This window comes from Lytechinus pictus, chromosome 2 (genome assembly GCF_037042905.1).
Source record: "Lytechinus pictus isolate F3 Inbred chromosome 2, Lp3.0, whole genome shotgun sequence".
In the NCBI taxonomy this organism is placed as follows: Eukaryota; Metazoa; Echinodermata; class Echinoidea; order Temnopleuroida; family Toxopneustidae; genus Lytechinus; species Lytechinus pictus.
The window spans coordinates 33,350,706-33,494,884 of NC_087246.1; the positions used below are offsets into that span (position 1 = coordinate 33,350,706).

At 36.3% G+C, this 144,179-nt stretch overlaps 2 protein-coding genes and 2 non-coding genes across 5 annotated transcripts; 3 read left to right on the top strand and 1 right to left on the bottom strand.

Annotated features, from left to right (window-relative positions):
* The first annotated feature begins 35,336 nt into the window (after positions 1-35,336).
* LOC129254373 (clathrin heavy chain 1) lies at positions 35,337-80,755 on the top strand. 2 transcript variants are annotated; one of them, XM_054892833.2, is made up of 29 exons: positions 35,337-35,717; positions 45,413-45,620; positions 49,845-50,113; positions 53,328-53,357; positions 54,640-54,801; positions 55,038-55,151; positions 55,681-55,854; positions 58,876-59,073; positions 61,220-61,420; positions 62,043-62,135; positions 62,789-62,971; positions 63,517-63,747; positions 64,299-64,370; positions 64,639-64,890; positions 65,935-66,153; positions 66,576-66,841; positions 67,074-67,308; positions 67,878-68,023; positions 68,793-68,976; positions 69,722-69,914; positions 70,367-70,524; positions 71,205-71,369; positions 72,703-72,978; positions 73,511-73,660; positions 74,131-74,322; positions 75,088-75,309; positions 76,213-76,434; positions 76,983-77,058; positions 78,075-80,755. In XM_054892833.2, exons 1-29 carry the CDS (start codon positions 35,676-35,678, stop codon positions 78,227-78,229), a joined length of 5,088 nt encoding a protein of 1,695 aa, XP_054748808.2. In that variant the 5' UTR covers positions 35,337-35,675; the 3' UTR covers positions 78,230-80,755. The 2 variants fall into 2 exon arrangements, with proteins under 2 accessions (XP_054748808.2, XP_063971561.1); XM_064115491.1 differs by lacking the exon at positions 53,328-53,357.
* A 2,341-nt stretch (positions 80,756-83,096) lies between these two features.
* LOC129281199 (somatomedin-B and thrombospondin type-1 domain-containing protein-like) lies at positions 83,097-96,640 on the bottom strand. The gene is made up of 5 exons (XM_064095608.1): positions 96,598-96,640; positions 95,946-96,134; positions 94,979-95,072; positions 94,249-94,340; positions 83,097-84,945 (listed from the first exon to the last, which is right to left on the bottom strand). The coding sequence occupies exons 1-5, from the start codon at positions 96,638-96,640 to the stop codon at positions 84,755-84,757; spliced, it is 609 nt and encodes a 202-aa protein (XP_063951678.1). The 3' UTR covers positions 83,097-84,754.
* Positions 96,641-141,020: 44,380 nt separating this feature from the next.
* TRNAN-GUU (transfer RNA asparagine (anticodon GUU)) lies at positions 141,021-141,094 on the top strand. Its single transcript has one exon. It is a non-coding gene; the product is annotated as a tRNA-Asn (tRNA).
* A 952-nt stretch (positions 141,095-142,046) lies between these two features.
* TRNAN-GUU (transfer RNA asparagine (anticodon GUU)) lies at positions 142,047-142,120 on the top strand. The gene has a single exon. It is a non-coding gene; the product is annotated as a tRNA-Asn (tRNA).
* Positions 142,121-144,179: the final 2,059 nt, after the last annotated feature.

Consider the following 144,179-nt stretch of genomic DNA (forward strand, 5'->3'; position numbering starts at 1 on the left):
AACACCCACGTAAATGTATTCAGATCAATATCATTATGCAAGGCATCGCCCAACTCATTTCCATTTTAGCTTTGGCTTGCAGAAAAGGCAGAAGAAAACAAGGGCAATACCTGGGGGGGGGGGGCACTCAATATATAATGCGTGGTGGGTATGTGCCACAGAGAGGAACCCCATTTTACTTTACACTCAAATTTCTGTTCCAAGGCATAGCATTTTTAAAAATCTTATTGAGAAAAAGAAAGCCAGCCGCTCCAAAGCATAGCATTTTCTTATCGAGAAGAAAGAAATATGTTCCAAAGCTTCGCATATTTTTTGTTACGCCACATTCCGGCCACATTGATCCGCTACAATGAGCTGCATTTTTTGTGAAAAGCAGCCAGCAGAGAGCTGTTCAAACCATCACCTCTGCGCGAGCCCACCCGATGCCCGTGCCGCCGGGCTAGCTGCATGCACGTATGCCCGTTCCATAGGGATGCATACAAACTCACACGTACACGCAGGCGACCCGTTCCCCGTTTTCACAAACATTTGTACATGTACTGTAGTTCCGAAGCCTGTTCCAAGGACCCTCCTTTTTACAATAAGCCCGCTCTAAAGCCCCCGTTTTTTGTCTCGCCCGCGGCACATACCTACCACTTTTGTGGTTGAATACCCCCCCCCCCCCTCCGGAGGCAAAACAATGTCAATGTTTCATCAAATCTTGTTCTAAAATTTGCCTGTTCACATTTTACAGTATGTACTTTATTTGTTAAGCAAAAGCCCAAGTCAACTTTTTAAAAACAAAGTACCTGTAGTAGGCCTACACTGTAGGAGGTATTCATAAATAAAGTAAACGCACCCTCTTCATTCAGAAGTCATCTGCACATGTACATGTACACATACACACATACATATATGATTAATCGGTTGACTGGGCACTCACTGCCTATACAATTATTAAACCAGAGCTCGGCATTAGCAGTGGCCCAGTAGCCGATGGCATACTAAATTGCCAGTCAGGCCACCTAAATTCTGTGAAAGCCCACAATTAGTTGTCTGGTTGGGCTACCAAAGTTTTGACAAATTGTAATGTTTTCTATTGTTTTAGGGCCACCAAATTTGCTTTGTGGGCCACCAAAAATATGAAACTTATGAGTTTGGTGGACTGATTGGGCCAGCAAGAAAAAAAGTTAGTGTGGAGCCTAAACTACATGTAAAATAGAGCTTTATTGAATTTGTATGATCCATCCTAAGAAATACATAAGTCATACCATGCATGTATCCAATGAGGCATATTTATTTACGATGTACACATGTACATGTACATGAAGGTACACAGTGCACATATCAGAATTTGAAACTTCTGATTTTTTGACATAACCAACACCATCAAGGAGATTCTTGAGGTGACCAGACTCAAATCCTGCCAGGTTATCGTCACAAATCACATACTTTTAGGCCTAACTCATTTATAGCCAATTGTAACTTCTTGATCAATGCATGTACAGTAGGCAAAGGGCTATTAGTCTGTACAGTATGTCAGTTCATAATTGTATCAAAATGAGAAGTGATAGTACATGTATCTTAAAGGTTAAGTCCACCCTAGAAAAATGTTGATTTGAATAAATAGAGAAAAATCATATAAGCATAATATTGAAAATTTGATCGAAATCGGATGTAAAATAAGAAAGTTATGACATTTTAAAGTTTTGCTTATTTTTCACAAAACAGTTACATGTATATGCACAACTGAGTGGCATGCAAATTAGCGAGTCGATGATGTCCACCACTCACTATTTCTTTTGGTTTTTTATTGTTTGAATTATACAATATTTCAATTTTTACAAATTTGACATCACGGACCAACTTAGCTGAACCATATAATGTTATAACAATGGTAATGTCACATGTTCAGGGAGGAATCAAACTTTGTTTCACAGGACAAGGAGGAGAAAATTAGAATATTTCATATTTCATATAATGAAATACAAAAGAAATAGTGAGTGAGTGATGTCATCAGTCTTCTCATTTGCATACCGACCAGGATGTGCATATAACTGTTTTGTGAAATTTTAAAAGCGAAACTTTACAATATATATCATAACTTTTGTATTTTACATCCGATTTTGATGAAATTTTCAGTGTTATGCTTGTTGGATTTTTCTCGTTTTATTCAAATCAACTTGATATTGGGGTGGACTTGTCCTTTAAAAACACAATAGTATCATATGATATAAGTGCAATATCTTTTATAACTCTTAGTCTAAATATGCCTATCGGTGCAATACATTTTACCACCAGTCTTTCACTTTAATCTATTTCAAATCTAACATGCTTTTTCTTTTAATAAGTATTATTATTAAATTTAACTGAAAGGAATTAGACCCAAGCTTTGTGATCTCCTTTGCCGAGTCTAACAATGGTCAGAGTTGGCAAGTAGACTGTGTGGTACATGTACTACATGTACAGGTAGACATAGTAGAAGTTAAACAAGTTTATAGTCAAACGAAAATGACAGATGTAAGACTACTATTTTACTACATTAAGTAAGACTGCAAAGCCAAAAGCCAAGGCTATAAAAAGTACTAAGTACGGAAAGTTAAAGGGGAAGTTCACCCTGTAGAAAAGTTTGCTGTAAAAACAGAAAAAAAATAATAAAAAATATGGTGCATTAAAGATTAAGAAATTTATTAGAATTTCAAGTTTTGGATTTGTGACATCCTAAACGAGCAGCTGCCCCATATGCACTTATGTATAAAATGCATTAATTTCAATTTTATAATGGTTCGTGTTAAGTTTTCTTTCTAGGGAAGGGTGCAAAATGATTTGTCTTTTGTACTGAAAGTACAGTAAAAAAACATTTTCTTAAAAAAATATATTTCATTGATTTTTTTTAAACACAAAAGCCCGTATTCTGATAGCAGGTTTAACTTAAACTCAGGTTTAAAGTTGTGGTTATGGATAGCAAATTGTTACATACATGTAAATCACTAACAGTAGAATTATAATATTTCAGCTCACTTGGCTCTCAAATCATTCATAATTGTCAAGGAAGTGTAAATAGACGATTGTCTTCACCATCGATGAATCAGGAAAGAGCGCAGTAAACATAAGAAACCCACAACTTAATAAAAATGTTGATACTTTTTGGCTTCCCATACTTAAACCACAACTTTTAACCTGAGTTTAAGTTAAACCCAACTTCAGAATACGGGCCAATATGTAGGAAAGCTGCTTGCATAGGATGTCACGAATGAAGATTCTAATATTTAACTTTTTGATTCTTTGATGGATTTTTCTGAAACCTTCAGCAATTTTGTTTAGTTTTGTTTTTTACAATAAACTTCAGGGTGAACTTCCCCTTTCAGGTAGGTAGGTTACATTTGATCATCTAATTTGTTTTCACTCGACCTAGATCTAGATCTATAGCTGTCTTACTCTTACTTTCTTAGGTCAAGATCTAGTAGGCCTACTTTACTTACAATTGATGGATTTCTCGACCTATTTCAAAGCAAGCATGTGGCATTGAACTTTGAAGAATAAATTCTCCACAATAAATCATGAATAAAGAATAAACTCACAGCCAAACTTTACAGAGAGAAAAGAACTAAGAAGATGAGTTGGAAATTATTCAAATATCCAGAACTTCATTTAGATCTAGTCTTATCAGTGTGACTGTGCTAGGCACTAGCGAACACTGTTTTGGTTGACCCGGGGGGCGAAATTATTTTTCCCACCGAGTTCTGGACCAACATATGAATATTCATGACCTGCGTCTTCGGATTGAGAGTACGCATGCGCGTGGACTTGGCCTCCACCAGTGCCGATCGTAAGCATTCACGTTGCTCAGAATGAATTAGCATCGTCAAATTACCGGTACCCTTACATAGTTACATAGGTCTTATAGGCTTAGATAGGCTTATATATATATCCAATTCTTAAACACTTAATAAACTAGCTGCCATTAATGGCAAGACATGTGCTAGGGTAGGGCTAGCTTAGGCTAGCGCATTAACTTTACCTCAAATCTGGACCTGTCTAATTAAAGGGATGGTCCGGGCTGAAAGACTTTATAGCTTAATAAATAGAGTAGAATTCACTGAGAAAAATGCAGAAAATTTCATCAAAATCGGATAACAAATAACAAAGTTATTGAATTTTAAAGTTTAACAATATTTTGTGAAAACAGTTGTCATGAATATTCATAAGGTGGGCTGATGATGTCACATCTCCACTTGTTCTTTTGTATTTTATTATATGAAATTAGGTTTATTTAAATTTTTTCCTCCAAGACCTAGAAAAATTGGATTGACAACTGATTTAGTGCATTAGATATTTATTGCTGCAACTTATTTCATTATAAGGGAGACATATTATTCACACAAGTATGAAATAATGAAAAAAATATGATTTTATGTAATAACATAAGAAAACAGAAAGTGGAGATGTGACATCATCAGCCCTCCTAATGAATATTCATGATGACTGTTTTCACAAAATATTGCTAAACTTTAAACTTCAATAACTTTATTATTTGTTATCCAATTTTGATGAAATTTTCGGCATTTTGCTCAGTGAATTCTGCTCTATGTATTAAGATCACTGGCGTAAATCCCGGGGGGGATGGGGGGGATATATCCCCCCCCCCACTTTTCGAGGAGGGGGGGATGGCCTGTACAAACATCCCCCCCACTTTTTACGAAAGAAATAAAAAAAAATCACAAGAGATAATTGTTTTATTGGTGAAAATTCTTCCTAAAATACCGCTTAACAAATAAAACAATATTATTGAATCATAAAATGCAAATAAAGAGCCAGTTCACCATTTCCAAACGAAATACTTATGTCCTTATTATAACATTGAAGAAAAATCCCTGTTTCTTCCAATTCATCAATGTTGGGGTCTTTGGGAGGGGATTAAGATGGAATGTCAATTTTTTTTTCAATGTAATCTCTAATAAATAATTAAACCATCATGGGGTAAAAAGATAATAATATTGGAGGGGTATTTGCCATATGGACATACAGTGGCATAACTACGGGGGGGGGGCATGGGGGGCACATGCTCCCCCCCCCCCCCCCCCCCATCGGCTGACCAAAACAAAAACGGGGAAATGGGGAAAAATAGAAAAGAGGGAGAAAGGAAGAGAAACGTAGTGGGAAAGAAGAAAATATTATTCATTATAATGTTGTATTATAATTATGTTATGTTACATTACATAAGAAATATTTTAATCATAACTTCATGAAACATAATTTGCCCAGGGCCTACGTCTTCATAGTTCCTGGTGCTCGCATTGTCTGTTCAACGAGATATATAATCCTGTTGTACTAAAACATCCCGTTTTCAAGTCAATATAAACTAAATATATTTCCTAGCACTTGAGTTATCATTGTTTTATGTAGTGACATGAGCTTCTTTTACATGATTAAAAAGGTGATTGCCCAATGTTAAGGTCTTCGTATATATAAAAACATTTCCTTCCGTGATTACGTTCGCATTAGTGGATTGGTGAGATATGTCTGCTCTTCATGAATTCCTAAAATCAGTCCTTGAAATGTCCCTTCTTCTGATCTGAATATCAAAAATTTTCAGCTCGCGCTTCGCGCTCGCATCATTTGGTTCATGAAATACGTATGGTCCTAGTTAATTCCTACAAAGAAACCTTAGAATGCCCCACTTCAGGTCTTAATTATCTAAATTATCTAAATTTTCAGCTCGCGCTTCACGCTCGCAATATTTGATTAGTGAGATGCGTATGATAATCATGATTGCAATGAGTACAAAAAGTGTTTCATGTGTTCAGATGTAATTCTAATAAAATCAGCAAGCGCTTGGCACTTGCATTAGATGACTATGGTGAGATATGCATACTCTTAATGGATTCCTAAAATATATTCCTTAAAATCTCGCTGTTTGGGGTCAAAATATACGAAAATTTCAGCTCGCGCTTCGCGCTCGCATTGTTTAGCGAGACAGGTACCTATCATGATTACACAAATTTGATTATAATGTCCCTTCTTAGGTGTGAATATAAAAAATTCAGCTCGCGCTTCGCGCTCGCATTATTTGATCAGTTTCAGAATATGGAAAATACGTGTTTAGGGTGCTTTTCGAGACCCCATGGTCGCGCATGGTATCCACTCGTCAATGGAAGTGGCCCCCCCCCCCGGGTGAGATACATATCCGTTCAATGATATTGTCCTTAAAATGTCTCTATTTGGTCAGAATAACTAGCAACCGAGCGCGCTTCGCGCGCTCACTCAGTGATTCGAAAATTTTGCTGGTGCCCCCACAATGCCGTGACCCACGGTATGCCACTGTGGACATATCAATTACAATTCCTTGCATATCTAAAAACATGATAACAAAAAAAAAAAGCCAAAATATTTCAGTCATCCCCCCCACCCCTCAACACGGATTTACGCCAGTGATTAAGATATAAATATTTTCAGCCCGGACCACCCCTTTAATGCCTAGTACTAATCGGTGTTGTAGTGCCTTGATGCTCGGCCTTGGCCTTAAGGCGCCTTAATGCCTACTTTTTCAAAGCCTTGGCGTTGAGAGGGCCTTGGCCTTGAGGATTTTGAGCATTGAAATTTCAAGGCATTTTGTATTTTGTACTTTCATTTGTTTGAAATAAGTAATTATAAATGTTTCAATTGTTTTTTTTAAATATATTTAATAACGCTAATGGTCAATACTACCAATCACCAGTAACAGTAGCAGCAGCAGTAGTAAGTGTACTAGCAGTGTCATCAATTGTAATTGTCACCATTATCAAGAAATTCAAACAAAGAATACATCAGTTATGAAACATAGCATTATGTATTGGTAATATGTTGTAATCATATGATGATAATGACAGTAAATAATAATGGTCATGATCAAGATAATAGTGCTTTGATGACAAGAATAATTTTTACATCTGACTGCAATTTTGACAACAATTTTCATACTTTAAACATAGCTAACTCTAAAGAACGATAACAAGGTTGATTTCTATTCCATTAGGATTTTCCTTGTATTATTTTCTTTGGCCAACAAGAATGTTTTAAGTCTTAATGATATTCTGAAAAGATTTGGTAAACTTGAACACAGTCTTCAATTTTGTCATATCCAAATGGGTTATGTCAATGGCATGATGAGCCAGAAACTTTGAGGGGCCAAACATGGCATACAAAGCAAAATTTCTGTAAAAAAAAAAGAAGAAAGCGATTGAAGCGAGCGAGTGAACAAAATTTGTCCCCCTCTTTCTATAGGAAAAGCTAATTTTGCGATAGATTGTTTAAAAAATAATATCACATTTACTCCATCTTTTCCTTTCCCTCCCCCCCCCCCTTGTCTAAGTTTATTCTTGGTGGTGGAACTTCTTCTTCTCTCTATCTCTTTTCTAAATTGTATATATGTTTTGGGTCAGATTGACAAAACAAAGGGGAAGAAATGTTTACTTCTTTTTTAATCATATATCGTTCAACAGTGAATTTCATTTCTCTACAGTTTCAAGGAAATAAACAACGTATTTGTTTTTGTGTCAATATGGTTTCAAGAAATAATAATAAAAAAATAATAATTGAATAATTAAAAATTATTAATATTATCAATAAGTATTAATAATTAATGATTGATAAACTGTTTAAAGAAATAATTAAGATTTACCCTCTCCCAACTAAGGGTATGGGGTGCGTCCTGTTTGTTTTATATCCTTTTGAATATAACTTTATTTTGTTAGTATTCTTTATTCTGTTTTTTTAGGTAAAATAAGTGTAGAAGATTCAAAAAATGAGAATTGAAATTTAAAGGTGGTTGTAAGCAGAAAAAAATATGAAAACTGACAAGAGTCCTAAAATTGACTCATTTTCAGTTTAAGCATGTGAAAATTTTAGCTTGCGCTTTGTGCTCTCTTGCCCCCCCCCCCCCAAAAAAAAAAATCCCTGTAGGATTTTTTTTTTCCAAATGAAATATGCCCTTTTTAAAAGAGAAATATACCTTCTTTAATAATAAAACATAATACATTTTAGGTTCGAAAATCACAGATTTTGAATCGTGCTTGCATCAATTATTGTTTAGTACAGTACTAATCCTGCTCATGGTTACAAAAATGTATAAAATGTTGTTTTATGGTTAGAATATCACAAATTTTTGTCTCGCTTCCTGCACTCGCATCAATTATTGTACTCGTTCTCTTCCCGTTCACAAAAAAATGCTTAGAATGTCCAGTGTTCAGGTTGGAATATCACAAATTTTTGAGCTCGCGCTTTGCACTCGCATTATTTTTATTGGTGAGTTATGTATCCTATTTAAAATGCAGTAATTAACTGCTTCCTTTACTGGTCAGTATATACAAAAAATTTAGCGAGCGTAAAGTTATTTTTTAGTTAGATAGACATCTTTTTCATGATTACAAAACCAGCTCAAAATATTTAATTTCCATGTCTTATTACACGACATGTCAAGAAGTTTGAGCTGGTGGTTCGCGCTGGCAACATTGCGCAAGGATGCCCTTTTAACAATGATTAATTGAAATTAAAATTGAAACTTTATTTACCACAGTCTTCATAAAAAACATACAAATCAAAAAGTATAAATATTTCAATGAAATACATTATAACAAAAGTGAGTATATTTAAGAATAGTGGAAGGATCACTGAGAAGTTACAAGGAACTTATAAGTTAGTGATCCTGAAATTAACACAAAACAACACAATTAAAAAACAAATGCAGTCAGGAAATACAGAACAACAAACATAACAAAAGTATACAATTTATCTATATCAGTATTACTATTAGTATTAGACTTTCTGCATGAAATGTATTTTTAAATGTCTTTTAATGCTTTGAAGGGTTTTGCACTGCTTGATATTTTGAGGGATCTTATTCCAAATAATGGGTCCCCTACATAAAAATATGTTGTTTGAGAAAGAATAATGGCCATATATTGCACGAGTATCAGCTGAGTTTCTAGTATTATATGTATGTATATCTCTATTGGTTTGAAAAATGTTGTCAAAATTATTAGGCAAAAGGGGTCATGATCAAGATAATAGTGCTTTGATGACATCTGACTGCAAGAAAATTAAATGTTCTATTCGTTGATATTAATTAAACATTTTTATTTATTAAATCCGAGGAGGGATTATCGATCAAAGTCAGATTTCCAAACTTTTTTTTGAGGAGTTTATATATATATAGATCTAAGCCTATAAGGCCTATGTAACTATGTAAGGGTACCGGTAATATGACGATGCTAATTCATTCTGAGCAACGTGAATGCTTACGACCGGCACTGGTCGAGGCTAAGTCCACGCGCATGCGTACTCTTAATCCGAAGACGCAACTCATGAATATTCATATGTTGGTCCAGAACTCGGTGGGAAAAATAATTTCGCACCCGGGGGCGGCCAGCGCCAGCCGGCTAATTTGAATATGCATGACATTACAACACAGTCAAGAACCCGCCGCACCATGATGAACGTCAAGCAAGGACGACTAGGGCGTACAATCATTACAACCGGTGTTGAATAATAAAGCCGGACTGACTGGACTGTCATTTCTTACTTGCACAAAAATATTGTAATGTACAAAAAACATCTGATAAAACTTGTTCATACATAAACCTAGGACTAGGTAATACATTTTCAAAATGCCTCTGTCTGCTGTTCATATAAAGAGTGAAAAGAGGAAGAGAGCGGGTCCATCAGCTAGGATTTATTCGGGGTTTTTTTTCTTACAGAAACTGAAATACTAATAGTAACTCACCATGAATGTGTGTCGTACAACCATGCCATACACACACACGGTACACTTCTATACACAAACAATACACTAGACGTCATCTATTCATATTCCCGTAGCGCGAAAGGCCACCTACATGTGCATACTTACCACGTGTAAATGAATGCTCTGTCGAAGCACCGGCCAATACTCCACCCGATTCCACATATTTGGCAGCCTCCAACAACGTCTCGATGTTCATGATTTCTCATGTAAATATGAGAAACACAGCACGAAAGAAAATATAGCCACTGTAATATCCGTTTAAAGATCACAACTCGTTGTTTTCCTGGGAAATAACACCATATTTCAGGAGAGAATCATTCACGTACGTCATTTCTTCCCACTACGATTATAATAACACAATTTCAGGACGGGCGCACTGCGAATTTGCATATCATATGTTAGGGAATCATTTTATAAATATAATTATTAATATTGATTTACATCGTCTTTTGATATCAAGTTTGAAATTAAAATTAGAAATAATTAAATGAATAATTGAATGATCTAGAATAAGCATGCTTAAATTCTTAATTCAATGAAAAATAATCAAAGCTCTTGTATATTTTCCCCCACAAAAAGTGGACTCGCCGACCTGATTTACATATAAAGAGGAATCGACCAATCAGAATAGAAATGTGGCTTGTTTATGCCACATGCATAATCACGTGGTGCATTACGGCTTTCCATTACTGATTGTGATGATGCTCTCTATCCCTCTGTATATTTAAGTTAGCTATAATAATCTTCTAAGATTATTTAATTAAAGAGTGTTTGTTCAATCACTATGACAAAATATCTTTTTTAAATACTAATCTAAAATTTCATTTCAAGTTTGATTCGAATAAAAGGTGTTAAATTATCAAAGTTAAGAAACACTTTGCGCAGACAAGTGTAGTACCTTTTATAGATAGAACAGCCAATATATTTACAAGCAAACAGAATCACATGGGTCATCCTTTTTCTTGCGATAAGGCGAGCACGTTGGTAATTTGCATATTATCAGGTCGATTTGTCTTCTTGTCCAGTCGTTTTAGAATATGATATTTATGACAGTTTGCAAACTGACATCAGCAAATTGATCAACTACTAGGCCTACACTAAATTTCTTTATTCCCAACCTCAAAAACAGACAAAACCAACATTACCATTGTTTTAACTGAACATAAAAGAAAATGAATTGATGAAAGCAATATGGCCTGTTAATCAGAGAGTTGAGAGTCCCTGGTTAAACCATGGACCTATTAAAAATGCAAGATACACACAAAGTGATCAGTTATGCTCCTCATTATTGACGTAGCTGAGAGGGTCTAAGTATATTTGGGATAGGCCTAATCATGTGAACCGGGCCTGTATTACAGAAAGTGGGGTTTCCCCCTTCGTGGTCTACAAGCATAAGGCCCAAACAGGCGCGGTTCTAGAATAAAAGTTTTTTTTTATGGGGGGGGGGGGGGGGCTCCTGGGGGCTTGAGAAATTTTCGACGTTGGTTTATTCAATACAAAGAAAATTGCCCATTGCGGATAGCTTTATACTGACCAAGCAGCAGCCCAAAATAGGGAGCGTAGCGACCGAGAGAAAAAAAAATCACATTTTCACAATATTAGGCCTATAATGCATCAGGGCCTGATGGGTGTTATAGATATAGAATGAGGGAATTTAACGATAAGGGGGGGGGTAGGACTGATTATCAGGAAATGGATTTGTGTTGTTATTCTCTCCAGTTTGTGTTGTTTCTCTCTCCATGCGTTTTATAAGACTTTGAAGGAGTAATGAAAGGGTATAATAGAATATGGTCACAGGAGATGGGGTTTGAATGTCAATGACACCCCTTAAAATATTACGAGGGAATGCGATGACCATGGAGAACATTTTTTTTAATCAATTTATGTATGCCTACATTATATACAACATCGTGAAATTACTGAATGGGATACTCAACATGCATAGTGGCTGCAAAAGTATACGACCCAATGATCACCGCCCTGTATAACACATAGGCCTAAACAGTGGCGTACCTGGGATTTTTCACAGGGGGGGGGGGGGCAAAACCGTCCGCCAAAAAAATTGACAAGCCAAAAAAAAAAAAAAAAAAAAAAGTCTTAAATCACAAATGAAGGTTTTCGAACCAGAAAAAAATTTGACAAGCAAAAAAAAAAAAAGAGGGTCTTCAAGCTCATCTTAAGCTTAGAGCTTGACATTGATGAAGGCCTCAGTATTGGTTTCAGATGTCAAACAACTAAGTGGAACGCCTCTGGCATGCAGTCTCGGCTGCATTACGCGATTCAATATAGCAACACTGAGTGTTGACTTTAAAAACAACTAGTAAATAATTATTCACAAAAATACTCCTATGATAATAGGATGTCCATTGACCCAACATGACCTTTGACCATAATCATGTGACCTATAGACGTGTGCAAAACATACTTGATAACGCTTATGTCTATGATCAACTGACTAATGAACTTCATACGTGGGGATCCATAAACTTTAACAAATACCCCCAACACGGCCAAAGTTTATTGACATTAAATGACCTTTGATCTTGGTCATGTGACCTGAAACGCACACAGGATGTTCAGGAATATTATGTCGAACATGAACTATATAGATCCATAATTTGTTTAAGTTATGATGACAATTTCGCAAATACCCCCAACATGGTCAAAGTTCGTTGACCTTAAGTGACCTTTGACCTTGGTCATGTGACCTGAAACTCGGGCAGGATCTTCAGTGATACACTGTTACCCTTATGTATAAGTTTCATGAACGCGGTCCATACTTTCTAAGTTATGACATTTAAAAAAACTTAACCTTGGTTAAGATTTCCATATTGATCTCCCAAACATGGTCTAAGTTCAGATGACCTTTGACCTTGGTCACGTGGCCTGAAACTCTGGCAGGATGTTCAGTAATACTTGATAACCTTTATGTCCAAGTTTCACGAACTAGGTGCATGTACTTTCTAAGTTATGATGACATTTCAAAAACTTAAACCTTGGTTAGGATTTCAATGTTGACGACGCCGCGGCCGCCGCTGTCGGAAAAGCGGCGCCTATAGTCTCGCTCTGCTATGCAGGCGAGACAAATGATAAAATAGAAGTCATGCGGTCAAGTTCCTGGATAGGTCATGATTGTGCGGGTCATTACTTTGTGCATCAGCTGAGCGAAAGGCGAAAGGAGGTGATGAGTAATGCGAACTGCATTGTATAGGCTAACTATCGGAAGCATTAAATCAGTGGCGGATCCGGGGGTGGATATCCGGTCCGTGCAACCCCCCCCCCCCTTGTGAGAGCCATAAGAAATATTTTAGTTTAAAATGCTGTGCTTACGCAGGTGATTGAGTTTTGTCAGACGTGAATATCAATCAGATGTCTCAAATGACTTGACCTGTGGAGTGTTTCATCAACATTTTTTGTCGTTGTCAGATTTGACAACTTTCCTTGATTTTGATTGGCTGAGAAGCACGGTTACTATGGTAACTGTCGGATGAAATGGGACTTGTCGGATAAAAGTCCTTTCATGAAGCGCTCCCAAGGGCTCGAACCTCGAAAATTCAAACAGTTGTTTAAAAGTCAAGTCCACCCCAGAAATATGTTGATTTGAATAAATATAGAAAAATCAAAATAGCATAATGCTGAAAATTTCATCAAAATCAGATGTATAATAAGAAAGTTATGACAATTTAAAGTTTCGCTTATTTTTCACAAAACAGTTCTCAGAGAGTCGATGATGTCCCTCACTTGCTATTTCTTTTGTTTTTTATTGTTTGGATTATGCAATATTTCAATTTTTACAGATTTGACAGTAAGGACCAACTTGACTGAACCATAAATGTAATAACAATGGTATATACCATGTCATGTTCAGGGAGGAATAAAACTTTGTTTCACAGGACAACAGGGAGAAAATTTGAATATTTCTTATTTCGTATAATACAATACAAAAAAAATAGTGAGTGGATGACGTCATCATGCTCCTCGTTTGCATACCGACCAGGATGTGTATATAACTATTTTTATGAAATTAAGCGAAACTTAAAAATATGCAGAACTTTCTTATTTTACATCCGATTTTGATGAAATTTTCAGTGTTGTGCTTGTTGGATTTTTCTCTGTCTATTCAATTCAACATTTTGTAGGGGTGGGCTTGTCCTATAAGTATTACAATTTACAGAAAGATTTGACAACTTCTAAGACCGACTTGTAAAAAGTCTATTATCATTTTTTCCCTGTCAATCATTCTGACGGACCGCGGGCTTTTGACACAAGCGGCTATTCGCTCGTACCGTCTATCCTCGCACTCCGATTATGCGCTGTCAGAATCAAGAGGCGGGGCGTGTCAGATGAATACAAACATGAATAAACATTAGTTTTTGCCAAGCGTCATGCAACACGTGATTTGGAGAACACGTGTAAGGCATATTTTGTAATCATCGGTACTCATTTGCATGGCATAATCCATCGCGAGCTATTCTCATCAAGTCACGTCAGAGTCATGGGAGACGGGTGGCGGTGTGGTGGTGGTGGAGGGGGGGGGGGTAAGGAAGTCGTATACAGCCAAATATGTTCTGCATATCATGACCCTGAAAAATCCTTTATATTTTTAGTCACAGATTTGACATCTTCCTAGTGCCCGTAACACAAAACTTAGCAATGATCGTAGAACATTTTTCTACGATTGATTCCATTGACTACACTGTACAATCAAGGAGATAGAGTGATATCTCCTTGGTACAATCAATCGTAAAATCAAGCGTACGATCAATTGCTAACCTTTGTTGCCATTGGTAGGCCTTGCAAACCTGTGCAAAGGAGTGTTTATGTGGTTCATGAGTCTGGATTGCGTAATCGTTTCAAAAATCTAAATCGTAAAAGGGTTTACAAACAAACTTATCTGTTCCAGCAACATTAAATACTAGTAATTATGATGTACACAGAGTACTTGCCAGTAATGAAACGTAAAAGCTGATTTTCAGAAATGAAAATCTCAGAGGCCTAGACCCTAGTTAGTTAGTAAAAAAAATAATAACAATGATAATAATAAAAAGAAATAAACAACATGAAGAGGCTGTACATTGCATGTGGCACAAATGTTATTTTCAAAATTCAAGAGAGATTTTTTTTCTTGGTCATGGAACTTTGGGGAAAGTGTGTCAACCCCCCCCCCCCCCCATATAGACATGCAGTAGTAAATCTACAAAGTAAAAAAAAAGAAGAAGAAGCGCACTGTTTAACCATGTCACCCTAACAACAAGTTGGTTAAACTTTTTTTTAATTGCTTAAACTTTTTAAACTACTTTTTTTTAGTTTAAACAGAAAAGTTGAATAAATATCAAGAAAGTTATGAGCATCTTTGTCGCATTGCCAATGGGAGATCTCCATAGCATGATCGCAATATCATGAATATTAAAATGCTCATAACTTTCTCATTATTGGTCCGATTTTTCTAAAACTTTCTTTGATCTTATTCTTTGATTTTTCTATTTCCACACAAGCCCACTTGTTCCAAAGGTTTCATTCCCCCTTTAAAATTTTAAACAGTGTTTTCAGTGTTTAAATAATTGGGAAACGGCATCCATACACTGGTAATTAAAATGATGTTAACTGATTTGAATTTATATTTTATTGATTTAATTCACTACATTAATTTTTATCTAAAATTAAGCACGTTCTGTGATTCGAAATGCTTAATGTAAACTTTCTTCCCTTTGGTTTTCAATCAGGCCAAAGGAGACCGACAGAGGCGTCGATCCTGGGGGGCAGGGGGCGATCGCCCCACCAACAAAAATATTGGGGGACAAGCATAGCGTTTCGCCCCCCCCCCCCAATAATTCCTTGAGTGCGAAAATAAAATAAAACTATAAAGTTACACAGAAATTGGCAACTTAGCCAAATACAGTATAAAATTTGGTTTTTACAACTTTAGTACAATACAAAATTATGATTTTCCCTTTTTCAGAATGGAATATCGACGAGGTTATCTCGAATTTAGGAAGAGGAATAGGAAGGTAGTCATATTTTTATATTATGACAAAATGTCCTTTAAATGTCCCGATCCGAGGTCAAAAAATAAAAAATTCAGCCATATTGCAGGATGTAAATGAGATCGATATATTCATCGGTGCTATTCTGACCCGGTGTGGTATTGGGCTTTCAGTGACGTCACTCATCATTAGTCTGATTATCTTCTTTATTCTCAGGTGAGAATATCAAGTATTATATCCCTTACTTAAGATTGTTGTATTGAGAGTGTACACAAGGAGAAAAAGAATAGTTTTACTACGAAAAACGTTTGCCATGAAATAGTTCATTTTCCTTGCTGACGTCACGCATAGTCCATTTTTTTCCCTAGGGAAAAAGTGAACTATACTTTTTTTGACCCCGCCCCCTACTCGATTCGCGAGCTGTGCGGCGCGATGCGAGCAGAGCGCTGCTCAGCCCAACGGTACTCTCTACTGCATGCCACGGGAAACTTTCGGCGAGCTGCACTAACCAGGTGCGCTCGCTGAACAGACGATCAATACGGCAAGGCTTATTGTTTTATCAACTTCTCAACGATTGTTCCATCATCGACTTATTAAAAATCATTTTGCTGTAAAAGTCGGGTATCAACGAAGAATATCGTATGAAGAATATATATGAGTGGAAGGGATATAAAACAAATATACAATGACCCATTCTCGGAACTGGCTAAAACTATTTGCACTCAGGAACATCACATAGTACTATTCTCCCTCGGGCCGATGGCCCTCGGGAGAATAGTACTATATGATGTTCCTTCGATGTGAATAGTTTTAGCCAGATCCTCGAGTGTCATTGTATATTTGTATAATGTATCGTTTGTTGTGTGGTTTTGAAAAAGGACGTTCCACAGTTATGTTTGTGCGCATTATGATCTGCGCATAGTTTATACTCTGCGCGCTGACGTCACAATGGATGAACAGGTGATTAATTAGCTGCGGGTATGAGCTGATTTTTCTCATCTTCTGCACTTTAACTGCAGATCCGATGCGTTATTTCATGAAGCTAAAAAATGGAATTATTCCATGGACCATTCAGAAAAAAATTTCTACAATTTCAAAATATTTTACTCTGCATTGCTGCCAAGAATAAAACAATATTACCCCGAGTTTGAGTTAATGGTAGAGTGGTTTTGATTTTTTCTTCACATATAGATACAAAGCATTCGGCGCATATTTGGTGTTGTAAAAAACACATTTGCTCTAATAAAAATGCTGATAGTTTAAAAACAAGCACATGAACCCCTATTTTTTAATGTTTGTACCTCTTAGGTATACCTTTCTCTACAACTCTGCAAATTTTGGTGAAAAGGACATGGATTTTGAATAAAGTGCAGCATTTATTGTACGTTTGTAGTTTGTAACTGAAATTTTACATTTTTTAGAATTGGATGTTTTTATCGTTTACGCCTTTTTTAAGAACTGTCAGTGCTGTTAAACTTTAAATTGCAAACAAATAGCACTATAAATATATTCTCCATTCTAACGATACAATTATAAACTCTCTTGCGAAATTTGATGACCTTTTTCATGTATTTTGACTGAGTAATAGAGGTTTATACTCATTGTAGTAATATTGGGCGGTCTAAAAATGCCAAATTCTTTTGAATGCGCAATTCTTAAAAACATCAATTTGGGTGAACTTTGAAGCTCTATAGCAACAAATCAAGCACATGGACCTATGTTAATTTTTGCATATTTCGAATATTAAGGTTCTAAAGTATCTATGTGCAAAGTTTGGTGAAAATGACATGGATTTCACTTTAACTGTGGAACGTTTAAAACGCGCTTGAATTATCCACTTTCGCGCTCCCATTATTGACGTAGGAAAATACCCAATTACCCATCCTTCTCATGATTTATAAATATATATATATATATGCGTGTGTGTGTGTGTGTGTGTGTATTTGCATTTGTGTGATCAAGTGCCTTTGGAATGTTGATTCTTGATTTTGCCCCCCCCCCCCCAATCTGAAAAATGGATCGACGCCCCTGGAGACCGATACTGCTTACAGTGCATGAGGGGAAAAACCTATCTTGATGGTTATCCTGACTATCATATTTCAGTGGCGTACAAAACGGGTGCGTGGGGACTCTCCCCCTCCCAATTCTCACTACTAAATTTGAGAGGCACAATTGAAATTTGTAAAGTAAAAATGCCGTTAAAACAGAAGTGTGCCCCTCCCCCCTCTCTCTTTGAAAAGTGAAGAAGTGAAGAACTTTTTTCCTTTTTTTTGCTTGTCAATTATTTCCTCAGAAAAATGTGCCCCCCCCCCCCCCCTCTACGAAAATCCTGGATCCGCCCCTGTGCAGGAAAGTCGTGCTTTACCATGAATAACAGTCTACGTATTTATCTACCTATCCTATTTTCACCAACGACACAATGAATACGGATTTGACATAACGGGCCCTTAAGACAATTTCCGTAGATAGGCGGGGCGAGTTAGCCTACAGGGAAATACAGTGGCAAAAACGAATGATGGGTTCAAAGGCACAAAACGTTTTTATGTAGGTACAACAACTACTACAAAAAGTTATTTGATTTAGCACCAATATACCGACATGTTAAGCATGCTATGTCATTGTATACAAGGACTTTTTCTAGGCCTATATAGACATTATGTAAATAAAATTAGGGCGGACCCGCCCCGTCGCAAAAGGAGCGAACTTGCCCCACAGGCAGCAATTTTCTCTTCTCTCGATCTTCGCAAAAAACAAACTATATGTTGAGGTTTCAACGGCATATTTCAGGAAGCAAAATCACACCTCTCTTAACAACAAACCTAATTATAACTGCACTAATGAGCTTCTATAGAAAAATACAAGAAATTTGAAATATTTTTGAAACACTAAATGGCCTCGAAATGGATATAGTCGCTGGGATTCCGAGCACATGATCTCTCACCAAGGTATGTTGCTACCTTTGGGTAGGTTTTAATTACATCATCAACAAAACTTATATCCAATCACAGCAAAGAGGAGAATCACGTGGTGGGTGGATTCGCGCCTAGGGCTGACTAGCAAACTATAGTATTGACTAGCCCCGCTCTCCCCAAGTCATATTTAACTTGTCCCCTCAAATTTTTCGCACATTATACGCCACTGCTAACTATAATCCTTAAACATCAGATCCGGGTATGAGTTGTCGGTTAACCAATTTAAAAAAAAATGCCTTTAAAGGGGAAGTTCACCCTGACAAACAGTGTATTGTATAAATAGCAGAAAAAATATTGACCCAGGTTTGAGAAGAATCCATCTAAGAATAAAAAAAGTTATTAGAATTTAAATTATTTGATTTGTGACGTCATATGCGAGCAGCTTTCCTACATAAAATCAATTAAAGGTCATTTTCCCAGAAAATTGAAAATGTTTTTCAGTGTATACCTTTAGTATATCAACAGACAAATCATATCACACCCGTTTCTAAAAAGAAAACAAAAATAAGTCACAACAAACCATCAAAAGATTTAAATTAATGCATTTTATATTACATAATAGGGCAGCTGCTCATTTATGACGTCACAAATCCCAAATTCAAAATTCTAATAACTTTCTTAATCATTAATGGATTGTACACAAACCATCACCAATATTTTTTTTTCTCTCTTTTATTTTTACAATAAACTTTATTTCAGGGTGAACTTCCCCTTTAAATGGAAGTCACATACATGACGTCAAGTGCTCATACTTTATAAAGGCAAACAAAATAATGTATCAACGATGAGTATATCTATACATCAAACAAGCGTATAGTTTTTTTTTTGTCAGTATATCGCTCGACTTATTCGCTATTTCTGTTCGGTATAGGCTCTATATGGGCGGATCCAGGGGGCAAAAGCGACCGCCCTCCCCCTATTGGCCGCCCAAAAAACAAAAAAAGAGGGAACTGAGAGGGAAAGATATTTTAAAAAGGGGGAAAGGGGAAGAAGAGGAGAAAAAGGAAGAGGATTTATTATTTAGAGGAAGATGGAAAGTGAATGAAATAAGGGGAGAGGAATAACTGAAAATAGGGAAAACAATCTGGGGGCCGTTTCATAAAGCTGTTCGTAAGTCAAGAGCGACCTTTCTTACGTGGTTAATCATACCATTTACCACAAGAAAGGATCACCGGTCGTTCTTAAAGTCGCTCTTAAAGGACAAGTCCACCCCAACAAAAAGTTGATTTGAATAAAAAGAGAAAAATCCAACAAGCATAACACTGAAAGTTTCATCAAAATCGGATGTAAAAGAAGAAAGTTAGGACATTTTAAAGTTGAGCTTAATTTCACAAAACAGTTATATGCACACCCTGGCTGGTATGCAAATGAGGAAATTATGACGTCATCCACTCACTATTTCTTTTGTATTTTATTATATGAAATATGAAAAATTCGAATTTTCTCCTCATTGTCAAGTGATACAATGATTAATTCTTCCCTGAACATGTGGAATTAGCATTGTTTAATACTATATGGTTCAGTCAAGTTGGTCCTTATTGTCAAATCTATAAAAAATGAAATATTGTATAATTCAAACAATGAAAAACAAAAGAAATAGTGAGTGATGGACATCATCGACTGAGTCACCTAGTTGTGCATATCACTGTTTTGTGAAAAATAAGTGAAACTTTAAAATGTCATAACTTTCTTATTTTACATCCGATTTTGATGAAATTTTCAGCACTATGCTAGTTTGATTTTTCTCTATTAATTCAATTCAGCATTTTCCTGGGGTGGACTTGACCTTTAACTTACGAACAGCTTTATGAAACACCCTCCAGGTCACTTTATGAATTCAAATTAAAAAAGTTTACTCGCGCTTCTCGCTCACATTACCTCTTGAGTGAGATAATCATCTGATCAAGAGGATACATGGGGCTTGAAATATGCCGTTTTCAATTCAATGTACAAAAACAAAATATTCTGCTCGCGATTCGAGTTTTATTTTGCTTGGTGAGTTACCCTTTTCATGATTGCAGTCATGATTACCAATACACACAAAAACAAAATGTGCCGGTATAGATGGCGCTGTTTATATTAAATTTGAATGCCTAATTCACCTGCCAGTCCTTCTTTTTCTCCTCCTCTTCAGTCCATCTCGCTCTCTCCCTCCCCCTCTCTCTCTCACCCCCTAAACACTATTTCCAATATTTATCACTTCCTCGTTCTATTCACATATTAATATCCTCTTTCATTTTGTTATGGCACCTATACCGCATAACCAGCAAAGTATACAGAGACAGTCTGTAACGACATACTTTTTTTTCTTTTTGGTATATCAAATTAGTCTGGAAGTGCGTTATGATGTAATTCTCCCCGTTGATTGCACGACATGCTGATGTCTTGAAGGAAAAAGGCTTAAGTAGAAATGCTAGTGCGACTGATACCTCGATCGGATACCTGCATGGTAGCACCTTCATGTCGGTTTTTTTTTGGGGTGTTTTATTTATTTAGCGAACTGTTGGACCTCGTCGCTCCCAAATTATTTTGTCGTTCCTGTTGAGTTTGGTGAAAATGCCCTTCCTGTAGAATCGATGTTAGGTAACTGTTGACGAAGAGAGCAGCATAAAAACAATGGCTCCATTTATAGACTTTGTAGACGAGTCTGCATGGGACTCGCTTCATAAAACTTGTAATATAAAATATTTGCTATAAAAACTATAACTGCTTCAAATCATTCAATCACGATTGGTTGGTAATATATTTCTTATATAAATTGTGTATTTGGTAACAATATTTATGAAACGGTAAACTGGTGTTGATTTGCCTTCGTAATTTTCGAGTGTATATGCGAATGAGAGAATCGATGATGTCCCTCACTCACTATATATATTTTTTTTAATTATATATATACAATATTTCGTTTTTACAGATTTCACAATAAGAACAAACTTGACTGAACCAAAAAAATGTTAAACAATGGTAATTCCGCATGTTCAGGGAGAAATAAAACTGCTTCACAGGACAATGCGGAGAAAATTGGAATATTTCATATTTCATATAATAAAATACAAAATAAATAGTGAGTGAGTGATGTCATCAGTTCCCTCATTTGCAGACCGCCCGGGATGTGCATAAATAACTGTTTTGTGAAATTAAGCGAAATTTTTAAATGTCATATAACTTTCTTATTTTACACCGATTTTGATGAAACTTTCATTGTTATGCTTGTTGGATTTTTCTCTTTTTATTCAAATCTACTTTTTGTTGGGATGGGCTTGTCCTTTTTAGGGGGTGAGGGTGGTGTTACACTAAGTCCAGCCGATTCCGACACCGGCCTCAGTCCACTTTCGAAGTGTATCGCTACCCAAAGATCCAGTCGGAAGCTTAACAGGAAAATCATCATGCCCTTCACGATATGGGGTGGGTAAGATTCTTGCCATCAGTCAACGCTGAATAATCAGTGATATCTTGTGCTTTGGAAGCTTACCACCTTACGAAAGCAAACTTTCGATAAGAAAAAGGTCAAGACTAGAGTTTAACGCAGTAAACGAACTGAATGATGAATTTCACGCAGTAAACGAACACAAACTCCACATTCACAAAATAACCGATGATGTGTTATTATTGGAGGACTGCGAATGTGTCTCCGGCTATTGGTCAATTCTTAGCGTCACGTGATTCTGATGTTTTAGGGTCAACTTTATCGCTTCGGTATATCTCCTTTTTATTGATTAAGCAAGAACAATGCGCCTTTTCACTATTCCGTGCTTGCATCTTTTCCAGATGATCATAGTGCTAATAAATAGCAAAGTCAAAGCTTCACGTTGTACTTAGAATAAAGCCTAATCCATGATGTCTCAAATACATTGTATACCGGCTTAATGCATGCACTAACAATAAAGTATTCAGAGTGAAACGAAGCAGCCGATTAGCAACGTACGATAATAATTGAGCACCATTCTATTCTGAGGTATATTATAGGCCCGTATTATGAAGTCGATCGGTTTAACTTAAACTCAGGTTTAATGTTGTGGTTTAAGTATGGATAGCCAATATTGTTACATAAATAACCAACAGTAGATATATCATATTTCAGCTCATTTGACTCTAAAATCATTCATAATTGTCTAGGAAGTATAAATAGTTGATTGTCTTCACCATCGATGAATCAGGAAAGAGCACAGTAAACATAAGAAACATACAACTTTATTTTTAAAAAATGACACCTTTGGCTTCCCATAATTTAAGCACAGAGTTAGACCATGGTCTAAGTTAAACCTAAATTCAGAATACGGGCCATAGAGTTTGGATGAGTGTCGATAAACGATGCAGGGCCTGAAAAGATTCACGCACTCTAGATCTTATAAATGTCAAGTCCACTCCAGAAAAATGTTGGTTTGAATAAATTAATAGTGAAAAATCAAACAAGCACAACATTGAAAATTTCATCAAAATCGGATGTAAAATAAGAAAGTTATGACATTTCAAAGTTTCGCTTATTTCTTTAAAAAAATGTTGTATGCACAACTCATGTGATTTGCGAATGAGAAAGTTGATAATGTCCCTCACTCACTATTTCTTTTTTCTTCTATTGTTTGAATTATACAATATTTCAATGTTTACCGATATGACAATAAGGACCAACTTGACTGAACTATAAAACAATGGTAATTCCACATGTTCAGGGTGGAATAAAACTTTGTTTCACAGGAAAACGAGGAGAAAATTATGATATTTCATATAATAAAATACAAAAGAAATAGTGAGTGGGTGACATCATCAGTCACCTCATTTGCATATCGACAAGGATTTGCATAATACTATTTTGAGAAAGTATAATAAGCAAAACTTCAAGATGTCATATCTTTTTTTATTTTACATCCGATTTAATGAAATTTTCAGTGTGTAATTTGCTTGTTGGATTTTCTCTGTTTATTCAAATGAACTTGTTGTTGGGGTGGACTTGTCCTTTAATAATTATCTTAATAGGTCTGAAAATTATTATACATGATTGCATTTTATTATTCATAATCATGTGTGATTTTTGTGAATGATTACAATTTGGAACTATGCGCAAAACAAAGGCTACATTATAGGCCTGTTTCCACTAGCGTACCTACGGGGGGGGGGCAGAGGGGGCAGTCTGCCCCCCCTGACGAGCCACAACCCATGCAAAGGACGTATCCCTGCCCCCCCTGACGAGCTTGAAAGACCTTTATTGGCCCCCCTAACGAGCTTAAAGATCTTTTTTTTATTTTTTTTTTATTTTTTTTTTGCTTGTCAAATTTTTTTCTGGTACGAAATCCTTCATTTGTGATTGAAGACCTTTTTTTTTTTTTTTTTTTTTTTTGCTTGTCAAATTTTTTGGCGGACGGTTTTGCCCCCCCTGTGAAAAATCTATAGGTACGCCACTGCCTGTTTCATTATATTCCCTGAAGGCCAAGTTAGGATTTTGGGAGCTCCAATATTACATGGACGCCGACGTGTAAGCAGCAAATCTGACAGCTCTGGGCTGGTGGTAACGAATTTTACACTTTTCTACAATTTATTGAGCAACATTCGACAATACTTCGTCGAAATACATTTCATCAAGACATTGATTCGATTTTGAACGTATTTTCTCAATAAAATATCGTGATATTTGACTGTATTCTGCAACGGATCTGTACTCCGCCTACTCCACCATGCCGTACGAAACTCGAGCTAAACCACAGCAGCCACACGCTTCAGGTGCCACGCCCGACCAGCCCTCCCTTAGTGAACTCAAAACGGACATAGCAAAACTATCGGACCTCCTCTGCAAGAAAATAGACGCCATGCACATCAAGATCTCTGATATTGAAGCATCGTTAAAAGACACAAGTGACCGTGCGCTGAACATTGAGCAAAACGAAATCCCAAAGCTTCGTAATGAACATAAAGCTGACATAGCAGCCATCGAAAAAAAACTTCTCATGATGGAAATATACCAGCGCAAAGCTAACCTTCTATTCTACGGAATTAGTCAAAACAGAGATGAGAATGTGTATGACAAATTGAGAAATGTCTTCATTGAGCTCGGCATATCACCTGAAGCGGCAGCGAAGATTACTATTGTGAACGCCCATCGACTCCCCCGGAAATCAAGAACCACGGATGGCGACCAAGGACCGGACCCCATCATAGCGAAATTTGCGATCATGACGGAACGCGAACTCCTACTTGACGCCTTCCAAGGACGTAAGAAGCACGCAACCGATGTTGACGACCCAGCGGATAGGCAAGGCGCATCGAGCAGACCGCAAAGCAGGATTTCCGTCAGAACTGACCTACCGCCTGCAATGAAATATCGTCGCGGAAAGTTATCTAACATCGCTTATCGTCTCCGCAAGGAAAAGCATCTATCAACGAAAATATTCGTTCATGGAACGGATGTTATTCTACAATACAAGGAAAAAAGTGCAAGAGATTGGAAAACGTATACCGATGAAGGAAATTAGGTATCTACATCGAGAGGATTGATGATTTGACTATGAGGATTGGAAATGAAACGCAACGCAAGTTAAGGAAACCGACATGAACGTAAGAAATATTTTTCTTTCTCCCCTCTTCATAGGAGATTATTTTTTTTTTATTGTAACAGGATTCTATAACTTCTACAAACGATTTATAAGATTATAAACACATTTTCAAATCAGTATTCATAAACAAGTTATTGCAAAGTGGACTTTATACAATTACTATTATTTTTCCAACTTAGAGAGAGAAAGTGATATGGAGATTTAAACACTGTAAATTACCTTTCATGCACAATATAACATAACATTAAGTGTATGTATTATATATATATTTCTTTCTTTAAAAAAGAGATGAAATTGACGAAACAACTTCACGACTTTTTAGGTAACTTATTTTCTATATAAAAGATATAGGCCTATTGCATTTTGTCTCTCTCACATTGGATTAGTGTTATGATTATTATATCAAATCATATTGATGAAGGCCTAAATAATACTGACAGTAGGTCCATGTTTTGTCATCACTTCTGGCAATGAATATGAACACATTTAACTTTTAAATTGTGAGATTCTTGAGTTCTGTTGTCGCATCTCTTTTTTTACATACATCGCAGAATGCTATCCTTATGTGGCTGTAGCTGTACAAGTGGATGTTACATTCAACAATCCTAATTATTATGACAACTAAGGCTGTTGTATTAAACATATTAAATTCCTCTGAATTAAAATGAGGATTTCAGCTCATTTTCCAATGGCAGTTATTGATATGTTAAACGTTCCATTGCGGAAAATGGCTGGATTTTAATCAAACTGAATTATGCTTTGCACGTTTGGCAGCTTATAATAATTGGTCACTTCAAAACAAAGCGACAACTTAATTCAAAAATCATATTACGGTCAATGAATCTACATGATATGTAACTGTTAAATTGATCATAGTAATTAGTCATTTGCCTATTTTGTTACTCAAAAGTCAAAACACACACACATGAAGTTTAATGCAACGTGGAACCTTTTTTCACAAATGCATTGAAAACCAACAAAATATATACAATTATTCGATGCAAATGAAAAAATATATAGGCCTACAAAATCTTATTTCTTAAGACGACTTTTAAGCAATTTTTTTTTGCTATAGTTATTTGAACAACACTGAAATTATCCAAACGTTCAGCCTATATTGTGATGTACCATTATACTGTACGCATTATTTTCCATAGGATCCTCAAAATATGAACTCATGTGTCTTGTTTTGAATTCCTTTGTATCTATATGAACTATCCATGTTCCACCGAGTATCAAATATTCTTAATAATGAAATAGACTGCGCTTTTTGTAATCTTTATATCAAATATCCATGTATCTAATAACAGGCATCTCTTTTATGTCATTATTGAAATTCATATAAAAATCAAGCTCTACGCCTTTTATCTATTAAACAAGGATCTTCATTTAATCCAGTCATTGTATTCACATTCCAAGATTTATACATTTCAGGCCTACCATTTTACCTGATTTTTCTGACTTAAAATTTCTTAAATGTCTTTACCCTTCCTGGCGAACGTAGGGGCGTATTTTGTATACATTTAGATATTTGTTTGCATACTCCACTTCGTTTAACACATATCACAACCAGGTCTGCGGACAATATAGTTAATACATTTTTGCTATTGGGAACCGAAGCATAACTTCATATGAACTCTATTTCAAGCTCAGATTATATTCTGATAAGTTTAGACAATAGTGATCTGCGATTGCCCTGTATAAGATACACCTTTATGAGATTCTTGAATTCTGTTGTCGCATCTCTTTTTTTTAAATATGTATACATCGTGTAGAATACTATCCTTGTGTGGCTGTGGCGGTACAAGTGGAAGTTGTTTTTAATGCTCCAAATTATTATGACAATTAAGGCTGTTGTATTTAACATAGTGAATCCTCCTGAATTCAAATAAGGGTGTTTACAGTTAGGACTATTGGACATGTAAAACGTTCCATTATATCACCTTCCACGGATAAGGGCCGGATTATAATCAAACTAAATTGTTCTTTGCCCATTTGGCAGCTTATACACGATCATTTATCAGTTCTAAACAAAGCGACAACGGAATTCACAAATCGTATTATGTTGGTATATGAATCTACATAATCTATGTAACTGTTAAATTGATCATAGTAATTCGTCATTAGTCTATGTTGATGTTCTTTGGAGCACAGTCACAAGAGCTGGCTCTATGCATTTTTACCCATCAAACGCGATCACTATATGTCGACCTAAGTCAAAACACACGCATGGAGTCAAATCCAAATGAGGAACTTATTTCATAAATACATTGAAAATCATAATATATATTTAATCGATGCCATTAATAAAATCTTTCTTGAGATTTAGGCCTATACAAATTGTGGGAAAATCTTTATTTGAACAACACTAAAAACATCAAAACGTTTTGTCTATATCATACACTATAGGCATTATTTAAACATGATCTAGAACATAATACTCATTTTCCATATATAGTATCCTCAAAATACGAACTCATGTGTTATGTTTTGATTTCCTGCGTAGATCTATGAATCGATGTTTATTTGTTATCATCGATCATGTTCCTTCGAGTATCGAGTACTCTGACCATTGACCTACTTAACGGTCCATGCTCTAACCGATGGAATGTAAACTGCACTTGTTCAGATTTACCTCGAATATCATGTATAAATTCTTTGCTATTGCTTTTGTACCATTATCTTTTTATGTATATCAAGCTATAGGCCTATCGTCAATTAAACAAGGATCTTCATTTATCCATTCATTGTGCCCACATATCATGATCTCATGTGACGCCTACCTTCATGACCTTTTCACCTGAATTTCTCCTTCCCTGGCGAACCCAGGACTGTGTTCTTTTTTCTTTATTGAAGTAAATCTGATTTTTCTTTATTCATACTCCATTTCGATTAATACATAGAACAATCAGGTTTACCGACAATAAGGTTACATTTAAAGCACTTACAGTGCAAACGGAGGCTTGCGTATAATTTTTCATGTAAATTGCATTTCAGCCCAAAACAAAACATGCGTGTATTCTGCATGGTAATAATAATAAAAATGATATTAAAAAAAAAGTGATCTGTGATTCATTTGTAAAGTTTTGCCACATCAAGATAATTACTTTGCTATTCGTAGGCTGTGCAGATCAGATATATTTGCACCTTCTTTAGGATTTAGGCCCTATAGGTAACCCGCCTTAGGGCCTATAATGCCTTCTTTATAATCATAAACCAACTTTTTATTGTTTTATACGTCCTGGGCAAACGCAGGAACACAATATACATTTATATTCCGTTGATAATTCACGTAAATAACATTTATAAAAAAGCCCAATCTCACTTTTGAATTTTTTGTTGGCCTTGTATGACATACTGTCAACCCATTTTATTGAGAATTCAGGAATCACCTGGACATAAATACGTAAATGTTGTTCTCATTTTAAAACGACACATGCCTTCAAACCATTCAACTTGTGTAGTGGCTTTCCCCATACTGGAGATAGTCATTTCAAATTGGGATTGATATTGTCTATTATGTTGGATGTTCTTTCATCAATACATGCTCAGTGCCTTTCGGGTCTTCTTTCTCATTTGCATTTCTCGCCTAAATTTCCTATCCTAACCAGGCAAACACTTCAACGAATTGTTTTCATCTTTTTTATTGATGCAAAAATTCTTTATTCTTCGCTTCACCTACGTTGCTTTGAATCAGTTTTGCCGACAATCAGGTTAAAGTCAAAGCATGTATGGGCCTATGCAAATGAGAATATGTTTCCTATTTTCAAGATTCAATCAAAACAAGTATTTAAAATAAAACATGTCTTCTTTTTAGCTTGCATGTTCAGCATCCCAAGGTTTAGTCATTCAAATGATATCGTTTTACCATTGTTACACATTCTATATGCTATAATCATAATGACATATTTCATATATTTGCTTTATGTATGTCCAAATTTATGGTTTATGAACGCCACTGGAATGATGCTTGATAATAGGTCCATGATTCAAACTAGTTACGCGTTAGAAGCGCTGTTTGGAGCTTTGAGCGCTTTGTTCGGGTGTGTCGCTCTGGCAACAGTTGTTCCGACTTTTGAATAGTCTAAAAAAAAACAATTTGTTTAAAGTTTGGTTAAATTGGTTTGAGCAATGGTTGTTGGAATGGCGGCCTGAGCGACGTGCTTGGGGTTTGAATGGCGTTTTTTCTTTTTGTTTGCGGTGTACATATTTATCCTATCTACGGTATTTCCGGGTAATTGCCATACCGGCAATTGAACCCCTTATCTTTGAACAATAACATTGTCTAATTTATTGTGATGGAAAAAATACATGCAATTTTATTTGATCTATTGTTCGTTCAGTTTCCTGAGTGTACACAAAACCATGTGCAGCTGTACTATGTATATACATTCAATTCTTTTTCCAGGCAATGTTGCCCATTTTGTTGAGGGTAATAGAATCCCACGAACATTATGTTTTATCTTAACATAATTATTTGCAAACAGCTATTTTACCTTTTTTCCTCCTTCTCCCCCCCCCCCCCAATTTTTTTGTAGCAAATGTCACAAAATACAGGTTGCCACTAGCCTTGAGTATGTCAGACCGTCACGCGTGAACACACCCTTATACACTCAACGCAAAACACATGCACCCCTCCTAGCACCTTGCACGCACCGAGCACTCCCAATCGTACTGCAAACCAAAATGTACCTCATTTGGATGACATATTTAATGATGAAGTATTTGCCCCCCAGAGCAAATATTACACTGCTAAAGAATTTATTTCAGCTTTTAATACTAAAAATCGAAACGATAAACCAAATCACTTTAGCTTAATGCACATAAACATTCGAAGCTTACAAAAGAACTTTGAAACTTTCAGTGAATTCTTAAATATATTGAATAAATTTCCATTCTCTATTATAGGTATGACCGAGACGTGGTTACACTCAACAACCCCTCCCATATTCGAAATTGATAATTATACATTTAACCATATAGATCGTAAACAAGGTAAGGGAGGTGGGGTCGCTTTTTATATTCACAATGATATGCATTATAAAATAAGGGACGATATTCAACTTGACGGGTTAGAAACTTTATTCATAGAAATTATCGATGATAAACATAAAAATAAAATAGTCGGTGTAATATATAGGCCACCAAACAGCGTTGTTGATATATTCCTAGATAGATTAGAATTATGTCTCGAAACTGTATCTCGTGAAAATAAGGACATCTACATCATGGGCGATTTTAATATAGATCTCTCAATACCTTATACTGCCCTCGGCCAACACATGATCACTTTGATGTCATCATTTTCTTTTAAACCTCTCATTGATAAACCTACGAGGATAACAAATGCGACACATACAATTATTGACAATATTTTTACAAATGTATTTAATACCAATAATAATGGAATAATATATTATGATATCTCTGATCATTTACCTATTTTCACGATATGTTCAAGCACCTATCGCTTACATAAACAATGCAACACAGAACACACTACTCGACGAAAAGAGACCAAGCGCAACATAGATTCCCTAAAAACAGATCTGTTTACAGAAACATGGCAAGATGTTTATCAAGAGCAGGATGTTAACAATTCATATGAAATATTCATAAACAAACTTCTTCATTATTACAACAAAAACGTACCTTTGACAAAAATAACTTCAAACAAAAAGAAGAATAAACAACCATGGATCACTCAAGGAATAATTAAATCTATATTTACTCGCAATAGATTGTATAAGATATCACTTAAATCACCTACAATAGAACATCAAAATAAATACAAAAAATATCGTAATAAATTAACATCTGTAATCCGTTTAGCACGAAAATCTTACTTCTCAGACAAAATTGAAAACAATAAAGACAATAACAAAACTTTATGGCATACAATAAATGACATTCTAGGTAAGAAAAAAGATGATCGAGACAATGATGAATTTTTAGAAAATGGTGACCACATCAGAGACCCCAGTGTTATTGCAAACGCATTCAATTCATTTTTTACTAATGTTGGTCCAAACCTAGCTTCGAAAATTGTTACCAATGACCATGATTTTTCACAATATTTAGATAACCATAACGAACACTCCTTATTTTTCAACCCTACAAATATTCAGGAAATGTTAGAAATTGTTCGATCCTTAAAACCCAGCAAATCCAGTGGCCATGATGGGATAAGTGTATATCTACTTAAACAAATAATTTTTTTCCTGGCTTCTCCACTTGTACATATTTTCAATCTGTCTCTCTCTCAAGGTGTTTTTCCTGAATCGCTAAAACTTGCCAAAATTATTCCAATATATAAAAAAGATGACCCATGTCGGATTGTAAACTACCGCCCTATTTCACTGTTACCAAGCATTTCCAAAATACTTGAAAAAATTGTTTACAATCGTTTATACTCATTTTTGGACACTAACAAATTATTAATCCCCAATCAATATGGTTTCAGAAAAAACCATTCAACCGATTATGCAATTTTACAATTATATGATAAAATAACTGATTCACTTTCAAAAAAGGAGCACACTATTGGGGTTTTTATGGATTTATCGAAGGCGTTCGATACAATGGACCATCGCATATTACTGAGTAAACTAAAGACATATGGAATCAGAGGGATCGTACTATCTTGGTTTAAAGATTATTTAGCTAATAGACGCCAATATGTTAATTTTAAATCCAAATCATCTAATATATGCCCCGTAATATGTGGAGTACCACAGGGTTCAATCCTGGGACCTTTATTATTTTTAATATATATGAACGACATTGTGAACACATCACCCTTACTTACATATGTTTTATTCGCAGATGACACCAACATATTTTATTCACACCACAACTTAAACATACTTGATGCAACTCTCAATCAAGAATTAAAGAAATTATCAATATGGTTTAAATCAAACAAACTTTCACTTAACATAGATAAAACAAATTTCATGTACTTCAAACACATTAATTCTAAACATATATTTCGCGATAATATTTATATCAATGATATACCCATTAACGAAAAACAAGAAACTAAATTTTTAGGTGTAGTGATCGATGCTAACATAACTTGGAGTAGTCACATTCGTAATATAAGCATGATGGCAGGAAGAGGCATAGGCATTTTGTATAAATTAAAATATTATATCTCTCAAAGATCGTTACTTATGCTCTATAACTCATTTATCTTATCGTATATATCTTATTGTAATATTGTATGGGGAAATAGTAACAAAATCAAAATCGATTCAATATTGCGCCTTCAAAAGAAAGCACTTCGCATTTGTCATCACTCCCATTATCTCGCTCATACTGATCCTATATTTCATGATTTTAAAACATTGAAGATCTACGATATTCACACTTATCAAACTGCTATTTTTATGTACAAATTTTCCACCAACACTATACCAACACCCTTTCGAAATATTTTTGTCTATAATAGAGACATTCATTCATACCCTACTCGACATTCATCTGACTTTCATTTAACAAACCCAAAACTAATAATTGCTCACAAAACAATACGGCATCACGGCCCGGATGTTTGGAACAACCTTCCGAATGATATCAAACAAGCTGCATCTCTTATATCATTTAAAGCTTCACTAAAGAGGTACCTTTTATCTAAATACTTATAAATTATCACCTGCACTCGCACTCACTTGCACACACTTCATCTTGCCCCTTCCCCCCCCTTCCTTTTATTATATTTTAAGCTATATAAGTGACATCACTTTTAAATAATAAAGACTCGGTATTTTTATTATGGTTTCCATGTAGCCTCTTTTCCCCTGGCTGCTATTATTTCAAGCTTTCAGCTTACGATAGCTGGCCTCTGCATTTACATTCATTTGTTATTGTTTACATGAATATTATGTCTATTATATCTACTTAACTACTATACAATTGTCACCTTTGTAACTTGATCAGTATGTATGTTTCATTTTATATCATTGTTATAAATTTGTAATTTTGATTTATTAATAAATGCAGAAATACTGCTTTAAAAAAAAAAAAAAAAAATATAGTCCATCTTCTCATCTTGCAATGTTGTAGTGAACGAATAATTAATAATTCTTGGAGACACTGTATAAGTGAAGTGGTGCTCAAAAGTTATAAAGCGAGTTTTACAACTTCAGATTTGAAAAAAAAAAATTTAAAAAAGTTAGCCACGCTCTCTCGAGGAAAAAAATAAAGCCTAAATATAAATTTCATCAATCAGAAATGTTTTCAATAATGCTTTTCTCAACTTCATATACAAAACACACAAGTACTTCACGCAGATGATAATCTCATGGGGAAAATATCCGTTTGCACCAAAATGCCAATTTTTACATAATGAGTGCCTCTTTTGGCTGTGCCCCCCCCCCAACGTAATAACGTTCCATCGCCCCTGATCCGTGGTTCATGAAAGAGACGTTTGTTTTTAATTTTTTTCCATTTACTCAAGTCAATTTTTGGTCTGGTGGACTTTATTTTGTTTGGGTAGTATAGTCCTATATTCAAATGAGAACCTACAAATGACGCAGAAAACTACTTGGGCATTATAGGATCATTTTAATCAATTTATGATTTAAGGAATCTGATTCACATGCTTATGTATAATGTTGCAATGTTTCCCCCATAAGATAGCTATTTATTATTCATAATTTTATTTACATTAAACTCCCTTTTTTGTTATATTGTAGTAATTAAATTTTTAAAAAATTACCTGACTTGTATGTTTCATAATGATTTTAAAATGTGAATACTGTATTTACTTTGCTGTTTTCGTGGAAATGAATTAAATGATATGAAATTCTATCATGACATTTGTCTTCCCCTTTTCTTTCTCCTTTTCACACGCCTGGTTCCTTAAGTAAAAGGCCTTTAGAGAAAGTCATTAACAATCAAAAAGTAAAATCAAAATCTAATTGACATTTATTTGTCGGATTAGTCTTTTTTATTGGCATCAGTCATTTTTACATAGAACAATGAATCATTGGCCGATGATATTGCATGCAGATTTTCCTATGCATGCATAATTAGGTTATTTTTTAATTATGTAATAAGGGTTTTTTTTGTATATGGGTGTAAATTCGATCCAAAGTAGATAAATGGTTTTATTCTATGGTCACCAATTTCAGTGGGGGAATTTCAAAGTTCAAGTTGGGCCGAATTCAGGGCCACGGGAACGATTTTTTGAAAAAAAGTTTCAAAACAAAATGGAGGTCAAATTGTTCCAGAAGAATTATGAAGGTCTTTTTGGTTACATTTTCCCATTTTTGCACATACCTGAGGGTGCTGTGTCTATGGAGAATAATACACGCAGCGATGATCCCCCCAGGAATTTTTTTTTTTTTTTTTGGGGGGGGGGTGTTGAAGCACCCCCGCTTCCCAGGCTCTGGGACAAAGCTGAATTCGAGAAAATGTAGCACTGATCAGTTGTATGCAGTAACAGCCCCATCACATTCTCGATACACAGTACTAGGCCGAAACTCACTATCGACATGTCGTCTGCTTGCACTATACGGGTTCCGCCCCCTTTGATCCTGATTGCATATTTACATTACCCCCATAATTTGACTACATTTAATCTTAACAGCCTATAGCATAGAATTATTCGTCGTTGATACTTTACCTGGCTGATCATTATCATGCTAACAATGACATTTAGAAAATTATAGTATCTCATGTACAATCTGTATGAAAAAAAAGAATTGATATCCGGGATTGGTATATACAAATCGTATTGATCATTTTCATGCGTTTTACAGGATTTTATGTTTTGATAGCTGCTTTTCCCTTTAAGATGAATATAAGCAATGAAACTACGCATTTTAAGTAAATTTGCCTTAAACTCTACCCCTCCTCGGAGTTTTGTAAGCTAGATTTACACGGTCTTGCTAAAATTATTGATTTTATTGGCAACTTTTCATTAGCAGACCACAAAAATCGCGACTTGTTCGAGTCAGAAACCCGGAAGCTATTCTCAAGCGAATGCCGATGAATTGACTGAATTACAACTCTCAGCTCCGCTAGCGCTCGCGTCTCGCTCGATGATGATTGGCAATATGTGGCAAGCGCAGTGATAGAAAATCACTGCGTAAGAATGTAGTTATAGGAAAGTGATTCCATATTTCCTATCCAAATGGAATGTATATTTCAAGCGTAATAATAAAAAACTTGAAATGAAATAAAAAGGTACTTCGGATTTATGATGATTCCATCAATAAGAAATTGCATATCATAGGATGAATATAAAATATTTAATCCGGAACTACTTGATTCTTCTCTACTCATGTCGGCCTGCATGAGTCCGTTTGGCCGGTACACCGTTAATAAATTTCTTTGATTTTTCCAAATTCTTCAGGTTGTAGAAATAATAACTTTAATATATTAGTGGATATTGAAATCCAGCAAGATGTCGCAAGTATTGCCCATTCGCTTTCAGGAGCACTTGCAGGTAAGCCGTTTGTATTCACAGGTTTCAGTAAAGTCTATTTTTTCTGTATCGTTTACGTGTAACGTGTATGGCCTCTGTGTGTGTGATTCATCCTCCACTGCATGTAGTAAGATCCGGTGAATGTACGGAGTGTGTACGGTCATGTGTGTGGGCAATGAGAGATACACGCCCTCCAAATGGATAAACGCCGGGTTACAGTCTAATGAAATTCTTTGATGAATGTTTTGCTCTTGTCCAGTAATTCTGTGTAAAATGAAAAGTTTTGTAAACTGTCGGTAGAATTATGTTATCGATGCTTTTTCATTATTCATAAATTTTAATCACAAACAGACCATTGCCATGGGCATGGCATTTAATGTCAGATTGTTAACTCCAGTTAAAAGTTGAAACTGAGTAAAAACTTTGATTTGAAACTTGAAATGGCTCCATTTTCGGCATTGGTTTGGTAACAGACATAAGGTTCATCGTTCAGTCCTGGACGCAGGATCCTCTGTTCCTCTATGTCCAGCTCCTGGTGATATACAGCGACGTCTGAAGAATTGGAGCAGTAGAAATATTGCGATTTGCTGTGAAATCAAGGGCCGACGTTTAGCGGCAACAAAAATTGGTGGACACATCAGGGGGGGGGGGGGGCACTTCCATTGACAAGTGGATTAGTTATTTAATAAAACGTAGAAAAAGATACATGTATGTACGACATGTAACTGTAAGTAAGAAGGGTGTAGAAAACAAATGCTGATGACATGTTATGGGAAGATCTGATGCAGATTGCAGATATTAATGCAGTAACATACGAGATTGGAAGAGGGTGTGATTTGCAAGGGTGATAAAAACTCAGGGTTGTTGATTTTTTTGATTTTTTTAAAAAAATCAAAAAAATCTGATTTTTTTAATTTAAATCGGATTTTTATGATTTAAATCAGATTTTTTTGATTTTTTTTCAACGAAAAATAATGGTCACACTTAACAAGTTTTAAACTATATTTAAACTGTTTTACACCAATAATAGTGGTCAAGTAGTCTTTTGAACATTGTGTATTGTACTATTTGACACAATAATCCACTTATATACAGATTATTTTTTTATTTTTTTAAATAATTTATTTGCATTATAGAGAGGGACATTTTATGGAAGCCCAAGTAATGTTATGTATTATGTATACATTTAAATCAGTCAGTCCAAAACATCCAAAGTGTTACTCCAATGCATGAAGTACTCAAAGAACTTGAGAATTTCCAACAAAATTGACATTATTAAAGGCCTGTTAGGGTTCCTATACTGCCCTTGGGAATTCTAGCTGGGAATATTTTCTAGAATTATCACATGGGGGATTTTAGCTAGGAATATTTCCTAGAACTATCACATGGGGGACTTCCCAACTAACAGCTGGTAATAGCTAATAAACTAAGGGTTTTGCAACTTAAGTAATTGAAAGAATGGGTATTAATAGTAACAAGAAGGAGGTACATACAAGTAGTTCAGCTGTTTTGTAAAAGTATCCAAGTTGTGGACTTTGAGCACCTTTGTAGATTTAATATATTATTTTATTGAAGATTTAACAGTTTGGTGTACATACAGAGAGTTATTTATCATTACTTCGTTAGAAACTTGTTGTTTTCATCAGTTTTGCTTGTTTTACAATTTGAAAATAAAACAGTGGTGTTAAATCAGACTCCATGAGGGTGTATCATTCTTTTAAAGTATCTCTAAAGCATGTGGAACAGAAATGAAAATGATTACATTGAAAGTATCTGTTAAGAAGAAGAGAAAATAGAGAAAACTAATTTTTTTCATAAAAGTTGATTTAAATCAGTGATTTAAAAAAAAAAATCAAGTGATTTAAATCGTGATTTAAATCATGATTTAAATCGACATGATTTAAATCAAACAACCCTGTAAAAACTAGAATGTATTTTTTAAAAGGGTCGACGAGTTCTATACCTTTTGTGCTAACAAGATTGAGTTTTAAGGGTCCAATTTTTCCTGGCAATTTACCTCCGACCGATTGAAGGGTGATTTATCCTCGATACTCCAGTCCATGCAAGTGGGAATACTTGATAAATGTGGGGTTCTGTAACTAGGGGGTTTATACTTGTTAAGGGCAGGGTTTCTTACCCAATTCTGGTTAAGGGTCGGGCTTTAAACTGCTATCGTTAAGGGGGTGCGTTTTAATATGATCATAGAAAATACTTGTTTAGGGTGTGTTTTTTTTTTAAAACCCCATTGACTTGCATGATATCCACTGGTCAATGGAAGTGCACCCCCCCCCCCCTGTACACATCCAAATTTGTTATTCCAATTCCACCTACATGTATTTTGTTTGTTCTAAATGATAGTAAATAAACTCTTCGTCCATGATATATTCTATGGAACCCCTATAACATGTCCTCCCATGAAAAAGCAAAACAAAACATGTGATTCATCATGATAGAGAGTAAATCATCACTATTATTATATTTATAAACTCTATTAGAGTTTACTTTTGAATGCTATCATATCATCTTCGCGCTGGTTTTCAAATTTATCCTGGTGCTGTCGCAGGACGACGACACCGCTGTAAACTGGCTATTAACCCGCTAAGACTGCATTCACAGTAGAAAAATTATCCCGGGATAAAATTTTATGTAACCATTCACACTGCAGCAGGTGATTTTCATTACCTCCCTAGCAAACATGTAGGCTTGTGTCCCTGTGAGTGACCCGACTCTGATAGACTGGAAGTGCTGCTTGAGGGTGGGGTTGCTTGAGATCCTCTGCCCACTCTTGATTATTTATGTGAGCCAATTAAGTTACTTTGGCAATTATGGAGCTATAGACCTATTCTTTTACGTTTTGCTATTATTTTCATTATTTTTCAGTTACAGAGAACAGATTGTAATCTATTACTTTATTATGTCAAAGATTAGGACTCATGAACTATGAAAAATATGAAAAGAAGAAAGTGGCAGCGAAGAAGAAGTTAGCTCCACACACATAATGTAGAATTATGCATTATGTAGAATACATGTACATTGGTATTAAAGTAAACAAATCACAAGTGGTTTATCCCAGTGTTGTAGCAGTGTGCCTTCACACTGAAGGAACACTGCGACAGTCGCGTTTCTGTCCTTCTGCTATTACTATGGTGTGAGAGCAAAAGTTTGTTGCGGAGTTACAGCAAGGCAAGGTTATCCCAGGGTAGTATATTGCGGGTCCAACAATTCACACTGAAGGCAACACTGCTACAGTCGAGAGACTGTAGCGGTTTGTGAAGCCAGTGTGAAAATGGTACTAAGAGTTTACACATTGAACTCTAGTAGAGTTTATAAAAGTGACAATTTTCAATATTCAGAAAGGTAATTGGGTAGTTGTACAAGTGTGACATCATACATGTAGTCTGCTGGGCAAACCCTTCACTCGAGTTAAGGGTCTGAATGTGCAGCCTACTCATGCCTTGTGTACTGAAGGCTCTCTCGCTCAGGTATTGGAACAGCAAGTTTTGTATGTGCTAGTCTTTGCATGGAGGCACACTTGTTGATCAAAGTTCCAATCAGGGTCTGTGCCTGCAGACTATCACACATGTTGGTCGCATTATGGGAGGATGTCCTTATGATAAATGATCTCAATATTCCAGTGCTTTTGAATTTAAACTCAAAGAAGTAGAGCTGTGGAAATACATCGAACATGTACATGTATATCTCAATTTTCTTACAAAAAATGTGAATTTATTTGCTTGTAACATTATAATCCCATTGTGTGGGCACGACAATGTTGTTAAGTCTGTTTGTGACTCTAACATGTACTTAAAAGCCCCTTTCACAATTGACGTACGACCTGTTTACGACCACCTGCAACAGTTTTTTCTTGTTGTTGCACGATCGATCCCTTGGTGTCTTGCGAGCACTCGCAGTCGTTGTAGACGATCGCACAAACTCGAGGTGGTTGGAGGTGATCGTGACTGGTCGCATCTGAACTTTGAACATGTTCAAAATCCAAACGCGATCAAATACGATTGATTCACTCGCAACAGGTCGTACCATCGGTCGGGCGATCATTGTGTGAGTGTTGTTCAACGTTGTACGACTTGGTGCAAGAGGTGGCACAACTAAGTATAGTCGCATTTAGTCGACTGGAGGTCGTACAACACTTGCACATGTGCTGGAGACCTACAGAGACCAGTGTTGCGACTGGGTGCGATAATATAAGACTGTTGCAAGACCGATCGAAATTACGGCTTACAACATTCCACTACCGTTGCTTTCGCATGTATGCGACCGTTCAGCCCCTTTCACAATTGACGTCCGACCAGTTTACGACCGCCTGCAACAGTTTTTTCTTAGTGTTGCACGATCGATCTCTTGGCGTCTTGCGAGCACTCGCAGTAGTTGTAGACGATCGCACAAACTCGAGGTGGTCGGAGGTGATCGTGACTGGTCGCATCTGAACTTTGAACATGTTCAAAATCCGAACGCGATCAAATACGATCGATTCACTCGCATCAGGCCGTACCCGGGGTCGTACCATCGGTCGGGCGATCATCGTGCGAGTGTTGTTCAACGTTGTATGACTTGGTGCGAGAGGTGGCACAACTAAGTAGTCGCATTTACTTGACTGGAGGTCGTACAACACTTGCACATGCGCAAGCGACCTTCATGTACAGAGACCTGTCTTGCGACTGGTTGCGATGATAATATGGGCCATAAGACTGTTGCAAGACCGATCGCAACGGCTTACAACATTGCACTACCGTTTCATTCCCATGTATGCGACCGTTCCACTCGCAATCCCTCGTGCAACACTCGCATGTGATCGCATGAGCACAATAAGAGTATATGCGACTTACTCGTGCAACGGGGTTTACTGGTTGTTTTGTTGTATGACAGCTGTTGCAACTGTGAAAGCCTCTGTGCGATCTTATGAGATGACTAGCGATTGATGCCTGTTGCAGCCTGTCGCACGACCAAAAGGTCGCAAATGGTTGTACGTCAATTGTGAAAGGGGCTTAACTGCAGAATGGCAGTGGAGTAACTGAAAGTTGGGTGGGTATAAAAGTGGGAAATTTTTTTTTTTAAATTTTGAGTTATCATGAATTTAGTGGTGTTCTGGTTATTGGGTCTGTCTGATGTGTCTACAGTATGTTTTGTCAGGCTTCCAAATAAATGGTAATTCATTTGCATATTGTGTTTACATGTATATCTGCCTAAATCAGATGAAGCTCTCTTTAAAGTAGGCCTAATGAGCCTGTATCAAGACTCTGACTGTACAATGGAAGGGGATGTGCATTCTTGCCTCCTGAGTTCTTGTAATATTATTCACACCCTGAAATACCCTGTAACCTTGGATAATAATCTTTCTTTTTTTTAATGAAAATCCATATGTTTGTAATTAAATCTGAAAGAGAAATACTCTTTTTGCCCAATTGATCCTGGGCCAGGTAGCCATTGTGCAGTGCCAGATGAGTATTTTGGATATTTTTTTTTCAGGATTGCTTTTACATAATTTTGTAATGGGTGGACCAAGTTAAATCACCTTTTCTCTTATTTGCCCACTGTACAGTTGAAGTTGTGTGAACTTGCAGACATTTCCTTTTGAACAAGTAGAAGTCAGGATGAAGTCATTTGTATATGATGAAATCAGTGTGATTCAGTCATACATGTAGCTATTTATATTGTGACATGCAGTCAAAGTTGCAGCATTCCATTGGGTTTGTGACTTGTTTGTACATGTAAATGAGAAATATCCCTTAATTTACAAATTACTAATTTCTTTAGTATATATTATGTACAGTAGGGCCTACTGTTTGCCCAACTACTGTACTGTGATATTGAATTATTCCTCCAATGCTATGTATTTCGGCATTTTGAGAATGAACCACTGTATTACACCCTCAGTCAAGGCATGACCTCTTGGTGTACACCAGATAGGAAATAAGGAAGGAATCTATGTAGAGTCCTGAGACTATTACATTTCCTTCCACAAAGTAAATACTATTAACAGTTCAGATCAAGCCGCTGGATGGTCGCTCTGCTTGCCAGCATTCAGTAGCTTTCAGACAGGAAGAAATGGTCCCGTTCAGATAAAAAAGATGAATCAGGCTTAAGACCCTGAATAGCCCCTGAAATGTTGTTGCTCAATAGTTGCAAACTCGCCTGTAAATAACCTACCATTAAATGGCTCAATACAAAATGTAATTTGAAATGAACACGAAAAAATGAAAAAGTTGAGTATTGTGTACTAGGGCTGAGACAAAGCGGGCGGTCCACTGGTGAGTGACCATTGCTCCTGGTCAACCGGTGCAACTTCTTGTGCTATAGGTGCCGTGGGTCGCTAAATTAAAGAAATGTATCAGAAATTCAGTATCACCAAAGACTGAGAATATCAACCACTTTAAGACATATATTTTGGCCCTAAACCGTATGAGGGCGTGACTGTGGGAGCTGCAATTTTTTTTTTTTTTTAACTTTAAAACAAAATATTACACTCCACTTGGAGTCACAAATATAGAAACAAATTTTTTAGCCATGTCCATGCACCATTATTACAAAGCTCCCTAAATTAGATAAATTCCCAGTAAGAAAATTGAGAAATCCTTCATGGTACTATTCTTTCCATACATGTAGCTCTATCTTAAATACACTCGAAAGTTTTGATATATTAAAGGAAATATAGGCTTCAAAGGGGTTGATATTCAAAGTCTTTTTGATGACTCTGAAATTTTCATGCATTTCCTTATTTTAGTGGTCCACTGGCCTCTGCCGAAAAAGCAAATTAGTCTCCGGTCAAAAAACCCCTCCAAACTGTAATGACTCAGCCCTACATAGTGTACCCATGATCACTCTAAATCTTTTTATCAATCTATTTGTAACCTCTGGAGTGTTTCATGAAGCAAATTTATAGTGATTTCAATTTTACAGGCTTCTGAAATACTTCTGATTGGCTCAGAACAAATGACAATTAGTTGGGGAAAATCACCATTTGCTTGAAACACTCCTATGGTGATTTGGGATTTACTTAGTCACAAGTACTGTAGCAGGCCTACATTTGCACACTATATCAACAGAATTGTTCAATGTAATTTCTGATGAGGAAAGAATTGAATATTTGTATGCATTGCTATTTAGTTGGCAAATTGATGAAAATTACAAAAGAGAATGATCTTTGGTTAAAAAAAAAAACGGTACATGACGTGTACAATGTAGGTTGTAAATCTGTTCACTGATGTGTAACTAATTCATTCAGCCAGCCAGTGAGGTAAATGGTTGCATGACCATTCATAAAATTAAAAACCACAAGGCTATACAGACAGCTTTTCAGAATATGGTAGTCATCTGTTCTTTGTGTGTGTTTTGTGTGTATGTACATTCTTGTTGGCAGATGGGTGGGAGAATACAAAGAGAAACATGCCAAGCACATGATTCATGGCAATCTACAACAGTGATGCAATTGACATCATGATGAACATTTCAGTGTTAGTAAAAATAGTAACAGGGATGCTTTGCATGTATGCCTATAGAATAAAAAAATCTTCAAACAGAAACTGGTTTCCTGTAATGCCATTGTTAGCACAGCTGATGTGTTTAATATACAAATTTATGTTTACTATTATTAATATTAAGGCCTATTTTACCTTTGTTTAAATTATTTTATTTAGGCCTACATGTACATGTATTTATTTAATTTTAATTATTTATTTCATTTATTGTTTATTTATTTTTATTTATTTGTTTTTATATATTTTTTTTGGAGGGGGGGGGGGGGTAGCGTAATTTGGTGCCCAGTCTGTGCAGGATATACTGACTTATATTGTGCATATCAAACAAAATGATGATCAACATTTTGTAAAGCAATACATGTACTTCTGGTTTCTGTGTGACATGTGAGATCAGGTTATCCATTTCTCCTGATAGTGATGAGGCACATACATGTAGGATGAGCAAGATGTTGTAAGCCAACATGCACAATGTTGGCATTTGCCTTGAACAGCAACAGATGGGGTATCGTACAGAAATGTAACATCTTGCAAGCTCAAATAACATCATTTTGAATTTGTAGAATTTTACCAGATGCTTGACTGCAATCTATCACTGTATGATACTGTAAACCGTTTGAATTAGCGTAGATGTATAGTACACATTGTAAAAAGTTGTACATGTAGGCTATGTACATCACATGTACATGTACGCATAATGTGTAACCTCCCAAATTTATAGGACATACAATGTATTGTTTGCCTACATGTATGTACAAGTTAATGTAATTTCCAAGTTACATGTACATGTAAATCACTTTCTGAAAAATTATTTGAATCAATCATTCTTTTCAAAGGACTTTCTCAATAAGGCCTACTTATTTTCTTTTAAACTGATACAAAAATATATAATACAAAACTAAATTTAAAAAAATAATATAAACTGATAAAAATTAAAAAAAAAAATTTTGGTCAAATTATGTCATTTCCCAAATTTTGAATTCAGCTAAAAATACACATATTTTTTATAATCATTCAAATATCATCTTCTGGACTTGTAGTTGTAAATGACAAATTTCAGTGAAATTATCTGATCAAGCTTTTTTGTCTAAAGAAAAGAAAATTCATGTTATTATTGATTGTACCAAAGCCTCTAATATGATGCTTGTTGTGCATGCTTATACAAAGCTAAAATGCATCGAGGCTCACACTTCAGAGTGACTTTAAAATGAGTTACGTACATGTACATGTGTGCATCAATACTGTGTGTGTTTGAGATGCTGTGGGCAGGCATCTTGAACACAATAGCTGCATGTGTGTGTGGTTATCCCCGATTAGATTTGATCAGAAATTATGTGTGCATCTTTTAGGGAAGGAATTGAATGTCCATATGTTTTAGGTAGTGGTAGAAATTTTAAGTGACAGAGAGAGGTGTACATGGCTCCATCTCAATTGAGGTGGAAATATCTCATAAATTGGTATTGATTTGTGTCCTACCACGTACATGTACATGTACAAAATGCAGGTTCATACATGTACCAAGGAGATATCTCCTTGTACATACTGTATTGGTATTTTATTGTGCATGAATGTTAATGATGTTAATGAAAGGTGCTGGAGGCAAAGTGATTTCCTGTCATTCAGAATTTGTTTTATCCTTTAATAGCTGAATGGGTTCAATTTATGAATACTTCATGAGCCTTATTGGCATTTATCAAATAGGCACACCTAATGTTTCGAGACTGCATACATTTTATGTACAGAACAAGATACTGTAGTTGGGGATTTAAAGATTAAAATGATCTTTAATAAAAATAACTGTTGAAGTGAAACAAGGTACTTTTAGTTTGTTTTACTTGGAAATGTATAATAAAATATTATTTTGAATAAGAAACTATTAAATACATTGAAGAGCCTACGGTATTGAAATTCATGATTGCATGTTTTGCCACCTTACAATATGCACAGTAGAAGTGGATTGAAAGTGTGAATCCGTTCGAACTAGACACTGTGCTTTGTTGATATTTGTTGCTATTTCAATTCAGGTATGATTTTTTCCCCCACTTTTCTTCAGTTGACAGACATGTAATAATGATGCTAAATAATAATATGGGAACATTAGATACATGTAGCACCGAAATCAGTAGTCATAGTCACTATATACATGCAGTGTTCTACAATAATGTATCATAATTGACCTGAATATAGAACTAATATATGAATGTTATTGTTTCATTCCATTTTCAGCTCCAGAATCTGGGTATCAATGCAGCCAACATCGGATTCAGCACACTGACCATGGAGTCGGACAAGTACATCTGTGTGAGAGAGAAAGTTGGGGAGCAGGCTCAGGTAGTCATCATCGACCTCAATGACTCTGCTAACCCCATCAGAAGACCCATCTCTGCAGACTCGGCCATCATGAACCCTGCCAGCAAAGTCATTGCCCTCAAAGGTCAGAGGTTATTTAGTTATGCCTGTAATTCATGGCTTTGAAGAAATGATAAGGAAATAATTATATTTTGTACTATATAGTAAAATTGTTAATGATGATGATGATGATGGTGGTGGTGGTGATGGTGGTGGTGGTGATGGTGGTGGTGGTGGTGGTGGTGGTGATGATGATTATGGTGATGATGATGATGATGGTGGTGGTGGTGGTGATGGTGATGATGATGATGATGATGATGGTGGTGGTGGTGGTGGTGATGATGATTATGGTGATGATGATTATCATGATATGATGATGATAAGTTATATTCATACAGGTGTTTCAAATGATCAAAGTGTAAAAAGTGTGTTTTGAATAATGATTCTGCAAAACCATGGTTATGAAATATCATCCTACAACGTCACTGTGCTGGCCTGCTTCAGGTTAATAGGACATTCTAAATTGATTAATCTACTTATAGGCAGATAAAATGCCCTGTACAATGCACAGTGGGACGGCAGTGGAACGAAGGAGAAAGCTACTTTTCAAGAAAAAGAAAATATTATTTCAATGTTAGTACTCTCACAGCAACCCCATTTTGTGTTTTTATTTTTTTATTCATTATTTGTGATTCTACATGTAGCCTAGGAAAATTGATTGGATACAGTTTAAATCTACATCGTTAATCCGCAATCTGAGCCAGATTTCCAATTGGGCTGATGTCTGGATCATTTGATTACCCACAAATAATTGTCACCTTTACAACCTAGTTTTCCTGCAAAATTGTATTCTGAAGGGCTATCTACCATATTTTTCTTCTCTTTTTTTTTTCAAACTGTTTGATTTTTTTTTCATAAATGGGCAGATAAACCATATTGAAATCTTTCTGAAAATTTACATTTATCATATTAACATCCATAAAATTGTCTGCTATTGTCAGTGTTCAATTAAAAGTATCTTTTGTGTACATTACCCCTGAAAAGAGATATACTTCCTTATATCTTGATTCTTATCAATTTTAGACAATTCAAATAATGAGAATACAAATGTTTACAATAAAACATTAAATGATACAATTAGTGAAGCATCTTTCTTTCGGTTATTTTGATAATCATACACAACATCTAGTTAATTATTAGCTTGCAAATAATTTTGACATGATTGGTGTTCCAATACAATCAACTTTCTAATTTCCTTTATTGCATAATATATGCAATGCAGGATCATGCTCCAGCCACTCACGTAGAAAGGAAGGGGGGGGGGGCGCTATGGTACAAGTTTAGAAAATCAATACAAGGAATCAATTAGCGGGATGGGTCAACTGATCCATTCGCTCATGAGACAGAGCCCTGTAATAATGTAATGTACTTTGCTCAACTGCATCAGTTGATGGCATAAGTACTGCACTCATTTAAAATGCGAGCAAGATGAGGGGCATGGCCCTGGTGTGTCGTTTGGGGTACACTGTACAGTACATGTATATGTACACCCACCAATGCCCTAAATGCCACTGTTGCAAATGTCAGAGAATTGAGATTGCTTTGCAGATTGTGTTAAAACCGTTCAAACTGTGCACGCTACAACTGGACATGTACTTTGTTCAATCAAAGGTTGTTTTTTTTTTCATTTTCTCTTTGTAAGTTTAATGTTGCATGATTAATATTTTCTTTCCAACTATATACGTTTCTTGCCACAATTTACATTTTGCATCAAGGTTGTTTCCTTGAAAATGATATTGATAATGAAGCTCAAATGGGGAAAATACATGTAGTACATGTACACTGTATGGGGAGGGGGCATTGACAGAAGCACTGGCTAATCTCTGCATGTAACGTTCGTTTCTTTACATAGTTTCTTTATTCTCTGAGACAAGTTGTATACGGTTCTGCATTACTACACACAAACCTTGAAGGGATTTTGATTGCTTTCTGAAGAGGCAATCCTCTATATGTATAGTGTATTGGCATGCAATCATGAGAGGTTGAATCCAAAACTCTTTTTAATCAAGTCTGGATCGTAACGAGGAGGATGTATTTAATCACGAGGTAGCGTAGCACACGTGGGAGATTAGTCATCAAGATCCCCCATTCATATCAAAGAGCTGCTTCAACCCGGTTGCTATCGCTGTTGACCTACATGTGAAAGTAAATGACGTGCAGAGCATGAATGAAAAAATAAGGATCGTGAAATACGTCTTTGCTTCCCCAATTAATTACCAACACAAACATAGAAATAATTCAACAACATTAAAAATAAGAAGGTAAAAATAAATTAAAAAAAATCAACATGAGGTGATATTTAGTGAAGTATGTGACCATTATCGCTTTTTTCTACATGTACATGTATATTGAAAAAAAATTCTTTCTAACTCAGGGTCTTGTGCAAATTACATAGGAAATAATAGCATTGAAGTCGACACTCAATAATAACCTGAGATTACATGTAGAGCATACAGTTTTTACATATATGTACATGAATATTCAAGAATTATACTGAATGGAAAAGTCCTAACATCCATGTACACATGCACCTCTTTGAGGCCGTTCTCATTACGCTTTCTAAAACTAGTTTACTGGAAACCGATTCAGGAAACCAGTTTGGAAGATTGCTTTGCTAGCGTTCCCACTTGATCTCACGAAAGCGGTTTTCAAAATCACTTCACATAAAGCGATCTTGTTGCTATGGAAATGCTCTCAGTGGGGGGACACGTTTCGTGCGAAATTCGGAACTGCAGCGTAGGCATTCTACACCTTTCATGTTGAGTAGCGCACTCAAAATGTGCGAAGATGGCTTCCCGAAGAACGGTTGTGTCCTCATTTACGCTAAAACCAGTTTAACGAGGCAAAGCGATCTTGAAAACTACATTGCGAGGTGGTTTTCTGAATTGGTTTGGAAGATCGCTTCCAAGAACGCTTTGACTGTTCTCACTACACGTTAAACTAGTTTCCACTTAACTAGTTTCCAGTAAACTAGTTTAAGGAAGGTAGTGAGAACGGTGTCAAAGCGATCTTGAAAACTACATGTACATCGCAAGGTGGTTTTCTGAACCGGTTGGAAGATCGCTTCCAAGATCGCTTTGACCGTTCTCACTACACGTTAAACTAGTTTCCACTAAACTAGTTTTACTTTTACTTTTAAGGAAGGTGTCTTTCAGTACAGCACATTATTATTATCATGGATGTGTAATGGTTTGTTCACCTGACTCTTAATCTAAGGGTCTGGAGTTTGAATCCCATCTGGTGCTAGTGTCATTTGGCAAGGCGTTTATCTATGTTTGCCATTTTCCATCCAGCTGTTAATGGATGGAAGGATGCGAATGTCAGTGTGATAAGATTGGCATGTGTGGGTATGTGAAATACTGCCTGGTCAGAATGTTCCTCTGGGAGTGGAGATGGCGTGCTTTACATGTATGTGTGGAACGTTGGATCCAATGACTAGGATACAATGATATATCTGTGAAGCGCTTTGCCAAATTCGATTTTAGTTTAGTTTAGTTTGAGTTTATTTACTGAACAACAATAACAATAACGATAACAATGTGTTAACATCACAGCACAAACATAACTATTCTAGTATACAGATGTAATTGCTAATATTATAAAGGATAAAATGAGAATACAAACGATAAATCTGAATACATAAAATGTGATGTGCGTGTATAAACCTAAAACAAATGTTTTGACATTTTTTAAAGATCCCAGTCACAGTTTCCAATATTGATAATCTAACGAAAAGATACGTATATGGTTGAATGTTGTTGTTAATAAGGAACCAGAAGGTAATGTAGCACAAGTGCTAGTCGAGACTGATTCCTTAAAATCTTTGGTATTTTTACATAAAAGAAATACATGTGAACAGTGAATAATACTATAAATGTTTAATTGAAAGGGGGGTTTGAAAAAAAAAAAGCAGTAAGCACTGTACATACTTGTATGAACGGAATATTGTTTGGCTAGTGTGGTTGATGGATGTGATGAAATGGCAAACAATATGATAAACTAGTCAAACCTGTCTATTAAGGCCATCAAAGGGAAACAAAAAAAAGGTCGCCTTCATAGACGGGTTCTATATTAACACATATTCTTATCAAACAGGATACAAGTTTGCTTGCTACTGAAGGCAGATTTTTACTCCAGACAGGTGGCCGCCAAAGCAGGTTTGACTGTATTTAGTGGTTACTGTTTGTTTTTATTTGTGTTTTTAGATAAAGAACAAATTAAGTATTGTATTTTTTTTTCATTCTCATAGCTGGTCGCACCCTCCAGATCTTCAATATTGAGATGAAGAGCAAGATGAAGGCCCATACCATGACTGAGGATGTCACCTTCTGGAAGTGGATCAATGTGAACACTATCGGCCTGGTGACAGACACCACTGTCTACCATTGGGGTATGGAGGGCGACTCCCAGCCTATCAAGGCCTTTGACCGCCATTCCAGTCTGGTCGCTTGTCAGATCATCAACTACAGGACAGATGCCAAGATGCAGTGGCTGATTCTCATTGGTATCTCGGCACAGGTGAGCAGAAAGTTGTGCTCGGCTTGAGTTATGTCACAAGGGTGTATGCGTAACCTGTCCATGTTCTTTAAGAGAGTGTCCACAAATCTTTTCACCATGTTCTTCATCATCTGACTTAAAATACATGCATGTGAAGGTTCATCTGCAAGTTGGAGCATGATGACTTTGAACTTAAAGTGAGAACAGTTTTGTCTTTAAGTGCAGCTCTTTGATTGAATCTAATGCACATAAGAAAAAAAGAGGGGTGCCTGCTATTGTCTTGAAATATTTTCTAAGATTTTACATGTAATATGATAGAGATGCAGAAGGGTTTCGATTTTCTCAGAGGATTTTCTCTTTCCATTCAATGATATTGATATATATTATTTTTATTGATTTTGATAAAAGAAAAGTCAGGAATCTAAAAAATATCAAGTAAATGGAAAAAGATAGGCCTACATGTAATGTGACTCAAAAGTTTTCTTGGGGCTAGATGAAGTCTCCTACAGTAATTTGATCAGTCCATGTAGTTCAAGAGTTTTTATTGAGAACAGAATAATGCGTTCCTATTCAGGGGAGTCGTACAGATCTGTGTGATTTTACTATTAAGACCAACCTATTCCGTTTAGGAGGACTGGTAATGTTGGTCATATTTGCTTGATCAGTTTGATTTTTGTCTCTGCATAGGAGTTGGGCATAAGGGTTATCGAGTCTCGCTGATCTTTTAATGTGAATTTTAAGTCACAAAATGAAAGTCCATTGTCATTTCAGGCCATTGAACGTTATCATAGTTCAAAGAATTGTTTCATTTTCATACATTCCATTTACATATATGGAGCATCCAATATACTTGTAAAAAGAAATTTAACAAGGACACTTTTTTTACAGTCTGTACTCGGTAGTATGTATGTGAAAATATTGTAATGCTGCTGCAGCGAATTGGATAAAGCAAAGAGCAAGACTAATTTACGGTTAGACCCTAAATAGCCAATCAGCGCTCACTATTTCACGCCAGTCTGATTACACGCCTTTTGTTATATTCTTTTGTTGCGTTCGCTTCCATTCATTTGTGCGTCATACTCTGAAGAGTGCACAACGAAAAACTTTTAATAGTATGGCTCTTCTTCGCGCTATTTTCAAAGAGTTATCTCTTATTTGAAACAGTTCCAATGTGAGTTGTCCTACATGTACATGTGACTAGGGATAATGCTAGCTAGCTATTGCTTCACTCTTGTCATTGCACATTGTACAGTAATTTATGATACCGCCCAGCTCATAATGCACAAAAATAATAAATCATTTTTTGTTTAACTTGTATAGCATATAGTGTGAAAACCAGTTCCTGAGCTTTAGAATGAACTTGTTGAAATTGATTAGCAGTGCCTAGTAAACTATTCGATTTTTAAGAATTTCAGGAAGAAGTGCCCCCCCCCCCAAAAAAAAAAAAAAAAAAATGGCCCAAAATATACTTGGACCTTGGCTTTGGTTGGATTCATATTATGACAATACAGATGAATCTGCTTAAATGTTGAATCTTCTGGGACTACAGATTATTTTTTTAACAACATTTTTACTTGGAAGATGTAAGTAACATACATGTATTCTGACCTGAAAAATGCCTTGATTTGAGTGATTATTTGACTTATAAATGGAAGGTTGATACAAGTTTCTCTTTCAGTCTAAGGTTACAGTCAAATTCGTAACTTTTTATACATCAAAGACTAAATGTTTATTTTAGTTCATTATAGAGAACTGTTACTGGCGAATAATTGTTGGTGTGGAGCTGTTTGTTGCCATGCTGTATCTTAATCCTGCAATATGATGTTCTTAATACCATGCAGGAATGTGTGGTATTCTTTCTAGTTTTGCGTTTAATTTCATATCATAATTAGTTTACATGCAAAGCCACAAACATAGATTGAAGTCTACATGTATATGGCATAAACTCTCCTGTTGAAGGACCCGTATTATTAACCATAGCATGGCCAAAATATTTGTTCTGGAATATTTATTTAACTACCCATGTTGTGTGCTTCATATCATTCTGCTCTTATTGCAATTGTTATTTTTATTGCTTTAATCCAACTCTTGCCAATCCTGCAAATTACTCTTAAACAGGTCAACTGCCCTTCAAGATCAGTGGTGAAAACAGGGGAGGAGAAAGAAGAGCATGAAAAGATTGTTTTTCGATGTTAACTCTGGAGATATTTATCAATTGAAAAAAAATTATATCACTCTTTATGTCATCTTGCCAACTCCCTCCCCCCCCCCCAATTGAAAAATCCCTGTGCCGCCCCTTCTCTTTAAAGAGAGTTACAGGAAATGATAGCTTTAAGAGAAAGATATTCAACAAACAGGAATCTAATAATTGAATTGGGTCTACTATTTTATCTCAGAAGTTGTAGGACAATGTATTTGTTTTAACCCACAGTGTGAAATCATAAACCTTTTAATAATCCTAATATGCGGTGTTTATGAAATTGCATTGATCAGTTAAATATTTTATCTTCAGAGAATATAGATAGTACATAACTTGCTGACTGTCAATAAATGTACTTCATCTTATAAAGCATACATACTTAAAAACATAATTTGAACGAAGGGTTACAGTATATCAAATAAAAATATTGTAAAGCAATGTTCCATTCTAATATTATATTTCTTAAAAGAAAAATGAATTGGAAAGCTTTGAGAGAGTTAAGTAAAAATGTAAGGATGCTACAAGATTTCTTTAGGTTGATTACAAAACAGATTAAAAATTCAGAATTATTACATGTACAACACTCCTTTCCCATTCTATCATAGCAATTATTTGTCCTTTATTCCTCATTTTTTTTGCAATCTTACACATGACTATTTTTTATTTTTCCTCATTTTTTGCAATCTTACACATGCCTACATACATACACTTCATGGAATTGCTGTCTATTAGTTACAGTCCCTGTCTATATATTGCATGTAAATCAATAACCCCCCCCTAGAAAAAAAAATATTGATTTTTATCTTATTTACAGTACAGTTTCACAGAGTGACCTACAGTGTAGCCGATGTTTATTATCGTCAAATTAAGACTAAAATAGTTTGACTAACCATTATTTTGAATCAGGATTTGCTCAAATTTTAATGAACCCATTCTTGTCATGTTAAATAGTCACAAACTGAATTATGGTGCCTTCCATTATTAAAAGTGTGATGTATCAGCCACTTCTTACACATGTGTATTGTTTATCCTCAGATCGGAAAAGATCAGGAATCCGCTACGCAGGTAGAAAACTCAGAAACTCTTATTTTGACTTAACACCCTGTAGACTGGCTAATGCTTCTAGCATGTGCCCTATTCTCTCTGCACCCTTGTGCACTCACCTTGCCAATGCTTTGCCTACCAAGTTCTGTAACTTCCGTAGACTTTGTACAGATCTCCCTGTTCCAGTATTAGCTACAGGTTTAGCCTGTTGACTTCCAAGTGAACTGTACAAAACCTTGTAGTGCATTGCCTTACCTTGCAGTAATGCATGCTTGTCTGAGGATTGATATCGTTGTGTAGTGAAGGTAGAAGTTCTTGTAGGGTCCTGGCAGGTGATCCTTGTGGTCGTTCGTTGTTGAAAGTGCTGTGTGTAGGACTGTTTATTTTGCCAAGGAAGCAGATTCTTTACTCAAGATCTCTTTTTGTGTTCATTCATTTCCATTAATATACATTTGGTGGAAGGGGTTCTTGATCTGTTTTGCAGCAAATAGTCATCTAACAAATTAAACTGATTGGTAGTAAATACTGAAATTGCAGTCTGCTAAATTTGTTTGTTAACACTTTGCTAGGAGTTACAAGATGTAAATATTTTGTGGGGGGGGGGGGGATTTTGGTAAGTTTGTTTTGATTTCTCAGTGACGTTCCTATTAGAAGAGTGACGTTCCTATTTGAAGAGGAAAATGTCTTGCAGAAGAAAATATTTTCCCTGAACATTACATATTTCTTGGTATTATCATAATTTTATGATAATATTCTCTTTAGCGGCATAACATTTAACTAATTTAATTTGAAATGGAAAACAAAATGCATATACTCATGAAGAAGCAATCCCTTCATTGCCAGCAAATGCCCTGTTAACAGGGGAAAAAACAAAAGAACCAGTAGAAAGATTTGCTGCGAAATTTTTTTACACTTCTACACCATAAATAGAAGTTACATGTAATAGAAGTTTGGTAATATATATAAAAAATTAAAAAAACTAAAAGTTTGGAATGTCTTGATTATAGAGTTGAATGTCTTAATTATATAGAATAGTTTGACCCAGTAGATGAAAAGAAAAATCCATGCACTTGACAAAATAAATAGTAGGACTGTTATCAGGGTTCTATAAGATAAGAGTTGTGATCGATTTAAAGCAATTGCAACTTTGAAATTGGCTTTAGGACTCAAACTCAAAATGTTTTGTTATAATCAATTTGATTAATGACAACTATATGGTTGAAATACTGAAATATAAAAGTGAATAGTTCCCTACAAGAGTTATAATCCACATTTTCTGAATCTATCTATCTTTCCTTCGCAGCAAAACCGTGTTGTAGGGGCGATGCAGTTGTATTCCGTTGAACGCAAGGTCAGCCAGCCGATCGAGGGCCACGCTGCTTGTTTCACTTCTTTTAAGATGGAGAATAACCCGGAGCTGTCTACTCTCTTCTGCTTTGGTGTACGTGGTGCTGCAGGAGGCAAGGTAAGTTTCTCAAGGATGTTGTAGCGCATTTGATCCAGTGGCAGTCATTGTCCGCTCTCTTCTTCTTTGGTACTTGTTTCATAGTGAGTCTTTCAAGGAAGTTGTACCAGATTTGTTACAATCTTTAAGTCTTTAAAAATGTACAACAGACCACATTCTATATTATTTTCCTCATTTAAATAAATTCCTAGTGGCATCCCTGATATTCTTGATTTTATTGCTTTCTCTTTCTTCAGCTGCACATCATTGAAGTTGGTTCTCCAGCCTCAGGCAATCAGCCATTCACCAAGAAGGCTGTTGAGCTCTTCTTCCCACCAGAAGCACAGAGTGATTTCCCTGTAGCCATGCAAGTAAGTCTGAAGATTTATTCTAAGACCCAATGCCATACTCAATGTTCTACAGTTTCGTAATTTGAAGGAAATGATATTCTGAGGGAGAAAAGTATTTCCATGCTGGTTCACATGCATGTAAGAGTCTGAACATTGCATTAAAAAGAACGTAAGAGAAACATTACTACAACATATCTATCTTCTAATGAATTATTCCTAGTGATTCTATTTCTGTTTGAATTTGATTGGTTATCTAACATTAAATTAGGTTTCACTTTCATCTCTGTATACATTGTAATTTCAGTTGGAAAGACCGAATATCTGTCCCTGGTGGTTTAGAGTGTAGAATATCATGAGATATTCTTATTCATTATTGCTGTCCATCTTGTTGACTCTGTAGTATCTTGTAATATTAGGCAAAGAGATTAGTTGAAAGGAGTCGATAAGTGGTATAAGTTTGCTAAGACCTAGATAAGTGGTAGACAGACATAAAAATTGGCAATATATAGTAAATTTATCATTATTGAAATATTGGTATTCCTATCACTAGGTGAGTCCCAAACACAACGTCATCTTCCTCATCACCAAGTACGGCTACGTCCACCTGTACGATGTGGAGACAGCAACCTGTATCTACATGAACCGTATCAGCGGTGAGACCATCTTCGTGACTGCTGCTCACGAAGCTACTGATGGTATCATTGGTGTCAACAGGAAAGGACAGGTGAGCTTTCACAAAACTGATAGATTATTATTGATGTAAGGGTTATTACATCCAGATGGGACAATTTTCATGACATACCAGAAGGAAGTTTCATCAGCATTTGTCCGGCAACAACTGTCAGCACTGACTAATAATTTGAGATTGCTGATTGGCTGAGAACCACAAGCATCTGACTGTCACTCCGGCAACTGTTTTTAGAGAATGACTATTCGTTGGTGCTGACAACTTTCATGAAATGGTCTTTGAACTAAACAAATTTTCCTATTTAAAACAGGTTCATATACATGTAAATGTCTGCCAGTAATTACTGCAGCAAAAATTTGTGTCCCATTAAGTTTAGTCAAACATGATAATGCGTTTTCAGAGTGAGAGTCTGTGCCAATGATATTTAAATGTGATATCCATATTAAGGAGGTAAGAAAACAAATTTGAACTGCTATAAATCAATATCAGATTTCTAATTCAAACATGGATGACTATAGTAGGAGACCTTTTTCACATTGACACAACAAAATTCTGAATTGATCTTCATTGAGAAATAGAAAGGATGAAATCTATAATAATGCAGAACACAGCATCAAAACATAGGAACTACAGATAAGCCTTATCAAGTAGTTTTAATTAGTAGTATTAATTTTGAGAAATCATGGAAATTATGCATACATGTGTACTTCTTGTTTTTCAAGATTGTTATGATTCAGTTAAGTTTACATGAAGGGCAATCTCAAGTAAAAAGCATAACATGAACAAAAATGTTTAGCTCAATCCCAAGGAAAGGGAGTAATACATAGCACAGTATGTGGGGGAAGTATACATGAGTATTAAGTGTTCCAATGTGGTTAATTGCTTATTGCCCTTTCTTGACAAACAAAATTAGCCATGAAAATGTAGGACAGGTGGGTGTTTCATAAAGCTGTTCGTAAGTTAAGAGCGACTTTTTATAAGAATGACTGGTGAACCTTTCTTACGGGCTAAAAAATCACCAATAAACATTATGGTGAACATCATTTACCACAAGAAAGGATCACCAGTCATTCTTAAAGTTATTCTTGACTTACGAACAGCGTTATGAAACGGCCCCAGGTAGTTTACATACATGCTAAGAAAATCACCTTGGTCGTGTGTGTGTGATGTCATTACAGGTCACACTGCCAAGCATGAACAATGCTGTTCATGTATTTGTTGATATATGGATGCTTCAAACCTGACCAATATGGATCTGGGCCCTGTCTTACAAAGAGTTACGATCTATGGAAAGCCAGCAACGTCAGCATGTTATAAATGCATGTTTGTTCAAAATATTTTCTAGATGTAATGTACATAAATTCATTGTTTTCTTGACAATTTGGAGTTTTCCCCTTTGTTTACAAAGGATATTTTGCAAATTTCCTGTAGAAAAATTATGACACTGATGGATTTCTATAGAGTTGCGATTGGTTGGATCAATTGTAACTCTTGAGACGGGGCCCTGATTTATGTATCATATTTGCATTGCTAGATTATTTGGGGGGAGGTATTCTGATAATTTAACCCAAGTTTAATTGTAGATATAATAGAAAAAAGAAAGAAATTTAGTCCACACTTCTTTGGAATGCTAGTGTTACCCTTACTTCTTCAGCATCCATGATCAATGTAATATACCAAATTATTGGCATTTATTTATATTCAGATTATCTTTGAATTCCAATTGCAATTACCAAAATAAGTTTGAAAAACTTTTCAAGTCTGCAGGATTAAAATGATTGATACTTGACAAATGAGATGGCAACTAGCATTCTGTATTTTATTGTATGTCTAAACTTAGAGTTAAGTAATTCATTTATCTTCAGCTGTGCTATGTAATTGATTTCTTAATTTATACTAGTCAAGCTGTACTTCTGCCAATGATTATTAATATAATTATAAGAAATTGCAATATAACATATAAACGTTATAAAAAGTGTTTGGCAAGAATAAGAGGATAATCCTTTATATGTTTCCTGGAGGGAAATGAGAAGAAGTTAACAAAATCAGTGATGACCTTAGACAATGTTAGGTGAGGTCACACATTCCTGGAGGCAGTACTAAACCCAAGTCAAGGCGACATGAAGTTACGCATGAAATGCTTTCATGAAAGCAGGGCGTGGGTGTCACTCGTAAAAGTCAACTACTCTCTGCAGAAGGTACACAGGATATGATGCAGTAATTTGATTAGTAACTGCCTGTAATGCACTTTACATGTACATAGAAGGGCTCTCTGGTGGTGTCGCTTTGGTGATGACACATTTATTTATGTGATGGACCTTTAGGTACACATTCTTCTCACCCCTAAGGAAGGGGATTGATGTTCACGGTACATGAATGCCATGTCAAACTTGGTCAATGGGGCAAATTCTGAGACAATGATAAAATGTTTAAAATCGTTATTGCACGATTTATTTATTCAGTCAATTTTGTAAGGATGTCAATGTAAAAATGCAGGATTGGAAATCATACACTGAGGAAATTTGACTATTGTGAATCTTTTATGTAAAATGCAGTCACATCAATATCTTAATACTATTATTTTTTTTATCATACCTACTTTTACATACATCTCAATTGTTTCTCTTCCTTCAATCCCCTTACAATCAACTTTTTTATCCTACATATGAAACAGTAGAAACCTTTTGTTGGAAAGATGAAAGCAATCGTCGTTAGTTGTTAAATTCTGTTCATTATTTAAGGAAGAATAGTCCAATGAAAGAGTTCATGACAAAGGATTGCTCTTCAGATGCCCTAACATTCAAATTATGATTAAAAACATTTGTATGTAGTCCCATACATCCATCTTTGTGTACAGTTCATTTGACTCTCAGCAAAAGAGGGTTAATGTGTCATAATTTTGTTGAGATGATAACATACACTTATTCTTGGGTGCATTATAGCCGCTATTACCCAATCAATTTGAGACATTTCCTTCTGCAATCCAGTATCAGGATTATTTATTTCTAATGGTTAACTCTCGATGTTAATTTTTTTCTTCAAAAAATAATTCTTCAGGTTTTGACAGTTAGTGTTGATGAGGAGCATATCGTTCCTTACATCACCAACAACCTTCAGAATCCAGACCTTGCCCTACGTCTTGCTGTCCGTAACAACCTCTCTGGTGCTGAAGACCTCTTTGTCCGCAAGTTCAACAACCTGTTCCAGCAGGGCAACTACTCCGAGGCTGCCAAGGTGGCTGCTAATGCACCAAAGGTAAGAGAAACATTAATGGTCGTCTGAGGGATTGGTACTTTGGGGAGGGGCGTTATTCATTTTGAGGGTCTGATCTGTGAGGTTGGCATCTTCATCAGGTTCAATACCCCAGAGTTATAAATGATTGTTATCTCAGGGCTTGACACTTGGGCGGAAATGGAGGAATGGGGAAATTATCAAGTTCTCAAACTACTCTGCATACCCATAAGTTACCATGAAATGATGCAGGCCAACTTTTGTGAGCGAGTTTTTTCATCCTGCTTTACCGATATATGCTCATGAAAATTTCTGGAGAAAAAAAAATGATGACATTTGATCACACTGCTGTGTGGCAAATGTCGCCACTGATTAGCTTTTATTATGTGATATTGATTCTTAATGTATTCAGGACCATTTTAACTACCTGCCTGTGAAATCACCATCGGCCTAAATAAAGACCTTTCTTGGTCATTTCCCCATGGCCTTCATTTTGTAACAATTTGGCTTGTTCATTTAAGGACGTTCCACAGTTAAAGTGAAATCCATGTCATTTTCACCAAACTTTGCACATACATACTTTAGAACCTTAATATTCGAAATATGCAAAAATTAACATAGGTCCATGTGCTTGATTTTTTGCTATAGAGCTTCAAAGTTCACCCAAATTGATGTTCTTAAGAATCACGCATTCAAAAGAATTTGGCATTTTTAGACCGCCCAAGATTACTACAATGAGTTTAAACCTCTATTACTCAGTCAAAATACATGAAAAAGTCATCAAATTTCGCAAGAGAGTTAATGATTGTATCGTTAGAATGGAGAATCTATTTACAGTACTATTTGTTTGCAATTTTAAGTTTAACAGCACTGTCAGTTCTTAAAAATGGCGTAAAAGATAACAAAATCCCAATCTAAAAAATGTAAAAATTTCAGTAACACTCTACAAACGTACAATAAATGCTGCACTTTATTCAAAATCCATGTCATTTACACCAAAATTTGCATAGTTGTAGAGGAAAGTATACCTAAGAGGTACAAACATTAAAAAATAGGGGTTCATGTGCTTGTTTTTAAACTATCAGCATTTTTATTAGAGCAGATGTGCTTTTTAAAACACCAAAAATGCGCCAAATTCTTTGTATCTATGTGAAGAAAAAATCAAAACCACTCTACCATTTATTCAAACTCGGGGTAATATTCGTGATTCTTGGCAGCACTGCAGAGTAAAGTATTTTGAAATTGTAGAGAATATTTTTTGAATGGTCCATGGAATAATTTCATTTTTTAGCTTCATGAAATAATGCATCAGATCTGCAGTTAAAGTGCAGAAGATGACAAAAATCAGCTCATTAATCACCTGTTCATCCATTGTGACGTCGGCGCGCAGAGTGTGAACTATGCGCAGATCATAATGCGCACAAACATAACTGTGGAACGTCCTTAACTCATTACTGGAACTTAATGATCCTATGAGACAATGTGCAATGCAATGAGAATGACTTAAAATCAATAGGATTAGAAACTGAAAAGAACTAAAAAGCGGATGTAGTGTATCACGTAGGCCCATATCGAAGTAGAAACATCCTGTTGCAGGAAACTCTTCTTGATTTCTTACTTGAAATTAAGGAATAAGGAATGCGATACCTACACTCATGTGTACTTTATGTTAGCATGGAACAATTTCTGCATCAAAAACTAAATGTAGAATGAATGAACTAACCAAAAGTTTCAAATTAGCCATGCTGTTGAATATTTGAGCAATCTATAGGATAAAAGTTTCCCCATATTTTACTTCTAAAAGAGATTATTATTCTGATATTAAACTTCTACTCTATCACATCTTTCCAAGCATCAGTTGTAATATTAAGTTAACCTGACAACTTATCTCTATTTTCTTTCTTTGAACAAATCTTTATTTTTAGTGCATCTGGGGTACTCTTAAGACTTCTCAGTTTTTTCAAGCCGTTTTTGACCTGAAATGCCAGGCAGTGATTCTGGCCAATTTCCTCTATCTTCCTTTATTAACGCAAACCTCAATCTTTCTTGTAGTACATCTGAGACTGACTCCTAAGACCTCTCGGTGGTTCCTTTTTAGCAAAGCCAGTCACAGTGATTCTTGCCACTTATCTCTATTTTCCCAAACGTCTTTGTCCCATCTTTCTTGCAGGGTATCTTGAGGACTCCTCAGACCATCCAGAGGTTCCAGCAGGTTCCCACCCAGCAAGGCCAGACTTCACCCCTCCTACAATACTTTGGTATCCTGCTCGATCAGGGTCAACTCAACAAGTACGAGTCTCTGGAGCTGTGCCGCCCAGTCCTGCAGCAGGGACGCAAGCAGCTCCTGGAGAAGTGGCTCAAGGAAGACAAGGTGAGTAACTTCAATACATCAGAAAAACCTCTGTCACCCGTACGAGATCACCACAAAGTTGATCATGCACCGAAAGTACAAATAATCCATTACCTGCATGTCAGAGAATCTCTTTATTTTAGGACGTTGTTGACAATATGTGACAAAAGAGTTCTGTTTTTTTTCCAAGAATAAGCTTTCCAATGATTGTTTGTTTTATAGTCACTAACTCTTGCTCTAATATATAATATTAAAGGAGTGTGATACCCCACTGCAGACTCCTTGTCAAAAGTTATAAAAATGTTCTACCGATTCTCCGTCAGATTCTCTGTAACACTCCACTTCTTTACTTCCCTTATAATGAAGAAAGAAGCATTTGTTTAAGAAATTCATTATCTACATGGTTGCAGAATTCAAACAGAGGGAGACATATCATTTTTGTTATCTTAAAAATTGTTTGCATAAGCAGTGACAATTGATGTTATTTTCTTTTGTTCTTTACATACGAAGAGGGAAAGAAAAGTTTTTGTTTAATCTCTATGTAAAAGAAATGGAGTACTCCAGCTCTTGTCAACATCTTTCATTATTGAAGGTCACTTCCATTGATTATTAATAATGATGGCATACATCTTTTCTCTTGTAGCTTGAATGCAGCGAGGAACTTGGAGACTTGGTGAAAGCACATGACCCTACTTTGGCCCTCTCTGTCTATCTCCGTGCCAGTGTACCAAACAAGGTAAGTCACCTCTATGGACAATCAACTTTACAGTAATAGGATTTTGAGTTATTTTGCCATCTGTCTGTGGTTATTAATATAGCTTGATACAGTAACTTCCCACTATCTGTATGATATCAACTTGGTAAAAGAATACTGCATTCAAGCATTTTGTTGATTAGAATACCAAATCGATAAAGGCCTTTGATCTCGTCCTTGTAATGTCTTGTGAAACCTGCAGACCACATTGCTATGACTCTGCACGAACATACAGAGTATCATTGAGGTACTTGTAACTCTCATCTATGTGGATTATGCCTTTAGAAGTTCAAAACCATAGCCAGTTTTTATCTTCTCTTTACTATACTCCCTTTAAATTGAGTGTTAAAGTAATATGTTTAACTTGGAGACAGGGTATCTGTGGCTTCTCTACCTGTATCATAGGGATGACAATTGCCCAGTCTCCATAGAGAAATACCCAAGGTGTGACAGACAAGTGCTGGTCAACTTCATCTCATGGGCCAGTGCTTCGTAATCATTTCCTACATATGAATATTTATATAAGTCTGTACTATAACTTCTTCTTTTTTTTGGGGGGAGGGGTGGATTCTGAAAAGTTTTTTGAAGTTTTTAAAAAAAAAATTGATTTTCTGCCATGTTTTGAATCTCTTCAGGTTATCCAATGCTTTGCGGAGACTGGCCAGTTCCAGAAGATTGTACTGTATGCTAAGAAGGTGAACTTCACCCCAGACTATGTGTTCCTTCTGCGTAACGTGATGCGGGTCAACCCTGACCAGGGAGCTGGTTTTGCTCAGATGCTGGTCCAGGATGAGGAACCGCTTGCTGATATCAATATGGTGAGCAGGGGCCCGTATGACAAAAGCTTAGCAATCATTGTAGAACATTTTTCTACGATTGATTGCATTGATTAATTGTGAAAATCAAGCGTACAGTTAATCACTAACCTTTGTGTTACAGGATCCAGAACATTCATTTAGACCCCAAACCGTTCTTAATTTGGAGGAAAGAATCTGAATTTTCACCATTTTCAAGTTTTTTGCTCTAAGAAGATTTTCTTTTTTGTGTGTTAATTTTAGTGCACTCTCAGATGTGAAATGTGGTTTCTTTCCTATGTTTGAGCCAAAATTATCCCTGTTAGGTGTGTCGTAAAGATGTTTGTAAGTTAAGAGCGACCATGGGGTTGACCAATATTGAAATCCAGTAATTAATCGGTCAAGAACAGACTCACCAAGCTTTCTGACTTCAGGTAGGTGTTTCATAAAGCAGTTTGTAGGTTACGAGCGACTTAAAGAACGAGTGGGGATCCTTATCTTGTAAACTATGTGCACAAATTTTTCATTGGTGTTAATTAAGCCCTCTCCTTGTGCTTTGTTTTTCCCAGATCGTGGATGTATTCATGGAACAGAACCTGGTGCCGCCCTGCACTTCCTTCCTCCTGGATGCTCTGAAGAACAACCGCCCCGCCGAAGGTCACCTTCAGACCCGTCTCCTGGAGATGAACCTCCTCGCTGCTCCTCAGGTTGCCGATGCCATCCTTGGTAACCAGATGTTCACCCACTATGACCGTGCCCACATCGCCCAGCTCTGTGAGAAGGCTGGACTTCTACAGAGGGTGAGTGATAAGTTCGTATTTCCTCTATAATAAAGGGCTTTTTACATCTGTACAATGTCTTTTAAGTGTTTTAAAGATAGATCATCACCCTGTTCTTTGGATTCTGGTTTGCTCATGTGCTGTGTATGCACAAGCGTCTGCTTCTGGTGGCGATCAACTTTGTCTTTAGCTATGAATGTTACCATCTTCCATATTTTCCTACATCTATGAATGTGAATGGGATGAGGATGGTTCAAATGTTCCCCAGGGAGTGAAGATGGTGCATATTAACATGGGGTTGAAATATAAAATGCTAAGCGCATTATGGTGTCCTACATGCTGCGCTGTAAGCTATCCTTGAAGTAACGCACGAATATGCTGGAATGTGGAGTGCCATAATGTGAAGTGAATGTAATTTTTTTCAATTTAATGTTCAATTGATTTTTCTTTCTCAGAAACCGTCACCTCACTATAAGATTTATATTGACATCACATTTGTTGTTGTATGGGCAATATGTACACTGTCAAATACCATCAAAATCAACATCTCTGTATCTCTTTGTTTTTTGCAGGCCCTTGAGCACTACACAGACCTGTATGATATCAAGAGGGCTGTCGTACACACTCATCTACTCAACGCTGAGGTATGTTATCTCTATAAGTCCTTTTTATTGTTTATATTAGTCTTCATATTTACAGTTATTTATGGCAGCGTTTTTATAAAACAGTTTTGTAAGTGAATATCACTGATAAATTTGCTCTTAGCCAATCAGATGCATGGATTTCGGTAGCTTATAACAAATATTGGAAATCGCGGACTATTTACCTTAATGAAATGCTCTCCTGATTAAGATTCAGAGTGGTCAGCGATGAATCTCTGATACCAATTCTTTGTTATCTGGTCGCTTGCAGTGGCTTGTCAACTACTTTGGCTCACTGTCCGTCGAAGACTCCCTGGAATGCATCAAAGCCATGATGACTGCCAATCTTCGTCAGAACCTTCAGATCTGTGTCCAGGTAGCCACCAAGTACCACGAACAGCTGACCACCACTGCGCTGATCGATATCTTTGAGACGTTCAAGAGCTACGAGGGTCTCTTCTACTTCTTGGGCTCTATCGTCAACTTCAGCCAAGACTCTGATGTCCACTTCAAATACATCCAGGTAGGCTTCCTTTATTTATTTTGTCATTGTTTGATGTGTGTTCACATTTACAATCTCATACAAAAAGAACAGCGATGCAGTGCTTATGATTACTGCATACAGAAGATTTGTGGACACATGTGGACACATAATTGCTTATTAATAGAACACACAAAGGTCGAGTCATTGCAAAACCTGCATTTTGTACTTATATGGTAGATGCATGTATTTGAAAACAAAAAGGAAGAGGATTTTATGTGCAGTATTTAGAGAGAAAGAATATAGAGAGGGGAAGAAGATAGAATAGGAAGGAATGTACTCAAATTATTGCCAGCTTTCAATCAAGTCATTACTTCAGGTGAATCACACTAGTTGAGTTTGTGTATAAAATTGACATCTTGGAGACAGGGTATCTGTGGCTTCTCTACCTGTATCATAGGGAAGACAATCGCCCAGTCTCCATAGAGAAATACCCAAGGTGTGACAGACAAGCGCTGGTCAATTTAATCTTGTGGGCCAGTGCTTCGTAATCATTTCCTACAATTCTCTCTGCACTTCCCCTTCTAATTAAGTCAGTCAGTCAGTCAGGATTTTCATTTCATTTTTCATATGTTTTCTGTTTGATGCTATGATTGGATTATAGTCTATATTGGGATAGTTTAAAAGTTGGTTTATGAAAATCATTCCAATTGTATTATAAACACCAGGGGCCCGTAACACAAAGCTTAGCAATGATCGTAGAATCGTTTTTCTACGATCGATTCCATTGACTACAATGTACAATCAAACATGAAAATCGAGCTTATGATTGATATTGATTGCTAACCTTTGTGTTACGGGACCCAGGTGTCTTCAGACCCAGCACCAGTCTCGCTTTCAATTTTGGTTCTGTGGCTGGTGTTCACACTTGACCCAACACCAACCTTGGGTGTCAGCAACAAATTTGAGATCACCCAAAGACTCACTTTGTCAATTAGGAAGATGATAAAGTCAACAGAATACAAACATCTCAACCTTCATTCAGTTGCCATGATAATAACTCTTTATTTTTTTCCCCTTTAACAGTCTGCTTGCAAGACTGGCCAGATCAAGGAAGTGGAGCGAATCTGCCGAGAGAGCAACTGCTACGATCCCGAGCGTGTCAAGAACTTCCTCAAGGAAGCCAAGCTCACCGATCAGCTCCCCCTCATCATCGTCTGTGATCGTTTTGACTTTGTCCATGACCTTGTCCTCTACCTGTACCGCAACAACCTGCAGAAGTACATTGAGATCTATGTGCAGAAGGTGAGAAGACTATGCTGCAATCTTACAGGGAGGTTAATGAGCTGTCCACTGTAAAACCAGACTTATCAAAACAAAGTCACTATTTTTGACAATGCATTTCTGACCTAAATCTACACTCCCCTATAAATGCCATGGTTGTATGTTCTGTTGTGGTGTAAGTAGTCCTGCTAAAACAATTTCTGATAAACTCTGAATAACTGCTGTAAGACTCCAGAAGTAATGTATGTGAGCAGAAGGCTCACATACCCTCTATGTTGCTTAAGAACACCATGGATTGCTGATGAGCTTGATACAAAATGAATATCAATAATTATGAATGAAGAATTTGGAGTTATAGTACAGACAAATCTTAAATTTGCCTTTGATGTATTTATTTAAAAGGTTGACTGTAAGAAAAAAAATTGTTGACATTCTATTCTCAGGTGAACCCATCCCGTCTGCCTGTTGTCATCGGTGGCCTTCTCGATGTCGACTGCTCGGAGGACATCATCAAGAGCTTGATCATGGTGGTCAGGGGACAGTTCTCCACCGATGAACTGGTGGAGGAGGTGGAGAAGCGTAATCGCCTCAAGCTGCTCCTGCCCTGGCTGGAGACCCGTATCCACGAGGGAAGCACTGAGCCAGCCACGCACAACGCCCTGGCTAAGATCTACATCGATAGCAACAACAACCCTGAACGATTCCTCAGGTAAGTTGGTCATGTTTGCCTATGGTAGGGGAAGATGATGATGGTGATGGTGCTTTATCAGAATACTCATTTATATCACAAAAAAGTAGTCTATGCAACATGAATGAAAATATTTTTTCATAATATTATATTGTAGTTTTGTTGTGATGAGTCCTATTTAAATTCAATGTGCGAGTAATATTCTGTGAAGTTTGCATTGAAAACTTGCACTATCATCTCTTGTCCCCTGCAGAGAAAACCAGTTTTACGATAGCCGTGTCGTCGGCAAGTACTGCGAGAAGCGCGACCCTCACCTGGCCTGCGTGGCGTACGAACGAGGGCAGTGCGACCGAGAGCTCATCAACGTGTGCAACGAGAACTCCCTGTTCAAGAGCGAGGCCCGCTACTTGGTGAGACGACGGGATCAGGAACTGTGGGCTGAGGTACTCCAGGAAGATAACCCATTCAGGAGACAACTCATCGACCAGGTGAGTTTTCAGAGTCTTTGGTAGATGGCATCTATTACCCCATCCACCTGTTTTCATATCCTTCTTTGGGGCCACCCAGATTAAAGACTACAAGAATTTGCTGGGTAAATCCTCATTGTATGTAGCTAATATAGTCACTTGAACTTCAAATTAAGATTTTGAAAAATGGCCCATCCAAAATATCCCTACATTTCCTGTGAAAATTTGAAGTCTAGCTATTCAACAATTCATGAGATACAAGAATTTTCTATAAGACATTTTTTAACATGGTATTCTCATGCTTGTTTTCATCCTTCTTTCTCAATATTCTGGATAAAAATAGTGTACAGAAAAATCATTTAAATTTATTTCTTGTACTAATTATCTTCTATTTCCTTGCAAACTTTATTATTTTGGTCTTTTCCCCCCCCCCAAAAGGTTTAAAATAATCTTGAATGAGTTGGCAACTGGCACACGATAAATGTGTGATCTACATATTTTAGCTTGGGTTAACTATATCAGTGCAGTGTACATACCTACCATTGTTTATCTCTATTTCTCTGAATGTTAACATTATTTTCCCTTTGTAGATTGTACAAACTGCCCTGTCTGAGACCCAAGATCCAGAAGATATATCAGTGACAGTGAAAGCTTTCATGACTGCTGATCTGCCTAATGAACTGATTGAACTGCTAGAAAAGATTGTCCTGGAGAACTCTGTCTTCAGTGATCACAGGTAAGTTCTTACATGACAGCATGGTGCCCCAAGTCTATGCAGCCCTCGCTTTGTCAGGGCCCACATGTATCGGTGTGATTCTATCAAAACCCTAGGACACGCTGTGATCATAAAGTTCCTCCTGCAATTCAGATTATTAGATAACATTTTTTTTATGTTTCAAAAGTTTTATTCAAAGGGCTCAACATTTTTTTCTGCATAGGGCTCAAACCTTTCTCTTCTCAAACTCTGAAGTGTGGTAAAATCGACAAGTGCTGAGGCATGAGCACCATTGTTTTTTAATCTCAAAATGGCCTGACTGTGGTTTCTTCTAAAAATCATTATTTCTGTTGTTATTTTGACACTTATATCTTCAGAATATAAGGAATGATGTCATTGAAGTTTTGTAGAACATCACAGAAATTATTGTGGATGGCATTGCTTTCCTTCTGTAATTCAATGTGAATATACTTTTGGAAGCTGAGGACATTGAATGTTAAATTGTAATCTATCTGATTAGTATGTTATGACATCCATGGAGTTCAAATTGCAATGTACTTTTAGATCATTGTATTAAAATCTGTAATAATTTCAGTGAGCATTGTTGACTGTGCTTGCTTAAGAATGTTCCGGGCTTTCATCCATTAAATACTTCTTATCAGGATATTCCCATGTCAATGGAATTGGTACATGTCAATTATATAACTGATATTTGTCAAAATTCTTGTATGTTTTGAAGAGACTCTATATTTCCTTGAGTAATACTGATGTTGATCTATTTCTGCTCCAGGAATCTTCAGAACCTGTTGATCCTGACGGCTATCAAGGCAGATCGTACCCGTGTCATGGAATACATCAACCGCCTGGACAACTACGATGCCCCAGATATTGCAAACATTGCTATCGATAGCGAACTCTTTGAGGAAGCGTTCGCCATCTTTAGGAAGTTTGACGTCAACACGTCTGCCATCCAAGTAAGGCTCCCAAGTCTATGTCGTGTTTCTTAGTGTAAATCCTGCTTAAACAGCATTGTTCTTGTAGTCCCGGTTGTTTTGTTTATGCTGAATGGGGTGGGAAAATTATCATGAAGTTGCCAAGTGAGATTTCAGGAAAGCCTCACATATAGGGGGTTGAACATGCATGCTTTATGGAATCGCCCTGTCAGGAAGTATTGCATTGGACTTGCTAACTATGTGAACGATTGAAATCATTCTTGGAGGGAGGAGAGCTGTTTCTTCCAAGTCAATTACATTTCCTTTGCCTGCTTGATACTACTTTGCCAGTTATGATATATTGCATCATATAATACATAAGTTAAGATTAGGTAAATGTACCTACCTCGGCTATATGAACTACTTGAAGGGGAAGTTCACCCTCTGTATGGAAAATAATTTTATTCATCATGTTTCATTAAAAAATTAGAATTTATATTACACTTTGTATGGGGGAGCTGCTTGAATATGACACCACAAGTTAAAACTAAATTAAAATCACATATCTCTTATTCTTTGATGAATTTTCATCCAACTGTCACCAATATTCCTCTTCTTTCTTTATGCTATTATTAGAAAAAAATATAATCGGGTTGAACTTCCCCTAAGAAAGTCAGAGGAAAGAACCAAATTATTGTAATGGTTCATTCTACATATTCTTTCAAAGTTTAGACCTATCCATAATCCCACAAAACCAAATCCACCTTCATTTTCCTGCAAAACCCAGGTCCTAATCGAGCACATAAAGAATCTGGACCGGGCCTACGAGTTTGCGGAGAGGTGCAACGAGCCCGACGTGTGGAGTCAGTTGGCTGCTGCCCAGATCACGGCTGGCATGGTCAAGGAGGCAATTGATTCCTACATCAAGGCTAATGACCCCTCCACCTACCTGGAGGTTGTACAAGCTGCTTCAGACTCAGGTATGGTAGTAAAAACTTTTGACTGATTTTTTTTTTTTTTCCAATGTGAGAACTTTTACATGAGAGACCAATATAAGTATGTCCAAGAAGATATGAAGGTTCGTTTATCCATTGGCATCTATAAGTCAAAGAAGCTGACGTAGAATAGGGTATGAGTTTAGTATGGTCAAGGAGACAATGGATATTTACATAAAGATGAATGTTATTCTGCATACCTTATTATAGAAGGAGATGCCCAAAAATACAGTTTGATCTCTTGATCAATATGAAAAATTAGACAACAAATTTCATGAAAAAAAATCTTATTAGTATGTATATGTGACTGCTGCCAAGATTGATGTTGGTATTTTCTAGAAGACTGTCTATTTGTACTTATATTCCAGTGAAAATTGAAAGTTATTAGAAAACATTGTATTTTATATAACCTGATGTTTGTTACTCCTCTTTCACAGGGAACTGGGAAGACTTGGTGCGCTACTTGCAGATGGCACGCAAGAAGGCCCGCGATGCCTACGTTGAGACCGAACTCATCTTTGCTTTCGCCAAGACGAACCGTCTTGCTGACCTGGAAGAGTTCATCTCGGGACCAAACCATGCACAGATCCAACAGGTATGCAAACTGATCACGGTATACTATAGTTCTTCAAATATGGACATGGATAATTTGTTATAATTCTGAGAGATGACTACTTTTCCTACTTGTTTATGGCAAACGACACTTTGCATCGAACTTGGTATCCATTTGAAAGGGCTTTGATGGATGTCTTCAAGGCTAGTCGCCTGTTGCCAATGAATATTTCATGACCTGGTACATGTGTATAGCTATACTTACTGAAATGATTGATAGCTAAGGTAAAGTCAATAGTAATGACAATTTGATATTATATATGAGGTATGTATCCTTAAGAATTGCACTTTCATTGCTGAAGCGTTAGATCAATCCATATGTCTTTCATTACTCTCTCTATCATCAATCTCTCATCAATCTCTCTATCATTAAATCTCTCTGCAATTAATCTTTCTATCATTAATCTCACTATCATAAATCTCACTATCATTAATCTCTCTCATTAACCTATCAATAATCTCTCTATCATTAATCTCACTATCATTAATCTCTCTATCATTAATCTCTCATTAATCTCTCTAACATTAATCTCACTATCATCAATCTCTCTATCATTATTCTCACTATCATTAATCCCTCTAACATGAATCTCACTATCATTAATCTCACTATCATTAATCTCACTATCATTAATATCTCTACCATTAATCTCCCTATCACAGGTTGGTGACAGGTGTTATAATGAAGGCATGTATGAAGCAGCCAAGCTACTCTTCAACAATGTCTCCAACTTTGCTCGTCTGGCATCCACCCTTGTCCATCTCGGTGAATACCAGGCCGCCGTCGACAGCGCTCGCAAGGCCAACAGCACACGAACATGGAAAGAGGTGAGTTTCATGCATACATATCAAACAAATCAGCAAGAACATCAAGCACGGTACCTATGAAACAGGTGTGGGTGATTATGCTAATGCCTGATTGAAATGGCATGCATAATTTGTTTTATATGGTGGTTATGTGGATCTGTATTTATTCAAAATCTTTTTCATCTCAAAATAATGACTGGACATAAAACTTTACTGATGACCTATCATTACCAATCATAGTCAATTTTGGGGTATGGCAAAATAAACACATGGTCAGGTGTGCAATCACATCCAATCATGTGATCAGGAGCGGCTTCATCTTCTTTATTAATACCCCCTTCTGTCTTTCCCTCTCCCCCCTCTCTCTCTCTCTCTTTCTATTGATCTCTAATTTCATAGGACATCAAGTCTCTGTTGTATCTATTTTCAAATTAGATCACTTAGACATAGATTGTAAACTATGTTATAATTCTTGTGGGTCTGTTGTATGCGAAAATTAAACATCATAGGAGACAGTAAATGTTAATGTTATAAAGCATTTTAGCATTATGAGTATATTGGTGTTATAAAAACTGTTTAACAAAATGTAACCCCCCCCCCCCCCCCCCGGAAGACAGTACAAATGTTTACATCATTGATGCAATTTAATACTTGACATTCCTGGATAATTACTGATCTCATTTCAAGCAAACCCTTTCTGACCCAACCTATTTTATCAGATGGTCTTTACACTATCCATAGCGTTGACCTTGGTCACATGCTTCCAAATTATCACATTAGCAGCTGAAGCTGCAACCAGACCATATCATTCCTCACCGACCATGTGGTGGTGATGTTGTATTGCTTGGTACAAAGGCAGGAACCTTTGATGACCTAGAACTCCAACATGTTACTGATTATACTCCGAAGAGATCAGTGAATGTGGGCTTATCAGCATAATATGATTAACCTTAAAATGCCTTCCTTATCTGCCCACTTAATTCTGTCCAGTATGAGAGTAAACTTTTGATGGGAAAAATAAATCCCATCTGTGATTGAAAATCATTCTCCACTGTGCAGATGTACAAGGGAAAAGGTCCATACCCCTGGAGTATACAAAGTAGTGTAGATGGTATAGAGACTGAAAATTTCCCTGATGTTATTATATGTTGTTGTATCATTTCAAGGGTTTGTTATGTTGAACTTTTGTAATTTTTATATGTTTTTTTGTTGGATTTTGTATTTTACATATCAAGAGTAGTAAAAATGAACATGAGCTTTGGCATTACATCTTTGTAACAAATCTTGACATGTGAATTCCATGCTGATATAATCCATCATATCTTTCATCACTCCTGCCTCTCCCACCTCACAGGTGTGCTTCTCCTGCGTGGACGGCGAGGAGTTCCGTTTGGCCCAGATGTGCGGTCTCCACATCGTGGTCCACGCCGACGAACTCGAAGAGCTCATCAACTACTACCAGGACCGGGGCTACTTTGAGGAGCTGATCCAGCTCCTCGAGGCGGCGCTGGGCTTGGAGCGGGCACACATGGGCATGTTCACCGAGTTGGCTATCCTCTACTCTAAATACAAACCATCCAAGATGAGGGAGCATCTAGAGCTCTTCTGGTCACGTGTCAACATTCCAAAGGTATTTATTCACATGTCAGATAAAAAAAGGAGTTGTAATTTAATAACATTCCAAATGTAGGGATGGGCATGAAAAATATCTTTAATATCATTCCTTTTTCATACCTGAGTTTTTTTTTTTCAAAATTCTTTGTGAACCAAATGAATATATTTTAAAAAAATCTTCTGTGATTCCTTTTCATTTTAAAATACAGTTGTGATGATATCTTCTTTTAATGTGCAACCCATTTTATTGGGGAGAATGTATAATGCAAGCCCTTTTAACCAAACTTTAAAAAAAAATTATTTTGCACATCGAGTTCAAATCTTTGACTTCTCTAATCAGGCAAAAAAAAAGGAAAACTTCTCAAGAAATTTTCGGCCAAACAAACGCCATCTTCCATGCAGAAGTGCCAATTTGAGATTTTTGATTTTTTTTCTTCTTTACATCACTTCAACTAGCATCAATGTCTAATTGCTTATCTTCCATTGATTTAACTCACACTGTGATTCCAGCACTTCCTGTAACCATTATACACGTCCCTTTTGTCTAGGTCCTTCGTGCAGCAGAGCAAGCTCATTTGTGGGCGGAGCTGGTGTTCCTCTACGACAAGTACGAGGAATATGATAACGCCATAGTCACCATGATGACCCACCCTACTGATGCATGGAGAGAAACCCACTTCAAAGATGTCATCACTAAGGTACATCCGTCGGGAATTTGGAGTTTTAGGATTGAGTTCAGTATGAGGGTTGACAAACAGAAGGATGGAAATCACTTTATTTTTTACTGCTTGGGTATTTTGGTACCAAACTTCTCATTAGGATCTACAGATTCTATTTTGAAGAAAAAAAAACAAAAAAAAACTTACAATTCAACTTACTTATGAGGCAAATTATAAAATGGGTTCAAGGATTTAGGCAACATCGAGTGTGTGTCCTAGGAATATTATTTTTTTTAATGTATATGTAGATTATGTTGATATACTACAGCAAGGGTTCCTGTCTTTTGACTTTATCCTCTGTTTTCTGTCCCCCGTATTATTTCTGTGCCATTTCTGGATTGTATATTATGCTTTCTACTTTGTTCTGAGTGTTAGTGTGAATTGAAAAAAAGATTCAATCCAATTCAGTTCAGGTCAACTTTGTATTTTGATTGATTTTTATGAACCAGGTTGCCAACATTGAGCTGTACTACAAGGCCATCCAATTCTACCTGGACTACAAGCCCATGCTCCTCAACGACCTGTTGGTGGTCCTCATTCCTCGCATGGACCACACCCGAGCCGTCGGACTCTTTGAAAAGCTCAAGCAACTGCCACTGGTCAAACCTTACCTCAGACAAGTACAGAGCCACAATAACAAGGTGAGGAAGAGAAAGGTTTAGTCGAGTCGTTTGTGTTCACCCGTGGTACTCTTAGCAGTGAATGAATGAATTTTGTATACTGATCTCGGTATTTGAAAAGGCTGCGGCATTTTAACACTGACATAAGTTACAAATTGATCTGTGTTCTTCATATTTCAGTTGTTTCAAATTTTAATATATTAGCAGTGTGAAGGCCATTTCAGAAATGCTCGTCTTCTTTGTCCACTGCTTATTTTGAAAAAAAAATCTTTGTCTTGGAGTAGTATCACTTCTTACATTGCATCATCATGGTCAATTCAAGTGACCACTTGTTGTTTGGTCCAGTCATCTCTGATGCTGAGCCCCTTAAAATCATGCAAAATATGCACAAGAGGACCAATGACTAATTACACTTATCCCACTTCATATGTATTACTTTTGTTAGATGTATAAGTTATGTCAAAATAAAATAATTGATTCGATCTCTAAATTGGCAATGTAGTGGGAACACCAATATCTCCATGAAAAATTGTGAAACCCGTAAATGGGTGTATAATCAATCTTTATTTATTTTAGATACCCAAAAATCTTAATGAACAATTGCTACAATGAAACAAAAATACTGATGTTGCCATTTTTTAAGGACGAAGCTTAGTAAATAAGGTTCAAATGATTATGTGACAGAAATTGATTAAAAGATTATTTCCCAGTGTTGTCAGACTTCATTACAGTAAGGGAAAAATCCTTATTCGATTTTGATGATTTATTATTCCCTTCTGTGTTCAGGCGATAAACGATGCCCTCAATGACCTCCTGATCGAAGAGGAAGACTACCAGGGCCTGAAGGCGTCCATCGACGCCTTCGATAACTTTGACAACATCGCCCTCGCCCAGAACCTAGAGAAACATGAACTTATTGAATTCCGTCGTATCGCTGCTTACCTCTACAAGCGTAACAACCGCTGGAAGCAAGCCGTTGAACTCTGCAAGAAGGATAGGTTATTCAAGGTCAGTACAACTTTCTGGGTCTGGTAACACAAAGCGTAGCGATGATCGTAGGGCTGGTTTTTACGATTGATAAATAGCATTGATCATCATGTGCAGTCGGTAGTACAAATTGACTGAATGATCAATCGTTAATAATAGAAGCCATGGTGTAGTGGTTCTGACTCTCGCCTTGTACACAGAGGGTCTGACTGGAATACTCCCCAGGGAGTGGAGGATGTGCATACATTGTGTGCGGGACAGACTGATTGAATCCGATGACCAGGGTAATAATATATCTGTAAAGCGCTTAGACACATCGTTCCAATGTATTAAGCGCTATATAAAAGCGGATTATTATTATTATTTGGTTTAGGGTCCTGGTTATTGGCCCACCAACATACTGGTGACAAAACATTTGCTCTTGCAACAATTGTTCCTGCTATAACTTCTATGGAGACCTAGGATTAGGGTTGAAGGCTCACTTCAGAATATTGTGAGGATTGGGATAAGGGCTTGGGTTTGGTATGAGATAATGTGAAGATGTATAAATGATAAACAACAGAGCGCTCGCCTGAGGGAAGGGAGATTATGGGTTTGATTCTTAGCCGATACTGTTGAGATTGAGACTATCTTACTTGCCAGGCTGGGTAAATGCGATGTATCCTCAAGTTATTCTGATGGGTTTAGGTTTGAGGTTAGGTAGTAGGTTAGTTTCTCTTTGTGCAATTCCCATTGAAAAAGTTGTTGCTGGAACCACTGTCAACAAATGAAAAATGCTGTTAGGTAGAACTTAAGGAAATTGCACAGGAATGTGGAATGTATAGAGCCTGCAGTGACATTGTTTTGTCTCTGCATTTTGACTTGTGTTTCATATCTGATTCCCACCTTACACTGCCCTCGTTCTCTTCTTCTTCACGCTCCCAGGACGCAATGCAATACGCATGCGAGTCGAGGAATATCGACATCGCCGAAGAACTCGTCAACTGGTTCCTCGAGCAGAACAACCACGAGTGCTTCAGCGCATCACTCTTCAACTGCTACGATCTCCTGCGTCCGGACGTTATACTGGAGCTTGCGTGGAGGCACGACATCATGAACTTTGCCATGCCTTACATGGTTCAGGTCATGAGGGAATACTTGGGAAAGGTGAGTGCACTTTAGCTGGTGTTTAATTATTGATAATTCAATGATAAAATTCTAGACATCAAATGGGTACACCACCCTCAGATCAAGTTGGTTTTAATTGCAAAAGTGATATCAATAAGGAAAAAAGGTTAACAAGTTTGTTCAACATCTTATTAAATCTGAATCTGGTATTGTTGACTTTGATTCTAATTTGGTCTCTATTTCATGAAATTGGATAGCCCATGTACGCCTTTCAGAATGGAAGAAATTATTTGCTTGTCAAGCGACAAAGGAGTTTGCCTTCAACTGTTGCTGTATAAGAATGGATGGGATTTATATTCAATATGTATTCAAGTCTTTGGATAGGGAAAGATTCAAAGAGAGAAAAAAAAAGAAAGAAAAAAATAAGAAAATATTAAAAAAACACAATGGAGCATAAATATAGATTACAAAGCTCTCATTGAATTTAATTTTTTTTCATTGGCAGATGTCTTGCAGCCTGCCGATGTTTGAATCCTGAATTTATTGTCTTGTAAAATGTACCATCTAATGATCTTTTTATCTTGTAGGTTGACCGACTTGCCGAGTCAGAGAAAGAGAGGAAAGAAGAAGAGCAATCGAATGAAAACCAACCCCTCGTATACAGTGAGTATTTATTTCAATTATCACCTTTTACACATGTGAATTAGGGATGGGGGTATATTGATTCATATTTTGGCAACAGCATCATATTTTTTGGTTGCAAACATCATATAGTCTACTGCTTAGCCCTCAGTTGGTGAGTTTCATATATTGCAGGACTCTTGAGCTATTCAACACAATTTCCGTTCAATCATAACTGATAGTTGCATTTTCCAAAGTATGCCGGGGAAATTATTTGAAAGACAAGCAGCATATTTTTTGCAGATTAAAGTTGTGTGAGATGAAAAGATCATGAAGTGCAATTTATTCCATGGCATTTATATTGCAAGGCAAGGAGTAAGTGCTGTACTATCAGATGTAAAGCTATCTAGTTCAAACAAATCTGTATGCGGCTCTGTTTTACTATAATGTACCTTTGTGCATATTAGTGGTATGATTAATTTCTAATGCAGCTGTGATACAATCACTCAATTTACATCTGTTCTGTTTAATTTATGCCAAATTTTTGTGTGTGTACATCTCAAGTCATGTCCAAAATACCAATTCATAGTCATTAAAAAAACAGGATTAGAAATGTGGTCTTGATAGTTTCTCCAGACTTTTAGATATTTGTCTTCGCTTCTGGGCCTTCTGATCCTATTAATTCTCTTTAAAACCAACATAGCAGACATTTTCTAGATAGGCATTTTAACAGAAAGAAAGGAGTATTTCTAAATGTAGTTGACTGCTTATTATAGCTGGCCCTTGCATTTTTACCCTACTTACTCTTTTACATGCTTTATTTATAATACAGTTTTCAGTCTTATACATTATTTATCTTTTCGATTGTCACACAAAAATGTGCTCATTTATGTCATTATTATTGTATCAAGTTTTTTTATATTTGTTATTGATTTATTAATAAAATGCAGAAACTCCAGCACAAAAAAAAAATGCTGACCGAAATTTGGTTGCATTGCAGTAAGCTATTAACCCCCATCAACTCTTAACAAATCTTGTTCCTTTTCATGTCTTTGTAGATGAGCCACAGCTCATGATCACCGCTGGTCCCGCCATGGCACCAGGTATGCCAGCAGGGATGCCGCCTCAACCAGGTATGATGCCAGGCATGGTGCCTGGCATGGCACCGGGTATGGGTATGCCCGGTGCACAACCTGGCTACTATGGTATGTAACACATGTAATCAACTTGCACCGGGGGTATCATATAACCAAACCACCGGTACACCAACCAACGCCTCTGGTACCCAATCATAGTCACGGGCGGTACCTGAAGTTCTTTTTATTGCAGTACCGAATGCTTCGCTCAGCCAGCAAGTTCTTCTATCTTTGAAATGAAAGGGAGATTGGGATAGGCGATTCTGGATGACGATTGTTATATGGATGACATACAGTGAACTATATTTGCATATTTTATATGTATGCTCTATACATAGATACAATGATGTACAAATCAATGTAGAATGAGATGCTATGTTCTGACAGAGCATCCTCCATACTTACTGCTGGAAAGAACTGGTCACATCAGAACAGGAATACATGAATTTGTGATTATATATATATATATATAAATAAAATTATGTGCAAGTCATTTCATAATAGTTAATATAAATAAATGGAAAGGAGGTCATGTGTATGAATTGGATAAAAGGAAATATGGGATGAGGAATATCTGAGACCAAGCTCTTGGGTCATGTGGTCCCATAATACCATACTTTATCAGAGTAGGTTTAGATTGTTCAAGATTTAGTTTTTATATACGTTCATGAATATGATTTCACTTTCTTTTTGTTATTGTGGATTGAAAACCAAACCATTTTGCTTTCCAATTGTGATATTTAGTACACTTAGTTATATATTGTATTTTTATGTAATTGATATTATATTATGTGGTCCATGATAGGAGGTGGATTATTATATGATGTTTGGCAGGCCAGAAAGAGACTAGATTGTATTTTGCGATATTCTTGAATTCATTGCCGAGCCAGATTTGGGAACTGATTTTTTTTTTGTCAAATGTATTTTAAGAGAAGACTCTTTGTGTTTGATTATTTGTGAAAAAGAACATCAGAATCGGGAAAGATTTTTAGTGCTGAGAGCTAAAGGGGTGTTGGTTAACTTGACCGCTCTGACAAAATTCCAGGGATTCCTGTATAAGTAGATTTTGTGTGTCAATTTTAGGGTACTTCCCCATTCTTTTTTTTACAGGGGAATTCCCATAGAGAAGAAAGAATGAAAGCTATATGGAAGAATTTAGAATGTACTGTTATTTGTGTTTCTAATTGTCAGTTCATTGTCGTGCTTTGTAAATGTCTGCATATGCTAGCCCAGCTTTTATGAGAAATGATATTGTAACTTGTCCAGAAAAGAATTTAATTAAGAATATGTTTAGATATTATTGAAGCCCAGCTTTTATTTTCACTCAGAGATTTATTATGAATTCAAAATTTACTGCTCTAATCAGATTTTGATGGCATTCTTGAGAATAAGAGAAATAATTGTATTTACAATCTGTAATTAAATTCATCCAAACTGTTAGGAATTGAAATATCAAATTGAGCTGAATAAAAAATGAGCACAAATTGAGGATGTGATATAATATAGTTATTAAAGGAGTAAAAAATTCTCAATAATTGGAGGAAAAAGTGGTTGTTAACTCAAGACATGATCATGAAAGATTTTGTTCAAGTTTTTTTTTCATTTTAAACAGAAATATACATCTATAAGATAAACAAAATGTAAATTATCCCCATTGGAAGTTATTCGAATGAATGGACCATATTACTATATATCATGTAGTCTTTTATTGTCAATATCAACAATTATCATTATTATAACAATACTGATCATACACATATTATTATTATTATATTTTTGTTTTGTGAAGCTATGATATATTATTTTGTGGACCCTCGTGGAGAAAATAGTCTCGTCTACTGAATTCATTCCTGACCGTTGAGAAAGTAGTGTTAAAAGGACGTGAAGTAGTTTTGAATGGTATATATTTGATAAATGGTGTATGGAACCGACGTGGACCAATCGGTAATGACAGTGGAATCGCCCTTGAATGTGCTTATGAATCATTTAAAGAGAGTTTATCTGTTATATTGCTGCATTCTGGCTGTAGCGATAGTTCTAATATAGTTCAGGACTTTAGACAAAGATGAAGAGCTCCAGAGTATTTTGTCTAAAGTATGTCACGAGCTCTTCATGTTTGGATCTCTGCTATATTTTTGTTTGTTTAGATAAAAAGAAAGATTTTTTTCTTCTATATTTTGTTTAGCAGAACCAACAAATCATATACATTTCATTAATTCAAATTCTCAATTAGTATCATCAAATCTTAGAGAGGAAATCAAACTTTTTGTTAGTTTTGAAAACCATGAATATGAGTCACATGACTGAAGCAAATAGATGAATAGGTATATAACAATTTTTAATGATCTGCAAGAACTGCCCCTTAAATGATATAAAAGTAGGAAAAGCACTTACACATCAGGATTTTGTCTGTTAAAATGAATGTTGGTATGAATTTTTATTCCAAAGGAGATTTTTCTCTCTCTTATTCATTCATTTTTACGTGTGCAAAACCTCTTTTGTTACTTGCTGGCCCCAGATGGAAAAATGTCGTTTTCATGTTCTCTTGATTATGTGAGGGAAAGATTCCGTACAAATAAATGTGATAAACCCAGTAATTCTAACACTTTTTTGTCACTTGAAGATTCTTTTTTTTTAACCCGTTCCTCGTGTTTGAAGGTTGTGATTGTCATAAAGATGATGTTTTGGAGAATAGATTATTGAAGAAATGCAAGTATAGAGATCAGAAAGTGGGAAAGAGGGGGGGGGGGGGATTTGGATGGAGGAAGAGAGAAAGAGGGAGGCTGCAGAGTAGGGAAGGGAGATGAAAATGAGAAAGATGGGTAGATTTTTTTTTAAGCTGGATGAGAAAGATGAAGAAGGGTAAGAGAGGATGAAAAGACCAGAAGAAGTAGAAAAAGACAAACAAAAAGGGAAAGGAACAAGGAAAACGAATGGAAGAAAGAGAATATAAAAGGAAGGAAAGAATAAAAGGGAAACTAGAAAGGGATAGTGAACAACAGAAAATATGTGACGCAGATTTCGTTTACTCTTGTTAGAAAATATACTTATTCAGTATTTATATTTGACCCAGATCAAACTTGTAAATCCATTCAGATAATATAACCTTTTTCATTCCGCCTCGTTTTACTACTCCTATTTATAGCCGACAATGACAAACGAGCATTAATGTAAAAATCAGTTTATGAGTAAGAGGAATCCTAGGCAGGCGGCGATGTGTCAACACTGGACTATTTTTGGTCCAATGGGGTTGGAATCCCTCGAAGAAAACACACGTCCACATTCTTCCCGCCATCGCACTGGGACCGCGGGTTTGTGTGTGGTACGACATCGAAGGAAAATTTGCCTTTGATCGGTATCGTTTAACTGGTGAATGCATTGGTCGTCTGCCCTAGGTAAATTCATTTTTTAACGAGTTCGTTTTGCGAATAGTCGATCTACTGCTTGAAAAATTAATTGAATTGATTGTTCAGCTATTGTTTGATCGAGGTAATTCTTTCTTTTTCATCATTGCTCATAAATCATTTGCTAATGTCAAGCCCAGTGTTGCCTGAGTGGTTTATAATTAATTAATGCAAGACTTTGCAAAACTTTAATGATTGTATTGTTCTGAAATTGAATTCCTGCAAATGAATAATGTATTTTACCTTAGACAAATCTTTGTTCCCTTGTAACTTAAACTTCATTTCCTCGACATTTGTATAGTTGATTAAAAGTAGGAAATTATCAATAAAGAATGAAATGTTATTGTTAATGGACTCGTATGAATCGGCGTTTTAGCAATAGACCCCCCCCCCCGTCTTCCTATAAGCTTCTATTTCAATACCAATGCAAAATGAATCACTTTGTTTCAAGGAATTATAAATGATTGATTTACAGTACAAAAACAATATATATGTTTCAAAAGAAAACATTCACACACTGTTTTTTTTTTCTTTGTATACCACACACACTTTATTGCCATTAAACTGCCGGACATTCAAACAAAACTCACATCTGAGGACAAAAATCATCTATTCTCTTTTTAAGATGAGGTATAATGAAACTGCTCTTTGATTCCAAATGAGTATTTTATAAATTGTAATTCACCTGATATCCTGATTGCCATTTACTATGACATTACACAGATAAAAAAAATTTAAACGCGAAATGACGTATAGCTCGATTTTCGTTTGTTTTACTTATCTTTGAACTAAAGTGATATATAAAGGGATAAACCGATGGGATAAATATTGAGGGAAGAGGAAAAGATGAAAAGAAATATATGAGAATTAAAGTAACAAACACAGGATGAGAGGAGGAAGGAAAGTAGAGGGTGACGAAATTGATGAAAGGGTGAAGAAAAAAATAAAAGAGAAGGAAGAGGGTTGAAGTGTGAAGGAAGTGAAAGGGGGAAAAATAATAGATGAAAAATATACAAGAGGAAGAGGTAGGAAAAACGGGGCGAAACGGGAAAGAGATATAGAAGAATTTACTAAAAGCTGACGAGAAAATAAAAGAGACGGAAGAAGAAGGGGAAAGAGGGTGAAAGGAAGAGAGGGTGACTTGGTGTAAAGAAAATATACAAGAGGATAAAGTAGGGAAAAGGGGGAAAGGAGTAAGGAAGGAGAGGGGGCGAAATTATAAAGAGGGGGAGAGGAGACCACATAAAAGTGACGCTTTACAGAGAGCAAACCTTAATTTGACAATCACGGTATTTTAGAATTGGACGACCCACAAATCTCTTTTTTACTGCTCTACTTTCTTCCTTTTTATTTCCCTTCCACTTTTTATTCATTTTCTCCTTATGCTTTATTTTTTAGTTCTTGAAAAAGCATAGATGAGGTTAATTCCTGCCCCCCTCCCCCATTGGAGCCGCCACTGCATAACACTCATGACACATATAAAGAGTGATTATGTTCAACATACAACAATAAAGCAAAGGTCAGCAAATAAGGAAATAAATAATATTGATAGCAAATTTAAAGTTCTCTTCTATTCTATCTGAGATTCAATCATTAAAAAGCACAGCAGTTGAAAAAAATATTTTCCTCTTTACAGTACGAAATCTAACACTCCCTCGGAAATCTACATCATAGTTATAAAGAAAAAAAAACCAAGATAGATTTCGAACGTGCAGCAGAACAATAAAAACCCATTTTAATAGAATAATACATAATGGCAGTTCTATCGCTATAAACTTTGAACGATACAAGTAAGAAGCTAGTGATAAATGTTTATATGCAAAACGAATGATATCTCAATATAAATACAAGTCTAAAAGGCATTAATAACATGCAGGGGAAAATAGTATATACACGTGACAAACGATAGCACCTTCACATAAAATGCAACATTTTGTGTTCTTTATAACATAGTACATCAATAAGACTCTTCGCGAAGTTATTAAACACTTGTCGTGTAACCAGCATTAAAACATACCTATTATCATAACTCGATAGAATGAAACAGCGCATACTCTGTTTCACCGTGTATACGCCTCACCGTTTCAAATAGTAATGCCGAAAATGTACCGGTTTGACTAAAGTGTGTATAAAAACACTCAACAGACCAATATTTACAGGACTCAATACAAAAATTTGACTGAGATGTTGCCGATTTGGTCCAAATTCTTGAAAACGGATCGTATGAATACTTTCTGGTGTTCTGCTGTACGTCTAAAAGTTTATTGCTGAATATAATTTTCTTTAATTACCTCTTTCTAATACACATTAAAACATTTTATGTAATGTATCAAGACCATGATTTTAAGTTAAACATTGTCAATACAGTTTAAATAATTCAAGTGATAAAAAAAATCTGCTTGAATTTTACGTAACTACTATACACAGTAACATATTGTATCCTACACAATTAAATATTCTTTATTATTACATTGGAAATGTCTACCAATTTTACTAGACATCAGACATTTTTAGCTAATTTTCTCATGAAATCTGCCAATATACTCATTAATATAAAAAACGATTTTTTTTTTTAGCAGTCAAATAAGGTTGACATAATTATGTCTATGTAAAGCAATGGACTGCTGTGAAATATTATACATTCATTATGCAAAATTATAACATTTAATCACATTAACCTATAAAATATGAATTACTCTGTCAAAACAAAAATAGGTATTTTTCAATCATTTTTTTCATATCAAACTGATACTGGTTTCGATTGATTATGTTTCAACTAGCTTTAATTTTAACAAATAAATTTATTACATACTATCTAAATTATTTTGTTTTTAGTGTTTGTTTGATACAGACATATGTCGGTGGTGGGCTTAAGTTTAATCCAAACCTGTATTGCATTACTTCGAAGAAAAAGAAAAAGGAAAATGTTTCAAAACCAGTAAATGCGAAGACATTCTGAAAATCGCATAGTAATTTATATGTGATAATAACATGGCATACATCATTTATGAAACTCACATGGTCTTGATACGCCTATCATCCAAATAATTATTTTACAGTACCCGAGCGAAAAATACATATCGAAAATATGGAGCAAAGTTAAGAACTTAAAGAAAGAGACGAGAAAAATACAGCCTATAGAATAAGAATCATTACGAGTTATAATAATATAACGAGAGGGTAAATATTAATCATCTACTAAACAAATATATAATCTTCTCCGGTGTTACATTTGCAGTCACTTTCGATGGATTGCTGTATCCAACGACCTCGGCAACCCTTGACGTCGACAGCGACGAAGCGAGTTTTCTCTTTGAGGGTTCCCTCACCGTTGCAATGGCCGTCGGTCCCGTAAGCGGGGCGGTCACACTCAACACATGCTATCTTTGCTGTGGTGGATGGAGAAAAAGAACGAATTTTTTTAATGATAATCGTGTAACACACAAGCTTGTACTTGACGAAATGGTGAGATATTATGTTGTCAAGTCGACAGAATGGTCTCATCAAGTCGACTTCTATGTTTGTAATTCTACACACCGATATAGGGGTATCTTGTCAAGTCGACGTATTAATTGTGTAACTTTGGCGACAAGACTATATGAGATATATTGTCAACTCGATAGAATGGTCTCATCAAGTCGACTTGTTATGTTTTTTATTCTACATCCCGATATAAGGGTATTTAGTCAAGTCGACGTATTATTGTGTAACTTTTGCGACATGACGATATACGATATCTTGTCAAGTTGACTGAATGGTCTCATCAAGTCGACTTATTATGTTTGTAAGTCGACATACCGATATAGGGTATCTTGTCAAGTCGACGTATTAACTGGGTAACTTTGGCGACATGACGACATACGATATCTTGTCAAGTTGACTTAAAGTTCTCAAGTCGACTTATTATGTTTGTAAGTCTACATACCGATATAGGGTATCTTGTCAAGTCGACGTATTAATTGTGTAACTTTGGTGACATGACGATATAAGATATCCTGTCAAGTCGACCTAATGATCTCATCAAATCGACGTATCTATTGTGTAATTTGGCGACATAAATACATACATTATCTTGTCAAATAGACTTAATAGCCTCGTGAAAATCGATTTATTAACTTTGTAACTTTGGCGACATGACGACATAAGCTATCTTGTCAAGTCGACGTGACGACATAAGGTATCTTGCCAAGTCAACTTCTAAAAAGTTACACGTAGTCATTCGACGTATTTGTAAACTAGACATTCCAAGCGTCATATTTTTTTAAACAGAAATGTTACTAAATTGATATGTCAATCCCAGCAAAAACATGTGTGTTTATTAGACATAAGAAATGTAAACTTTTATTTTCTTGATAGCTGACAAATTGTTCCCAATGTTCACCTTAAACTCTGTTACCCGTGTCCATAATATTTCCCTGGTGAATACGTTGTAGGTGATTTACGACAGTAACTGTTGAGCAGACATGGGCAATATTTACCGAAGCAATTCAAATCTACATCATATACTCCATTGAATAAGAATGTGGACTGTAAGATCTCAGTCTGTCCAATCGAGGGCGGAATGAACGATACACCAATTAAACGATACATTCCCAGGTTTGCACAAGCTTGATTGAACTTTTTTTTTCTTCCAATATAGCCCTAAAGATGTTGGCATCTTTCAAAGCTTGCTGGAAATTTTTTTTTTTCTGACGACAGTGCTTTACGTAAACACCTACTTTTCAAATGGACTTTGCTATTATTTTGGTTGTTCTTGCGATCACGGCAAGAGGTGAACAAACTCATTAAAAATATAGATTAAATAGGGCCTCCTTCATTTTAATTTCGACTGTCAATCTTTTACCATTCACGAGCAATCGATATAATATGTGACCATAGCTTCCTAAAAACCGACACTGCTCCTACACAATCGTTTGGCTTATATAGATCACAATGTATACGGGCAATATTGTCATAATATTTCTGGCACCAGATTTTGCACAAGTTTACCGTCTCACAAAAAACTCAGATAAATCATTCTTTTCGACAATCGCTATCTCAGAAGAATGATCCCGAAAGCGACCCATCCCTTTGATGCGCCCAAATTACATTTCATTTACACGGAGATTACAAAAGGAACGAGCGTTTAATTCCACTAAATAATTTATGCACTTTAATCATTTCCCGCGTATTCATCCAAGCAGTGAACTTAACCTTTCGGTACACAAAATAATCAAGGCTTCATTTCTTCCACTCAAAGTTTATTCACGTTAAAATGGCTTTTTAGATTTTTATGATTGATGAGCGCCTCTATTTGTTTATTGAGTCGTAAAATTGATAAATAACTTGAAATGGAGGTCGGGTACGGTAAAACATGATAGCGAGGTGATTTCGTTTATATTTTGAAAATTTGACTCGAGATAAGTCCATTTTCCACTTTCAAAAGTCAGATTCCTACCATGGACCTATATTTGATTTTAAATTTCTATGATTGATGATTTCGTCACGCCTTTGTGCAGCAGGCTACCTTTAACAACATTGTAACCAATTTACATGATTTTTTTTTACAGATAAGGAAGTCAGTGTTATAGGCCATTACATAAGTATGTATAACACAGAGAGGACAAGGGAGAGAGAGAGGGGGGGGGGGGGTGAGTGAGAGGGGATGAGAGGCATGGGCGGAAATCCCAGGGAGACATGGGGACGCGTCCCCCTACCCAAAATAGTAGGGGGACACAATATCAAATTTCCCCCTACTATTTTTTGTCTTTTATGATGGAAAGAAATACATCATTCAAAATCGAAATAAAACATGAAGTTTGGACGAGATGACCTTATTTTTTGGTACGATAACCTTTTGTTTTTGCATGTCAAATCTATTTTGGTCGAGATGATCTGACATTATGGGGTGATAACCCTTTTTTTTATTTTGCTTTTGCTTGTCAAATTTTCCAGCTCCTGGTCCCCCTATATACCTTTAGGGAGAGATTTTCGCCCTTGGTGAGAGGCATAGAGTAAGGGAGAGAGCAAGAAAGGTGACTAAATCATTACACTTTGTTTCGAAACAATGCTACATGGCATGTCTCATTAAACATACTTCCTTTCTCACGTCACAACCCGTTACACCAACAAAGTAAGGCCAATTTCGCTCATTACTTATCATTACCTTTATTCATGACACCACATTGGATAGCATTTTGAAAGGCTATAATAAAAGAGCCATTATTTCAATCATTCACAAACCGTGGACTTGTGCCAAAGACAAAATGGTTTATTTCATTTTGTTTCTATCTATATTCTTTATTGTGACTGTTACCCGGAGCTGTTACTCATTTTAGTGAAGATCATTCCCCTGACCTTCCCAACCCTGGGGAAACAATCCATTGTGTTTCCTGAAGATCACAGAAGGCCTATTAGTTGGCAAGGCCACTTATTTATCCTGACACACGTAATGCCGTACTTTTTTTATGGGGGGGGGGGGTGCTCTTCCTAAATTCAGTGGTCAGTATTGTCGAATCTCATCATCATCATCATCATCGTTTGTTATCACATTTCAATAATTCGACATGCGAATTTATTGATCCAGCCTATACTGTATAGGTACACTGGCATAAACTATAGAGGCAATTACCCAGGGGAGGGGGAGGGGGCAGGGTGGCTGATATTCCTCCTCAATCCAATGGTTGTAGTTTGTATCTCGTCATCACTATCTCTAGCACTAAATTTTCTTGAATATCTACAGAGTTGTCGAATATATTCTTGTCATTTTCTATCATGAAGACATATATTTCTCAGTTGTTGGTGCTCATTGAAATGTTCTGGATAAGGTGCCCCCCCCAAAAAAAAAAAAAATACCACTACAATTTTATTCTTCAAGTGTTCTTTTTTCTCCAAATTTATCATGTAATTTAAAAGCGTTGAAAGAAAAAGATCGTTTTGATTAGTGCCTAATACTGTCTGACCCATTAATATAGCCAATAAAGTTACCTGCCGAAGCCGTATACAGTCTCGTGATTTCAATTGCATATATATGTATATATTGACATACTTGTACTTCATTCGCACCCTATGTCATCCCATAGAATGCCCCCAAACCAAAACCAACACAAGCAAAACAAAAATTAAAAAGGAAAAAAAACACAAACACACACATTAACAAAAAGTGGGAAAGCCACGACCCCTTATTCTATGACACTTTCAACATAACGGATGGCACACGCATCATTATATCTTTAATGACAGTTATGTAATCGCTTAGTAATTCTTTAATATATCGGTTATCCAGGGAGGTTCTCTTAGTGCATTAAACTCTGAAAAGATATATACACACTTAAAATGTTGGGCAACATACTGTCCACTGTTTTGGGTATTGTATGTTGGTCAAAATACATATATTCTGGACAGATTTTAACCAATAGTTGTGTGGACAGTATGTTGCCCAGTGATGGTTAAAAATTTACCCTTTTTTGCCCAACCTTTTTAAAAGTGTACACAAAAACACGCTTTTGAAACCACAATTTTAATCTAATTTGTGCATTTGTCGGAATTTCAAATGGAAAACTGGAATTTCAGGTGCATCCAATCGAAACATATTCAATAATTTTACTTCATGAATTGGAGTAAAAATAAAACTATAAAAAAACACCAACAATGATAACAATCAGGGGATGAAAATGCATCGTATTTTCGGTCAGAGTTCCCCTCCTTCACTTTCAAGGGGGGGGGGGGGCACACTTCTGTTTTAACGGCATTTCTATATTAAAAATATTAATTGTGCCTCTCAAAGGGGGGGGGGGGCGCATGGGCCAGCTTCCCCCCCCCCCCCCAGGATCCGCCAGTGAGCTTGTGTACCATATCGCCAAAACGGATTTTTAAATCCAATAGACATTTGCTTTACCCAAAGACTTAGATTTTATTGCTAAACCTCCAAGGTTTCTTGATAATTTCAGTTCATGTTTAGACAACTTCATATAATGAATTCACAGGACAATGCATTTCAACGTGAAAATGAACATGACATAGATTTGATAAACTCACGCGACAGTCATAAATGTTTTAGAAATAGTCTCTGACCAAATCAATAAAAGACTATTAGTCATTGGAGTAAAACAATATATTTTTTCACTAGAACTCCTGATCATACAGGTTAACATAACAACAGCTAATGTTCTATAATTTCACCTTTTAATTTATATGGTTAAGCGGTTTCTAATGATTAAACAATAAATAAAGCAATTATATGTATGTCAGTGCAAAAGGTTGAGACGGTGGAAGTTTATTAAGAGGCTTAGGTTTTAACAGGGGTAATTGCAAACACCCCCATACACCCCTTTCCCGCGGGAACGCCCTTCAGTGTACCCCTGGAAGCAACCCCCTGCTCCGAGGGGTCTGAATCACAGAAGTATTCCTTCCACCTGGAGGAAAAAAAAATCAACGATGGAGTAGAAACACCTTTGAGGGATGTAAATACTCGTTGAGTTGACTCGTACTTTTTAAAGGATGATTCATCGAGTTACGAAACAATGATAGGCCCACATCTTACACTAAAATAATCATCACACCGTATGATCTCTATAGTTCTTTTTTGCTTGAAACTGACACAATTTCGGTCAAAATTTTATTTTTTTAAGTTGTTATAACATTGGTAAAAATTGCCAATTTGATTAAATAGTGCCATTGCATGCGTGCGATTCCATTACGTAGTAAACGCTTGCTATTTCCACTAAATTGTGTCAATTTCATTGACTGCTACAATCTAGTCGAATATGACTGGATGTGATTATTTTGAAAGAGATTATCGACGATGTAGAGCCTTTAGAGACGTCGTTGTGATGTATTGATTAAAAACTGAACTTGAACTTGAACGCCGTGACCTTGAAGAAAATGATTAACATTTTGTTTGTCATAGACATTAGTCACTTGATTAGTATAGTCAAAGTTGCAAAGCCCCTTATACTCTGTGAGAATAATTATGATCGTTGTTTCGAAGAAATAACAAGCAAAATTATAATTTCATAAAAAGCATGTCAACTATATCCCACGAAATTCTAGAGAGGTCGAATTAAGTTCACGTCCGATTTTGACCGCAAATCATATAATTGTCATACCTCAATTGACGGGACAAACCACAAAGTACATGTAAAAGACCACAAACATAGCAGCTCACCTTTTGTTCCTTATATTTTATTAAAAGCACCGTCACCCTTCCTCCCTGCGGCAGACATACATTATCAATAAGACGATGTTCCGACTGATCACTTCCCAAAAGCATATTCCTTTTATTTATATTTTCATTCATTTGGTATAACCGTGCTTGCTCCTGAAAATTAATACGAAGTTGTCTCTACAGGTATTCCCGTCTGACACAATCAACCCAAAACCACAGATAGAAATAGAGAAGAAGATAAATAGCTCAATTTCATGCTCTCTCGCCTCTGGCTATATTTTGAACCCCCATTTCCCTAAATAAAAGGTTAAGCACTTTCCGCGAGCACTCCGCGTTTTGGGAAACCTTGTTTCGACAGCGCCACAATTCCCAATTTATTGGCGGCTGTAACAATGTCACAAAAGAAAGAGGATTGTGTAAAACGATATTGATTTGTGTTAAGTTCATCATAAAGTTCATCTAATATCCTCAACATTTAGCGACAGGCCGAGGGCTAAGATTACTGTTTTTGTATGAAGCAAGCTCCGTCCTTAGAAAAAAAATTGTAATTTCAAGTAAAATGGTGAGATACTATTCCTTTAATAAAGATGAGCGGGATATTATTTGATAACCTTGAAAATGATCTCTTAATGGTAATTGGAACTTGATAACATAGATATCTTGCTACCAGCCGTTAAATTCGCTATTTGTGTGATATAATGGGTGCCAATGACCTAAATCTAACATGGAGCTATTTGTGTGATCGAGGTAAATTGAGGAAATGTTTACCTAATAAAACAAAAACAAGACTAAACAATAACATTAAAAAACTCACCAAACAAAAATACACATACACACACGTGATTATGAATCTCATCAGACTTCACTATAGGCTAAGGTCACAACCCCCAAAATTAGCCTGATCGGCGACCGGGCGGCGATTTTTTAGCCAATTTCGCCCGGGCACTGAGCGGCGGCCGTCCGGGCACCACTGGTTTTGGGGCATCGCTCGGTCGCCGCTCAAGATTTAGCGCGGAGTTAAAATTCTCGCGGCGCCTGCTCACTTTTCACTCGCCGCCCTAAATACGCTCGGTGCCCGGGTGGTCGCCGTCCGGGCGCCGACGTAATCGAGCGGTCGCTGTCGAACGATTTAGGTAAAAATTCGTCAGATCAAAGGCTGTCGAGCGGTCACCGGTTAGTCGCCGTCGCTGGCTGCTCAGAGATCGGTTGATGATTTCGCGGCGAATTAAAATATCGTTGGGCGATGCCTGAAATCGAGCGGTGCCCGAGCAGGCTACTAATTGGTCGGTCGCCGCTCTGAGTTGTGACTGAAGCATAGGCTACCGACGACCGACCGATTAGTAGCCTGCTCGGAAGCCGCTGGAATTTAGGCATCGCCCAACGATTTTTGTAGAAGTCGAGCGGGCTGTAAAAAGGCTTATCGGTGGCCGAACTAACCATTACCCATTACTCAAGGCCAAATCTAGGTCAAATCGGGGAACTTTTATGTTTGGCGTCCGAGCAGTGATCGGCTGACGAACCACCGATTCCCGGGCGGTCTCCCACCGGCCATCGGCCTATTTTTAACTAATCGCACGGCCGATCTTGAATTCGCCGCGAGATCATCGACCGACCTCAGACCGGCCAATGACTGCTCGACAGCCTTTGATCTAACGAATTCAATTTTTGACATAAATCGTGCGACGGCGACCGCTCGATTAAGTCGGCGCCCGGACGGCACCGGGTACCGAACGTATTTAGGGCGTCGAGTGAAAAGTGAGCAGGCGCCACCAGAATTTAACTCCGTGCTAAATCTTGAGCGGCGACCGAGCGATGCCCCAAAACCAATGGTGCCCGGACGGCCGCCGCTCGGTGCCCAGGCGAAATTTGCTAAAACCTCGCCGCCCGGTCGCCGACAGGCTAAGTTTGGGGGTTGTGACCTTAGCCTTAGATTGGGTCAGTTTTTTCCATTATGATAAAAATACTCAAATTTGTTAAAGAATCTTTACGAATGCAAACTGAGGGAGCGAAGCGAGAGAGCTGATAACGAAGCATTTTCATTGGAATCAAAGAATCTATAAAAAAAAATGCAATAATTTGTACGTTTTAGAAATTCATAAGGACAATCTGCCCCATCTGGTTCCCACTACTGAAGACCATGCAGTAAAAAATAGATTCTCAAATATACTTATTGACATTTGGACTATTGTCGGACATAATCAGTTCAATGGCCTCATGGAAAGTTATTCAAGTATACCAAAATGAAAAACATTATAGAACCAAATTCCATGAGTGAAAAAGCGATGTGATCATGGTGATGAAAAGAAGAGCATTATGATCGGACGATTTATCATTTTTGTCAGTTATTATCCTACTCATTATTCGACGAAAATGATTCCTAATCCTAAAAAAAGAATCTTCCTTTGACGAATACCGCTGTCCTAAGGAATTATGAAAAAAGGATGTTGGAGAAGACATTTATCACTTTCAAAAATTATTTTCTTCGTATACCATTGAAAAAATTGAGTCTATATAGCTACATTAATCCTTTTCCATCATTAAGGTTTGATCCACTGTCCAAATTGGTGATCGCAGACTAGGAACTTCTTTTGTAAACTTGTACTAATTTCTTCAATATCTCAAATTTTGTGACTTCTACTTTGGCGAGGGATTTTCACTAATTTATCACTTGTCCGTATATCATCATTATCATTAGTCACTATTGATCCCATGCTCGATAAATCATTTATCAATAATCGTGATGATGTGACGTCTCCATAATCGTTTGAAGGGTTGTGTCTTTTATGAATGGCTAGGTGTAAGTTCACCAGTCATTAAGAGAGCCAACAAGTCGCCTGTGGTGAGTCGTCTGACCACTCAACCACGGCAAGGTCTACAGTTCAATACTATACGATGGGTTAATGTCATGCAGACTCCAAACCGAAACATTTTTTACCCTTTATACGTTCGGTTATTTATAATCTCTTTCATTTTCAAAGTTGCATGGATGGTTGATGAGTGGACCGATCGGGGGAGGGTGGGGTGTTGAATGACCTACATGATGAATTAAAAAGTGGATGTGAACTATATCAGTTGTGCTCAAAAGTTAGTGAACCCTCTTCACAAAATGCACTCCTTCACGCTGAGTGTTAAATGTAAACTACAACATTACAATATTCTGTGAGCCCAGAGCAACTCACTTGATTTAATTTAATATTTTATCACCTGAAATCACAATTAAATAATCTAAAACATGGCAGAACTTAGAACTTAAAGACTCTAAAATATGTGTATTTTCGAGTGGGGTATATATATATATATATATATATATATATGTTTACTGCAAAATCTGTTTTAACCAATGTTAAGAAACAACGTACAGGCAACAGAGTTGTTTGGTTAAAGAACGCCAATGCTGTGTAATTCTTACGCAATTTTGTGGGAAAATAGTAAAACATGATTTTTTTTTTCTGATATGTCATAAAAAAAAAATTCAAGTACCCTTTTTACTGAATATTGGATGATTTCATCCTCACCATTTTTATAGAGAAAATATTGGAATACTTACGTTTCCTTAGACTAGATGTCCAACTTTCACTATCTGTATAACAACGTTTGTTTACATGCCTTACTTTGAAATATACACAGTAACTCTTGAATCTGCAAGGAATAAAAAACGAAAGTTTAACATCAGAGATGATTTATTCTAGTATTGTGATTGTTTATGACGTCAGAGTCAATCTTCATTATCGCAGCCGTTTTGGTTGCGTTCATTTTAGGATCTCTCTTTTTTGTGTGAGTAGCTTTGCATTTGGTCAGTAATTATGTTTACATCAATATGATTTCGACCTTTTTGTTCCTTCTCTTTTTTCTTTCCTGTATATATACGCATATATGAATAAGTCGACAATATTTTCTTCATTTCAAAGGGGATCCACACTTTACAAGCTTTGCTTTTAGTGGACCCCCCTCATTTCCATTTATGCTCAATATTATACTTTTTTTTACGAAGTAAGAATGCTCGTCTGTAAAATTGTACTTGCTTTATATTATTTTATATTACTTTGTATTATGTTTTGAATGGAAATGGAATAAACAATTGAATTAAATCGAAATTTTCTTATTCATCACCTTCTTCCTCCTCTTTCTTTTCTCTTCATCATCTCCTATTTTGTTCTTCTTGTTCTTGTTCTTTTTCTACCCCTTAACAAATATGTTTCCTTTTCTTCTCATTCCCCTCCTAACTTCGATTGAATAAAACTCCTTTTGACAATTGAACCAATTGAAGTTAAACTTACGTCATTCGATCTCGGTAAAAGAAGTTGTTGACTGCGTTGTGTTGTGCTTCGTCGCGTTTCACTCCCAAATGATAAGGTAAAATTAAAGCAACACCTATATTAGAAGAAAACATAAACATGAAGAGTCACAAAGAAATTAATCATTTATGAAATTCTGGATTAATATACGACTTTCATCTTAACCTCATACTTATCCTAACGGTCTGACTTTTGGCGACGATGAGAATAACATTGTTTAGGAACCTGCCATTATTCGACTCCAGCCTAATACGATACAGTTTTACTGTTAGCTTTCGGTTAAAGGGATCGTTTAACTTTGTGAGCAGCTGATTTAAAAAATTCTCAAACTGAGTTGAAACGTGCGTATGAGTGCCTGTATTTGTCCTCAAAAACCCTGAAACAGACCACAATATAGGATGAAAAACTCTAATTTAGATACAAGTAGCAATTTACTAGCCTGATTTTGAGAACCGTCTAGTAGACGGGTTCAGCTTATGACCAGTTTTCTCCAATTCAAAAAGTCCGTTGGCTATTTTGACTGCCTTCTGTTTTGTGCATCTCCTATACACACACTATTAGCTGCACTGTACATTCAGTGTATACCTTGTACACACTGTATGTAGGTCATGCTGTGTTCATCTAGAGAATTAATGTGTTGTGGTGCACAGATTCCCTGTATACACATAGTCATTGAAACCAACTCCCAATTATTTCAAACTTTGGTTTACATCTCTAAGGTTTTAAAATTGATCCTGTAAATATAATACTTTGAAACTTTTGGGATGGTATTTTTACACTATAAGCCTAATGTTTAGCCCATTTTCAGGAACCAAAAGGATAATTTTTTAAATCAGAACAAAGTGATATGATCACTTTAAAGTGTCAATTTCGGGTTTAATTAACTCAGATGTTTCCATTAGAGATTATGTATGAAATCAAAATTAATTTATTTCAAATATTCACTTACTATTTCCGTATTTATTGGTAATATCGCAGTAACTGCTGAAGCAAGCTTTGACCTGTCGCAATGGTGGACATTTCTGGCCTGAGTTTTGTGGCTGTGTGATTACTGATCGTGTTCTCGTCTTGATGCCAATGCCACAACGTACACTGCATCCATCCCAGTAACTCCATGCCGATACTTGACAATCTACAGCTGAAAAACACAAGAAAAATAAAGATGATGAAAATACCATTGATTATATATGAATTTGAAATCGTGCCTTTTCACCTATTCCAGGCGATGTATAGCACCCATTAGGCCGTTAAGCTTTCCCTCTTTTCTCGGCCGTTGATTGCGCCGAAGTTATCATTACAACAGCAAATTTTTTTCATACATTTTTTTTTACTGAAATGATTATATTTTATCCTCTAAATCCTCCATAATGCTAGTCTTTGGGCAAAGTCAGAGTTGTGCTAGGTGAATTTTCATATATTATATTCGTATTTTTTTTACGTGGATACTCTTTGTACAGGGGCGGATTCAGGTTTTTCCAAAGAAGGGGAGCACATTTTGCCGAGGAAAAATTTGACAAGCAAAAAAAAGGGGGGTTTCAACCAAAAATTAAGTACATTTCGTCCACAATAAAATCTGAAAAGCAAAAAAAAAAAGTCCTCACTTTCAAATTTGAAAAGAGGGGCACACTTGTGTTTTAACGGCATTTTTACATTACAAATTTTAATTGTGCCTCTCAAAAGGGAAGCACGAGCCGGCTGTGCATCCCCCCGTAGATCCGCTAGTGTCCTTTTTTTAATATATATTTTTACCAAATACCTTAGTTTAAATATAAATTTCTTCTATTATTTTGTTTTTTTAAATTTTATATGCAAAAAAAAATGAAGTAGCTACCCTTGTTAAATACTGAGTGATTCATTATTGATTTTGTTTAAATCTTCAAACGTGTCGTTTCATATCTTGGAAAAACCACAGAGTTGAATATCAGTGGGTCGTTCAGTTATAAACTCGGTGTCATTTTGAAAGATCAGTTAAAGCTCAAGGATGGTCAGGTTTGTGTGAGGGTCTACAACCTACGAAAGAAAATCATACTCCTTTACAAAAATACCTTCTTAGCGATAGATTCTTTTATGATACAGTCAGAAACAGCGTTTATTTTGTCTACATATATCAAACTTTAAAGAGAATCTTCTTCCAAATAAACTAGTGGAATAACATAAGGAAATAAAGTCGGTGTCATTTTGAAAGATCAATTAAAGCTCAATAATGGTCACGTTTGTGTGAGGGTCTACAACCTACGAAAGAAAATCATACTCTATTACAAAAAAATACTTTCTTAGCGATAGATTCTTTATGTTACAGTCAGAAGCAAAGTTTATTTTGTCTACATATTTCAAACTTTAAAGAGAATCTTCTTCCAAATAAACTAGTGGAATAACATGAGGAATTAAATTCGGTGTCATTTTGAAAGATCAATTAAAGCTCTACGTTTGCGTGAGGGTCTACAACCTACGAAAGAAAATCATACTCCTTTACAAAAAAAAATACCTTCTTAGCGATAGATTCTTTTATGTTACAGTCAGAAATAATGTTTATTTTGTCTACATATTTGCAACTTTAAAGAGAATCTTCTTCCAAATAAACTAGTGGAATAACATGAGGAATTGTAAGAAAAATAACACATTCCATCACGATGTTGCAGACATTCAGAAGTAATTTACAAGGGCCAGATAAAGAGAGCTCAATTTGCACGTAAGCGGAAACTCGAGATTTAGGTCTCTGCAGACGATTGACAAAATGAAATCTGGATATTTGTCGTGTGACTGACCCCGAGCGAGGGGTAGAGATCAGGGGTGGATGGGTGGCGAAGACGAAGAAAATTTAATGAAACGAAATAGGCCTATAAATAGATAAATGCAAAGGAAAATGAGCAGAACAACATAATCTTTGACATATTCACATGAGGTATAACGAGGGTTCGATAGGGCCTAGGCGTTTATTTATACGCATCGTCACTCTCCCACCCAGGTGTATTGGACTTCCATAGGGGAAAAAATGCTCGAGCTTCCGATCAGGGTAGCCGTGCTAATGCCGTGGTATCAGTATGTACCGCTTTGAAACCTAGTATATTGAGCTGTGTAAATGTTGCTTATCATTAATTATAACAATCAATGTTATTACTATTGTTTTTAATATTATTGTATTATTTTTATTATAATTATCATTATTTAATATGCAATGGTAAATGGTGATGATTTTTGTACCTGATTGCCTAGAAATCATGAATGCTTGTAAGGAATCAACCATAGGACCGACGGCTTAAGGTCCTCTCCGAGGGACCTGATAATAAGGATTAATTCCTTAGCAAAGAGCACAAGCGCACCAAGTGGGAATCGAACCCGAGTCACCGGAATCCGAAACCCCCGCTCTATCGACTAAGCTATCGCGCCTCCTTGATTGTTATTAGTATCATCATTATTGTTATTAGTATTATAATTTATTATTATTCCGATAATAATAATTATTATTAATAATATTATTATCATCATCATCATCATCATCATCATCATCATCATCATGATCATTACCCTCTATGGTTTCAACATCACCTGGTATACCCCCCTTACGAGTCAACTTGCGCTGTATGCATCTCCCTCGCTGGAAGTGTGCGTTGATGCAGGAAAGAAATATTCAGGGAAATTGTTGGAATAACAGCCACTGTTGGAACACGAATGTTATACGAGGATGAAAGACAGGATCACATTTGAGCGATAAATCAAGCATGATTTGGCCGCAGTTCACCCCTTGGGATCGGCACGCCAGACAAGTTTGTCTTCACTTGGGACTGTGGGACATTGCAACATAATTATTCGAAGCAAAGTTTGGTATACCGGTGTGTACATCGACCAAACCTGGGCCAACAAGGATAGGATAGAATGATGTCGGGCTCTTATTGACTGTAAATTAGCTTCCTCTGAACAAAATGAAAACATTGAAATTCAATGCCTGGCGAAATATTCAATATTGGATAAAGGAGTGACTTTGAAGCGATTTAGGAGTGAAAGTGTGTATTTCACTCATAAAGTGATCTCTGTGATCACTCGAAAAAATCCTGCGTTAATTTGAGATGAAAATGGATTAATAGTATTAATCCATATTCATCTCAAATTAACTATAACTATTTTAGTGGTGCATCAGACTGTAATTGCCCCCATTCTCACTTTTGCTGTTATGTGCATGATCCACCATCTCTGATACATCAACTAATCGTAGTATCATAGGACTTATGGTATGATAGGTGTGATATGATAAATAATTATGATGAAGGGATATACGAACATCCTGACGGTACGCCCCATTGATATGTCGTATATCGAAACGACTTATCAATATAAAGCATTTAAACACGAAACGTTCTATATAATTACCCACACTGTCCCGTTACATTCGTAAATCCTATATCCACATATATATCCATCAATACTTCAAATAGCCATACGTCCTACATACTTATAATTATGCCCTATATTCGTACGTCCCAAACAATATACGTCCTATCTCTGTCCGTCCTTTACTTCAATTCGTGCTATATACCATACGTCCTATATCCATAGCTTACGTCTTGCAACAATACGTCCTACATCAATACGTTCCATATGCATAAGTCCTCAATCCATCATTCATACCTTTAACTAAATTCAAAAGAAATTGACAGCACAAAAATGCCAATTCCACATCTTCCCAAGATAACATTGGATAAAGCAACATACTGTACTCTGTGTGATCATTTAAGGTCGTTTAGTTGCAGTTTGGGGAAATATATTGGTAGAGTGAGTGGGAGAGAGAGAGAGAGAGAGAATGGGAGGGGGGAAGAGGGGGGTATGTAGGTCACAATTTGGTGGTAATAAAAAGTGCATATTTCATGTAATAATTCTGCAACTGGTATACATATGAAAGGGCTTTAAAGAACAAAAAAAAATACAGCAATATTCTGATGGCATGGCCCTGGGGGAAAAAAGGGGGGAGGGTGCTGGGTGTGTTATTTTCTATAGACAGCACCCCCTGGAATTCTGGTAAAATGGGCAAATATAACCAAAAGGACCCCATCTTGTATTGCCCCCCCCCCCCACCATTGTTTTTGGCTCAGGTGTCAAATTTACATCAGCACCCCCTGTAAAAAGTCGTTCCCAAGGCCTTGACTGATGACGAAGGACAATCTGAGGGGCGACAGTAAAAGAATAGAAGGTAGGGAGAAGAAATATTGAACTTTTTAAGGGAAAAAAACAAAAGAGAGCTCAAGTCCTGAATGCTTAAAATACAAATAGATGTTCTCACAGGACATCTTTATCTTCATCAGTATACTTTTATGGAATTTCCTCCCGTGACTTCGTTAACGAATAATTGTCGTATTAGAATAGCTCATGCTCAACCGAATATTCTCCCGGGTATAGCGCGGCAACGTGACATAATTCCCACTTAACAAATGGCTTCTTAGTGCATGTTTGATTAATAAAACTTTACGTATTAAAATATGGCTCTGTATTTGGGATCTAATTTTAGCTAATACAATATTTACAATTTACCATTAAAACTAATCATATTAATTGAATACTGAAAACGGCCAATACTATACATGCTATAAGCGATTATTCAAATCTATTTAGGATATTCGAATTATACAGTGCGTCCCAGAAAAAACGAAACCGAGATTTAGCAAAGATTTATCATAACTTAATCACAAATACAATAGACAAATGACCTACCAATGTAAAGCTTAGAATCTCCTCTTTCATCTGATATGACTTAGATTATTCCTTATTCACGCATGAGTGAGCAAAAACAATTTGAAGAAAGGATACCAAAACTCATTTGGCGGGGGGTACCTAAAAAGTTCAATGTCTGTTCTTTAATTTGATACCTTAATCACAAAAAATGGTCAAAAAGTAAGAAAGCTATGTTCCCTCGAAACAATGCTTGTATTTCCATAATTTCATTAAATAAACGTGTTTTCACCGGTTTCCCACAGAAGCTATCGCATGGTTAACAAACGACTTCATGCCTGGCTGATCGTCAACAAAACGGAGTGTCGAGTGAGTTTGAACGATAGCCTGTAAAACCTCTTCATTTTATGAAATTATTGAAATTCAAGCCTTATTTCAAATAACCAGAACTTTCTTATTTCTTGACCGTTTTCTATAATTGAGGTATCAAATTAAAGAGCAGATATTGAACTTTTTAGAAATGTGGTTTTCTTTTTGAAACCCAGATACAGCCCGCCAAATGACTTTTTGGTATCCCCTCTTCAAATAGTTTTTGCTCACTCATGCGTGAATGAGAAATAATCTAAGTAATTTCAGATGAAAGAGGAGATTCTAAGCTTTACAATGGTAGGTCATTTGTCTATTGTATTTGTGATTAAATTATGATAAATCATCGATAAATCTCGGTTTCGTTTTTTGTGGGACGCACTGTATAGGTCATGCACGTGTTAACATAATTTATATTCCATTTTGTTGACGAAAGCTGCTAAACGGTTAGCCTGTAAATACAAACGATAATAGTTTTATTAAAAAAAAACTGCCTAAAACTCCAACCCCGCGGATCTTGTGAGGTTTATAAAAAAACAATGGGATATCCAAAAAACAAAAACACGATAGGAAACAAAATACCAACAATGAAATTGGTAAAAAAAAATACAGCATCAAGTACCTATCGTTTTGTATCAATTTACCCCCCCCCCAAAAAAAAAAAAAAAAAAAAAAAAAACGTGTTCCTTTTTTTGTATTTTGGAGTATTCTATTATCCCATCTATTTCTTCCATTTTGCATGAGAACCAAGAAAAAGTATAAAAAGGAAGAGACAAAAGGAGAAGATTATAAGTCGTGGCCGAACTTGATCTATCTGACTATCTAGGGGTCAGAGAATTGACCCGTATTTAGAGGATTATGTAAACAAAGACGAGAAGATGGGAATTTCAAGAGCAGGAATTTTTTGTGAATCAAAGTCAAGAAGCCGTGAGAACTGGACTACGATGGTTTTACTGTACAAATATTAAACATAGTCATGGAAATATTAAAGGTATAGAGTCGACGTTATCATCGCGATGACGAGAAACTGCGTTCTCTAAATACTTTTTTTTTCTTTTTAATCGCTTAAGCATTTGTGAATTAGGACAATGGTCAATTAGTTTTGATTTCAATTTGGCATAATTCCATATGTTTTGGAAGTAATTTTACAAGACACAAAATATATAGAAGTTCGTTACTTCTATGAACCCGCTCGTAGTAATGTTTTTATTTCTTCTTCGAAAGTTGTACTGGTGGAGAAAACAATAGGTTTCTTTAACAATCATCGGTTATAGATTATAATATTAAATGGTGCACGATGATTTTATTACCAATCAAATTTTGGGCTGGTAGCAGGTTTCAAATTCCTTTTGAAAATGTTTTAATTCATGCATCTTCATGGGGCCTATGCACTCTGAATAAATATAGTCTATGTTCACCTTTTTAATTTTATTTCAATCATAATTTCACCAACTTGAATACGAACATTTCAAATTGCATATCTTGATTTTTCATGTCATTCTGAATAGGGAATATATTCATTACATTTATCATGAGATGCCACTGCTGCCGTTGTTGAATGCTGCACAGTTTCTTCCTTTAATAAAAATATATATATATAGTTTACAGTTTTAAACTATTTTCACGACAATGCTAAAATAACAAAATATTCCCTTAAAATACCATCGCATGAACGGATTATGACGTAGGTCCATGTCATCATACCTGACAGAAAAATATTTCAGATATTCAACTTGTAGCACAAAAAAATCAGACTGGACAACTGCAAGACGTCCCTGGAATTAAAAAAATCGACGTTTATAGGCAAGCCGATATCGGATTAGGTTGAAGTATATATAGACTACAGTCGACCACTTAGACTCTCAATGTTTCTTCGTCGACCTGTTTGTATCTTTATGTTACGTTTATGTATGTTTCTCTCTCATGTTACCCTTTGTAAGCCTATAAGTACACTCTAAAAACCCAATATTGGGTAAAATGGGAACATGCATGTTGGTTAGGGGAAAAGTTACCCAATATTTTGTAAGTTTTACGCAATGCCGCCCAATATAAGGTAAAAAAAAAATACCCAACAAACATGCATGTTCCCTTTCTACCCAATATTGGGTAAAATTTTACTCAGTGTTTCAGAGCGTATCTGTCCACCCCCTCAGAGCCCCCTCTCTCTCTCTTTCTCGCTTCTCCTTCATATCTTATCTAATCTCCATTCAAATTTATCCTTATTTTCCCAATGGCTATTGCCCCCATTCTCACTTTTGCTGTTTTGTGCATGATCTATGCGTTATACATTGTATTCCGTGAAAATCCACTTCATCATTCTGTCGAAATATGGGTGCGTTCGCAGATTTTCTTAGAAGAAAAACAATTTTTCTTTTTATTTTATTTCCATGCTGCTGATTATGATTAATGCCGCCAAACTAATAAAGCTTCTACGTCAGCATTACGTCACGAACAAATTACCATTGAAAGAGAAAGCTGGATACTGTGCACGTGCCAAATAAGAATAAGATTTATCGACTTCAAAATATTAACTCATAAAATCGAGAACTGCACATGCTCTTCATATAAATATAGGCCTTTATGGGCATGACGAGAGGAGAAGTCAAGCCAAAAGGTCCTGAAGAAAATGCCTAAACTTTAGAAGAGTTATGACAGTGGTTTATTGCGATTCATAAAAGTTGAGACACGAACAGGGCCTTTTATGCATCATCCTTGCAAAAATATTTGTTAAAACGTTTCCATCTTCACAAAAATCGTAAGAAACAAAAGATATATTGCACCCGTGTTGTCAATGCATTTTCTAAATTAAACCACACATGCAGAAATAACTTCACATTCAGAAAAATATAAATAAACGGAAGGTGAAGGTAAATGTGACGACAGTTTAACATAATTTTTCACGCGTGAATAAAAATAAGTTCAAAAGTTTTCACCACTTGCCCGTGACGTTCAAAAGACTCAGATATTTTGAACCAAAATCTATCCACGATTATCATCATTTCTTTTTCGGGGGGGGGGGGGGCGCACAAAACAGGACTGCTTCTATTGGCGTTGAAGCAATTATCGTATTAATACAACAATCAATGTGGTAGAAAATAAACGAATTTTAAATGATATAGGCAACGAGGTTAAACCAGTGATTTAATCAGTGTCACATCTAATCAAAGGGAAAAGGAAAATGTGCTTAAATCTATCACCAAATATTGAAATAAGACGAGTAACCTAAAAAGCGTTTTCCTTGTATATAAATCAAGAATCAAATAAATCTAAATCGAAGTTTTGGCAGCGACCCCATTGTGTATCGAATTACAACGTTTACACCCTGGCTTGGCTGTCAGATTCATACACATGCCCAATAAATCGAGAAAGAAAAGAAGCATTAGCGAACAATAGCCCTGACATTATCACTGATGGGATGGCATTACTAAATTTGCGATTTCCGATTTTACAGTTCTCACATGTTCAACAACAAATATTCAACCCGTGAAATATAGTTCAAGCGATTTTGGCATTATTCTACAACCCTTCCTATAATTTTCATTCTCTAATACATTTCAATTGCGCTTAAGAAATCTAGAAATAGGAGGGGCCGGGGTATTTGAATCAACAACCAAATAATTAATTGCATGCTAGGCGACAGAACAGAGCCTAGATTTGACCTTCGATCTCCAACTAAAGTCAGGATCAGAAATGCTTCAGATATTGAAACATAAAGCCATCAATATACTCTCTTTGACCTCGACTTACAAACAATTTAAAAAAAATGATTTACCCAGTTGAAAGAAGAAAAGGCGTCATATTTGTTTATCTTGCCTGTTTCTATTTTGATTTTTATCTACAACGAATTCTATCATTTTGGTTTGTAGGGAACAATGACTATTTAGAAGTAGTAGAAGATGAAGACGAAGAAGAAGAAGAAGGAAAAGAAGAAGAAGAAGAAGAAAAGAAAAAGAAGAAAGAGAAGAGGAAGGAAGAGAAAAAAGGAAGAAGAAGAAAAGGCAGAAATGCACAACGAAAAGCTCTTTCAAGCGCGGGGGCAACCTGTGTACAAAAGATTGAAGGGCGGAAATATGGGCAAGGGCGCTACCCCTGTTAGAGATAATGGTATACATTCCAGCAGTGATTACAACCCGGAGTGCTCCACTGCTGTAGGCCAATAGTTCAGCATTTCATGAAACAAACACTTGTAGTAAAGCTACAACAAATCCTTGCATCTGATTGGCTGAGTGCACATTCGTCGGTAAAAATCACTGACACAACTTTTCATGAAATACTCCCAGGTATGACACTCGATATTTCACCTTTTCGCACCTTGTAATGGTCAGTAAGAGACAGTATTTGATATAAATTTGCCCCCCCCCAAAAAAAAAAATAAGGTTATACGACATCAACTGTTAAAACGGGATGAACTTGAGATATTAATATTTAATAATTGTATTGTGTAAATTTAAGGGGCCTTGAACTATGTACGCATGTCTGGTAAAACTTAGTTGCGTTCCTTGAAATTTATTCATTTGACAATTGTGAAACTTAATGAGCAAAATATATAAGTTTGTTTAGAATTTCACATGATTTTTATTTTTTATTTTATGGCGCTGTCATTTAAAAGCTAATTGCCACATTTGCAAAGTTTAGGCCATCTCATCAATAAAAATGACGTACATTTTTCTAATAATGATACAAGTTAGTAAATGTTCTTTTTATGTATAAAAAATGAAAAATAAGACCGGCGTTTGCCAAAGACGTAAGAACAAGAAAGTTACATTCCTTCAACAATTCTTATAGGAGAGGGAGTGACGTTTCATTAACATGATTAAAGCTTAATCCTTTTCGTAAACTTATTTTCAAATTTCATTGTATTTGCACTAGCTAACAGTCGTGGAGAAAAGCGATTTTAATTCTAGGTCAATCCGTTTAAATATGTCATATTCTTTTGTCAAATAATAAGTTTCCGTGTTTCCTTGACGACGTATTAACCAACCCATGCTAGTTTTGTTTCCCATTTTTCATTCAAATCAAGATTACATCTTGTTTTCCAGATTTTGAAAATATGGAATATTTCTGTTTTTTGTGAACTGTTGACGAAGGAGAGGGGTGGGGTAGGTGGAACCATGTTGATAAAAGAAAAATCATCCGATATCCCACAATGCTCGTGAGCCGTGTAATAGTTTGTGCTATTCCCCAGTGATATCGAACGACCAGAGGTGTCAACAGGGTAGAGCCCTACAGAATACTGGGTAAATAATATCGGTTTCATGATCAACACCCTTGAGGTCCTCTGTTGTTGTTGATTATCTATCATCCTTTCACACATGTCACGGATGATTTCATAAAGTGCCCTTCACATCATCAATCGATCCGCCTTGACGTCGAAGCAAATTGGAATAGATGACAATGATAATGACGTGCTCCTTTCTTGATTCTAAAGCATTCAATTCGAATACATGTGAAAGCATTCAAGTTAGTTTCCTTGGAGAAAATACATTTGGTATATCTGCATTCTAGCTTATAATCATACTTATTACAACAATAATGACGGGCCTCTTTCTTAATTCTAAAGCATCGAATGCATGTAAAAGCATTGAAATTGAAACACGGTATATAATTTTTGTTGGAGAAAAGACTTTTTATATTATCTGTAGTGTATCCTAGCTTATAATCATAATTTATCATAATATGAAGATGATGGCGTCATGTCACTTATATAACCGGATTTCCCCCAAACAATTAGCAGCCAACACGGGTTGATTTTTCCACATTAAAGTAGGGACGATTGGCATATCCTTCAAAGAATATTAATAATTCTTAATTTTGATATATCTAAGGCTATAATAGAAGTTGAGAATGTCCATTGAAGTTCATCCCACGCTACTTTTTACGTACACACGGAGCAAAGCTGCGGTATCCGATTAGTAAGGCGAAATCTTCTGAAAAAAAATAAGTGTTAGTCATGTGACATTTGACACCTGATCATAGTCGTAGGAACATTGAGGGCGGGAGACGTTCCCCCAATGATTTTGAACCATCCCCATTAAAAAAAAACAATTTTAATAATAATAAGGAAAATATATCACATTTGTATAACAAATTAAAAGCTTCCACTTGATCTATTCGCTTTATCGCTTATGTCTTTTTTAAAATATCAAATATATTATTACCCCTAAATTATATTTTTTCCGTATTCGCCTTTAAACAAGTTGAAGCTTTGGTCATTATGTGAAATGACCCGACCCGGCCAGTTTAACGTTGAACATGGTAGAACGCCGAAAACAAGAATAATATTACAAGATGACATAGTAAACTGTTTATTCTGAGATCATCTTGATATTGATACGGTTTATTCTAAGTCCCCAGGTACTTCAGGAAAAAAAGACCTCCTGGAATGCTTCCAATGCAATATATTCAATGCTTTTGGTTGCAGCATAATGTAAAGGCATATTGTCGAGATTCTGCGAGAACAAGTATTATTCCCAAAATGCGATGAAAATAGAAAAAAAATTTACTACGTAATGGATCAGTAGAGGGACGGATGAAAATTAATATAATTGCATTTTAAACACAATGTTATTTTTGAGGAAGAGGAGAGAATGAAGTTGAAAAGCTTTAAATAATCTCGTTTTGAAAAAATGTATAACACATCTTGTTAAAATTTATTTACAATATTTATACTATACGACTATTATTATTTTGTTATATGTCTTACCTTTGTATATTGTATATATGTATTTTGTAATTCTGATACTGATGTGAATGCAGAAATAAATCAAATCAAATCAAAAAGAAAGTATAAGAACAATTCATTAACTACTTTGTTTTCTGTTAAACTATGTATCATTAATCCGCCGTTAATAAAATCACAAAAATATTGTGGGCGGAAAACTTTAAAATTCTCATCAAGAATACAATACACAGAAACGAGAGGAAGGGGGTGTTCGATAATTCTTCCGCACAAAGTAATGGAGAGAAAGGAATTTTATCAATATCTCTTACTTTTCATGCTTTTCGTGTAGGAACATTAAATAAACATCAAATTTTATTCTTATTTCTAATATTGTTAATTTACGCATACTAATTGCAGAGTTAAGAATTCTTTGAAAATTTACACATGACCATGCCGACCATCGCACAGTACTGCCAAGGTTTTTTCTGATATGAAACATTATTTTGAGAAAGAAAATGTCACAAACAGGCGGAGACTAGTAATGATATTAATTTCCTTTGGAATGTTGATCCAATCGAACATGGAATTATTTTGGGTATTAGTGCTCAAACATTTGAAATCCGAGTCTTAATCGAGTTTCAAACGTTAACTCATGTAATGGTGGCTTGTATTGTCATCAGAAATATCACATTAAAATGTTAAAGACACGATGTATACACATATGGAACGCACATCAATCTTCGTTATTCCATGTGGGGCCAAAACTTTTGAGGGGGCAAGATATGGCGGATAGAGCAAAGCTCTAAAAAGGTGCGAGCGAGGGAAGCGAGAGAGTAAAATAATTGACCTTTTGATTTAAAATCTGATCTTGGATACATTGTGATATAATATTCAGAAAATAATTGAATATTTTATAATCTCTCCATTTCCTTTTCCCTCTTTTTTTTCTTGGTCATGAACTTTTTTCTTTGTGGGGGGGGGGGGAGGGGAGGGGGGCATAGACCCCAAACCCCATCCGTATCTGTACGCCTGCGAATCAAAGGGACATGACCAGGGGCGGTGTCAGGGTTATGTGATAAGGTGCACGAGCTGGAAGACGACCGAAAAGTGACGTCATGCTTTCTTAATTGGATATCAAGGGTAATTTAGAGTTAAACGATTCAGAGTCTCAGACCTTTATTCTTAACATTCTTTTTCTTCTTTCTTTCGTTTTCTTCCGTTTACCACCACGCACCATTTATTCAGTGGTGTAATAAGCCAAAACTGTTGAGGGGGGCAGACATGGCGTATGGAACAAAACTTCTAAAAAGTTGCGAGATAGCGAAGCGAGCGAGCAAAACGTTGACCTTTTTAATACAAACATATAATTACGATGTCATATTTCACACTTAAACCTTTTCCCTTTTCTTCTATCTTATTTTCTCATTATTTTCTTTTTCTTGCTCTTAAAGCTTTTTGGGAGCATGGCCTCGAAGCCCCCATCTGTTCTCTAGTGAATTCGTCTTCTGGAGTTAACTGAAAGTGTTTGAAATATATCAACGATTACCACCTAAGTTTTATGAGATATAGGAGATGATAGGTGATAGACTTAATGATGTACCGGTCTTTCAGTAAGATTTTGGATTTATGATAGCAGACGATGCAGAAGTGGTACATTTCGGGTATCGTATCATAGTCAATATCGTTCAATCAAGTAACACACAGTCCCATCTGTTTCTCTCTGTGTGGGGTTTTCGGGGTGTAGGCCATATCAGGTGAAGAAACATGAAAGACAAACAACGATGTACAAGTGTCAAGAATGTGATCTTGACAAGGGTGCGATGACATGAGGGATTTTTTTGGTCTAGGACCGCCCCCCCCCCACCTCACCATCTTAAAAAACATTGCACACCGCATGGCTTCCAGTATTGGCTTCATGATTATCCCTATATTATGTTTAGGATTCTGTTTCTAATTAGAATTTGAGTTAACAGGAAAAAAAGAAAACGCCTTATTAATAGTATTGTTTTATCTCGATATTCAGCTCATGTCGGATTATGTAAATGGTAAATGATAGTATTTTTTTACCTGATTGCTAAGAAAGCATGATTGCTTGTAAGCAAGCAATGTGAATATTTGAATAGAACGGAAATCAAAGGAGAACATGCAGTGCAGAGCACTTATTCCCGATTCCCGGGACTCCCGGGTTGATGGGGGTGCTTAGGAACCATTAATAAATCGCTCAGATCATTTTCTTAAATACAGTACATTCTTTTGAACGCAGATGATATTTCCATTCAGTGGCAGATCCAGGGGGAGGCACAGCCGGCCCGTGCCCCCCTTTGAGAGCCATAATAAAACATTTGTAGTGTAAGTAAACCGTTTTTACTCAAGTTTGCCCCCCCCCCTTTTTTTGAAAGAGATGACTTTTTTTTGCTTGTCAATTTTTACGCGGACGAAATGACCTTCAATTTTAGGTGAAAACCTTTTTTGAATCCGGAAGAAAAAAAGGAGTCAAGTTATAACAAAAATGGACAACGCAATTTTCAAGACGACAGTTTTAGGGGAGGGGATGATTTAAAGGAATGTCCCAATAAATAATCACAAAAAGGGAAGGGCAAAATTAATGTGTATCTATAGGGTGTAAGAGGATATATAATGTACTCGATGTTAAACTAGTGATATACAAAGCTTTAAAAAGTTGCCGTGATGATGAAGTGTCATAGTCCATTAGCACATCTGCCTTTTAAAAACCCAACTGAAATAAATTTCGTGCGAAATACTGAAAATAACATATTTCGAGGACGAAATCCGAATTAGGAAATGTAATTATATCTAACGGGATGTAAAGAGTTACTGACTGTGTAACAAATTAATCAACTTATATCAAAATGAAACGTTTAGAGCCAACCCTTGCAGAGTTTATAGGCCGATTTACATTAGACAGGTTAGACCTATCATGCACATGATGTTATTAACCGGTACATCATATTCGAAATAATTGAAAAAAATGATAATTTATCTGCAATAAAAAATGCATTTCATTGTAGTCTGAGAGCCACACTCCATAAGCTAAATAGAACGTGGAAGAGTGTTATCATTACCATAATATTGTAGATAAAAAAAGACATGCAAAACAAAAATGGATTCTGTCACGAAAAATGGTTGAATAATGACGCACAACGCTGTCACATTGTGAATTATTGATATATAGTTGTAAACTGTTAACTTTTATTCGATTGTTAAGTTCCTGACTGCATGTGATATGTCTGGAAGTTGTTACTCCCTTTTCATGTTCTCCATTGTTCAACAAACCGACTACACGGATATCTATTTGCCAGCAAACATGACGTCCGACATCAAAAGGGAATTCTTTAAACAAACCAAAATATTTATGCTTTCACAATCACATTGTCCCTCCCACCTTTCTTGTCACAAAAGTATTTGAGTATCGATCTTGTTTGATCTTCCTCACTTTAAAACTCGAAGGTAAATTTAAGCGGGGCAAATTTGAAGATTTGTTCGCCTTTGTCACGAGTGTGGACCCAAGTGCTTGAGTCTAATGAAGTTTTAACAAACATGGGGGTAAGGTGTGGGATAAGTGGGTGCGAAAGACACCTTGGACGGCTTATTATATTCACTCGCGTTCGTAATCACTCGCGTCGGGTTGGTAATCACACGCGTTTTTGATTTTTGGCGATTTTTTTTTTTTCGGTGCGATTTTTTTTCTAACGGTGTCTTCAATGGGACAAACGTACTGGAAAAATAAAATAATATTGAAATTCGAGTTTCGTTTTATTTTAAGCTGGTAAGTGCCTTAAATAAAACGTTCTCGACCACTGTTTTAAGATAACAAGCAAATTTTGACTACTGTTTTAACATAATCACATTCCACATCTTAAATCTTAGAGCCATAGGCGGCGGAAGCGGGGGGGGGGCTCCCCCTAAAAAAAGAGAGAGGGGGGGAGAAAGGAAGGGAAAGAGGGAGAAAAGAGAAAGAAAAAAAAAGACAGACAGAAAGAAAGAAGCAAGGAAAAAAGGAGAAAGAAAGGAGAAAAGGAATAAAGAAGAAAAAGGAGGAAAGGCTACTCTCGATTTAGCTTTGCCTTTGGAGGATTTTCCTGAAGTCTGGTATTCTTTATAAAGCATAGTGAGGTGCTACAATTTCATAATATCACTATTTATTTGCTTCTCCCTTTCTTTGTGAATTATTCTACACTAACGTAAAAATCAGGGAGGAAAAAAGTGCTGAAGAAGAAAAGCAAGGAGGAGGAGAAGTAGAAGAAGAAAAAAGAAGATGGAGGACATAAGGGGGTAAAAATGAAACTAAAAAGAGAAAATTGAGGGGAGGATGTAGAAGAAGAGAAAGAGAAGATAAAATAAGGGGGAGACTGAGAAGAGAAAAGGAAGAAGTGAGAAGGGAGATGAACAATAAGGAGAAAGGGAAGAAATTGAGAAGTAGAAGAACAGGGAGAAGAATAAGATGACATAATAATGGGAATAAAAAGAAGACTGAGAAGAAAGAGAAGTAGGAGGGGGAGTAAAGTGCACTCTGGTTACAAAGAAGTCCGAGGGACCAACAAAATTGTTCCTTTATACAAATAATTGTGTGTGTGTGTGATATAAGTTTTTTTAATATTTTTTAGAGTGGTCACAAAATTCGAGCGGAGTTGACCTTCCTTAGAGCAACACGCTTGTGTGTTGCTGCCCTCTACGTTCGTTGATATTGACCAAAAGCTTCGGTCTTTGTGTCTATTAATTATTATGTTGGTTGTTCCGCTGAACTCCGTTGGCTCCACTCACCAAATACAGAGAAATTAAAAAAAAAAAAAATGTTTGAAAAAAACTCCTCGAAACAGACTGCTGCCAGCTGTCTGGGGCGGATCAAGCTTGTTATCTATTCTTGGTACTTAGAACAGTAGTCGAGTACATTTTATTTTAAGGCACTTAATTGCCGGCTTAAAACGAAACTCAAATTTCCCTGCATGTCTGTCCCATTGAAGACACCGTTAAAAAAAAATCGCACCGAAATAAAAAAAAATCGCCAAAAATTCAAAACGCGAGTGATTACGAACCAGAACGCGACGCGAGTGATTATAAACTGCCCCTTGGACAACTCTTGAAGAACTCTTTGTAGGAGGTACAGGTCTGGTAGAGGGGTAATATCTTGGACCTTCAGAACATCCGAATTGAAACATCTCGATATAAACAATATTCACCGGGCATATTCATCACCATCTTCTTCACCCCTCCCCTCATTCTCTTCTTCTTCTCCTTCTTCTTCTCCTCCTCCTTTTTCTTCCTCTTTTTTCTTCTCCTACTTCTTCGAATTCATCGAAGTTGTAATTCTCTTCTTTCAACCTATTTCGATATCGATTAGATTTTGATCGGTATATCTATGATTGTATTTTATACATTACTCTAGATTTTTCAGATTTCGTACAATTACCTTTACTTCTTTCCATCTTTATATATATTATTAAAGGATAAACCTCTGTTTTCCTATTGCGCCGTTTAGGGTTTTTCGTTTCATTTTAATTGTATATCGTTTCGTTCATTTTAAATTTTTGACAAGTCTTCCTCTTCCGACTCCTCGCACAGAAAGGCACCTTCAAAACAACCTTTCGATTTACATGTATACTCGTAACCATAGCAAAAGTTATGACGTCAACCTTTTTAAAAGTTTATTTGGTGCTGTCATATCCATGCTGTAAAAATATGCAGTCATCCCAAACAGCCTTAACGTTGTTAGGTCCGTGCTAAAAGGTCTTAAGTGTTACGTCTAGTCAACTGAAATAACGGCTTTCTTTCAGGGTACCCTACGGATTTTCCAACATCGATAATCCTCACTTGGTCTAATAATGTGATCATGTTCCACAATGGCGTACCGTGGGTCACGGCATGGGGGGGGGGGGGGCATCAGCAAAAAAATTGAGTCATTTAGTGGGCGAGCGAAGTGCGTTCAATAGCCAGGTATACTGAACAAAAAGATACATTTTAAGGACTGTGCCATTAAAAACGATGTGTATCTCACTGATCAAATAACACGAGCGCGAAGCGCGAGCTGAAATATTTGTATATATTGACCCCAAACAAGTGAATTGCGAGCTGAAAATTTTTGATATTCAGACCTGAAGAGGGGTATCCATATATAGGCTTGTTTATAGGAATTCGTTAAGATCATATGTAGTTCACTAACCAAATTGATGCGAGCTCGCGAGCGGGTAGTGCGAGCTGAAAGGTGTTGATATTCATATCAGAAAAAAATGAGATTTTAAGGACTGTTTTAGGATTTCGTGAAGAGCAGACATGTCTCACCAATCCACTAATGCGAACATAAGCACGGACTGGAAATGTTTTATATTCACACCTTGAAAGGAGGCAATCACTATAAGTATTCAGGAAAAAGAAGCATATATTCCACTACATAAAATAATAAAAGCTCGAATTGCGAAGAAATATATTTGGTGTATATAGACTTGAAAACGGGATGTTTTAGTACCATTTGATCCCCTTGAGCATGTTGAGCTTATTTATCTCAGTAAACAGACGATGCCAGCATCAGAAGTGATGAACACATAGGCCCTAATCAAATTATGTTTCATATAAAGTTATGAAAAAAAATCATTATGAAATATAATAAAAATAGTATATTATAGTATAGTATAGTATAATATAATGTAATATAATATAATATAATATAATATAATATAATATAATATAATATAATATAATATAATATAATATAATATAATATAATATAATATAATATAATATAATATAATATAATATAATATAATATAATATAATATAATATAATATAGTATAATATAATATAATATAATACAATATAATATAATATAACATAATATAATATGATATAATGTAATATAATGTAATATAATACAAAATAATATAATATGATATAACATAATATAATATAATATAATACAATACAATACAATATAATTTAATTTCTTCCCCACTATAATAGCTTGTCAGCGTGCTGCTTTGTTTAATTTATCAAATGTGAAATGTATCTTTATGAAGTACATCGTGTACGCTGTTTACTAGCGATCAGATTGCAAACAATCGACAACATATTTCGTACTAGTTTGAAAAAGTTCATAGTTTAATACAATTTCTATTGTGCATAAAATTCTAACCAATGCAAATGGGGGGGGGGGGTATATATAAATTATATTCGACCTTACATGTAGACGAATGGTCTTATTTGAAATTGAAATTTGAAATGAAAAATTATAGAGGGGCACAAAATGACACTAACAGGGCGTATATAAGTGCAAGGCAGGAGGGGCATGTGTGGGGGCGTCCATCCTATATATTTATTCGAGTGTTTCATGTCAAACGGCAACCCGTTTCGTCATCATGGCATAGTAAGCATTCTTGAGAAAGGAGATGGTTCTGAAATTGACAGTTCGTTGTCTTTTTCCATTTCCCGCTTCTACTTCTGACGTGACAATTGAAACCACATGAGCCTCGTAAGCCGTGTCTAAGCTTTCAAGTACGTGGGATCAGAAATATAGTTATGACTGATATAGATATATTTGTATGTACATCTGCCTATCGAGTAGATATTCTCAACACACAGCTTAATAAATAGATATAATGATTAGTGAATTCACATATAATCAGGTGCTTATAAACAAAAAGTTGACTTTTTTGATAACCATTAGCTCAAAAGAAACATGTATGCAGGTAAAAGGGTTTTTACAAAATGTCGAAAATATTACAAAAAATATTTTGGAATTATATAATCAAACGAGGATACATTTTCTCTGTCATCACAACGTTTTGTAAACGTATTTTCAGAGTGTATTACACTGAAATAAATATACCATAATATGATTGGTATATATATATATATATATACACAGAAAGTATTCTGTGAATGAATATACAAACATATAACTTTTGCTTTTATTTGTGTGTCCTGTCGTAGGACATGGTTTGAGAATTTTTATTGAGGAAATTAGTTGGTTGTCGATTGTGTTTTCATAAATATGACAGGTTGTTGTTTTCCATAAGTTGAACTTTATACCAGTAAATATTATAATGGTTCACCTGTAATGAAATTTGATAACATTTTCATTGTCAAATACAAAGGCCCCCATAAAAGGGTTGCTTAAAATTACTCGAGTTTAACATATTGTTTACTACCAGCAGGAAGCATTTGTTTTGATTACCTTTTTCAACGAAGTAGTATATTCATAAAAATACTTTCACGCTCAAAATATTACAGTGCAATGTTTTGAAAACAATCCAGTATAACAATAACAATAAGAGCTACCATTTTATTCAGCCTTCGACCAAAACTATTCCAATACTTTATTTTGCTTTTATTTCTATAGCTTTAATGCTAGTTGTCATTTCTGTTAAAAGCTAAATTTTGATCAAATATCAGCTTGTCATATTGAGAGGAATCGTAATCATAATATACTTTAAGTTGACCAAAAAACATAGTCATTCTTCACCAGATCGTAACCATGGTAACTGGTGTTCTGTGATCTTAGCAAATAATCTCTTTGAATATAAATGAATATATATCTACGATAATAACACAACGAATGCATTCTAGTTTCCCTTTTTCACAAATAAATCTGCAATTGTTTTAAACATTAGTAAGACGTTATTCTAACAATAAATAACCTAAATATAAACAATTTTACTACTACAAATGCGCATCATGATGAAAAAATCATTTGGTTTGCCTGACTATATTCGGAAATAGTCCAATGCTATTCCGATGTTTGAGGAATAATACATGATTGTCATGATTGTGACAATGTTTCAAGCCAATAAATCAAACATTGAGTCATGACTTTGTATGAAGGCAAATATAATAGGCTCAAAGTTTGGATTAAACATTCACACTAACGGACCTGCCTCCAGACCGATCAAAGCTAATATGTTATTCCGAATGACATACCATCGATCGATTGGGAGTAGGTTGGTAGTATGTTCATCGGTGTGACTGTGCAGGAGGGACACCAACACGTTGAACAGAAATGGGCCTCTCCTGCCGTGTAACAGGGAATTTTACAGGAAAAGGAAAAACTAAAAAGAAGTGTGTCTCTCGCGTTCAAGAGTCGCGTTGTGTAACAGGCAGTTCTGTAGGAAAATGAAAAACTGAAAAGAATTGTGTCTCTCGCGTTATGTAATAGGGAATTTTACAGGAAAAACAGGTAAATACTGATCAAAAATGGGCCTCTCATGTCGATTAACGGAGGATTTTACAGGAAAATGTAAAAACTGAATAGAAATGGGCCTCTCACGTTGTGTAACAGAGAATTTCACAGGAAAGGGTAAAAACTGAAGAGAAATGGGCCTCTCATATTGTGTAAAAGGGGATGTTACATAAAAGATTAGAAAAAAAGAAACAGACATTGACCTCTTAAGTTGTGTAACAGGATTAATACACGAAAATGTTAAACAAAATCTGAACAGGCATGGGTCTCTCGTGTTATGTATAAATGGGGAGTATTATACAAGCAAAGTTTTTTTAGGAATCATGCTATTATTCTGTAAGATAAGGGTTACCATTATTGCCTTCCGAATAAACTTTAAGAACAGATTTGTATAAAACCCTTGGTATATTATATTCATAAACTCCCAAATAATTCATTGAAGGTATATCCCAGACACATAAAAGAGTCCCGGTGCATCAAACCTCCTTCTCTTTTGTTTACTCTAAGCAAACGATTGACAAATATGCAAACGATAGAGTTAAAATAAAAAGCAAATATTGAGTGACATGTGAGTAATACAGCATTGGGTTCGAGCAGCTAGGAGAGAAGAAGTATCATAATGATTTATGATGTTTCGATGTTATCATAATTGCTAAGTAAACGCTAATCTGGAGGCGGATCGCATTGTCAATGATTAAGCTAATATGAAGAAAGAAGTCATAAGGGGCCCCCAAGGAGCTATTTTTGGCGCCAAAACATGTCGGCTATTTGATAATGACTTGTGTCGGATTGCATATCATAGGTTCCGATCGTCTCAGGTAGAGAGAATGTCCTCTGGGGAAAGCTGTGGAATCTATAGAAAGGGACAATGCATGCATACCAATCACTTACGGAGATCTACTTGAAATATGAATCCAATAATGTTTATTTTGAAAAAAAACGCTGCACCCATTTGGCAATCTTAAGTATCCTGATCAGGGGGGTGTTTCATCAACATTTTCATCCGACAAGTTGTCAGATCTGACATCTTTCTCTGATGTTGATTGGCTGAGAGGTACTGTTACTATGGTAATTGTCGGATAAAATGGGACTTGTCGGATAAAACGTCCGACAAGTCCTTTCATGAAACGCCCCCCCTGTTCATTATTTTATTGTTTCAATTTGGGGTACCATTTTTATGACCATCTCTTTATTCATTTTGAGCTGCTATATTTCGTTTTTACATCAAGCAGCGGAATGGTACTATTTGGGCATTGGTTTTAAGATGGACGGATATGGATACTTCTATTTTTCATCCCTTTCTTTCTATTTTATCGATTTCGGCATGCTTAGATGAGGAGCATGGCATTGTCCTCTAAGAGCTAATATACCTTTTTTGTCTAAAGTTTCATTTTTTGCTTTACTTTTTCAACATGACTTAAGCACAAATCGTGAATTAGATTGCTAAAATCCTTCAAAACGGATTTTGTAGTCTGATCATATTTCTAATCCTTTGCCCCCTTTTGGGGTTATTTCTAGGACTCGTTTCATATACAACTTAACACTGTTAAAAATAATTTAAACAACGCTGTCTACTACGTGAATCGCGCAGTAGTTGTTTAAACATTTTAAACAAGTGCCTAAAATCTTAAACAACAAAGTTTAAATTCAAATATTTAATCATCAATAATTTAAGCATGGTTGCTTAAGATTTTAAACACTTGTTTAAACTGTTTAAACAACTACTGTGCGATTCGCATAGTAAACAGCGTTGTTTTTATATTATTTTTTAAAGTGAATTTGGGTTGGGGTACCCTTGTGATTATAATATCTCTCATGGAAACCTCGATTTTGGTCAGGTGCTCAGATTCGTCTCAAGGTATACCCTAACGGTATTTTCTTTTTTGAAACGGACCCCTTGCCTCCATGATCACAATTACAGATTCACTTCTGATCTAATCAACTTCTAATTTAGTTAATATAGAATAGTCGTGGAATAGATTTGTCTGAATGTTCTTGCATGATACTTTAACACACGGCACCTGCTTACCGTATATATTGTAAATTATTGTCAAAGTATGTACTAAGCGGATGAATTTTTACAACAATGGCTTGTTTAATATCCTGTACGTAACACAATTATTTGATTGCTGAGATCCGACGTGAGTCGATGCCCTCTATTGCGTATAGCCTAAGATATGCATGGAAAAGGAGGTTAAGCGATAAGCTGAGTAAATATCACCTTAGCGTGCCAGACCTGCTCCCTTCTGAATACTACACACATTATCACAATCAAACATAAAATTCCTTAGCGCTTGCTTAAAGGTAAATTTACTTTAATTGTCATAAAGTTTGTAGCGCAAACGATCATCAATATCAAACACAATTGGGGGAATTCATGGGTTGCTGGATGTAGTGACAGATAAAGTTTGAAAGAAGCTGTCACAAAAGAATCCAAAAAATTGTATGTTTTATTTAGATACAAATTTTGTTATGCGAAGAATTTATGTCGATTACACATGGGCTCACGCGAATGAATGAGACCTTAAATCTGTGCATCACACATTACTTTTATCTATCAGAATATGAATTAGGATGATTGAGGGGTCTGGGAGGGTGAAATTAAAACAAAAGAATTCATACCCCTACATCCTGAGCCAGAACTAAAGGATTGTAGAAGTCGTGAAGTAGAGATCCCCTAAAATATATATTTGTTATAAGCAGAACTGACCCCACGCGACCTCACAACAAAAATACATGCATTTCAATTTGGATTTATAGCATTCGTTCCAAATTAACAATGTTGAAATTCAACTCCGAGTCTACTCCAATCTCCTTTTATTTTTGCCAGACGAAGTTAACTACTACGCGTTACAAACTTATTAAATGACATTTTCACACTGATTGCGTAGTTTTTACATCAAAAAGCCCCAAAGAAGTTAATAACCCGGACCTCACACATTGCTAGGCTAGTATGCAGTTGCCTGGTAGCACAGCCATTATGTAGTGAAGTAGATTGAAAAGATTACTACATACCCGAGGAAGATTTTATACTATTTGCCTTTTTGGCAAATCATCAAGTACCTTACGTTTCTCATGAATGGAAGACCATTTAAAGGTGTGTACAATTAAGTTTGTCTAGACCCGTTGGAATGCGTTGTTAAAGGCGTGGTTTTGTTTTGGTCAATTACACGATAAGCAAGTGATGGAAGCGTCGTGGTGCGGCGGTTCTGAGCCTTGCCTCTCAATCAGGAGGTCGTGGGTTCGAATCACACCGCGGTAATACATGCAGTGTCCTTTGACAAGACCTCAATCTACACTTTGCCACTCTCCACCCAGGTGGTAATGGGTCATCGTATTTCCCCGGTTATTTGTGCGCGCCTCACGAGGGGACAGGCTAGAAAGACTCCACAGGGAGTGGAGAATGTTAACATTTTGATATATTTGAAGCGTCTTAACTCTGTCTATACCATGGTCAGAGATATATTGCTTTCTTCGATGTTTGCTTGGAAAAAAGGGTATAGATTCATGATTAGAATCGACAGCTTGCCTTATAGGTGTAGTCACGGGACCCCACCCTGTCCATAGTTCAGCATGGACATTGTTATTGACTTACTAATAATTCACTGGTTATACTTTACTAGATAGTCCTACCACTTTATAGCGTCATTTTTATCGTCCCAGCACGTTTCAATCTATGATAGCTTATTCAAAGTAATGTTAACGAGGTGTTAATTACATTATGATGGTGCCGTAATACAAATACACTTGAAATTCTGATCTCTTGAACGGTGCATTTAGCCTTTAAGGTCGAGTAAAGGTTGTGTTTGAACAGTGACATAGCTAGGTCAATCATTAAATAACAGACACAGAACATAATATAACATTCTGAGTATACTATAGCCTTGCAATACTGTTAAATATGATGAGCCGAAAATTTTGAGGGGGCTGGATTAGAAGGAAAAAAATAGTACACGATTTTTTAAAAATTGGGAGAGAGCGAAGGATGGAAGTAGAAAACTAAATTTCAGTGATAATCAAATCAAAAATTTAATTGAATCGACATTTTGTGCTGTTCTTCAATTTTTGTATGCCATTCCCCTTCTTTTATAACAAATCGAGTACCGGAAATAAAACCAATATAGGGTAGGACAATCGGCTAGATATTCAAATAAATTTGATGAAAATTTTTAAACATTGAATAACTTAATTAATGGGATTTTTTGTGAAGGGAAGGGGGTTTCCATTAAAATCCCCCCCACCAGTACATGCAGTAGGAAAATGAACAGAAAGGACATCATTCTTATTTCCTGTGAGTGAAGTCAAATCTTAACATTTTCGTTCCCTTACTTTTGTGAGACAGCGAAGCAAATGAGCGTTTTTTTTACGATTCGTATAGCATCGAGTCGTTGTGGTTTCCAGCAGCGTCGTCTAGTATATTGAATTTTGACTGTCGCACACCAGAAGAAAATAAAGGCCGGTCCATTATATGACGCGAGTAATCGGTGATTATTTCCCATTTTGTCTGACGTTGAGTACACATCAGATAGCTACAGATATTGGTTAGGATATCTCCGACTGTCATGACTGTTGAGACTTCCCAAACTAACAACAGGTCTGGCAACTGAAGAAGTCACACCCATCCATCTCCAGTCGACTTTATTTTCCGACGTCAGATTTTCAATTTTGGCACCACTTCTAGAGCGGGAAAACTGGAAAGTGGATTACATCACGTATATATTTTCTTGTGTTAATATTTATATGATCATATTGGATATTAAGAGTAGATGAACCAAAAACAGTTAGAATAGGTACAGAATACAGGGGAAAATGTGATTCAGGAAGCAAGGGGAGGCTATATAGAGTTCATGGAGAGGGGAGGAGACACTGGAGACGCAAAAATGTGAAGTTCACGACACACCACAGAGGTGACGAGTTTAATTCCCGCCTAATTACTTCCGAACCTTGGGGCAGACCGACGCATGTACGCGTCGTCTGCTGATGGGGTTCGATATACTGACAGGGGCGAGTTCCTGGAAAGCAAGGCGAGACGATGTGACATCATGAAATGATTTTCACGGGACTGCGTCACACCAGGATCACAAGCGAGAGAGGTCAAGGAGGAAAGTACCAAGGGTTTCCCCTCTGCCAAGTGAACTTTCACCGTATACATACTCTGGGCACCTGACTCCGAGCAACAGTTATTACCCCCTCCTACACAGTACATCCTACTCCCCTCTACCAAAGTTCACCCGAAGGAGTGTTACATATTCTTAGCACCAGACCTCAAAAAACCATTATTACCCCATCCTACAAAGCTTTTTTTACCCCCCTCTACCGAATTTCTTCGGGAAACCTGTCGCATTCCCCCTGGCATCTATCACCAACACCACCCCACTCCCTTCGTTCAGCTTTCATCTACCGAAAAATCCTTCAATTTAGGGTACTAACGCATATACTGCCTTTCTACGTCTACCCCTCCCACCCTACTTCAAAAGCAGATGATGTGATCCGTACTCCTCCCTCTTTATAACCGTCTATTCTATCACAAGATGCCAATGGGGGTACCCCACCCACTTGACGCTCCACGCGAGTTAAACGCGATCTTCACCCATATGCAAACTTCAAAAAATTATTTGAGAAGTATTCTAGGCAAGAAGATGCGACCAGCAACCCATCGTCAAATCCTTGGCGAAATTAAACCTTTCCACTCATCCCATTGAAATTTGATAGCAGCTTTACACCTTATTTCGCTTCTATCTGCACCTGTCTATACCCCCTTACCAAATGATCTTACACCGGTAAAGTTGATCCCATCCTTCCCCTCTCTTGGTTTCATCTGCACCCCTCCGCATCCCTGTACCAAACGAACTTACACCGTTGAAGTGGTGCCTGACCTTAGCATCCCCTCTCTTGGCTCCATCTGAACCCCTTTACCAAATGAACGTACAAAGTAGAAGTCGAACCTGGCCCCACCCTTCCCCTCTCTTCTTACCTTAATCTACCAGATGATCACGGAGCACCCCTGCAAAGAAGCCACTCGTGTTTATTGCACAAAGATCTCGATAATGCGTCAAGCGTGTACCTCTTCCATTAACCCAACTCAAACATCTTATTTTATTTTTTCATCAAGAAAGCAGTTTTGGTAAATTACATTCAAGTGTGCAAGTGGTTTTGACCACAAGGGATCGGGAGCCTCCTTATGACGAAGAAAATATTCATTTTTTTTGTTAATTCGTAATCTATATAGACCCTCTGTCATGGTGATGTTATAATTATGGTATCAATCTTTTCATGGTTTTATGGGCTTATTAAGCAGTGATGCCTTCTTTACTTTTTTTTAGAAAGGCGAAAAATTGTTTGATCAATACATGCTTGAAAACAATTTCAAAAACGAAAAAAAAAATGCAGACTTTAATGACAAGCCTACGGCTAATGGAGATTTTGTACATTTTACACCTAGTTTGACATGTTTCATTTTCAATAAGCTCATTACCACTGAAATGCTTGGTAATTTTATGCCTAGTACGTATAATACAAGCAATATTTTCAATGAAAAGCGCTTGAAAGACGAATGGAAATAATGATAAAAAGATATATATGACGCATTCCTATATTGTGCAGTATATTGGCACCTCAGGCGAAGATAAACCAGTTATTCCAGATCTGGCGATAACGACATTTAGGTCACGTATAGATACAATATTAACCTGAAAGAATTTTTTGATAAATATGAAGAAAAAAAATATGGAAGAGACGGTATAAAACTGAATTTGGATGCAGACACTAGGACGATTACAAGCAATAAATGACATAATTATGATTTGGGTAACAGATTGGGGAATACTTTAGGGCGATAATTCCAGCATTATCGTTCAGATTCAGGCTGATTTATCCTCGTTAGCGTCAATTTGAAGAACGAAATTATAAAAGGTCATTATAATATGGCGTCTCCACCATTGACCTAAAATGCATTCTTTTCAAGTATAACCTTCAACTATGGCATAGAATGAATGGTTTATCATTCATGAATGAAATCCATGGAACGATTGTAAAAGGATAGCATTCTGCTGACAAAACACTGCATAAATGCTGTGCAATTGTCGATTTTGAACAAGCTGATGATCCAACATGGAGTTTTCAGTCCACTCATAAACCCATTCTTAAACCATGCGGAAAATAGAGATAACCGTCGAATTGTACACATTTCAATAAAATTTGATGCATAAGAGTAAAAGATTGATGAAAACTAAATAATCGACAACAGCAACAACAACGAAAAATAACATCCGAAATCATCCAAAATATCTAGGAGATTTAGAGATAGAAATTGATCATCGAGATAACGAGAAAATATTATGAACTGTGGTTGCCAAGCACATTCGACAACAAAACGATGATTTGGATAAAGAGAGAAAAAAAATGTGATGAAATTTTAAAGAAATTTGATGTACAGTAAGAGGGTTATATAGCATTGTCATAATGTTTCCATGATTGTTAACTTGTGATTTGCGAAATCTTGTTAATCTTCTTTAACTTTCAATGGTTAAAGGATCTCTCCTCCCTCTCTCTATACTGATCAAGGATATAGAGTTTGGGCCTTTCATCCTCGTTTAAAGATAAATTCCAGTTTTGGTAACGATCTCAAAATGACTTTTTACAGAATCTAATATAATGACCACCCAAGTGTCTGTTTGTATGAATTAAAAATATGTGCCAAAGGATTCTGGAAGAAATTGTGTAATTGCTGAGAAATAAGCAAAATAAGCGCGGATTCTGTCACTTCCGTCGGGTCTTTATTCCAGCAATAATAATACACTGTCCCACGTGCGCTTATCTGTGTTGGTGATCTTCAGTGTGAACATTTTTCAGCGTAGATTTCAAGATTTCACAAAGTTCAGTTTATGTAACTGGACCAGATCTAGATCCTCGATGATATACTGACAATTAAGCCTGGTTTTACAGACTTTCTCATGAAATCAGTGTTTACTGCAAATACTGGCATTTCTCTTTAAACGGAACCGTCATCCAGGGAGCTCAATCGCACAGTGGGTCCCCTGCCATAGGTTCATGCACTCAAGTGCTAGTCGTGAATATATAAACCTTTTCATAAAACAATTTGAAATAAAAATTATATAAATGAATTTTTGTTACAAATTTTTGAATTTTGTTTTATTTGTGATTGTTATTTGATCTTCATTGGAAACCAGGGCCCCGTCTTACAAAGAGTTGTGATTGATATGATCAACCACAACTATCGAAAACCAGGAACGTCCACATCTAAAATGCATTTTGTTAAACTGAAATGTTTTCTTGAAAATAACGTATACTCATACATTCATTGTTATCTTGATAATTCAATGTGCTTCCTCCTTGTTTAAAAACTACAATGTGCAAATTTCCGGTAAGAGAAATTATGAAAATGATGGATTTCAATGTATTTAGGGTTGATCGAATCAATCGCAACTATTTGTAAGACATGGCTCAGGACTGATCGGAAACCTTCTGTGCTCCTCTTCTCGAACTATTTGAGTGATTAAGGACTTGGTCGAATGTGGGCACTTTGGTTTTAAGTAAAGGTCTTCTGCACATACAACGTGCCCAAGTCCCTCTCATGGACCACAGAATAGATAACCAATTCAAGCTTTATACTGAATAACATTTACAAATTTAGAAAGTCCAATTAATGTTTTACTTTCTGTAACTTTTTAGTAGTTCCGAATGCGCAAGGAAACATCTGCCCTATTTATTTTTAATATTATCGTTTAAGAAGCTACAGTCAAGTTAACTGGAAATTTAGAATAACATCCTGAACTGAGTGTTATTTTATGACATCATTTTGTCACTATGAACGTTTTGTTTCTAAGTTTTCGTGAGGCGTCATTGCACACCACCGTCTCAATACCATTTACACCAATATACATTAAATATGGTAACATTTTGAAATCAAGTTTTTCAACGCATCGCGGATGCTCGACAAGTGATTGGCTGGAAAGCCCCATGTTGTCCACCAGTTCGCTTGTAACAAACAACCACTGCCCCCTCCCCTTCCACTGTGTCCACGCCCACTTCTTACTCCTCATACTCTGCTGTGCAATTAGACATTCGTCTTGGACACAGATTGTATACGTAATCTACGGAAGATCTAGAAACACTTTTAACACATATCCTGTGGTCATTACTCCGTCCACTTTCGGAAATATTTTGACAGATATTACAATGTTGGTTAATTAAATGTCTGAAAAACAACAACGATGACTTCTACAGATTGTAGTGAAAATAGATTTAAAAGTCGGCATAAGTGGCCAAAATCCACAACAAGTATAGCAGTCTATCGCCAAAATCAGTAGAGTTGGCGACTATGCATGCAGTCTTAGGTCAGTCGCGATAAGTTTGCAATTTGTGTATACTTACGTAATGGTTTATCTAAGCAGCTAAAGTTCCCTTCTCATCTACTTGAACCACACAATATATATTTCTAAAATACTAATTATCGTTGATTTTTTCGTCCTGATATTTACATGTACGCTTAAAATGTAAAGTATTATTTGATGCTGTTATTGTCAGCATGTGCGGCGATCTTGGTGGAAGGGGTTGTGGGGTTGAAGCGTTGGATATTTCTCACCAAATTTGGACTTTTGTCCAGCGAACCAGTGTGAGATTTTTGTGTCTTGACCTCCGGGCCTGGTTATACTTTTTTATAACTTACCCGAATTAAGTTGTGAATCTAGCAACTTCATCAAGGATCTACCCCTTAATCTAAAGCACTTTGTGTCCGTGGTGTTGACCAGAATGTGACCTGGTCAGTTAGATTTGGAGAAAATTGAAAGATAACAGAGAAGACTCACGTCTTGCACCAGAGATTAATTTCATAAATCGCGCCAGGTTAGGCTATAGTCTAGTCTGAAAATACAGACTCTTGAGTGAATATCGTTGATAGAAGTTTTATCCATTTAGTATTTCATATAACTGTATTATGTATTCTATCATTTACTGATTCATATATTTTCTGGGTGACCCAACCCTACAAGCATACTGCTTCCATGGGCATCCAATTTTCCTAATATGTATATATAAAACGAAGTATTTTGCATATGATGCGTCATTTGTATAATGTCTAATTTCTATACTTTGTAATGTTTGTATATTCTTGACTTTGCATGTTTTTTAATGGAAAATAAATGAATTCAATTCAATTAAAAATACTTTGCGTAAAATTTGTCTCCTATTTGCAATAACGAATTTTACCAGGAGTAATTTTAGCGATGGTGGATTAGTTCTCAGAATAAAAATGCTCAGAAGATTCTAGCGTAACCATGGTATAAGATTATCATTTGTTGATCGTCAAATTGTAGGACTGAAGGATACACGGTAACAGACTACTCCATGCTTATTTATGGTATACAGTATTTTAAAGATGACCCTTCTATCCACTTCTATTTAACCGTTGTCAAAACTCTTCGAAATCCTCATCGCGCATCCGATGTTCGCTAAATGCATTCCATGAGCTCCGAGGATTCCGAAAGGCTTCGCGTCAGCTACGCTTTTTGCATCAGCATCCCCAACGGTCGGATCTTCCCCATCTCGCTTCGTCGTCACTCATGGCGTAGATGTATTGGTTTGTCGAAGGAAGGGGGTGGAGGAGGAGGAGGATGGAGGCGGAAGAGGAGGACGATGAAGAGGGAGTCTTGTGGTATCGGACCGAACGTTTTAAAAAGTTCCAATGTTTAACTCAGGGCCAGTTTGAACGTTGAAATGAATATGTACTCTACTGTTAAAGAAACCCTGATTTTACAGGAAAAAAGAAGATTTTGCAGAAAGCAATAACAGAATCATTCTGTAAATTCATAAAAAATGAATTTTTCTGCAATTTAACAGAACAGGTTTGTTTAAAAAGGGTGTTTTATTAAAGGAAATTTGTAAGGTTACATACACCAAATACCAATTTCCTGTAAGATTACGCAATCTGGTATTAAAGATTACAGGTGTTCTCGAGACTCTGCTGCAGGAACTTCTTTTATTTTAAGAAAAAAATTCCAACAGTGTAGGGAAATCTGCCGACAACAGAATTACCGATATAATTTTCAACCCTTGACAACCCGTACTGGTAATCCCCGTAACGGTCGATGCTCCTGTCTTGTCCCCAAAGAAATGCCATTCATTATTCCACTTTGATCATACAACAACTCAAAATAACTCCGACCATTACTGATGACTGTCTGGAATGACTGGAAATAATTTCATCTTTGTGGGGCATCACGTCACTTCAGACACGGCTCGCACGGTTCAATCTTCCGAACAGGGAGGTCGGGGATTCCACAAAGCTTCCGAAGACCCGGGTCGAAGACATCCTGGTATTGATCATGACATCTATGATTTGGGTGGCGATACGAAATGAATGACGGGTGATATCAGTATAGAAAGCTTCTATTCAGAGAATCGATGCCAGATGATTTCAATGAAAGAAAATAACATATCTAATAATTCATAATCACGAGTATAAACTCTTATAGGAAAATCATGGTCCACATTATTTCATTCATCATTTTTGTATGTAAGAGGTCGTTAATGAAGGGGGGTGGGTTAAAATCCATCTTCCCGTCCTTTCATGTTTCTTAGTGTCATTTTGGATGGTTTACTTGTGGTATAGCTTGCTCCTTGACATCTGGGATAGATCCGTCAGTTATTGGTGTTCTTTGATATCAAGACTTATGAATCTTATACGCCCGAAGACATTCATTAAAGATGAGTTTCCCCGAGTACAACTTATGCTGACTGTTCAACATGAATATGCATAGTGGCAAGCTATGCCCTCCAGCAGAGAAATGTGATCGATCTGATCAATCACAACACCTTGTGAAATCATTAAGGGGGTGTTGAAAGAAAATATTTTCGATCAATTGCAAATATTATGTTGCAGGTTTACCATTGATAGATCAATTCTCACTGTAACAAATCAGATTATACTTCTTGTTTCATGAAGCAGATTAACAATCAATCACAAATTTGCAATTAATTTCAAAACATATGATTGAATTAAGGACCGAAAATAGACTTGCAATTGATCGTAAGTTTCTTGCAACGCTCCATAAGTCAGTTCTTAGCTTCCCAGCATTGCTTTATCCTCATGCAAGGATCGTGTTCCCAGCTTTGTTTCCAATGAGACGTTATGTTTGCAATTAATGAAAATGCAAATGAAGAATTATCACATTGATATAATTCCATAGTTCAGTTTGATCTGATGATCTATCACAACTCTTTGTGAGGCGGGGTCCTTATCACACCATCACACCTATGGATCGATGCATTGCATTCTTTAAGGATTCTAGTATTGACCTACCCCTCATGGGTAGAGAGGGGCAAATGGCGAATAAATGTTCTTTTGTTATTTCGTGATCTTTAAGTAGGGGTTCGGGATTCAAGGGTATAGGTACCCTAATCTTTAATAAGATATTATTTTATCCTCATATTGATATCAATCTTTCTTCATTCTCAAAGCTACCCTATAACATCACCGTCCGACGTATGACAACTCGCCATACTCCCAACGTTCCACCAACAATCACAACTAATATTCATAAACACGAGGACGTGCTGAGTGAGTTCTCTATTACAGTATTTTTGCTCGCTATAAATTTTGCCAGATGTAAGAGGTTTTCTTCGTCATCCCGTCGATTTTGCTGCTCCGATCCATCAAAACAGATTTGCGCCTCCTCTGTCAACATGTGAAAGTCAAACATGGTGAAGGTCAAAAGCCCAAGATGAAGAGGATCAGACATATCAATTTTGATCTCGTTTGAAAGACATCATCCTTTCTTCCTACCCGCGAGCAACCTTTTTGATTGAAAAAAGTTGGAGAAGTCAGCCAAGTGCTCCATGATATAAATCGTTGATTTACTGTCATTCTGTAAACTTTGTAAACGTACAAACTTTTTTCGAAATTTGATGTTAAATGAGAAAAAAAAGGGTTTTGGTATTTTGAAGTATTATTTACTTCATGGATCCTATACTAGTTCTAGAATCCATCTTCATTTGCACAAAACTTTCGAAAGTACATTACAATTAACGTGCAAAACTAATGAGAATGTCGATGCTGATACAACTCACCTCTTCCTTTGTATCTGGTATCAAATATATCATATTTCCTCAAATACGTTGGTTTCATTCCTCAGGGGAAATGTTAAATCATCATTATCATTATCAATTCATTATAATTATATGAATTGATGGAGGCAGTCTTTCTGTCATATCTATAAAATTGATTTATTTTATTCTGACTTTATCGGCACCTTCATTTGCATACTGACTATGATGTCTCGTAACTGTTTTGTCAAGATACCTTACGAAACTTTAAAATATCATGACTTTCATATTTTACATGTGATTTTGAAGAAATTTTCAGTGCTCTGTTTGTGTGATTATTCTCAATTTATTAGAATCAGCTGATTCCTAGGGTGGACTTGGCCTTTAAAAGAAGTCATAATTAGGGACAAGCAACAACACAAGCAATATAAAAACAACAAACAACTAGATTCGGAATAAGTATTAGATCGTAACATCCATCCAAAACTTTAGAAACATGATACGCAGTTGACTACGACATTATAGTGAATGTGACCCGAGCAATGCCACACTATACTAGTGGACGATCCCGTAAATGACGGGCGGTACTCCCAGACCCATCGGGGGTTCGATGTCAACAACGATCACCTCTCAGCGCCGGTGACCGCAAGAACGTGTCAAAATGAAGAAACGTGAAAGAAAAAAGGTCGTCATGAAAATACCTAGAGATGAATAAAGATGTACGAACTGTCATCGCAGCTGTCATTTTGTGTCATGTCAAACGATCTGTGTGATTCCAATTTCTGAATTTGATTCCCTCTTTGTAACACTGGATGTAATATTTATACTAAAGGCATTAGCTACGGGAACAGGCCTAAGTGTTTGCAGATGTCCAGGTGTCTCGTGTTATTTTGGTAATATTTATGATACGGTTAACAATATTGTGGATGTCAGAGGACCAATGGCCTGCCGAAGAAAGGGTTGCAATCAAACACAGCTCCAACAAAAATCAAACGTAACTTTGTTTTAACCATCAAATATAGCCTACCGATTTCGGGCTTGAATTATATAGTCTGAACTGTAATTACACGTAACTCTCTTTACAATGGGCAACAGGGCCCCGTCTTTCAAAGAGTTGCGTTGATCCGATCAACCACAACTATGGGTGTTCAGCAACGTCAACATCTAAAATGCAATTTTGTTCAAAATATTTTCTAGATATGATGTATATACATTCATTCATCGTTCTCCTGAAGATTCAGAGTGATTCTCTTTGTTGTTTACTAAGGAGATTATGGTATGGATGGATTTCCATACAGTTGAGATTGACTGGATCAATCGTAATTCTTTGTAAGACGGGGCCCAGAACCTCGTAACACAAAGGTTGCGACCGACACCATCTTTGAAACAATTCTAACTGGTCATTGGTTAGTCTTTTGAATAAAAATTCTTATGCAAGAATGATCTTGATTGGTCACTACACGTTTTCCGATTGTTAGCTACTTTGGCCCCTTAAAGAGCACGGGTCATTTTGTTGTAGATTTTCCAACCGAGTACACACATCTAAAAATAATCTTATATAGTGAAAGAAAGTTCAGGGCGTCGTTGCATAAAAGTTACCATTTTGATAACTTTGCCATCTAATGGTAATTTACATGGAATCCTTGATTCTGATTGGCTTTTGAGCATCATTACCATGGTAGTTACAAATTTACCATAATGGTAACTTTAATGCAACGGAGCCCTGAACAGAGGTGCAAAATGGTCGAAACAAAGGCAACAGTAAAGAGTTGGTGATACTTTGTGTAACTCGTCTCTTGCTTTGCCAATAAAAATAGATATCGGACAAATCGCAGTTCACAGCATTATACTAAAAGTTTAGATTGAGGTGGCTGAATTTGAACTTTATTTATAATTATCTTCTTCACTTTTTATGTGGATGGTATACATACAGTCTTTAAGGTATATACTTAATCCAAGTAAACTAGGATTTTCATTGACCTACAAACCATTGTATGCAAGAAGGTGACTTGACTTATGTTCCTGCTACATTTACCCCTGTCTCAGTATCCCGGAGGGTATAGAGTTAGGATTGTAATAGACTTTTTTAGTACAGAATAATGTAAAGATCTAGGATTTAGCTTTATTTAGTTTTGGAGGTTATCTTGCATGTTTTGCTTAACGTGCAGATTTTCTATCGGAGCAATTGTCGCCGGAGCAAATGTCATGTAACCATGTAAGATGACTTAAGTTACCCACAAGCTATTTTCCTTCAGTATATCTATCACAAATATTGCTTTACCCCTGTGGGTCATCGTGACCATGGATAAATCGTAATGGTCGGCTTTAAACAAGTATCACAAGCATGCCAGTAAGTACAACGTCGAAAACCAACACCCGATTCTTAAGACAGAAGGAAAGTGCACTTCTAACGCAGATGACCCGGTGGCGCAATGGCCACCCGTCGAGCAACTAAACAGGCAAGTCGCCTTCCTGAGCCGCCTGAAATGGACACTACTGCACGATGCTGAACAGCATGAGGTCTCGTCAAAATGACCTAACTAGAAATCGTTGAACGCTGACCAACTTCGTATACGACTTGGATACGTATATCTTAGATCCTATTGAGATTTCTGCCAGCGGGTATAACACCAATCCCTTCTCGGGATTAGTATCGGTGGTTTTTCACTTACAAATCAGTGAAATAAGCTGCTGAAATCTTTGCATCATATTGGTTGAGAGCAAATGTGTAATGAAAATCACTAACTGTACGTTTCATGACACGCAGCCCAGACATCAATCTGCTCTACCTGAAAATCTCAATCGGGCTTGGACACAATCAGGACATGATGTTTTTTTTTCTTTCCTAATGGAGAAAACGTTGATTGGGGATCTGATCTGAGTAGAGAAAACTGTTGGTTTGCATTATGGCATCCCGATGTTACAAAACAGACTCAAGTGCGGAAATGTTGATCTGTACTAAGAACCGATACGGATTGGCATTTATTCCGTAAGATTACCATCCATTTATCTAAATCTATACTTCGGGTCGAGATCCAAAGAAGTCAGTTTCAAGCTAGAAATTCAGACGCGGTCCCAGAGCAAAAGAATGAACCAATAGTTTTCTGAAATCTACTGAAGATGAAGACATACCGGCTGGTGCTTGATAAGCTTGATCGAAAGGAATGCATCGCTTGAGGAAAAATCGATATTATGGAGTGCAAAATAAAGACGGAAACATTCTACCTAATATATTTAAAGATATACGAAACGATATAGAAAGGAGTGCTTAACGTATGTACAATAATTGATTGTACAATCGATGGTAATTTCCACGGTTTTGCACCCCCCCAAAAAAAGTGGGTCATGACGCTCCCAGCCCCACCCAAGTTCCTCTGCCCCTGATAGGTAAATCTTTCAGAAAGTACAATCTAAAACTTGGTACAACTGCATCTTGATCTACTGAAAATTAGAAACAAAATCCACTTACGTGGTAGGTATAATGTTACCATCAACTGATGGTAACGGAGCTAAGATCATTTGATTTTGAATTGAAAAATATACGGAGGTAAATTTGTCTAGAAAATATAAATCCCCATGGCAAATGCAGCTGTTTTTATCATAATTATGCCTTTGAAACTTGTTTGTGTGTTTTCTCTTCTTCTTCAAATGTTCAATTCGTTCCGCAAAACTTACGTTCAAACGCAACTCGGATAAATAAAATCAAATTTAATATTCAGCCGATGACTTACGGTTGATTACAGGGATTAAAAATCAAACCTAAATTTTGGACAGAGGTTAGACACGTGGTTTAAGTTCATGAAAGTTCGTCTCCTCTTGTCAAGTGAGCCTTTCATTTAACTCTTACACTGAGCTATTGACACCCAAGTGGTCCAGTTTCTTCTTCACCACCTACAAGGATTTGTTGGTGGTAGGGATTTCATGGTAAATGAGTATGGGCGAAAAATGTTTACCAAAAGGATTAATCAAACTCACCTGTTAAATCTATTTACTTTCCTCGACATTGTCTGCAAAGAAAATGAATTAGTTTCACTCTAAATTTCATGGATTTGGATTAAGAATTAATCTGAAATGTTTGAATTACAATCATTTCAGATTCAAATACAAATTTGCAGGATTTAAATATTAATCTAGAGTTTGACTATCCGTAGCCGATCTGGATTCATTTTAAATTCTTGTAATTTGATATCATTGATTCCCGGTGTTGATTAGGGTAAATGCTCGAACGAAGACAGCAAATTACACATGATGAGAATAAGACCCATTATTTCTGATTGAATTGGGACAAAACACCCTTTCAACTAAGATCTTCTGAAAATCTTCTTTGATCAATTATAGCAAAAGGACGTCAATCAAAGATATATTAACACCCTACTATCGTGGTTTTATTTACACGAACTTCTTATATTTGCTTTAGAATCAGACATCAGATGGGAAACACTGTTGCCGTAATGAATTACGACAGTGAAGGATACTGCAAAAGCTGAATATCGTCGCAGAAAAAGTGATACACGTCTCAAAGGAACGATTTCTATTTAGAATATCTAAGAAATCTATGATTTTATTGATATTCAAATCCATCATAAGTACTTAGTTCACCGGAATTTGTTTTGGTATATTCATTTTATTTTCAGAATATTCTCAAAATAAGGGTCTTTTGATATTTTCTGGGGTAATTATCAGTCTTATAAAACACCTCTTCAATTATCAGTCTTATGAAACACCCCTTCAGCTTAAACGAAGACAAATATGATAACTTACAGATAAGACTGATGAAGAAGACTTGCCCAGTCATTCGTAAAAGAATTATGGAGACTGCATGCAATTACACATCTTAAATAATATATTTTTCTATTGAATACTGCACAGTTATACTTGAAAAAGTCCAAATACCAAAAGGGGAGGTTGGTTGATTCAACTATCCTAAATTCATGATGCCCATGGTCTAAGTAAAGGGTGGTATGCGTTGCGTGGGAATGCAAATACTTGAAATCAAAAAGATAAAAGTCACTCATACTTGGGACAATGTTATCTCAAGTAAAGTTCGCAATCTTTGCTGTCTTCCGATGACATTTGAAGGGGTGTCTTCAGATTACACCGAAGATTTGTTTTTGTCTTCTCCTAATTCTGTTATACTTTATCCATACAACCATCCTTGTGAATGATAAAAGATATTAGGTCTGGCATAAGGTGGGGGTGCATGGGGGGGGGGGGTCCCAGATAATTGAGATTCCCCAGTTGGTATCATTTAAGTCTGTTCATTACAACACGACAAGTAAGTCTATGCACGATCATATTAAATCATAGAATATAAAGCTCTGAAAAAATGAAAAGAAAACATTGGGGGGGGGGGGGGGGAGATAACAATAACAGTTACAAAACATTAATAATGTATATGAAGTTGATGATGAAAGCAACAAAGTTAAATGAGTCTAGCAACTGAAGCAAGTTGTGTTAGTGGCAAGGAAAGCTTTGAAAATGTAGAAATCAACTAGCAAGTGAAACATTAACAAGGCTCTGCCAAACGTTTGTCTGTCTCATCCCACTGTTTTTTTTTTTGAGGCTGGGTTGTCTTTTCAAACTTTCGTAAATATGCTTACAAACTGAAATGGAAAAGGCCAATACGTTCATCAATTTCCGTCTAATCCATTTTTTCCCTCTGGCACAGGTCTGTATAAATTAAATTCAAATTCGTTGTTCATTTCCAACGACAGAAGAACTGTCATCAAAGTGATAACAGATAGAATAAGTGAACAAACATATACATTACTGTTTAAGTTTTGAACTCAATTTTTAAGCTTAAACACACTTAAACTGCACTTTAACTATCTTAATGAAATGAGATGACTAACAACTACCGCCCCTTCAAAGGGGCCAAGGTCCCCACTCTCTGCTTAAATTGACCAATGAAAAGAACGTTTATTTACAATAAGATATAGTGAAATGATTGTGAAAACTCAGTTATCGCTGACTCAGTGTTGCAACCCTTCCCTTCCCCTCTCACTCTCCGATTATATAAACTAATTAATAGCCTCCTACCGCATTACAACACGCACCTGTCAAAGGACCCTGGATCAGTCTTTCTTGTAATGGTGAGAGGGGTACTGATCGGAAAGAGGGTTTATTAAAGAAAGAAAATGCAGTTATAATAATTTACTTTTAAATGAATAATTATGATCTCGGTCATTATTCGTTGATAGATTCGAAATATCTATATTCTGGAATATCTCTATTTTATAATGACGGGAACAAATTCCCGTCAGTATCGCATTTACCTGGTAATGAGTGCAGTATGGATGAATTTATTGCTGAAAGAAATCAATTCTGAATATCAAGCCTACGAAATTTTCATACCTGACACATAAAGGATGACTGCACTTTGCCAATGAATAGTACTCTTGTTTTAGGGGGTGCTTTTATAAGAAAGGAATTGGAGTCTCGATGGGCGACATTTATAGTTTAGATAAGGATTCAAAATCAACAGAAATATGTAGAAATCATATACTTTTCACCGTTTTAAGTCAGAATAAGATCAGCGGACTAGGATTTTTATTCTTACTTCATCATGTCTGGTGCCAAAGCTGAACCAGTGTTGGCCCGGTGGTTGAGTCGCTGACCGGCAGTCAGCAGATGTCAGATCCAAATCTCGTTGGTTCTAATATTTTGTTAGACTTATTTTATTCGATCCAATTACTGGATGCAACCCAGAAATGCATTTACATTACCAAACGTCCCTCCCCTTTTGTATTGAATATTGCTGTGTGTTATGATTATTACCCTTACAAACTGAATTTCTTTCTTAAAATTGAATGAGGCGTTTAGTTTTTCAAATATTGGAACGCGCTCATTGATAATGTGACGAAAATATTGGTTTAAGTAAATCAGATACGGTATGCAACTCACAGGTAAGTGCGAGAAACATCAGCATGGTTTAGCGATCAAGCATATCGCTCTGTCGTGTAATTTCATGCACGGAGGGTTGAATAACAATAACTTCGAGAGTGGTGTATAAATTATGACAAACAATGACCAAGTAAAATTGTACTCAACTACGACTCGTGTGTTTGGTTTCTCTCACTATCAAATAGCCCGATGTGTAATGTATCGAAACAACTGGGAACAACTGATTAAATAAGAATAAATGTTGTTGAATACGTTAACCATGCATAATTTCTACCGATCATTGAAATGTCATTGTATCATTATATATACTGTATGTACAGTTGTACTGTTTTAAAACATCGGGTTGGGGGCCTGAGCTCGCATTTTGACAATTCATAATCCAGTCCTTCATAACTCCACTAAACACTCAATGGAACGGTGATTGCAGGCACCTAATGATATGAACGAACTGGCTTATAGTTAAGATCAATAATAACTTTTGTATGTGACAGACGCAAATGAATAAGATATCCCCGGGGGGGGGGGGGGCACTTACATTGACGAGTGGATACCATGCGCGACCAAAAAAAACACGTAAAAAGGATGTCTTTTTCAAGATAGGGCTCGTTACGTACGTAACGTGATAAGGGTGTCAAAAACACAAAAATAATGAAAAAAGGTATCTATTTCGCTAGGAAAGCTACGTGTTTAGGGTCAAATTTGCGGGGATGATAAAACAAAATTAAAATGTTGTATAAAGGATGTCCCTTTTGCCCCGACAATACGTGTTAAGAGTCCCGATTTGCGCGAGGTGAGGAAGGTGGGGCCGTACTAAACCAAATGGTGTGTAAATTAGGTAAAACCGACGACCGACGGACCTGTGACACAACTTTAAAATATCGCCGTATACTTGTTTAGGGGTTTATTTCAGGGAATACTTGCCAAGAGTATGGTTTTGTTTCCAATACTTGTTAAGGGTAGGGTTTCACACGCCAATACTTATTAAGAGGTGCATTTTCAGAATATGGAAAATACGTGTTTAGGGTGCTTTTCGAGACCCCGTGGTCGCGCATGGTATCCACTCGTCAATGGAAGTGGCCCCCCCCCCCGGGAAGATATCAAATATTAGAAAGGCAAACACAATGATATGACATAATATGAAATGTTATAACAGTTTTAATCATGATTTAGGTCATGAATGTAATACTCTACTGTGGCAGCGAAAATAGCCAGCTTTTCTAATTATTGTGACGGTTGAAATCAAAGAAATTGCAAGAAAACACATGACTTAACAAATCGGTTGGCGCCTGCATTTCTGTTTCGACACAACGACAATCAAAATATTATTCGTGACTTTTTTTTATTTTTCTTTTGCAAAAGAGGAATCTAATTTAATTTGAAAGGCACTATAGAACGCCTCCAAGACAGCTCAGCACGGCGCTTTCCTTAAGCGATCCACATAATCCCCTTTCAGAAACATGATTACTCAGTAATGAAGAAGGATGTTTCCTCTTCCATTGTCGGGGATAAGCATTCAATCACATTCAACCATTCAATATTTCACACGTGATTTCCAAGCTAAATCCCATGACAAACGAATCAATTTCTGTGATCCCTTTTCGCTGCTTTTCCGGATAAACAGAGTACCTTTTCAAAACGTGGCGCGTTTCACTCGGCAGGTCCTCTTCTTCAAAAATACATTGCCCGGCGCCAACACGTCTTTTCATTAATTTTGTACATTTCGAAGGCAATACCAAAGGAATTAAGGGAATTAGATAAATAAATAGAGGAGAGAAAAAAGCTAGATATCAACACATCTTGAAAGATAAACAGACAGATAGAAAGGCAGATAATTGGTAGATAGGGTAGATAGATGAAGACTGTTACCAGGTTACAGAGAGGGAGAAAGTGAGAGTGAGAGAGAGAGTGTGGTGAGTGAATGAAAAGATATAGAAACAAATGGGAACATGTCGTAAAATAAACAGATAGGGGTGAGAGGGAGAAATAAGAGAGAAAATTGGAGATAAAATAAGAGATAGAATATATAGATATACATGTATAGCAAGATATTTAGAAGTATAAAAAGACAGACAGATAAATGAATGAATGAATGAAAAGGTAGATAATATAAAAGGGAGTTAAATAGATTAGGATAAGAAAAGCGAAGAGAGAGAGATGAGAAAAATGTGCGTTTTCGGAAGTGTACGTCTGTATGCCAGAGGAAGAGATTTAATGTGTGTGTGTGTGTGGGGGGGGGGGGTGCGGCAATCCGCTTCGGTACTCGGCTTTCAGTTTGACAAAGTGCGGCAAATATTGACCGAGATCCACACACATGATTTCAGCCTTGATTGTCTGTTCCACTTGACCTTGTGTACATAGTATTCTTACCCCAGAATTCATATTTGATGGCGGAATAAATGATCAAAGGATTAAAAACATATATATTTGTTTATTTCGGAGGCTTACGTCACACAAACATAATTTTACCCCTCCATACAGGCCTATCCATCAAGTCATTTGTCGTATTTTCATTGTCGTTTTGGCAGTGTTTGTCAATAATGTATACATTCTTTTCAAATGAATGACTTAAACTCACTCAACTTTCCCTTGAGACATCATAATAAAACATCATCTTTGTAAGGACATCATGATTGACTGAACACGTAATACTTTATGCAAAGAAAAGACAATGATGATAATTAAGTTTGTCTCATGCGTTATTTATGAATGGGGCGGGTGTGTGACGTCATTCTTGTAATCACCCGAGACACTGACGTGTTTGTAAAAGATTGGATTTGATTAAAGAACTTTTGAAGAAGAATAACTGATTGTACAAGTGAAAAATAAAACTTATCATTTTTTTCATATTCATCATAATCATTATCACTATTGTTATCGTGGTTATTCAAAATTTTCAGCATCAATATAGTAATGGAATCATTATATCATTCAGCAAATCATACAACAGATAAATGAGTACAAAATCAGGGCCCCATCTTACAAAGAGTTAGGATTGATCCAATCATCAATCGTAACTCTATGGAAATCCATCAGTGTCATGATTTTTTAAAATAAATTTGCAAAAAGTCCTTTGTAAACAAAAGAGAACACACTAAATTGTCAAGAAATCAATGATTTTATGGATATACATTCATATCTAGATTTTTTTAAACAAACATGCATTTTATATGTTGACTTTGGTGGCTTTCCATATTTGCGATTGATCGGATCAATCGCAACTTTTTGTAAGATGGGCCCCAGGTTTAGCTGGACTGTTTAGATGTGGAAGATGACAACCCCAAATAACTGTGATCCACAACAGACTTTCCTTCCCGCACCCTACCAGATGTTTCTTGTGAAAACATAATGTAACAAGGTAAATTGAAAAGCTCAGTGGAATAAATTATGATTTCGCAAATAATTTCACGGATCTCTTGTCATAGAAATACGTAATTGTTATGGGAGCACAGCAATGAAAATAAACAAACCAATGGAGCACGTGTTACATTCCAATACACACTCAATTCAATTTGTCATAAAATGTTTACATCTCGAGAGCAAACAATACATTTCCTCAAGTCGTGTTGGTATTTCTGATATCGCTTCATACATTTTTTTTTGGCAATAAAGGGGTCTTGTCGCACATAGAGACGATGGTACTACCAGAATGGTTAAAATTAACAATAAGCGATACATTTTGGATCGAATAGAACTGATGAGATATTTATTCATGATATGAGCACTATTTCCGTTGGGCATTCAGCGAATTAAAATACAGAGCTATCGCTAGAAACATAGTGTCACATGTCTCTAACGCCAATTCTTTTTAATATTGTGGAAATATATAAGGTAATAAACGATGACAATGCAAATCAAAATTGCCGATTCTAATTTACCTGAATATAGAAAATAAAATACCCAGCTTTCCACCAAGTTTTCAAAGAAAGCATAGAAGTAAACTTTTGGAAGATTTGTTTGACTGTGACGTAAATGTTAAGTGATGTCCCGCGGTCAGTCAGATCCGTCAGGAAAGGCAATCGTTATCAACCGTGCACCTATTATCATTTGTTACAAAAGGCTCATCAAAATAGCGATCCTAAGTTACAAAGAAATTACTCAGCTGAAGCATCAGTGTGAAGTTACGCCATGACGGGCGCCATGACTTCAACATTTTATTTTCTGAAACTAAACATAATAAAGCCACCTAGCTTCTGTGGCGCAATCGGCTAGCGCGTTCGGCTGTTAACCGAAAGGTTGGTGGTTCGAGCCCACCCAGGAGCGGTAATTTTTTTTTTCAAAGACAGTTTTTTTTAATCTACCCCTTTCGAAGACAAAATTAATCTAAAATGAAAAAAACCGACTCGCATGTTATGTTTTTGTTAATACACAGTGCGTGTAAAAAAGTAATCCAATTTCGCGGGCTTATTATAGTTCGAGATTATTGCATAATTATAATGCATTTTGAATTTACAAGAATATGAGAGAGCAACACCCCTGCATTTTATTGATACTTTACGAGTAACTCGTACACCACTCATGACCCATCCGATTGATGTTGAAGACATAAGGCACGAATTCCATTTATCAAAGTTTCAACATCTTTTGGAAAAGGGATTTTCTCAGCATTCGTCGACAACCGTCAATTGGCATATGGCACTTATGCCCCAAAGCAAGGCATTTTATCCACATTGCTGTTTTTTTTTCGTAAGTCAAGTAAATGAAAATTCTATATGCATTATGAAAACCAATGTGTGGACTTTTTTTTTTTTACTTATTTAAATACTTTAAGGGTTTCTTTTACTCATTCCTCACGCCGTTTAGTGTTGCTGATTTGGTCGACGTGCCATTTAGTGGTTGGGTGCAATGGAACATTTTGTTCATTATGAAAATAATTTATGAATAGTCAAGTTCTATTTTAGCCTATAGAAATGAATACACTTCTGGTTGAGTATTGAATTAGTCGATCACCCTGCTCACGATACCAAGGTTGGCCTATCTCTAATGTGTTTCACCATCTTCGCGTTGTTGGTTTAATAATCAACCAGTATATTTCACCAAGTGATCGCAATAAGCCCACATCTACCAGCACAGTCCAACTCCTTACAGAGACAGATGTCATATCTCCCACGTAAATTGTATTACGTTATTAGTTATCTTGTCAGTATTTACACATCAAACAACAATATCACAGACTTGATACAAAGTTATACCCGCTCTTCTTGTTTTTCAAGCAGCTTCTGTGGCGCAATTGGTTAGCGCGTTCGGCTGTTAACCGAAAGGTTGGTGGTTCAAGCCCACCCAGGAGCGATCGGATTTTTTTTTTTTTGTCTGAGCGATCAAATTTGTAAAAGAAATTCAACGGAGCTTTCGATTCTGTAGAAAAATCTTAGCATGACAAAGGAACACGTTGACGTGTATCTGCTTCAGAGTTTTAAACAAAATGTTGGTTTAAAAAATCGTCAAAACATTGCAATTTGCCATTTTTCCTGTTTTGTTTTCATTACTGCAACATTTAAAACAGTACTTGGCGAACTGAGAAAATTTCCCCAACAGTCTGCTCGAATCTGTTGTTGACGAAGCTGTAATTATTAAAAATGGTGGTGATTTTTTTACCGGTTAACTAAGAAAGCATGAATGCCTGTAAGCAAGCAACAAGAGGACCGACGGCTTAAGGTCCTATCCGAGGGACCTGGTAATGAGGATTAATGCCTTACTAAAGGGCACTAGCGCACCAAGTGGGAATCGAACCCGGTTACCGGAATCCGAATCCCCCTCTCTACCGACTGAGCTATCACGCGTAAGGGTGATCTAAAACTTATTATATGGTAATTTTGGCATGTTATTGGTTTTATATCATTTATTGGTTTCATTCATCTCCATTCCATTTACTGGACCGACAATTCTTGCTGATCGGGGAGAGGGAAGCCCCCATTTCTTCGCCAAAGGCTAGTGCGGGGGTTCAGAGTGTTTGAACAGTGGGCGGCTGAGACAAAACTGCATGGGGGCTGAACATACAAAAAGGGGTCACAATTTTATTTCACTTTCTTTACATCTATACTGAAAAATATGGAGATAGAGGCTGAAGCCCCGGTACCAGATGCCACGCCCCCTGCTGTGTTACTAGTATTGTGATAAGTGTATTTTGGGACGATAGTAAACCAGCTACACTGTGCAGTGTGTGAGTGTGTCTTCTTATATTACGAGCGTGTGTGGGTGTGTGAAGATCGCCTGGTCTCGTCAAAACGTTAGGCGTGTCCGTCAAAAATTGCATCCAGCGTGAAGCAACGCTCCGTGGCAAAAGCGTGAAGGGTATACTCTGACAACCTTGACAGACAATTTGAGGATGAAGACGGGGATGACGATCGGGGGTTTTTGAAGAGGACAGTTTAAAACGATTAAACAAAATGGCATCGATAATGCTGTATTAATCTACAACTCAAAACAATCAAAGTTATAGAAATACTGGGTAATTAAATTTTGGTTTAATTTGGAATTCCGTCATTTCAATGTTGCTTCAAATTATCAATGTTATTCAAAGGGCTTCAAAATTGCATGTTCTTCCGACCATTTTGGTTACAACGGGTATCATCTGATCGTGATCGCAGTGGTCGTACAAAAGTCGCATGACAGTAGTGCGAAGGCCCCGTTATGGGAACATTTTTTTTATGACGAGCTATAATTAATCTCAATGCAGTCCTAAATAGAGATTTAGGATTAGTGAATGATATAACCATCATCAAAATGAGTTAACTATCGGAAGGGTATATGATTTAAGAAAAATAAACAGTGCAATCTAATTTACACTCGATCGTATCGTTTTGGAGGTTAAATGGAAGATAAGCTCATTACGAGTTTGCTGGCATTGATGAAGGTGTGAACCTTTCATTGATGGAGGATTTTCGGTTTATTGTTGTCATATCTCGATTTTTTGGCGGGAGAATGGATGGAATGTGGGGATGAAGGCGTCACTTCCCGTAACCAGTTTCCGATCAGATACATTTATTGAATCCAAGGAATGTGTAACATATGCAATAAGTCTAATTCCTTAATACTCTTTAAATGGTTAGATCAAGCTGCACGTAAACAACATTATCATAAAAGGAGCAAATACCGTAAACATATTTTTTGGGATCATCAAACGGGGGAATCTGAAGAAAATGTAAACGAAAAATATTGCTTCTCTTGCGCAGATACAGGGGTGTGTCCGAAAATACAACACCTGCCATTTTCATAAATAATGAAATGCGAAAAATGCGTTGTAAAGATATATTAATCATCGTATAACTACATTTGGTGCGATAAATGTTGGGGAAATGAATATGAACATTTTTTTTAAATTACAGCATCTGTAAGAACATGATGACGG

What these genes read in the sequence shown, in the direction of transcription:
- LOC129254373 (XM_054892833.2), top strand. Translation starts at nt 35,676, where the DNA reads ATGTCGCAAGTATTGCCCATTCGCTTTCAGGAGCACTTGCAG. An exon ending in GTGCCAGTGTACCAAACAAG is followed by an intron (nt 62,136 to 62,788) that starts GTAAGTCACCTC and finishes GAATCTCTTCAG; the next exon opens with GTTATCCAATGCTTTGCGGA. An exon ending in GGAGACAACTCATCGACCAG is followed by an intron (nt 67,309 to 67,877) that starts GTGAGTTTTCAG and finishes TTCCCTTTGTAG; the next exon opens with ATTGTACAAACTGCCCTGTC.
- LOC129281199 (XM_064095608.1), bottom strand. Translation starts at nt 96,640, where the DNA reads ATGCCGTTAAAACACAAGTGTGCCCCTCTTTTCAAATTTGAAA. An exon ending in TACCAATAAATACGGAAATA is followed by an intron (nt 95,073 to 95,945) that starts GTAAGTGAATAT and finishes CTTCTAATATAG; the next exon opens with GTGTTGCTTTAATTTTACCT. An exon ending in GACATCTAGTCTAAGGAAAC is followed by an intron (nt 84,946 to 94,248) that starts GTAAGTATTCCA and finishes CATCCACCACAG; the next exon opens with CAAAGATAGCATGTGTTGAG.